The 126,097-nt window shown below is 39.2% G+C and overlaps 2 protein-coding genes across 8 annotated transcripts; one reads left to right on the top strand and one right to left on the bottom strand.

Moving 5' to 3' along the window:
- Nucleotides 7,885-100,815, bottom strand: MOB1B (MOB kinase activator 1B). Of its 6 annotated transcripts, none has more exons than XM_018049555.1 (7): nt 100,701-100,815; nt 68,517-68,593; nt 32,552-32,718; nt 23,876-23,969; nt 19,343-19,476; nt 16,758-16,921; nt 7,885-13,658 (listed from the first exon to the last, which is right to left on the bottom strand). In XM_018049555.1, exons 2-7 carry the CDS (start codon nt 68,528-68,530, stop codon nt 13,581-13,583), a joined length of 651 nt encoding a protein of 216 aa, XP_017905044.1. In that variant the 5' UTR covers nt 68,531-68,593; nt 100,701-100,815; the 3' UTR covers nt 7,885-13,580. The 6 variants fall into 6 exon arrangements, with proteins under 6 accessions (XP_017905044.1, XP_017905043.1, XP_017905045.1 ...); XM_018049554.1 differs by lacking the exon at nt 100,701-100,815 and adding an exon at nt 68,834-69,088; XM_018049556.1 differs by lacking the exons at nt 68,517-68,593; nt 100,701-100,815 and adding exons at nt 37,817-37,915; nt 52,953-52,971.
- On the top strand, nt 100,933-119,642 carry GRSF1 (G-rich RNA sequence binding factor 1). 2 transcript variants are annotated; one of them, XM_018049549.1, is made up of 10 exons: nt 100,933-101,393; nt 103,836-103,992; nt 105,126-105,281; nt 105,667-105,810; nt 108,152-108,287; nt 109,846-110,030; nt 110,940-111,061; nt 112,379-112,514; nt 112,856-112,931; nt 117,548-119,642. In XM_018049549.1, the coding sequence occupies exons 1-9, from the start codon at nt 101,037-101,039 to the stop codon at nt 112,903-112,905; spliced, it is 1,443 nt and encodes a 480-aa protein (XP_017905038.1). In that variant the 5' UTR covers nt 100,933-101,036; the 3' UTR covers nt 112,906-112,931; nt 117,548-119,642. The 2 variants fall into 2 exon arrangements, with proteins under 2 accessions (XP_017905038.1, XP_017905039.1); XM_018049550.1 differs by lacking the exon at nt 100,933-101,393 and adding an exon at nt 101,543-101,683.

The raw sequence follows: 126,097 nt of genomic DNA, 5'->3' as shown, positions 1-126,097 counted from the left end.
GGAGCATAGTGCAAAAATCTAACGTATTATCCTTGTTCTCAGCCTTTGAGGGGAAGACTGTCATCAGGCCAGGTGGCGCTGGGTGATCCAGTCCTCAGGGAATGTATTGCAGTCTTATTGCATGCGAGACCTTATTTCGAAGGTTTTTCATGGATTAACTTACATCAAGTGCCAGAGGTCCTACTATTTATCAGCGGGTAAACAGTGTTCTTGCCTGGAGAATTCCAAGGACGGGGGAGCCTGGTGGGCTGCCATCTATGGGGTCACACAGAGTCGGACACGACTGAAGTGACATAAGCAGCAGCAGCAAACAGGCACTGAGGGGCTACTTGAAAATCTCAAGTCAGTGAGTGGAACTGGGATGGGAATTTAGGTATTTAGATGCCACACCAGAAGCCTTTCTTTAGCTCTCATATCTTGGTTTGGATGCCCCATTTATGCCGAAGGGGAGCAGATATGCCACCCCCAAGTTGGCCACATTGGCATATTATTTTGAATTAAGGACACTCTGACTGTCCTTTGTTCCTCCTGGAAGCAGGAGCTAAACCTCTGGTGTGAACGGTACCCTCCGTGTACCAGGAGGGTAGAAAGCACACTTTTCCCCAGAGATTGGGAATTTAGGGCAGAGAAGACTGGATAAATAAAACTTCTTATTGCTTCATCAACTTATTACACAAGGCCGACACCCCTTCATCTTGAGAATTCGTCACAAATTTATTGTTTGAAGATTCTGAAAGAGATGGAAATACCAGACCACCTGACCTGCCTCTTGAGAAACCTATATGCAGGTCAGGAAGCAACAGTTAGAACTGGACATGGAACAACAGACTGGTTCCAAATAAGAAAAGGAGTACGTCAAGGCTGTATATTGTCACCGTGCTTATTTAACTTATATGAAAAGTACATCATGAGAGACGCTGGGCTGGATGAAGCACAAGCTTGAATCAAGATTGCGGGGAGAAATATCAATAACCTCAGATATGCAGATGACACCACCTTAAGGCAGAAAGTGAAGAGGACTAAAAGCCTCTTGATGAAAGTAAAAGAGGAGAGTGAAAAAGTTGGCCTAAAGCTCAACATTCAGAAAACGAAGATCATGGCATCTGGTCCCATCACTTCATGGGAAATAGATGGGGAAACAGTGTCAGACGTTCTTTTTCTGGGCTCCAAAATCACTCCAGATGGTGATTACAGCCATGAAATTAAAAGATGCATACTCCTTGGAAGAAAAGTTATGACCAACCTAGATAGCATATTCAAAAGCAGATACATTACTTTGCCAACAAAGGTCTGATGTATGGATGTGAGAGTTGGACTGTGAAGAAAGCTGAGCAACAAAGAATTGATGCTTTTGATCTGTGGTGTTGGAGAAGACTCTTGAGAGTCCCTTGGACTGCAAGGAGATCCAACCAGTCCATCCTAAAGGAGATCACTCCTTGGTATTCATTAGAAGGACTGATGCTAAAGCTGAAACTCTAATACTTTGGCCACCTCATGCGAAGAGTTGACTCATTGGAGAAGACTCTGATGCTGGGAGGGATTGGGGGCAGGAGAAGGAGACGACAGAGGATGAGATGGCTGGATGGCATCACCAACTCAATGGACATGAATTTGAGTGAACTCAGGGAGTTGGTGATGGACAGGGAGGCCTGGCAGGCTGCCATTCATGGGGCTGCAAAGAGTAGGACATGACTGAGCAACTGAACTGAACAAGGTATTAAAGCTTCTTGCTTTAGTTATTTCATTTACTCATGTTTTTATGGGGCATGCATGCATACATGCTAAGTTGCTTCAGTCATGTCTGACTCTGCAACCCATTAGACGGCAGCCCACCAGGCTCCTCTGTCCACGGGATTCTCTAGGCAAGAATACTGGAGTGGATTGCCAGTTCCTTCTCTGCTTATGGGCTCCCCTACGTAATTGGTTTTCTCCTGTTAATCTGTCTAATGTCAATTTATTAGGCTAATCACAGAAAACTAGCCAATCTGATCACACAGACCACAGCCTTGTCTAACTCAATGAATCTAAGCCATGCTGTGTGGGGTCACCCAAGACGGATGGGTCATGGTAGAGAGGTCTGACAGAATGTGGTCCACTGGAGAAGGGAATGGCAAATCACTTCAGTATTCTTGCCTTGAGAACCCAATGAACAGTATGAAAAGGCAAAATGATAGGATACTGAAAGAGGAACTCCCCAGGTCGGTAGGTGCCCAAATTGCTACTAGAGATCAGTGAAGAAATAACTCCAGAAAGAATGAAGGCATGGAGCCAAAGCAAAAGCAATCCCCAGTTGTGGATGTGACTGGTGATAGAAGCAAGGTCCGATGCTATAAAGAGCAATATTGCATACGAACCTGGAATGTTAGGTCCATGAATCAAGGCAATTTGGAAGTCATCAAACAGGAGATGGCAAGAGTGAACATCGACATTCTAGGAGTCAGCAAACTAAAGTGGACTAGAATGGGGGAATTTAACTCAGATGACCATTATATCTACTACTGTGGGCAAGAATCCCTTAGAAGAAATGGAGTAGCCATCATGGTTAACAAGAGTCCGAAATGCAGTACTTGGATGCAACCTCAAATACGACACAATGATCTCTTTTCGTTTCCAAGGCAAACCATTCAATATCATGATAATCCAAGCCTATGCCCCAACCAGTAACGTGGAAGAAGCTGAAGTGAAACAGTTCTATGAAGACCTATCAGACTTTTTAGTACTAACACCCAAAGAAGATGTCCTCTTCATTATAGGGGACTGGAATACAAAAGTAGAAAGTCAAGAAACAACTGGAATAACAGGCAAATTTGGCCTTGGGAGTATGGAATGAAGCAGGGCAAAGGCTAAGAGAGTTTTGCCAAGAGAACGCACTGGTCATAGCAAACACCCTCTTCGAACAACACAAGAGAAGGCTCTACACATGGACATCACCAGATGGTCAACACTGAAATCAGATTGATTATATTCTTTGCAGCCAAAGATGGAGAAGCTCTATAAAGTCAGCAAAAACAAGACTGGGAGCTGACTGTGGCTCAGATCATGAACTCCTTATTGCCAAATTTAGACTTAAATTGAAGAACGTAAGGAAAACCACTAGACCATTCAGGTATGACCTAAATCAAATCCCTTATGATTATACAGTGGAATGACAAATAGATTTAAGGGACTAGATCTGATGGGACAGAGTGCCTTATGAACTATGGATGGAGATTGGTGACACTGTACAGGAGACAGGAATCAAGACCATCCCCAAGAAAAAGAAATGCAAAAAAGCAAAATGGCTGTCTGAGGAGGCCTTACAAATAGCTGTGAGAAGAGAAGTAAAAAACAAAGGAGAAAAGGAAAGATATAAGCATCTGAATGCAGAGTTTGAAAGAATAGCAAGAAGAGATAAGAAAGCCTTCCTCAGTGATCAATGCAAAGAAATAGAGGAAAACAATAGAATGGGAAAGACTAGAATCTCTTCAAGAAAATTAGAAATACCAAGGGAATATTTCATGCAAAGATGGGCAAAATAAAGGACAGAAATGGGATGGACCTAACAGAAGAAGATATTAAGAAGAGGTGGCAAGAATACACAGAAGAACTGTACAAAAAAGATCTTCACAACCCAAATAATCACAATGGTGTGATCACTCACCTAGAGCCAGACATCCTGGAATGTGAAGTCAAGTGGGCCTTAGAAAGGATCACTATGAACAAAGCTAGTGGAGGTGATGGCATTCCAGTTGAGCTATTTCAAATCCTGAAAGATGATGCTGTGGAAGTGCTGTGCTCAATATGCCAACAAATTTGGAAAACTCAGCAGTGGCCACAGGACTGGAAAAGGTCAGTTTTCATTCCAATCCCAAAGAAAGGCAATGCCAAAGAATGCTCAAACTACCGCACAATTGCACTCATCTCACATGCTAGTAAAGTAATGCTCAATGTTCTCCAAGGCAGGCTTCAGCAATACGTGAACCGTGAACTTCCTGATGTTCAAGCTGGTTTTAGAAAAGGCAGAGGAACCAGAGATCGAATTGCCAACATCTGCTGGATCATGGAAGAAGCAAGAGAGTTCCAGAAAAACATCGATTTCTGCTTTATTGACTATGCCAAAGCCTTTGACTGTGTGGATCACACTAAACTGTGGAAAATTCTGAAAGAGATGGAAATATCAGACCACCTAACCTGCCTCTTGAGAAATCTGTATGCAGGTCAGGAAGCAACAGTTAGAACTGGACGTGGAACAACAGACTGGTTCCAAATAGGAAAAGGAGTATGTCAAGGCTGCATATTGTCACCGTGCTTATTTAACTTGTATGAAAAGTACATCATGAGAAGTGCTGGGCTGGTTGAAGCACAAGCTTGAATCAAGATTGCCGGGAGAAATATCAATAACCTCAGATATGCAGATGACATCACCCTTATGGCAGAAAGTGAAGAGGAATAAAAAGCCTCTTCTTGAAAGTGAAAGAGGAGAGTGAAAAAGTTGGCCTAAAGCTCAACATTCAGAAAACGAAGATCATGGCATCTGGTCCCATCACTTCATGGGAAATAGATGGGGAAACAGTGGAAACAGTGTCAGACTTTATTTTTGGGGGCTCCAAAATCACTGCAGATGATTACAACCATGAAATTAAAAGACGCTTACTCTTTGGAAGGAAAGTTATGACCAACCTAGACTGCATATTAAAAAGCAGATATATTACTTTGCCAACAAAGGTCCGTCTAGTCAAGGCTATGGATTTTCCAGTGGTCATGTATAGATGTAAGAGTTGGACTGTGAAGAATGCTGAGCAGCAAAGAATTGATGCTTTTGATCTGTGGTGTTGGAGAAGACTCTTGAGAGTCCCTTGAACTACAAGGAGATCCAACCAGTCCATCCTAAAGGAGATCAGGCCTGGGTGTTCATTAGAAGGACTGATTCTGCAGCTGAAACTCCAATACTTTGGCCACCTCATGCAAAGAGTTGACTCACTGGAAAAGGCTCTGATACTGGGAGGGATTGTGGGCAAGAGGAGTAGGGGATGACAGAGGATGTGATGGCTGGATGGCATCACCGACTTGATGTACATGAGTTTGAGTAAGCTCTGGGAGTTGGTGATGGACTGGGTGGCCTGGTGTGCTGCTATTCATGGGGTGGCAAAGAGTGGGACACGACTGAGGGAACTGACTAAGAGGGAAAATGTCTCCCCGCCTACAGTGCTATGAAGTTACCATACCTGTTAGGTTTCTATTCAGCATAACAATAAGCTTAATTAACCTTGCTTGCCTATACCCTGGGGGTTCAGCAGTAAAGAACCCTCCTGCCAATGCAGGAGATGAGGTTCCATCCCTGGGTCAGGAAGATCAAGGGGAGAAGGAAATGGCAATCCACTCCAGTATTCTTGCCTGGAAAATCCTATGCACAGAAGGAACCTCATAGGCTAGTCCGTGGGGTTGCAAAAGAATGGAACATGACTTATTGACTATACAACATAGCACAATTAACAAATGCATATTGAATTTTTGAATATCTACATAGGTTCCATGTCCTCTTATAGATGACTCATCTCTGTTGTTGTTTAGTCAGTGACTAGCTGGGGACAAATGCATTGTAGAAACGCCCAGAATTTGTTTTTAACCATGATAAAGACCTAATAAACAGGCTACTCCCCAGTCTAGAAGTTCCCAAGTTGAAACTGTTCACAGAAACCATAAATGGAATGGTGAATCCATTCTCAAGAAAAAGGGGGTGGGGAGGATGGACAGAATCAAAATGTGATTCCATAGTGAACTCTAGGATGGAAACAGAAATCATTTTTTGTAAATTCCCTATGTTATTTCATAATGGTAGTACTTTATGTATATCACTTTTGTTTATCCCCACAGTAATAAATAGCAGGATTCTAGAAATGAGAAAGGCCTGAATATTTGTCACTGGGATAGCAAGGAAGCTAGGGAAGCTACTAGGTTTCTGTTCCGCTTTTGTTTTGCTTGCATCCTGCAGCTTGCAGGATCTTAGTTCCCTGACCAAAGACCAAGCCCAGGACCCCAGCAGCAGAAGCCAGGGAATTCCCACTGCTAGGTATTATATATTCCACATCCAAACTTGAGGGAAAATCATGAAATGGTAAGGGTTTTGGCAGCTACTGGAGAGACTAAAGCAAGGTGAGTCTCTGAGACCTACCAGGAGGAGGAAAGTAGAGCTCAGTCCCATATGGATCGGATAAATATGTTTGGGGTTGAGTAGATGGAGAAGACTCTTGAGAGTCCCTTGGACTGCAAGGAGATCCAACCAGTTCATCCTAAAGGAAATCAGTCCTGAATGTTCATTGGAAGGACTGATGTTGAAGCTGAAACCAGTACTTTGGCCACTTGATGTGAAGAGCTGACTCATTTGAAAAGACCTTGATGCTGGGAAAGATTGAAGGCAGGAGAAGGGGATGACTGAGGATGAGATGGTTGGATGGCATCACCAGCTCAATGGACATGAGTTTGAGTAAACTCTAGGAGCTGGCGATGGACAGGGAGGCCTGGCGTGCTGCAGTCCATGGGGTCACAGATTCGGACACAACTGGGCGACTGAACTGAAGGAATCTTTAAATGTGTTTCTTCCTCCACCAAAACAAAATGAAACTAATATATATATATAGTATATTATATATTATTAGTTTATATATATATACAAACAAAAACCACTCTAGTGCAGCAACTGAAATATTAAACACGAAACTCTGACATCAAGTTCATTATCTCCTCCATAACAAAAGGCTAACATAAGAGACTAAAAAAAAAAATTCTTAAAAGTACTCCCTGATTTTTGTCCACAGTGTCTTATGTGAAAAGCTTGTTGTCAATTCAGTTTCAGAATTTTTACAGTTTTGGAATTTAGAAAAGAAAGAGTCACATATTACATATATTATGTAACCATTCCTCACCCTCCTGCGGAAGTGTTAAATACACTAACATTTTGCAGTGAAACATCAGTTTTCACAGTGAAATAAAGACTGTTAACCTCATAACAGGTACAGTTTGCAGTAAACTGCACAAAATACTTTGTTTTTGAGCTTTTCAGATTTGGGAATTACAGATAAAATACAGGGTATTAGAGCACTCAACCAGGAACATCTTAACTCCTGCCAGAAATTTTTCTACTCCTTCAACTTAGGAATTCCTTTTCTCCTGCAGGAATGCTGGTATAACTAAAGAATGAGACAGGGTCTCCTGAGAGCATACAGGTTTATCCAACTGAGAAAATGAGAATATATTTAGGCAGAAAATATTAAGTGGTTACACAACCCATGCATTTGTGTATACCCACCCAGCAACTTCTGTAAAAGGATGTTTATCAACATAGTAAACTTGCTTATAAATTTCTCCTATCCACAACCCAAATCTCCCACATTGTAGGCAGATTCTTTATCATCTGAGCCACCAGGGAAGTCCAAGAATACGGGAGTGGGTAACCTATCCCTTCTCCAGGGGATCTTCCCAATCCAGGAGTCGAACTAGGGTCTCCTGCATTGCAGGGGGATTCTTTACTAGCTGAGCTACCAGGGAAGCCCTTTAATGGTCTACAATGAAGACAAAATATTAAGATAAAATCTTGGCTTATTGGAAAAGTCAACAATTATTTTGCTAACTATTCTCATAGTAATAGTATACTTAAACAAAAAGCAATGGCCCCAAGGTCAAGCATATTTAGGTTTTTTAACCCTAGTTCTCATCAGTGACTTTACAGTTTCTAAGCTTTAGCTTTCTAGTATAAAAAATATTGAGATACTAAGTTCCAGGGTTGTTGTGAACATTATAAAAAATAAGGCCTAAAAATGTTCAACATATTTCATAGACCTTCAATATTTCTCTGGGAATGTATACAATGTGGGAATACCTATAGCAAAAATGAACAGTAATGCAAAGTTAGGATTCATGGCCAAACATAACTATTTATTATTTTTTAAATAAACATTCAGTTTCTTCCTTAAAACAAACAAACAAAAACTAGAAATTAAATAGTTCCAATCCCATCACATGTAAGTCTGTATACTTTATTTACATCTCTCAAAACATATTGCAGATTTTCTGACATTCAGTACCCTCTTATTTTTTTTGCCACATCATATGGCTTGCAGGATCTTAGTTCCCCAACCAGGGATCGAACCCAGGCCCAGGCAGTGAAAACCCCAGGCATTAACCACTTGACTGCCAGAGAATTCCCTCAGTATCCCCTCTTAAAACAAAAATTATGAAATAGTTTAAAGTTTGATCAACAGTAACTACAATTTGAGTAATCTTGGCACAGTTTACAATACAGCACCCATATTGCATTTCATGTGTTAGACAGCTACTTTAATATAGAGAAACTGTCCATCTCCATGAGAGCAGGATCCTGCCTTACTCATTCTCTACCACACTTGCACAGTGTGTATGCTACCACACGCTTCCATTTATGGCACTGGTAGTATTCTTCTGGTTTTGCCCTGTTTGATAGCAATGATTTTATTAAAACTTCAAGTGTTCTTATATTTATTGTATTTCATGATGCTGTTCCTACGTAATTGTAAGTAATAATGTATATGAAACATTCAAATAAGACAAAAGTTTTTCCTTACAAGATTAGTGCCCTTACCACCCTAACAATGCATGTACAAAAATAACAAATACAATTTAGTGGCTGTAAAAAACTATTTTCCCTAAAAATATTTATCTCTGCAGAACAATTCAGGGAGACAAGTGTTCTTAAAATGAAAATGTGCGAATCTATTTTACACCTTGCACAATTAAGTAAACAAAATAAAAATTAAAACGTGCAAACCTGTAAGAAATAACCACACATAAAAGAATTTATAACAGACATTAAATACTAATAAAATTTTAAATGTATATAACTAATAATATCAGTTTCAGTGACACAGTTTAAAGAAAGTTGTCAACCAAAACAAACCAAAAATGCTTCTTTAAGTTTTATTGTCCAACACTTCAGCCGCAACCTATCAAGTGACAGCAATTACTTTAGAATCACCAATAGTGAGGACCTATATAATCAATGTTTTGTTTTTTGTCCATGTGAGTGTGTGCTGCAAGATGGGGAGGGAAAAAGATAGGGAAAGTCAACAGCCATAAGGAAATAATTTACCTCCAAAGAGAAGGAGATGATAAGTAAACACACACTTTGGAAAGGCCAGTGATTTCACTATCTTTGAGGATTTAATCCAAATTTTTCCATTGTGTAGTATTATATGCAGAAAATGTGTCACACTTGCAAAACTGACAGTACTCAGTATTTTAATCTGTATTTTCTCTTTTGTCAAAATTTAAGTATGGCAGACACAGAAACACAGTTTTATAGCTTCAAAATGATTTTTTTCTCTATGATTAGCCCATGAGGAGAGCCTCAAAAATTCAAATTGTCTGCAATCAGAATTGTTATTATAAAATCATTTTCCATTAAATCATGAAATAACTTTACCTCTAAACAGTTTTCTCATACACCATTACACTGATAGCTGAACAACAGTAATTCCTATGTGAAACTGAATACTATGACATTATGCTGATATTTAAATCATTTTAGGAGTGGTTCTTAAAGTAGAGATCTAAAATAGTGTTTCTAGGAATTGGTATATTTTTTAATGTCCCAGATTTGTTTCAAAATAAGCTTTCCTCTTGGTATGCAGTGACATTTTCAAATATACTTCTTGATTGTATCTTTTAAAAAGACAATAAAATGTTAAAGTTATAAATGACATGAAATGATTATACAGTTTGAAATTTTTTATGATACACACTTAAATTCAGCATAATTAATATATAAAATGTGTTCCAATTTCTCCAGCCTTGAAATTTAAATTGTTCATTTGCATGAAAATAAGTTTTTTTTAAAAAAGGATAGAGGTAAAGGTTGTTATTTTCTTAAGTTACTTCTATCTTAAATATTGGATCCTTCTTTTTTAAAGTTATTATATTTAACTGTAAGATAAACTAAATTTTAAAAAATAAAACATATACATCCAAATGATATTGCCTACCTCAAAATAGTGACATGAAGACATTATGTTTTTTATCAAATGATGCTACAAATCAATACTCAAAACATTCTCTTCTGTAATTCAGATCCTATGGCATATTCTTTTGAACTTCCTTAATAGTTTAGTTCTAAGAAAAGAGCCAAAGCAGAGTCGTTTTGGTAAATGAGATAGGTCATATTAAGCTTCCAGAAAAGTTTTTGGTGCAACTAAAATGATGAAATGGATTTTCTTGTATAGTTACACACCAACTCTCAAGGCATCTCTGAAAGTGATTACACCTCTACAGTGTAGCTGGACTGTAGGAACAGGTGTACAGATGCTCCCAAAGAAACCACCCCGAAGATCAACTCTCACTTCACTGTTTAAGGTGTGGCATATTTATTTCAAAAGGAAATCCTACAGACTAACAATTGTATCTCCCATATCTTACCATTTCAGTGGTTATTGAAACCTCTCTCAGAGAGGGTGAAGACAAAGGTATAAAAGAAATCTGTTACTGTGCTATTTTCCCCTAAGCAAGGAAAATACTATACATAAAATGGAGTATGGTGATTACATGTAAAATATAAATATGCACATTATCTGTAATTCCTGAATGTAAGAGATTGTAGTGCTTTCTTTCCTGATAAGCCAGGCGGTAACTCAGTCTGAGACATATTTATTACACTCTAAACATTTCTTCTCCCATCTAGTTTTATGCTGACCATTTCGCATTTACAAATAACAAGCAAAGGTAGGAAGAAACAGCTATCTAAAATCTTTCAATTTAAGGTAAACTGACCTCCAAAGCCTCTACCAGCTAACACATACTTACTGTTTTATTGCAGCCTAATGCCATGGTTTTCGTGGGAAACAGAATAATCAAGCCAGCAAATAAAAGCCAGTAGCACCACCTACAGCTAATGAAAAGATTTTCACTCTTTCTGTTACTAATTTCTTTCCACCATTACTCCATCATTTAAAAGAATTCCTAAAACTTGCTTTATATCAACATTTAACCAAAGCATTATGACAGTAACACTATGTAAACTTATTACTTTATATTTCATGCTTTCATCAGCATATGAAAAAACCAACTTCTGCTTTGTATCTCTGTAAAAAGGGTGGGACGGGGGGGGGGATCATTATCCTGGTTATTTATAAATTAAGAGTCTTAAAGAATCCAATAGACATTTGTAAGCAAACTCTGTTGCAAAACAAGATGCGATCCTTATTTTATAAAGGGCAACTTACTAATGCTCATGGGAACCAACTGAATCAAAGCAACTTTTAATAAAATCAGTTATTTCGCACATGCTCTGTTGTTTGCCTACATGCAACCATGTTAACGCCATGTCCACTGCCAGGCCTCTCCCTGGGAGAATGTCTCTACTTTGTTACCATATATACACATACATATGTCCTTACTTCCCAATACCTCTTTTTCAAGGAATACTCAGAAGCAGGCACCTGAGATTCTGGCACAGTGACAAGAAACTCCTATCTACCTAGAGTGGAAAAGTCAGTCCTGCTACTAAACATTAATTTATAATAACATTTGTACAGTACTGTGTAAGGCTTAAATGAGCAAAACAAATGTTTCACTTTTCTCTCTACACTTGGCTACTGCAACCCCTTTATTATCAGGTTGATACGAAGTCAAATGCAGTATGGAAGACAATTTGAATAATCATGTGCTTCATTTTCCTAAATGGATAGGACCCAAATCACTGGATGTCAAATTTTACTTCTGAATCAACCCATAGTGGCTGATGTTGTATATCTGGATACTAAAATATTTGTTTTAAGGACATCAGAAGTTCTCACTGCAGTTTACAAATGGGTATTACCAATGAATGTCCAATATATTTGCCTCTGTCAGTTTCTCCTGTTAATTCCATGTTGGTACGTGGAGACTGATTGCTAGAAATAAAATGGGAGAAAAAGTTCCTAGTGATCATAATTGCAATGGCATTAAATTGTATCACTATTCGATTTGTTAATGGCAAAACCAAACTGATTTCATTTTACATTCTTTTCTATTAAGTGTTTTAAGTCTATACAATTTCAGAGCAAGATTTCTAGTCTACAAGGGAAAGGGTATATATTTCGAACTGAAGGAAATAGTTTTACCAGAAATGACAAAATTAAAACTGAAAGTCTAAGAGGATATTTTGCAAGAATAAAACTGAAGTGAAAAATGTTAATATTTAATTTAAAAACTAAGTTTCTGAATTTTTAATTTATGGGAATAGTTCACTAGAAAGTCATGGCAAAAAAAAAAGGTAAAAGTTAGTAAGTACTCATTTAACACTTTCATTATCTGATATCACTGCAAAGAAAGACTTCCTTTCACAGTGGAAAAATCAGAAGTCAGAACACTTGGGCCTACAACAAGCAAAGAAGGTACTGTATCATTTTAAAATGATAAGACACCAGCTCCATTCACTGAATGGAAATGCTGTAAAGTGATCAATTTTCCCACAGAGTCCTTACAATCCATGTGCATGCCTGTATCTAAAATTAGTAATTTATTTTTAACTTCACATGGAAGTTGATTCCTAAAAGGAAGTCTCTAAGACTTTGTTTACAAGATATTGATTAAAATCTTCATGCCATTCTAGTCAAGGGTTCTGAGAAAGGACTTTCTTGAACTTGACTCCCCATACTTAATCCCATCTATAACGCCCCATTCAAACTAACCCCACCCTTGTCCCCCAAAACCACACACTCCAGTCCTCTTCAAAGCAGAAAGGGATTTTGCAGACTTATGGCTCATTTGGCAATTGCTAAGAAACCTCACAGTTCAGCATCACCTCTGAAGATCGCAAACCTATATATAACCTGAATTTTTACACCTACAGTGCAGTTAAAGTGTATAAAGAAGCCAAAATGTAACAGCTATTACATTTCAACATCTTCAAGTTTCAATATCACAGATATCAAGAGATGGAAAAGACTTGCTTGTAGAACTTTAAGCATCCGTTGAACAGAATTACTATCAATATCAAAAATAATTAAGAAATACTAATTTTTTATGCCTTACACATACACCTTTACAAATTGTGTTTCTCTAATGTAGTAAAAGTTGGAGATCATCAATTTAGGTAAACTATGGCTTTTATCAATATTTTAAAACATGCATCAGTAAGTGCCCTGGGTAGAAATCCTAATATTGTTTCAAGCCCTGTTCAATTCTATGTCTGTGCTTTGCACCTCAGAAGTGAGCCTGCCAAGGCACTTAAAAACGTCTTTTGGGGACTTCAAAAATCAGCCACAATTTACACAAGGAGAACACCCATCCATGAGCAGTCTAATCAGTAAGCATTTTCTTTCAACATATAATATTATTAAAAATTCTCCAAGTTTAAAAAAAATACTATATGCCACTAAGACAAAATTTACCCCTATCAAATGTATAGACAGTGGTTCTTGGCTTCCTCTAGCAATAGTATATGGTTTCATTTATTCAGATTAAAGAAAAAGGAACCCAAATAAGCCCTCCAAGCGTAAGATAAAAACAACCAAGATAAAAATAAAATACAACAAAATTCAAATACATGCCACACAGCTTCATTTGAGGAATAATTTGCATAGGTCCCCATCCTTTTATCTGTCCTTTGAGGTGAGTTTTTCAATCAGTTCCTGGAGTGGTGCAAGTTCTCTTCTATCAATTAGGTTGAATTCCTATGTGCCGACAAAGGCAGAAGAAAGAGCAAGAACATATTATTTACATCTCATTCCAAAATAGATTTCCATTAACATTTGTTGGGAATTAGCTTTTAAAGTAAATGCAAGTCTTTTTTCCTATTCTCTACCTCTTGCATCTTAGGCAAATCCCTTAACCACTTCTGGCATTTTACATTTCTACTAATATTAGGATAAATTATCTCTTAAGATTCTGGAGAAGAGAATGGCAATGTACTCCAGTATTCTTGCCTGGAGAATTTCATGGACAGGGAAGCCTGGCCGGCTACAGTTTGTGGAACTGCAAACAGTTGAACACGACTGAGCGACTAACACACAGACACACACACACACACACAGAAGCCTGGCCAGCTACAGTTCGTGGAGTTGCAAACAGTTGGACACGACTGAGTAACTAACACACACACACACACACACACACATCTCATAAGATTGCTGCGGGGACTAAATGTGATACTGTGTGAACCACTTCATGTAACCCCTGGCACAAAGTAAACAATAAATGAGACTTGCTGCTCTGTTAGGATGAATAATTGGGACACCATTTAGATATATCCAATCAAGCAGGGACCAAAAAAATTCTCAGGCAAATTTCAGCATTATATGAAGAATAAAAGATTTAGTTTATGTTATTAACTAACATATCTGCAAGCTACGTAGGATACAGTATGAGAATGACATGAATAATGCAGAGTCCACAGATGATAAGCAATAAAATTCTATTAAGAACAAATAAGAAAGCCTGGATTTAATTTGTGCTTCTTTAGAAGTTCTATCACTGTCATTCTGAAATTCAATTCTGAATAGCTTTCCCCTATAAAAATAGCTTACAAATTATAAGGTTAAAACATAAAGGTTGTCAATATTTCTGATCTTCTGCCACAATGGGGCATTCTGAGCTCTCAATTTCACTCATTTATTAGCACTCACCATGAGCCAACCACTACAGTAAGTACTGAGAAGAAACATTAAGGGGCATTTAATAGCAAGTCTACCACTAAGATTTGTGGGGTGTGAACCAAGAACACAAATGGATATTATATCACATGACTAAGTTATTATATTTTATATTAAGCTAATATATTTTTATATATGTTTGATTCTCCTTCCTTGACAAATACACCTTCATAGTAGCTAGGAAGGCAAATTCAAATTTAGAATTTTAAAAAGACTCCTCAAGAGTCTACACATGAGGAAGCCAGTCCTTGGCCCTCAGCAAACCTCCCTGATCTACCAAACCCCAGCCCCATCCTGAACTTCAAAGGGTCTCACGTGCAGGAATGTGGACACCCTGACTGGCTTATAAAGGCAATGTCCACATACTCTTGAACAGCTATAATATGGGTATTCAGGTTTAGAGATATACACCTAAGAGACATGACCTTTCCTTAAAACAATGGACCAACAGAAAAGATCCATGCAGATCCTGGAAATACACTTGGGACCGTGTGGGCAGGGAATTCTGAATCTCAGGTACCCAAGCACATACCAGAAAGGACCTATGCAGGTATGTTCTTGGCCCTGTGGATTTCTCACTCTGTGGCGAGGAGTAAGGTGGAGAAGGGCCAGGGTAAAACTTCTAAATTGTGAGGCCCAGGGCAGGGGCCACTCTCACCCAAACAGGTGATACTGTATAACCAACATACCCACCTTTAAAACCATCAGTGTCCTCAGATGTAATGAGGCTCAGATGTGGTAATTACCACATACCAATTTCTTACTATTTGCTAGGCATTGGGAGATACAGGGTACTTTAACATTATATAGTAAGATAAAACTAAACTTTCTGGTGAGAGAAATCCTCTCCCAAACTACTGAAACCTCAAGTAATCATGTTCTGCCTAAACTAAGGCACGGAAGCAGACAGTATAACATTTTCTTTGTTTCTGTTGGTGTCTATAGATAGGACACACAGTAAAATAATTGCTCAGAGCAATGGTTTTGGCAAGTTACTATCTCCTAAATTTTTTTTGTTTATATAGGTGAAATTAAGATACAAAATGTGTGCCCTCAGTGTGAGGAGTGTGAATAAAAGGAAAATAAACAAATTTTTCTTTGTGGAGATGAGTGTGAGAAAGGCATTTATAAGTTTATATACAAAAACAGATTAAAAAAACAACAGAGCTATAAGTCATGGACATCTCCTACCTACCATCTTCCTTCTCCAACCTCCACTGAAAAATATCTGCTCAGTTTACGCATTTCTACCTTTTTCACTCCTACCTGTTGGTTCTCTAATTACTATAGCAGGGCAAGAATAGCCTCATTTCTTTCAGTCTACATGTCTAGGCCAGTTGTCTGAGAACTAAACAGTGAAGGAAGAGGAGATCAACCTAAGGAGTCAGATCAAAGATTAATGGACTTCTGGAATATCAACGCTCTTTGGAACATTTTTCCCCCCCTTTGGAATAATGGACAGTTATTAAATTCAGAACTTACTCAGAATATGGTTTTAAAAGGAGGGAAAAGATATGCTATTTAAAGTTCATTTCTATGCCAGATCTTTGAAAAAAGATCTAGAGGAGACAGGAAAAAGGAGTAGCAGGAGTGCTCAGAGACAAGTTCAACTCCATGTCTACTAGCCAAGTTCCCTATTCAGCTGCTCCATTACAGACAGTTAGCTGAAGTTAGATCGCTCAGCTTCACTGTAGACTTGCGATGGAATTCAGAAACTGAAGGCACGTCTTTATCATCACAGCAAGTATTCAAGAGGACAAAGACTAAAGAAATAGAGCAAATTTTATTCTGATAGTATAGATGTAGTATTCACCTCATAACTCTATAGATAGCTGCTTTTACTGAGAAAAAAGTATCTCCTAATCCAACTTGAAAGTGAAAGTGGCTCAGTCATGTCTGACTCTTTGCGACCTGATGGACTGAACAGTCCATGGATTTCTCCAGGCCAGAATACTGGAGTGGGTAGCCTTTCCCTTCTCCAGGAGATCTTCCCAACCCATGGGTAGAACCCAGATCTCCCGCATCACAGGCAGATTCTTTACCAAATTCTGAGAATTTGAGAATTTACCAAATTCTTTACCAAATTATTGAGCTATCAGGGAAACCCCTAATCCAACTTACCTGGACAAAAAAAATAAAGTGCTTGAAAGATGTATTGAGATGTGCTTCCTCTTGAAGCTGGATCACAGGGTCGAAATGCTGATGATAAATGTGAGCATAAACCCTAAAGAGGCGTTTGAGTATAGTTTTTGCCACAGACATGAAATTCTTCGGAAATGGGACACCTAGTAAAGAGATAAACAACTCTCTCTATTAATAAGAAGAGAACACAGCAGTATGAGTTTGCCAGCAAGTGACAACATAACTTACCAAAACAAGGCTGAAAATAAGAAATATTTTTATTACTACTTAATATACCCATTGTACTTTTCAAATGTTCTCAATATATCATGAATGAAAACAAACTTCAATGCTTCTATGGAATAAGAATCTGTCTCCAGTATGGCCCCTTAGGCCTGTAATATAATACTACTTTACCAAAAATACCACAAATAAATGTCTGAGATGGTAATGGTGCTAAAATGCACACTTAGTCCCTCAGATTTCTTATGCTGAACAGAAATAATGTATTACCACATTTAGATACCAATATATTTTTATATTTTTTTCCTACGGAAGTTATCGCATTACCACACCAGGACTACATTTATCTTGAAATTAGCTGTGGTCTCTGCTCAATTAGAGAGCTTGGCTTTCTGAATTAGAACACTTTTATAGCATCAAACAAATATAAAGCTAGAAAAATAAAAAAATCCACATCCCTTGTTAAACTGGCTAAATGATCCAGACTGGCAAAACACAAGCCAAATACTTTTATGGTACTACTGGCTTCAATGTGATCACATTGCCTACTGCCCACTTAAAAATATTATAAGTCACAACAAGGTCTACTGTATGGCACAGTAGGGAACTCTGCTCAATGTTATCTGGCAGCCTGGATGGGAGGGGAGTTTGGGGGAGAAAGGATACATGAGGCTGAGTCCCTTTGCAGCCTACCAGAAACTATCACAACATTGTTAAATGGCTATACTTCAATATAAAATTAAAAGTAAAAGAAAAATGTTATAGGTCACAAGAAAACATAAGACAACATAAGACATTTGGGGGGATATAAGTGTCTCCCAAATGAAGGGACACTATACAAAATAGTATGTTACACTCTTCAAAAATGTCAATGTCATGAAAGACCGAAAAAAGACTAAAAAATTGGAATAAGATCTGTAAATTAGACAATAATATTGTACTGGTATTAATTTCCTGATTTTGAAAGTTACTCTGTGACTGTCTAAAAAAATACACATTGAAGCACATGGAGATAAAGGTCATCATATATGCAACTTACTCTCAAATCTTCAGGAAAAGGAAAGAATGTGGGGTCAGGAGGGAAGAAAAAATTGGGAAGGAGTGAGGGAAGGAGCAAAGCAGGGAGGGAAGGAGGGAGAGGGAAGGCAAATAAGTTAAAATGCTGGCAACTAAAGGAATCTGGAAGAAGGATATGTAAGGGTTCTTTGCATGATTCTTACAAATTTTCTATTAACAGAAGTCTGAAATTGGGTTAAAATAAAAAGTTTAAAAATATGGAAGATAAAAGATAAGGGCACTTATCCCATACCATACTACGTATATAAGGAATGCAGTTTTGAAAAATAGACCTTTCATTACAAAGGCTTTGAAGTAGTTAAAGCATTCAATGAATGTGTCATAACAGCAACTATTTACGTTGCTGTCTCCTCTACCACATCCTTCTCCCCCCAAAAGTAAAAAAGCATAAAATACAGTCAAGAAGTTGAAAAAGCAATTTCTTATTTTTTTCAGAAAACACAGCTGTAAGCAGTTTGACATAGTAAAGTCATATGAACTGTCTAAATGTAAATAATTTCTGCTTGAAAGTTTAGCCCTTTAAAAGGCCAGTGAATATAAAAAGAAGCAGAAGTCACTTAGGTGCTAACAGGCCAACCCATCAAATCTTGTTTTCTTCTCACCTAGTTTGATTTCACAGCCCAAGGTTCATGCTATGCGTCATGAATACAAATGCTCTGACAAAAATATAATGTAATACTGGGTTTATGCCATATAAAAGTGAAAGAAAGTGAAAGTCGCTCAGCCATGTCTGACTCTTTGCGACCCCATGGACTATACAGTCCATGGAATTCTACAGGCCAGAATCCTGGAGTGGGTAGCTGGTCCCTTCTCCAGGGGATCTTCTCAACTCAGGGATTGAACTCAGGTCTCCCACATTGCAGGCAGATTCTTTATCAGCTGAGCCACGAAGGAAGCCCCTTATGTCATACAAACTCCCTTTCTGAATATGAAATGAATAAGACAACAGCAGATGATTACCAGCTGTCTACCCAACATCCAGTCTCTTTTTCTCCCTTAACACAGGCCAGATTTGTTACAATCTAAGATATACTGATCTTCTTATTGTTTAAAATTATAGGGAGGTTTACCTAATTAATGCATGATAAACTTGATATGAAAAAGACACTTTTCAAGCATATAAGATTAGAAATATTAGAACTATTTTGAAGTGGCAATTAATCCAGCATGGTTCCTTGAATATACAGGCAATTCTACTGTAAGTCCTAGAAAAGTATGAAGGTAGATAAATCATGATGGATCCCAGTTAACCAAAACAATTATACCAATTTTTGATGGAAATAATGTCTCATCATCCAACTGGTCCTGAACCCAAGTCATCAGGTAATCAATATACTTTGGTGCAGAGCACTTAATAGGCTTCTTTATGTTTGTTCCATCTGCCCAATGATACTCATATCTGTATTGGAAAGATAAAAAGCACACAGAATATCAATATACTCTATACATAATGTCTGTATTTTTTGTATTACACATATGTTTATTTTGAATATATTCAGGACATATTTTAATCTCTTCCTCCAAATAAATATTTTTTTGTGTTTGGCATTTTAAAATTGCTATTAGATTATTTTGCATTTATCAGGATACAAACTAAGATTCCACCAAACTCATTTTTTGTGAACTTTCCTTCATATAAACTTTTATATTTTAGAACCACATACAGTATAAATTGCCATAGTAGAAACCCTAAGTTTATTTCCCACTTCTATGATGAGCATCTTTAATCTTTATAATTGTTGTCTTCTTCCTCAAAAAACATTTTTCCTTACACAGTACAATTCTCTTTAACTTGGGGCATTAAAATTTGGGTTAAGGATAGAGAATCAAACAGAAGTGCCAAAGTAAAATGAATGAAAAAGAGAATGATTCAATATTTGAGTATACTTGGTTGAGGAGCTAAACAAGCCTTTGAGGAAGACTGGAACTCCAAATAAAGATGCCTATAGTATTTGGGTATTAACCAAACACTATCCTTTGGTACAATAAACTTTTAAAATGTGCGCCTACAATATCAGAAATGATGAGTCAAGGAATGCTGCTCTTGAACAAGGGACACTGAAATGAAAGACATTTTCTCTATTCTCACAGAGAAAAGACTGGTAGAGAAGACAAACCTGTAAATGAGTATGTAAAAACAGTGCAACAGTATGCTCATGCAGTTAACTACAAAAACATACACTCACAACTGCAACTTGATTTTTAAGATAATAAGCATGCAGCTAAAACTCCAAAGTACGAAAATGTCTAAACTGAACTAGCATTTAGTTTAGTTTCTGAAAGGTTACCTCTGCCTCTCCCTTTGAATCAGTTGTGTTTTTCTAACCTTGCCCCAGAGTTTGGACTGAGAGAACAACAGGTGAGTAAGGCTAGAAAAGGAGCTGAAAGAAAATATAATGGAAAAATACTACAGGGTATTTGAAACAATGAAAACCATCTTGAGGCAGGAAAAATAAGGATGCTTTCTATTTAATCGTAGCTACTCACACTTGAACAGTAAATGTTAAATAGGATACACTTAAATAAATATTGTGACACCATGTCTTATTGCCAACCCTGGGAAACAGGGATGAAATGTTAAGTTTACTTTGAAGGTCTCCAATAGGCAATTTCCCAACACTTCCTGGCATCCTGTTTCACTATTTAATCACTTTCACAGTCAAGGGATTCTTCCTAATATAAAACAAAGTCTCAAGTGTGACTTAAGCTTCTTCTTGTTTGATTCTATCTGGAGATAGAGAATATGAATGGTCGGACTTTAAACCATCATTACTTAGTCTTCCTGGAGAAGGAAATGGCAACCCACTCCAGTATTCTTTCCTGGGAAATTCCACGGACAGAGAAGCCTGGCGAGTTACAGTCCGTGGGGACATAAAGAGTCAGACAAGACTGAGTGACTAAACAACAGCAACAGCTTAGTCTTTGCTTGAAAACACAGGAATTTACCTACGTTTTCTCCCTTATGTTGGCTTCCCTGGTGGCTCAGAGGTTAACGCGTCTGCCTCCAATGCCGGAGACCTGGGTTCGATCCCTGGGTCGGGAAGATCCCCTGAAGAAGGAAATGGCAACCCACTCCAGTATTCTTGCCTGGAGAATCCCCTGGACGGAGGAGCCTGGTAGGCTACAGTTCACGGGGTCGCAAAGAGTCGGACACAACTGAGCGACTTCACCTTCACCTTCACCTCCCTTATGTTATGAATCCTTAATGTTTTTGCACTTCTCTTATAATCATGTTTTTCATTCTGTTAATGATTCCCAGGTATTCCATATTCATTTTTTTAAATTTGTATTTTATTTATTTATTTGGCTGCACTGAGTCTTAGTTGCAATATACAGGATTTAGTTGTGGCATGTGGGATCTAGTGCTTTGACCAGGAACAGAACCTGCTCCCCCTACACTGGGAGCTTGGAATCTTAGCCAGTGGACCACCAGGGAAGTCCCCTATATTCATTTTTAAATGCGAAAGTCAAAAGTAGACACAGTACACCAAAAATCATTTTCAATATCCTGAAGCTTTATTTAAAAAACCTAATTTTAAATGCCCTAAAGCTTTCTGAAAAACAAAACTGTATATTGCTTATACTTCTAGAGTTTATAACTATGATCCCCTGAATCTTTTTCTTTTGAAAAGTTTATGCTTAAGATGGGGAGTCCCTGATAGCTCAGTTGGTAAGAATCGGCCTGCAATGAAGGAGACCCCGGTTTAATTCCTGGGTCGGGAAGATCAGCTGGAGAAAGGATAGGCTATCCACTCCAGTATTCTTGGGCTTCCCTTGTGGCTCAGCTGGTAAAGAATCTACCTGCAATGCGGGAGACCTGGGTTCGACCCCTGGGTTGGGAAGATCCTCTGGAGAAGGGTTTTGGCCTGGAGAATTCCATGGACTGTATAATCCATGGGGTCGCAAAGAGTCAGACACAACTGAGCAACTTTCACTTTCACTATACTTAAGATGACTTCATCTTCTAACTATTTTGTCCCCAATGATTTTTCTAAATTTCACCTTTGACAGATAGTTGTCTGAAATTTATTTCTGTCATCATGGTATGAACTTTTAAACTGTAAATTCCCAAATAGTCATTTCTTGGTTAACAACAATAATAAATAATAACAGAGAAACCACTCCAAGAAAAAAACTGCAAAAACTATTAACAGGTGGAGTCTAAACAACACAGCACCCAAAAACCAATGGGTTACTGAAGAAATCAAAGAGGAAATTAAAAAATACCTAGAGACAAATGAAAACAAACACACAGTGATCCAAAATATATGGAAAGCAGCAAAAGCAGTTCTAAGAGGGAATTTTATAGTAATACAAGCCTACCTCAGGAAATTAAAAAAATCTCAAATAAACAATCTAAGCTTTAATTACCTGGGAAAACGGAACAAATAAAACCCAAAGTTAGTGGAAAGAAAGAAATCATGAGGAACAGAGCATAATTAAATGAGATAGAAACTAAGAAAAAAATAGAAAAGATCAATGAAACTGAGAGCTAGCTCTCTGAAAAAATAAACAAAATTGATAAACCCAAAGAAATAAAATCAGAAATGAAAGAAGTTAAAAACAATGATCATTAAGAGATTAATACAAAAAATTACAGCCAATCAAATGGATAACTTAGAGGAAAGTGATAAACTCCTAGAAAAACATACAATCTCCCAAAACTGAATCTGAAAAAATAGGAAATATGAACAGATGGATTACCCATAGTGAAACTGAATCAGTAATTTTAAAACACAAACAAAAAAACCTCCCAACAAACAAAAGTGAAAGACCAAATAGCTTCACAGGTGAATTCTACCAAAGAACTCATATAACTCAATATCAAAAAAAAGTAAACAACCCAATTAAAAGACGGACAGAGGACCTGAATAGACATTTTTACAAAGACATACAGATGGCCAATAGACACATTTAAAGATGCTCAATTTCATCAATCATGAGGGAAATGCAAACTAAAACCATAATGAGATACTGTTTCACATCTGTTAAAATGGCTATTATCAAAAAGACAACAAATAATAAGTATCGGCAAGCATGTAACAAAAAGGAAATTTTTATGCACTGTTGATGCAACTGTGAATGGGTGCAGCCACTGTGGAAAAATGTATAGAGGTGCTTCAGAATATCTTCAGAATATTAAAAACAGAACTGCCATAAGAGCGGCAATTTCATTTCTGGGTATTTACACAAAGAAAACACAAACACTAATTTGAAAAGATATATACAAACTATTTTTAATTGCAACATTATTTTCAATATCTAAAATATAAAAGTAACTTAAGTGTCTATCAACAGATGAATAAATAAAGAATATGTGGTACGTGTATATATGTATATTTATTTAAAGATACAAACCTCCAATTATAAGTCAGTTCATAAGGAGTATGGTCAATGACACTGTAATAACTTTGTATGGGAACAGATGACTCCTAGACTTAACATGACGATCATTTCATAGTGTATGGAAATGTCAAATCATTATGCATTACACCTGAAACTAACATAACATTGTATATCAACAATTACTTTTATTTTTTAAAATGTAATGGAAGCATTTTTAATAATCTAGTTTGGATAGAGAAGCAGAAGCAAACAGAAAAAAGGCAGGATGGAGGACAATACAATAGGGAGGACCATAAAGCTTAGGTTAAGGAACTCTCGACTCAAAATACTAGTCATTGGTGAATCACTGAAGGAGATGGTAAATATAGAAATTTTAAGGTCAGAAATTTTCTTCTTATCTAAGAACTGTATGATACAGTAAAATTGAGAACTGATCATAAATCATATCTTACTTTGGGCCAGCTGACATCACCGGACAACTTTCTTCTGTACAAAAATCTGTGATTGTTCCATACAGCATGTTGATCTGATTGAAGAAATCTACAGCTACAAAGCAAATATCATTTATAGGGTAAAGAGTTAAATTTTAATTTTGCGCAAAGAGAATCTTTTATTTCAGCAAAGTATGAGCTCTAACCATATTCTTTCCTCAACAAAGAACAGATAATAAGTATACAAGAAACAATACTTAACTCACTGAATTTAGGAGCTTCTGGTTAAGTGACTCCCTTAAGAGAATAAAAAGGCAAGCACACCATATTGATGTATGGCAGAAAGCAACACAATATTATAATTACCCTTCAATTAAAAATAATAAATTTTAAACAAGGCAAGCACAGAGTCGGAAAAATTATTTGCAACACATATAATCAATAAAAATCCTGTATTCAGTATATATAAAGAAGTTCCATAGATCACTAAGAGTGAGAGTTTCTGAGTCTCTTGGCTACCTCTATGGAAAAGAATAATATACGACTTTTCACTTAGTTCAGTACAGTTCAGTCACTCAGTTGTGTCTGACCCTTTGTGACCCCGTGGACTGCAGCATGCCAGCCTTCTCTGTCCATCACCAACTCCTGGAGCTTGCTCAAACTCATGCCCACTGAGTCGGTGATGCCATCCAACCATCTCATCCTCTGTTGTCCCCATCTTCCCCTGCCTTCAATCGTTTAAAGCATCAGGGTCTTTTCTTATAAGTCAGTTCTTCTTTTCAGGTGGTCAAAGTATTGGAGCTTTAGCTTCAGCATCAGTCCTTCCAATGAATATTCAGGACTTATTTCCTTTAGGATAGACTGGTTTGATCTCCTTGCAGTCCAAAGGACTCTCAAGAGTCTTCTCCAACACCACAGTTAAAAAGCATCAGTTCTTCAGTGCTCAGCTTTCTTGATGGTCCAACTCTCACATCCACGCATGACTACTGGAAAAACCATAGCTTTGACGAGATGGACCTCTGTCGCAAAGTAATGTCTCCGCTTCTTAATATACTATCTAGCTTGGTCATAGCTTTTCTTTCAAGGAGCAAGTGTCTTAATTTCGTAGCTGCAGTCACCATCTGCAGTGATTTTGGAGCCCAAGAAAATAAAATCTCTCACTGTTTCCATTGTTTCCCCATCTATTCTCCATGAAGTGATGGGACCACATGCCATGATCCTAGTTTTCTGAATGTTGAGTTCTAAGCTAGCTTGTCCACTCTCCTCTTTCACTTTCATCAAGAGGGTCTTTAGTTCCTCTTTGCTTTCTGCCATAAGGGTGATGTCATCTGCATATCTGAAGTTATCGATATTTCTCTTGGCAATCTTGATTCTAGCTTGTGCTTTATCCAGTCCGGCATTTCACATGATGTACTCTGCATATAAGTTAAATAAGCAGGGTGACAATACACAGCCTTGATGTACTCCTTTCCCAATTTGGAACCAGTCCATTGTTCCATGTCCAACTCAAACTGTTGCTTCTTGACATATATACAGATTTCTCAGAAGGCAGGTAAGGTGGTCCAGTATTTCCATCTCTTAAAGAATTTTTTTTTTTTTTAAAGAATTTTCCACAGTTTGCTGTGATCCACAGAGTCAAAGGTTTTAGCACAGTCAGTGAAGCAGATGTTTTTCTGGAATTCTCTAGCTTCTTCTACGATTGAAGAGACTGAGATTGCATTGAAAACTGACCTTTTCTAGTCCTGTGGCCACTGCTGACTTTTCCAAATTTGCTGGCATATTGAGTGTAGCACTTTAACAGCATTATCTCTTAGGATTTGAAATAGTTCAGCTGGAATTCCATCACTTCCACTAGCTTTGTTCACTGTGATGCTTCCTAAGGCCCATTTGACTTCACACTCCAGGATGTCTGGCTCTAGGTGACTGATCACACCATCGTGGTTATCTGGGTCATCAAGATCTTTTTTGCATAGTTCTTCTGTGTATTCTTGCCACCTCTTCTTAATATGTTTCTGTCAGATCCAGACCGATTCTGTCCTTTACTGTGCCCATCTTTGCATGAAATGTTCCCTTGGTATCTCTAATTTTTTGAAGAGATCTCGTCTTTCCTATTCTATTGTTTTCCTCTATTTATTTGTATCGATCACTTAGGAAGGCTTTCTCATCTCTCCTTAGGAGTCTTTGGAACTCTACATTCGGATGGATATATTTTTCTTTTTCTCCTTTGCCTTTCACTCCTCTTCTTTTCTCAGTTATTTGTAAGGCTCCTCAGACAACCATTTTGCCTTTGTGCATTTCTTTTTCTTCGGGAGGGTTTTGATCACCACCTCCTATACAATATCAGGAACCTCCATCCATAGTTCTTCAGGCACTCTATCAGATCTACACCCTTGAATCTATTTGTCACTTCCACTGTACAATCATAAGGAATTTGATTTAGGTCATACCTGAATGGTCTAGTGGTTTTCCCTATTTTCTTCAATTTAAGTCTGAATTTGGCAATAAGGAGTTCATGACCTGAGCCACAGTCAGCTCCAGGTCTTGTTTTTGCTGACTGTAGAGCTTCTCCATCTTTGGCTGCAAATAATATAATCAATCTGATTCTGGTACTGGCCATCTGGTGATGTCCATGGGTAGAGTAGTCTCTTGTGTTGTTGGAAGAGGGTGTTTGCTTGACCAGTGCGTTCTCTTGGCAAAACTCTGTTAGCCTTTGCCCTGCTTCATTTTGTATTCCAAGGCCAAACTTGCCTGTTATTCCATATATCTCTTGATTTCCTACTTTTCTATTCCAATCCCCTATAATGAAAAGGATATCTTTTTTGGGTGTTAGTTCTAGAAGGTCATGTAGGTCTTCACAGAACTGTTCAACTTCAGTTTCTTCAGCATTCTTGGTTGGGTCATAGACTTGGATTACTGTGATATTGAATGGTTTGCCTTGGAAACGAACAGAGATCATTCTATCGTTTATGAGACTGCACCCAAGTACTTATTTTATTTGTATTTCTCGGATAATTAGTGATGCTGAGCATCTTTTCATGTGCTTATTAGCCATCTGTATGTTTTCTTTGGGAAAATGTCTATTTAGTTATTTGGCCCATTTTTAATTGAGTTGTCCTCCATGTGAACAAACGGTAACCTGTGGCTTTGAATCCCAACTCTATACTTAACAGTTGTTACTTAATCTCCCTGGATCTCTGTTTCCTACCTTGAAAATTTGGTTTATCTCAGAGTGCCAAAAAAAAAAAAAAAAAGAAAAGAAACTACTTGTTTATCATAAAGGAGACATTTAGTCATTGTTAGTTTTCTTCCACAAAGACATGGCCTCAAGATTCTATGCAACAAATATTAATTATAAGCTAACCATCTGCTTTTTCCAAAACTCTGAAATTTCTATCTTCTTTAAGCTAACACTCTTTCTAGCAGCAGAATGTTCAAAAACAGCCTCTGGTTTCTGGCTATGAGATTAGTTATTGAATTTGCAAAATGTCCCATCTTCGACATTTATCTTCATCTGGCAACTAAAACTGAAGCCAGTTCAATTCAGTTCAGTTGCTCAGTCGTGTCTGACTCTTTGCGACGCCATGAATCGCAGCACGCCAGGCCTCCCTGTCCATCACCATTTCCCGGAGTTCACTCAGACTCACATCCATCGAGTCCGTGATGCCATCCAGCCATCTCATCCTCGGTCGTCCCCTTCTCCTCCTGCCCCCAATCCCTCCCAGCATCAGAGTCTTTTCCAATGAATCAACTCTTCGCACGAGGTGGCCAAAGGACTGGAGCTTCAGCTTTAGTATCATTCCTTCCAAAGAAATCCCAGGGTTGATCTCCTTCAGAATGGACTGGTTGGATCTCATTGCAGTCCAAAGGACTCTCAAGAGTCTTCTCCAACACCACAGTTCAAAAACATCAATTCTTCTTCTTCGGTGATCAGCCTTCTTCACAGTCCAACTCTCACATCCATATATGACCAGAGGAAAAATCATACCCTTGACTAGACAGACCTTAGTCGGCAAAGTAATGTCTCTGCTTTTGAATATACTATCTAGATTGGTCATAACTTTTCTTCCAAGGAGTAAGCGTCTTTTAATTTCATGGCTGCAGTCACCATCTGCAGTGATTTTGGAGACCAAAAATATAAAGTCTGACACTGTTTCTACTGTTTCCTCATCTATTTCCCATGAAGTGATGGGACCAGATGCCATGATCTTCGTTTTCTGAATGTTGAGCTTTAAGCCAACTTTTTCACTCTCCTCTTTCACCTTCATCAACAGGCTTTTTAGCTCCTCTTCACTTTCTGCCATAAGGGTGGTGTCATCTGCTTATATGAGGTTACTGATATTTCTCCCAGCAATCTTGATCCAAGTTTGTGTGTCTTCCAACCCAGCGTTTCTCATCATGTACTCTGCACAGAAGTTAAATAAGCAGGGTGACAATATACAGCCTTGAAGTACTCCTTTTCCTACTTGGAACCAGTCTGTTGTTCCATGTCCAGTTCTAACTGTTGCTTCCTGACGTGCATACAGATTTCTCAAGAGGCAGGTCAGGTAGTCTGGTATTTCCATCTCTTTCAGAATTTTCCACAGTTCATTGTGATCCACACAGTCAAAGGCTTTGGCATAGTCAATAAAGCAGAAATAGACGTTTTTCTGGAACTCTCTTGCTTTTTCCATGATCCAGTGGATGTTGGCAATTTGATCTCTGGGTCCTCTGCCTTTTCTAAAACCAGCTTGAACATCAGGAAGTTCACGGTTCACGTATTGCTGAAGCCTGGCTTGGAGAATTTTGAGCATTACTTTACTAGCATGTGAGATGAGTGCAACTGTGCGGTAGTTTGAGCATTCTTTGCCATTGCCTTTCTTTGGAACTGGAATGAAACCTGACCTTTTCCAGTCCTGTGGCCACTGCTGAGTTTTCCAAATTTGTTGGCCTATTGCGTGCAGCACTTTCACAGCATCATCTTTCAGGATTTGAAACAGCTCAACTGGAATTCCATCACCTCCACTAGCTTTGTTCATAGTGATGCTCTAAGGCCCACTTGACTTCACATTCCCAAGATGTCTGACTCTAGATTAGTGATCAGATCATCATGATTATCTGGGTCATGAAGATCTTTTCTGTAGAATTCTTCTGTGTATTCTTGCCACCTCTTCTTAATATCTTCTGCTTCTGTTAAGTCCAAACCATTTCTGTCCTTTATCGAGCACATCTTTGCATGAAATGTTCCCTTGGTATCTCTAATTTTCTTGAAGAGATCTCTAGTCTTTCCCATTCTGTTGTTTTCCTCTATTTCTTTGTGTTGATCGCTGAAGAAGGCTTTCTTATCTCTTCCTGCTATTCTTTGGAACTCTGCATTCAGATGCTTACATCTTTCCTTTTCTCCTTTGCTTTTCACCTCTCTTCTTTTCACAGCTATTTGTAAGGCCTGCCCAGATAGCCATTTTGCTTTTTTGCATTTCTTTTCCATGGGGATGGTCTTGATCCCTGTCTCCTGTACAGTGTCACAAACCTCATTCCATAGTTCATCAGGCACTCTATCTATCAGATCTAGACCCTTAAATCTATTTCTCACTTCCACTGTGTAATCATAAGGGATTTGATTTAGGTCATACCTGAATGGTCTAGCGGTTTTCCCTACTTTCTTCAATTTAAGTCCGAATTTGGCAATAAGGAATCCCTCAGAAGAAATGGAGTAGCCATCATGGTCAACAAAAGAGTCCAAAATGCAGTACTTGGATGCAATCTCAAAAACGACAGAATGATCTCTGTTCGTCTCCAAGGCAAACCATTCAATATCACAGTTATCCAAGTCTATGCCCCAACCAGTAACGCTGAAGAAACTGAAGTTGAACGGTTTTATGAAGACCTACAAGATCTTTTAGAAGTAACACCCAAAAAAGATGTCCTTTTCATTATAGGGGACTGGAATGCAAAAGTAGGAAGTCAAGAAACACCTGGAGTAACAGGCAAATTTGGCCTTGGAATACAGAATGAAGCAGGGCAAAGACTAACAGAGTTTTGCCAAGAAAATGCACTGGTCATAGCAAACACCCTCTTCCAACAACACAAGAGAAGACTCTACACATGGATATCACCAGATGGTCAACACCGAAATCAGACTGATTATATTCTTTGCAGCCAAAGATGGAGAAGCTCTATACAGTCAACAAAAACAAGACCGGGAGCTGACTGTGGCTCAGATCATGAACTCCTTAAACTGAAGCCAAAAGGCCATTAAGATATCAATCTTATCAACAAATTCCCTTCAGCCTTTTATGTACCTGAAATGTTTACTTAATCACTGTCAGTGAATGGAAATTATCTGTTTAGTCTCAAATCCTATTTACTTTATCAAGTGTCATTTGGAAAGATTACTATATATACATATAAGAAAAAACTGTAATCCAAGGTTTCAGTCAATTGCTATATTTTAAAAGCAGAATTCCATGTTCTATGGGGACGTTCTAACATGTCAGTTCAAAGTAATTTTCTTCTGGCTATAATTGCAAAATGTCTGTAAAATTTTAGAAGTTCCTGATGTTCTAGACATTTCAATAGTACAGACAGTTCTGGTTATGGAGGCAGAATACAGACAGATAACAATGATCTGCTTTTATACTTAAAAGTCAGAATCTCATGCAGAAAAGAAGTTCTATGTTACACTGCTGTGTTAGTTTCTGCTGTACAATGAAGTGATTCCAGCTATATGTATACGTATATCCCCTCCTTCTTGGACATCCCTCCCACTCCCCCGTCCCAACATCTACGGTCATCACAGATCATCAAGCTGAGCTCCCTGTGCTACACCACAAGTTCCCATTAGCTACCTACTTCCTCAGGTTTTTCAAATTAGAAAATGAGCTCTCAAATGGTACAAAAAATAGCACAAAAAAGTATCAAAAAAAAAAAAAGAATATGCACGTGTGTTGGAAATTTATTCTGAATATTGTTCTTAAAGTATCACAGAACTAGCTAATAAGTTAGATGAGTTTCAACAATAAAGCAAACAAATTACTTTTATCTCTTCAGTAAATAAACTCTCTGGTGTCAGGAGGATAACTGTAGTATAATAAATACTGCTCTTAAGGAACTGCTGTCACAGTGAGGTTTTAAGACATCTCAGTAAAATCCTTTAGGTTCCTAAAAGTTATCAGTGGGTGGCAGCTCAATTTATAAATCCCATGATATGTTTCAAACCACAATAAAATACCATCAAATATTATAATAAAAATATGGTTCTGCTTTTCCTTAATCAAAGCCTAGACATTTAGTATATATTTTCAATTAAATTTAATTTCATTTCTACTATAGTCATATAAATTTCCTCCAATTATAAAACTTTATTAATTTTCTCACCAAGGCTGATAAACTTTGAATACTAAAAGTACCACTTTTATTTCCCCACTTTCTCTGCTTAACTCCCAGGAATATATTTACCTTTTACTTATATTTTTTTCTTTCTAGAGGTTAAGAATATATCATAAATATATTTCACTAATTTCATAAGATCACTATTGAATTTAAAAAAATAATAATTAAGACAAATAACTGAGTATGCTACTCAAAGAGGCAGTTTGAGTAGCATAGTGGTCAAACCAGTCTCTGAAATTTTATAACTATATTTGAGCCCAGCCTCTACCACTACTAGCTATATAACCTAGCTTAATTACTACAATTTTCTGTCTCAGATTTCTTATCAAAATACTCAAATAATAATAATACCTACATCATGAGGTTGTAAAGATGAAATAAAGTAATCCATATAGAAGAAAATAAAAACAATAATTTGAAAAGATACATGCACCCCAATGTCAAAGCAGCATATGGAAGTTCATAGTCAAGATACAGAAGCAATCTAAAACATCCATCAACAAATAAATGGATAATAGTGTATGTGTATTTATATATATACATATATATATATCTCCCTCACATACATACACACATACAATGGTACATTACTGAGCCATAAAAAAGAATGAAATTTACCATTTACAACAACATGGATGGACCTGGAAGGTATTTTGCTTAGTGAAGTTAAGTCAAACACAGAAAAACAAATTCTATATGATATCACTTAAATGTAGTATCTAAAAAATAAAATGAATGAATATAACAAAACAGAAACAGACTCACAGATATAGAGCACTATTGGTTATCAGTAGGGAGAGGAAAAGGAAGAAGGGCCAGACAGAGACAGGGGATTAAGAGGTACAAACCAGCAAGTATCAAATAAGTAAGCTACAAGGGTATGCTGTACAGCACAGGGAAATATAGCCATTATACTGCAATAACTTTAGACGCAGTATAGTCTATAAAAATACTGAACCACTATATTATACATGTGAAAACAATATTATAAATCAATTAAACTTCAATAAAATAAATAAAAATAATTCATGTAGAAAGAATAGCAGAGTGCCAGACACCTAGTGTCCTATAGACATCAATTGCTGTATTATTATTTTTTTCAAGAAGACGGTAAATCTACGCTTTGTATTACATGATAACAGGAGACAATTTAATGTAATTCCATATTCAGAAATAAAGTATCATAAAGGTTGAAGTGGATTGAGGTACCATTATATTGTGGTATTAGGTTGCTAACTAAATGCTAAGAATACACAGCACCCAACACTCACCTACAATGAGTCTACTAACCTAATTGAGAGTCCACTGAGAAACAGAAAGGCTACTTACTGTTCACTGCAACCCACTCATTTAGATCTTCCCCCTCAGGAAGCATGACAGCCATCCGGAGGTTGCCACTGCCAAGAGTGGCCTCTGCATGCTTTAAGAGCTCATACTGGTGAGAACCCTCTGGAATGTTCTTCTTTGGTTTAAACGTTTTAGATGAGCGACTCCCACTATGAATAGCAAAGAAAAAAAAAAGCGTTTAAGGCTTGACCTTCCACAGAGTCTACCATACTATACTACTAGATAAAATAACATAGAAGTGATCCCCAAAGTCCACCAATATATAGCTTCAAATTGTACTGGCTACGTTAAATCTTGGAAATATCATTGCTGTAACTACTGTTTGATACCCCAAACTCCTACAAACCTTCTCTATATTCTCTACTGTAACTATAAAGGAGAAAAACAAATTTTTAACAAATCCAACAATAAATTACTGATTCAGGATTATAGGTTGTAATATATAAGAATAAAAAGGAGTCTGTGATAATCTTTAGTCATCGTATTCTTTTTTACCCCGATTCTAAGTTTCTCATTCTAAGATAAATTTCCTTTGTACAAGAGGCACTATAGCCCACCAGGCTCCTCTGTCCATGGGCATTCTCCAGGGAAGAATACTGGAATGGGTTGCCATGTCCCCCCTCCAAAGGATCTTCCCAGCCCAGGCTCTACTCTTAACACTGACCCCTCTCCGTGTCAGGGGTGTGGTGTGTATGTCTGTCTTTCTGTCTGTCTCCCTGCCAGGTGTGGGTGTGTGTGTGTGTGCACACGTGCACGTGCTAAGTCACTTCAGTCTCTACTCAACAGTCAAGAATCTCTTTACAAACACTAATCAGGCGATGTTACTCCTCTGCTTAAAACCACATTCAGTGGCTTCCCAGTGTATTTCAGAGTAAACTCCAAAGTCAAATATTAGACATAGTAAGGCTCTGGACCCACATTAGAGCATGGAAACTCTTCTTCAGTTTAATCAGACAACGTATTAAAAGTCAAATTCTCTCCCACCATCTCTGAAATATGAAAACGTAGAAAAGATTATCATGCCTACCAAACCTGAGGCTTATTTCATTTTCCTCCTCCTCCCCCTCCTCCTTTATCAAAATTTAGTGTGAAAAATAAACTTGACCAATAAATTTTTTGACAAAAGACATTTTTACTAATTTTTGTATGATTAAGTACAAAAATAGCTCTCCTAACGCCAATCTGGTGTATGTATTTAGACCATGTATTTACGCACTCTCCCTTTAATTAGCCCACTGATCAGACCGGTGCCGCAACTGATGATGTAACAAAGCTGCTCTGAAAAGGGCTGGCAGAGAACATGAGAACAACAAGCACATCAGCTGTGCCTGCACCCAGGAGGGTCCCCACAAATATCTATTTATTGAACCACTGTCCCTTTACGTGTTAGGCTTCCAAATGTTTTCTTGATTGATGACCCATTCAGAATTGGTCTTCCACAAAACTAAACACATTCTCCTCAAAGACCTTACACTTGGGTAAAAAGAAAAAAAAATCTGAGTTTGGTTTTATGAAGGTCAGTTCTGTCACTAATCAGCTATGTTATTTAAGGTAAATTACCCAACTTCCTTGAGCCTATTTTTTCTTTAATAGTGAAAGCCTAACAACAATAATAAAACATTACCCTTACCTGTATCATGCAAGAGCTGCAAAATGAGAAAAAAAGCTCTTAAAACCATAAAATGCTGTGCAAATGTTAGTATCCTTCCTTTTCCTGAACCAGAATGACTCACAGTGAAACATGAAATGGTAGTCCAATGTCCAAAGCTGGACTCAACCCCTACTCCCACTCTAATTTCCTAAGACTGGATGGGGAAATTTTTACTTTGGAAACAAATGCTCTTACACATTAAGTTACAAATAGAATTTTTAAAAAATTGTTTTGGTTTGGTTTTTTTTTTTGGTGCTTTTCCTATATCAAGGTTCAAGTGTTCTCAGAATAATGGTGGGGATAGACAGGAAATCAAGAAAACAAGGTGCCAGTCCTCATTTTGCTGTTTTCCTCTTATGTTACTTAGGAAACTATAAATTACCATCTGGGCTTCGATTTATTTTGCTTTTTTGAACCTCTGGAAAATAACTTTTTACAGAAGGGTATAATTTAGAGATGGGATGATGTTTACAAAATGCTTTCAGTTCCCTGAGTTCTCTGCCTTCTCAGTTCCTCATATCCATGCACAGTCATACTTCCAAAATGCTTTGAAGTCCTCCACTGAATCCCCCTTCTTTGTGATCCTTCTGCTTTATTCAGGCAAAATAATTAATCATCTCAGTATTCTGATTTTTTAAATGTTCTTTTTTAAAATTATATTCAACTTTTTCGACTGCTACCTGAAACTTCAACCAGGATGCACTTTACTCTGGAAGGGGTGATCAGTACTGCTCCTTAGTCCCACATCAAAAGACCAACTGAAGAGTACTCAAGTTCAAAAGCACAAGTACCAAAATATGTACACAAAATTCCTCATCAGTGAATGCAACCTCTTACACTAATGGGGCCAAATATATAAGGTCTACGAAAAAACCCAAACGAACTTTTCAGCTAACCCAGTATCTCACATGGCATGTTAAGATATTTGATGCAAATATTAAAAAACATTTTCAATAACAGAAAGTACGTACCCCCCACCCACCCTTTCAGAGTCTGTCTGTCTATACAAGCATAAAAATGCTTGTGCTTGTTTTATACACCTGCTGTGTACTACAGTGTACTAAAGAATGTTTTCCACTTTAATATGTCCAGAAGATTGTTGTACTTTAAAGTAGAAGTAGATCTACTTTATTTTTAAAGACTGAATAATATTTCCTTATATAGATAGATAATATTTTCAACCAGTCACCTACTGATAAACATTGAGGTTGTTTCCAGCCATTTATCACTTTAAACAATGCTGCAGTAAGCCTCCTCATATTATAAAAGACAAATTCTTAGAAGTAAAATTGCCCTGCTAAAGGGCATATACATTTTTAATGTTTACATAAGGTCTATTTTTTTTCCCCCAAAATAAGTTGGATTCTTTTAAAACTCATTAACAATGTATGAGAGTAGCTGTATACATTTTTGGTCTTAGAGGACAAGAATTCAGCTAGTTTCTCTTGTATAGCTCCCAACAGGACATCATAACTATATGACAACTTAGAGTTTTCTGATTAGAACATAAATGTGATTTAAAAGTCATAGCATTACCCTGAGGTCTTTTCTTTTAAAATAAATACCCAGCAGTCAGGTTTGTTTATCCCAGTCCTTTTACTCACATTTGAAGGTCAATCAATTTCTAGAGGAAGACAGAATGGCTTGACAAGTAAATAACTGAGCCTTAAGGGAAAACTCTGACCACACATCCCTTATAATTAGTCATTCAATTTGATCTACTTTTAGTAAATTTCAAAAGCATTGTGTACTTCCTCTTTAAGACCCTAAAGAATAGACTGGTCCCCATTGTGACATCTACATTTATTCTCATAAACCATTTGTTACCATCTCAACACAGTTACACCCATCATTACCCTCAATTTTAACTATTTACTGTTCAATCCAACTATCAACAAAATTGATATTTTCTAAATTGGGTTGGAGAATCTTAAGGCTGAAGGAATTGGGGAGGAGGTTTTTACAGAGAACACAAAACAGGGGTACTAGGAAGGACTGAAAAGTAAAAGTGTTAGTCACTCAGTGGTGTCTGACTCTCTGTGACTCTTTGCAACTCTTTGTAGCCCTCCAGGCTCCTATGTCCATAGGATTTCCCAGGCAAGAACTGAACTGGATAGCCATTCCCTTCTCCAGGGTATCTTCCCCTATCCAAGTACCAAATCAAGGTCTCCTGCATTGCAGGCAGCTTCTTTACCATCGGAGCCACTGTGGAAACTCCACTAGGAAGGGTTAGAAGAATATGTATCTGTATATAATTTAGACAGTGAAAAACACGTCAGTATACTCAAAATTAGAAACAAAATTATATCAACTTATTTTTGTCAATAACTCCATATCTTCAAAGTTAAGTGACTTACTCTGATCACCTAGCTAATTAAATGGCAGAAGTGGGATTCAACAAAAAGACAACTCATAGACTGGGAGAAAATATTTGCAACTGAAGTGACCAACAGATTAGTCTCCAAAACCTGTAAGCAGCTAATGAGGCTTAACATCATCCAAACAAACAACCTAATCAAAAAATGGGCATAAGACCTAAACAAACATTTCTCCATAAAGGACATACAAATGGCCAAGAAGCACATGAAAGATGCTCAAAACTGCTAATTATTAAAGAAATGCAAATCAAAACTACAATGAGATATCATCTTACACCAGTGAAAACAACTATCATCATAAAATCCATAAACAATAAATGCTGGAGAGGGTGTGGAGAGAAGGGAACCCTCCTACACTGTTTGGAACATAAACTGGTACAGCCACTAGGAAGAAGAGTATGGAGGCTCCTTAAAAAACTAAAAATAGAGCTATCATATGACCCTGCAATCCCATTCTTGGGCATGCATCCAGAGAAAAACATGGTCCAAAAGGATAAAGGCATGGATGTTCACTTCACTGCGGCACTATGTACAATAGCCAAGACATGCAAGCAACCTAATGCCCATCAACAGAGAAATGGATAAAGAAAATGTGGTGCATATATACAATAGAATATTACTTGGCCACTAAAAAGAATGAAACAAAGTCATCTGCAAAGCCATCTGCAGTAACAGGAGTGGACCTAGAGATTGTCATACTGAGTAAAGTCAGACAGAGGAGAAATAGCATATGACATCCTTTTAAATGCAGAATCTAAAAAGAAATGATACAAATGAACTTATTTACAAAACAGACTTAAAGAATGAACTTACGGTTGCCAGGAGGAAGGCTGGGAGTAAGGGATAGTTAAAGTTTGGGACTGACATGTATATAAGGCTATATTCAAAACAGATGATCAACAAGGACCTATTGTATAGAACAAAGAACTCTGCTCAATGTTATGTGGCAGGCTGGATGCCAGAGGAGTATGGGGGAGAATGGATACATGTATATGTATGACTGAGTTCCTTTGCTGTCAACCTGCAACTACTGCAACTTGTTAATCACCTGTAACTCCAATACAAAATAAAAAGTTAAAAAAAAAAACAGTCCATTATCTTCAAGTCATTTTACATTACCAAGCCTCAGTTTGTAATAATGATATCTACCTTACTACTGAACCCTGTAGTAAGGATTCCATTGGTATTAGCTCTCTTTGATCCACAATTGGTACCAACCTGTCATTCACATCAGTAGCTCCTTCTATAGGTCTAAGTCCAACACTAGAGATCAGGGACTTGATAAACACTTTTCAGTCCACTTCAGACTGGAAACTCCTGGATTACAATAGTAATGATGATGATTAATATTAACTAACATTTACTGCAGACCTTGTACTCTTTAAGTATTTTACATACAATATCTCATTTAATCTTTGTAACTCTATGATGTCTATCAGTTCAGTTCAGTTGCTCAGTCGTGTCCAACTCTTTGCAACCCCATAGAATGAAGCATGCCAGGCCTCCCTGTCCATCACCAACTCCTGGAGCTTGCTCCAACTCATGCCTATCGAGGTGGTGATGCCATCCAACCACCTCAACCTCTGTTGTCCCTTTCTCCTCATGCCTTCAATCTTTCCCAGCATCAGGGTCTTTCTTAATGAGCCAGTTCTTCACATCAGGTGGCCAAAGTATTGGAGCTTCAGCATTAGACCTTCCAATGAACATTCAGGACTGATTTCCTTTAGGATGGACTGGTTTGATCTCCTTGCAGTTCAAGGGACTCTAAGGGCCGTCTCCAACATCATAGTTCAAGAGCATCAATTCTTCGGCACTCAGCTTTCTTTTTCCAACTCTCACATCCATACATGACTATTGAAAAAAACCACAGCTTTGTACAGACATTTGTCGGCAAAGTAATGTCTCTGCTTCTGAATATGCTGTCTAGGTTAGTCACAGCTTTTCTTCCAAGGAGCAAGTGTCTTGTAATTTCATGGCTGCAGTCACCATCTGCAGAGATTTTGGAACCCAAGAAAATAAAGTTTCCACTGTTTCCCCATCTATTTGCCATGAAGTGATGAGACTGGATGCCATGATCTTTGTTTTATGAATGCTGAGTTTTAAACCAGCTTTTTCACTCTCCTCTTTCACTTTCATCAAGAGGCTCTTCAGTTCCTCTTCATTTTCTGCCATAAGGGTGCTATCATTTGCATATCTGAGGTTACTGATATTTTTCCTGGCAATCTTAATTCCAGCTTGTGCTTCATCCAGCCCAGCTTTTCGTATGATGTACTCTGCATGTAAGTTAAAATTAGCTGGATGACAATATACAGCCTTGACGTACTCCTTTCCCAATTTAGAACCAGTCTGTTGTTTCATGTATGGTTCTAACTGTTGTTTCTTGACCTGCAAACAGATATCTCAGGGGGTAGGTATGCTATGCTTTATTTTATGAGTAACAAAACTGAGGCTTAAAGTTCTTAATTTGCTCAAGCTTTTAGAATTGGTAAAGTAAGGAACCAAAACTTAAGCCTAGGATTTAAATATTCAAAGTCCATTCTTTTATCCACTACCCAATACGACATGATACTTATCTTTATCTCCTACAGCTGTGATGGTTGTACAATTTTGTGAATATACTAAATCCACTGAACACTTTAAAAGATGAATTTTATACTGTGTTAATTTTAGCATATTTTTTTGATGTTTAAAGAAAAATCTTTACTATTAAAAAACTAAGTAGCCTCAGAATAATGTTCCTCACCACCTCAATGTCAGTTTCTTCCATTTATTTCACTCTTGCATTCCTTCATCCAACTAGAATATTCTGACCACCCACCTACTATATTCTAAGTAGCACTGTGCTAACCCTGGGACACAGCACTGAACAAGAGAATCTCTATTCTCATGGTAGGGAGAGGAGGCAGAAAAAAAAAAAAAAAAACGATACAGTACTGGTTGGTGCTCAGTGCTATGGTGAAAATAGAGAATGAAGTGACAAATAATGCGATGTGACAAGGCACTTTACTAGATTAGGTGGTTAGGGCAGGCCTCCATGAGGCCAGAAAGACACGAAGGGGGAATCAGCCGTGTGACAGCTAGCAAAGAGGGAAGAGCATTCCAGGCTTACAGGACAAACTAGGTGTTTGCACAAAGGTGACTTTTTCAAAAGTTCAGTTCAGTTCAGTCGCTCAGTCGTGTCTGACTCTTTGTGGCCCCATGAATCACAGCACACCAGCCTCCCTGTCCATCACCATCTCCGGGAGTTCACTCAGACTCACGTCCATCAAGTCAGTGATGTCATCCAGCCATCTCATCCTCGGTCGTCCCCTTCTCCTCCTGCCCACAATCCCTCCCAGCATCAGAGTTTTTTCAACTCTTCTCATGAGGTGGCCAAAGTACTGGAGCTTCAGCTTTAGCATCATTCCTTCCAAAGAAATCCCAGGGTTGATCTCCTTCAGAATGGACTGGTTGGATCTCCTTGCAGTCCAAGGGACTCTCAAGAGTCTTCTCCAGCACCACAGTTCAAAAGCATCAATTCTTCGGCGCTCAGCCTTCCTCACAGTCCAACTCTCACATCCATACATGACCACAGGAAAAACCATAGCCTTGACTAGATGGACCTTAGTCGACAAAGTAATGTCTCTGCTTTTAAATATACTATCTAGGTTGGTCATAACTTTTCTTCCAAGGAGTAAGCATCTTTTAATTTCATGGCTGCAATCACCATCTGCAGTGATTCTGGAGCCCCCAAAAATAAAGTCTGACACTGTTTCTACTGTTTCCCCATCTATTTCCCATGAAGTGATGGGACCAGATGCCATGATCTTCGTTTTCTGAATGTTGAGCTTTAGGCCAACTTTTTCACTCTCCTCTTTCACTTTCATCAAGAGGCTTTTTAGCTCCTCTTCGCTTTCTGCCATAAGGGTGGTGTCATCTGCATATCTGAGGTTATTGATATTTCTCCCAGCAATCTTGATTCCAGCTTGTGTTTCTTCCAGTCCAGCGTTTCTCATGACGTACTCTGCATAGAAGTTAAATAAGCACGGTGACAATATACAGCCTTGAAGTACTCCTTTTCCTGTTTGGAACCAGTCTGTTGTTGCATGTCCAGTTCTAACTGTTGCTTCCTGACCTGCATACAGATTTCTCAAGAGGCAGGTCAGGTGGTCTGGTATTCCCATCTCTTTCAGAATTTTCCACAGTTCATTGTGATCCACACAGTCAAAGGCTTTGGCATAGTCAATAAAGCAGAAATCGATGTTTTTCTGGAACTCTCTTGCTTTTTCCATGATCCAGCGGATGTTGGCAATTTGATCTCTGGTTCCTCTGCCTCTTCTAAAACCAGCTTGAACGTCAGGGAGTTCATGGTTCACGTATTGCTGAAGCCTGGCTTGGAGAATTTTGAGCATTACTTTACTAGCATGTAGGGCATCATGAATGACAGTATATGAAATCAGAAAAAGCTTGTAGACCCACACTAGCTAAGTTTTTAGAGTCCAAAGTATGGAATTTAAATTACTATTTTAAGTATAAATGGGAAGCTATGGCAGAATCTTTTTTTTTTTTAAAGGAAGTATAATATGACTTAATGTAATGATCTAAAAAAGACTATTTAGTTTCCATGTAGAGAATGGACTGGCAGGAGGGTAAGAGTGAAAATACAGAAACCAGTTAAGCAACTGGTATAAAGCAGAAAGATGGTCTGGTCTAATGCAGACAGAAAGATGAAGCCAGGTTCTAATATTTGTAGGTAGAACCAATAGGATTCACTTTGGATTTCAGAATTTGTCGAGTGGTAAAGACGAGACAATCAAAGAAGACTGCTAGGTTTTTAGGCTCAAGTAGGTAGGTAACAGGTCATTTATTAAGATAGGTTTGGGGAGATGGCCTTTGCCCATATTAACTTAAGATACCTATTAAACACCCAAAGGGTAAGTTAGTATGCAGTTGCACCTATACATCTCATGCTAAGATGAATGATCAGACTGAAGGTAACTAATATTCTTGACATCTTCACTGGTTAGCACACTGCCAAAAGAGGCACTAGTATGTTATTAAAATGAGTATTTTAAAAGCTATCAGAAGTCCTATAGTAAAGAAGATTTATTAAAAAAATCATTTATGGTTTATCTCAAGGTTTCCCAAAGATCTTTAGTCATGGAAATTTTACTTCCACATTTAAAATCTTGCTCTTTAACATACATTCCCTGGAGGAGGGCACAGCAACCCACTCCATTATTCTGGCCTAGAGAATACCTTGGACAGAGGAGCCTGGCAGGCTACAATTTATAGGGTTGCAACGAATCAGACATAACTGCAGCAACTTAGCACGCACGCACACACCTTAAGAGCATTACTATGAACAAAGCCAGCGGGGGTGATGGAATTCCAGTTGAGCTGTTTCAAATCCTAAAAGATCATGTTGTGAAAGTGCTGCACTCAATAAGCCAGCAAATTTGGAAAACTCAGCAGTGGCCACAGGACTGGAAAAGGTCAGTCTTCATTCTAATCCCTAAAAAAGGCAATGCCAAGGAATGCTCAACTACCACACAATTGCACTCATCTCACACACTAGTAAAATAATGCTCAAAATTCTCCAAGTCAGGCTTCAACAGTATGTGAGCCATGAACTTCCAGATGTTCAAGCTGGTTTCAGAAAAGGCAGAGGAACCAGAGATCAAATTGCCAACATCTGCTGGATCATCAAAAAAGCAAGAGAATTCCAGAAAAATATCGATTTCTGCTTTATTGACTATGCCAAAGCCTTTGACTGTGTGAATCACAATAAACTGTGGAAAATTCTGAAACAGATGGGAATACCAGACCACCTGACCTGTCTCTTGAGAAATCAGTATGCAGGTCAGGAAGCAACAGTTAGAAATGGACAAACTGGTTCCAAATAGGAAAAGGAGTATGTCAAGGCTGTATATCGTCACCCTGCTTATTTAACTTCTATGCAGAGTACATCATGAGAAACGCTGGGCTGGATGAAACACAAGCTGGAATCAAGATTGCCAGGAGAAATATCAATAACCTCAGATGTGCAGATGACACCACCCTTATGGCAAAAAGTGAAGAAGAACTAAAAAGCCTCTTGATGAAAGTGAAAGAGGAGAGTGAAAAAGTTGGCTTAAAGCTTCAGAAAACTAAGTTCATGGCATCCGGTCCTGTCACTTCATGGCAAATAGATGGGGAAACAGTGGCAGATTTTATTTTTTGGGCTCCAAAATCACTGCAAATGGTGACTGCAGCTATGAAATTAAAAGACACTTACTCCTTGGCAGGAAACTTAAGACTAACCTAGACAGTATATTAAAAAGCAGAGACATTACTTTGCCAACAAAGGTCCATCTAGTCGAAGCTATGGTATTTCTATTAGTCATGTGTGGATGTGAGAGTTGGAGTATAAAGAAAGCTGAGTGCCAAAGAATGATGCTTTTGAACTGTGGTGCTGGAGAAGACTCTTGAGAGTCCTTTGGACTGCAAGGAGATCCAACCAGAGATCAGTCCTGAGTGTTCACTGGAAGGACTGACGTTGAAGCTGAAACTCCAATACTTTGGCTACCTGATGCAAAGAGCCGACTCATTGGAAAAGACTCTGATGCTGGGAAAGACTGAAGGTAGGAGGAGAAGGAGACGACAGAGGATGAGATCGTTGGATGGTATCACCAACTCAATGGACATGAGTTTGGGTAAACTCCGGGAGTTGGTGAGGGACAGGGAGGCCTGGCATGCTGCAGTTCATGGGGTTGCAAAGAGTTGAACACGATTGTGCAACTGAACTGAACTGACACACTATTATATTAAACTGCTAACTAGGTTACTTCTCAGTTTTCAGCATATCCGTAACACTTCAATTTTATAAAGTATAACTCCATGATCTCATACAAGAACAGGTAGAGGGTTGGTCAAGTCACTATTTATTTATATCCCATAAACTTTTATAATCTAATCCTTAGAAAATAAAAAGCACTTCACTACCAAAGGCCAGTTAGTTTCTACAACTGTGAAGTTACTGAGGTGTAATCTCCGCTGTAGATGAAGACACTAAAGTTTAATCACTCATCTCCGATCACCCTCTGAGCTCTGAGTTTTGTAAAGACTGCAGTTTCCTTTGCCCAGCACTAAATCCATTGCAATCAGTAAATAGGTACTAAAATCACAGGAGATTTTAGGAAATGACTATTGTCAAATGTCTAGATGATTTCTATGCAACAGCAGTAACAGAATCCCCTACAATGTGTTGGACTACAAGAAGGAAGAAAACAAAACCTGCAGATACAGAGTTCAGAATGAGCATCAAATTGCAACAGAGCAGGCAGTAATTCCAAATATACTGACATTTCATCCAAGAAACACCTAGGGAGCCTGAACATCACTTCTTTTATAAAAAAACCTTTCCTAACCTTTCATGAAAATCTCTCCATCCCCTTGGTGTCTCACTGCAGCTTAAAGCACCTATAACGTATTTATGTGTTTGTTCTCCTTCAAATAGCTCTTTAAAATGAGAGGTTGTGTCTTCTTCATTTTTGTAATGTGATATCTCGCATACAGAAGATCAAAGGGCAAAGGATTTGAAGTAAACACCCAGTTTCAGATCCTGTCTTTGTAACTTTGATAACTTTGTGATCTCAGATAAATCATTTAACTTCTCTAAGCTTACAACTAAAACACTGGAAATGATATTACCAATTTTGCTGAACCATTATGACAATTAAATGAATGTATTTAAAACAGCTTAGTTTTGAGGTAGCTGTCACACAGCAAATGGGCAGTATAGGAAATGACAGCTTAAAAATACTGAGTGACAATATGTATATGCATATACACATATGTACATACACACATATACATACAGATAGTCATCACCTTATTCAGTTTGCTATAACAAAATACTACAGACTAGGTGCTTCTGAAAATTTCTTCTCAGAGTTTTGGTTGTCAAAAGTACCAAGATCAAGGTACCAGCACTGTCAGGCCCTCTTCCAGGTTTCTGATTGCCCACTTCCCCCTGCATCTTCGTATGGTAAAAGGGGTTACGGAGCTCTGTGGGATGTTTTTCATAAGAGCACTAACCCCAATAATGAGGGTGGAGACCTGATGACCTAATCACCTCTCAAAGGCTCAAAGGCCTCACCTCCTAAGGCCATCACACTGGGCATTAAGATTTCAACTCATGAATCTGGGCAGATGTATTCAGACCAAACCAATCTTTCTGTCACACTTCTACTAATCCAGTTTTAAAACATGACCTCTGCATACTTACTCGTTTACATTTTTCTTTCTCTTTCTCACTAGACTGCGAGTTACTCAAGAATATGGATCATGTCTTGGTCATCCGTGAATCTCTAGAATCTAAAACAGGAACTGGGACATAATGGGTTTACTAATAGAAGTTTATTAACTTAAATAATGATATTGAAAGTAGAGAAAAGTCCTGTTATTACTGCAAGGAACAGCTGTCCCCAGTTTTAGAGAAAGGGACTGACCCATCATCTTTATTTGTGCAACAAATCTAAAAGATTTTAACTGCAGCAATGTACTGGTGAGGTTTGCTCATCCTGACACCAAAATTTCATTTTCAATCTTAGGCCCTTTGGAGTCCTTCCCTACTTAAACCTTGGCTAAAAAAAAATGGGTCAATCAATCAAAGCAAGACATCTCAGTCTAACAAGTCTACTCCTTGCATTGGGGGAGGGGAAAGGGAAGAAGGAGGTAGCTCTTATTTTTCATTTTATTTAGTTATTTTAAATAACTAATAGATTACAGCTACTTCCCATAATTTAGTAATTTAGCTATATTCTAAAAACTAGTATGCAATTTCTTGTTGTAATAGCATTTTTTTCCCACCAAAGTAGAAAAGCACAATTTCCGCTGGCATCCAATTCAAAACCACAGTTCGTTATAAAGGGTGCCACAAAAGATCAAGTCTGCAGTTTCGGCAGTAATGGAACAATCTTTATATCAGATACAGCTCTCAAGTTAACACGAGAGCAAAGATTCACCTATAATTCCTACAATTCATCATCGGCCTGCAAATAAGCAGCAGTAACATAACAGGAATACATTTAATCAGTGGCACAGAAGTTTTAATGGTTTACTACTGCTTAAATGCTCAGTTGTGCCCTACTCTTTGCGACCCTGGTGGACTCTACCTCCACCAGGCTCCTCTATCCATGAGATTCTCTAGGCAAGAATACTGGAGTAGGTTGCCATTCCCTTCTCTAGGGAATCTTCCTGATCCAAGGATGGAACCCACTCTCTTATCTCCTGCATTGACAAGCAGATTCTTCTCCACTAGTGCCACCTGGGAATGCTTTGAAATTTAAATTCTTACAATAAAGCCAGCCTGACAAGGAAAAAAAAAACCTCACAAAGTTAAAATCAGCTGGTGTCTACTCCTCATCTCATATACTTGTAAATGAACTTTCTTTTTCCATGGGATGTCTAGTCATCCCTAGAAAATTAATTCAGGAGTTCATTTTTCCTCAGGAAGCGTCGCTGATGTCCTAAACCACATTAAACATGACTTCTCTCTGTTCACACAGAACACTAAAATGTCTCTACTTTACAATGTACCATGAGCTTCTCAAAGGCAAGGAGTTCTTCAAGTCATCTGCTTCTCCAGAGCCTAGGAGAAGGCCTAGGTCAGAACAGCTCCTCTACAGAAGTCTGTTGAGCTAAACCAATAAAGGACATCAGGTCAAGAATGGTAACATAAAAGTAAACATTCTGACAGCATTTGCTAAATTTATATTCCCAGCTTATACAAATAGGCTCAGTCATAACAGCTATATAAGCACTGTATGTATATGAAATTATTTCCTGTAATATTAAAATTTTATACAATTTTTTCTTACCTTTCACCATTAGTTCTTAATCTGTTTTAAGCCTCTGGTAATCTGAAAGACACTATGAACCTTCTCTCTAGAGATATATTTTGCATAAAGGAATTCAGGGACACATAAAACCTGTTCATAAACCTGGAAAAAGAACTCCTGCCCTAGTCTGTCTCCTTTCTCTCAGGCTATCTATTGTGAGAACATTCATTCTCTCCTAAAATCTAAGAGCGCCACATTTATTTTCTAATCCTTTAGAAATATGCTTTTGTATAAAGCCACACTGACGTTCAGGATGGTAAGTATAGGTCTTTTATTGGATAAAAAAATCTACAGTTTATAGTCTATGGTTTATTCTTTGTCCATAAAATAGTAACTCTAACAGAAAGCTCTCATCATATTTGTATACTGAAGTTCAAAACTATGGCATTTATAAGAAAGTCAATGCATTAAACTAATATTCTTAAGAAAATAAAAAGCCCACATTTTGGGGGGCTCCAAAATCACTGCAGATGGTGACTGCAGCCATGAAATTAAAAAGATACTTACTCCTTGGAAGGAAAGTTATGACCAACCTAGACAGCATATTAAAAAGCAGAGACATTACTTTGTCAACAAAGGTCCATCTAGTCAAGGCTATGGTTTTTCCAGTGGTCATGTATGGATGTGAGAGTTGGACTGTGAAGAAAGCTGAGTGCCGAAGAATTGATGCTTTTGAACTGTGGTGTTGGAGAAGACTCTTGAGAGCCCCTTGGACTGCAAGGAGATCCAACCAGTCCATTCCAAAGGAGATCAGTCCTGGGTGTTCTTTGGAAGGACTGATGTTGAAGCTGAAGCTCCAGTATTTTGGCCACCTGATGAGACGAGCTGACTCATTTGAAAAGACCCTGATGTTGGGAAAGATTGAAGGCAGGACGAAAAGGGGACGACAGAGGATGAGATGGTTAGATGGCATCACCAACTCAATGGACGTGAGTTTCAGTAAATTCTGGGAGTTGGTGATAGACAGGGAGGCCTGGAGTGCTGCGGTTCACGGAGTCGCAAAGAGTCAGACACAACTAAGCTACTGAATTGAACTGAACTGATGCCTATAAAACTGATCAAGTGTAATGGGAAATGGGAAAAACCTTTGTTTCTTTTATTATTGGAAGGAAGATACTGGTAACATTAAGACAAAAGATATCATTTTTCTCCTATAAATCTAATTTCAAGTGTAGCTGTTTTTTAAAAATGTAAAACAGAGATAATTCCTAGTTTGGAGGTAAATTTTAACCAATGAATAATTAAGGTCAAAGACATTAAAGTTTAAATGAGATTTGTCAAAGCATATTTTAGAAGCATAACCTGAATAATCTAGAAATAAGTGAGGAATAATAATAAATAATCAAGAAATAAAATAGTTCCTTGCAGCTCAAATTTAGATTAATCTGTATTTTTATAAAAATTAGTTATTGAACTGTGTCCAGTAGAAAAAGGACTCTTAGAGTCACTACTTACTAATACATTACAGTTATGAAGAACTCAAAAAATATTAAGTAGTTTAACTCAGTGACATATCTCTTTCAATTTCCTTCTACTTAGCGACATTGCAAAACTATGGATGCTTAACAGAACACAGCAATACAATAAATCAGTACCTGTAAGAAACCGTTTTGAAGAGTGACAGTCAAAGATTTGTGGGCTAAAAACAGACATTACCTTCCACTCCTTACTCAAAGCAATAATAATGTGAATTTTAAAAAAAATCAATCCCATAAGGAAAAGGAGAATAAAAGATGAGGAAACAATAGTTTTGGGAATTAGCAAGTAGATGAATAAATAACTGAATTAATATACCTAAGGAAACCTAACCCTGAACTTAGAAGCCACCCAATTTACACCACAGATTCCATAGAATGTTCAGGAATTACTATCAGCAGGATACTCTGGAAATAGAAGTAGAGATAGAACGAGACTTCCCCAGTCTGTTTAAGAAAAGGTACACACCCAGATCCTCTCTGCAATCTACACAGTAGGCTTTTGTATTACCCCCTCATCCTGAGACAAAACTAGAAACTAAAGGTGTATTCTATAAAAACAGGGCAAAAGAGAGAGGGTGTCTGGCTTCAGAGATATGATTACAGGCACAGTTGTAGGCAGATGCACCATATGTAACACTAGGTGATCAGATGAGTTTGAAAAAAATCAATGTTGAGACCCTTTGCCTTTTCCCACAGTCCAGATAATAATCTCCAAGCAAAAACCAACTGCGCTTTTTTTTTTTTTTTTTGGTAAATCTGAGCATACCATATGAAGATACAGAAAGAAATTTACACCAGGGATTCTTCAAGGTAACAGCCTAGCCATATCACCCTTTAGCAAATCCCACAGTTGACATGCCCCCCACACACAGAGATTCCAATTTGGTTTTCAGTTGTTCTACTTGTAAATAAAAAAGGCTTTCCAGGTGGCTCAGTGGTAAAGAATCCACCTGCAATGCAAGAGACACAGGTTTGATCCCTGGGTCAGAAAAGGCAACCCACTCCACTATTCTTGCCTAGGAAACCCTATGGACAGAGGAGTCTGGCAGGCTACAGTCCATGGGGTCACAAAAGAGTCGGACACAACTTGCCAACTAAACAACAACTTATAAATAAAAACAGAAAGCAAAAGAGTTATCAGGACTTGAGGGAAGCCTCTAATGTGCAAGAAGACATCAAAATACCAAAAAAAAAAAAAAAAAAAGCAACTTAAAGGATAAACAAAGGAGAATAAAAATGCGCCCCCAAAACTATATATATCTTCAGTGATAGAAAAAAAAAATTACTGCTTAATGAAATAAGAAAGGAATACTATATAAAAAAAGAGAAGGAAAAAGGACTCTTAAATTTTTTTTAAATGTTAGCAGAAATTAAAACCACAATAAAAAAAAAAACAGAAAATAAAACCAAAGCAATCTCTTAGAACACAAAGCCTAAAAAAACAAAGAAAGATATGGAAAAGGAGAACAATATCAAGGATCTGTTCAAGAGGCCCAAGTTCTAAGTAACAAGAATTCTAGAAACACATAACAGAAAAGCAAGGAAATATTCTGTCAAGAAAATACTTTATTAAGGAAATAAACCAATAAATTTTCCCAGAATTGAAAATGCCTCTTTAGACTGAGAGACCACCAACTTGGTGGATAAACGCACAATAGAAGAATAAACTAAGAAATTTCCGAACAAAGAGGAGACTTTACAACAGTCCGGAGGGGAAAAAACAAGATACAAAGCATCAGAAGTCAGAAAGGCATTTGGACCTCTCAGTAACAAGTGGAGCACCTCATCCATAAAAATTAAAATCCTGTGAGAAAATTTACAACCTAGAACTTGATACTCTGACATGATATCAATCAAGCACAAAGGTATATTTCTAAACATATAAGGTCTCAAAATATTAACAGTCCACTTACTGTTTTTAGTGAGCTTTTAGACAACCCGCACCAAAAGTGAAGTGAAAGTCACTTAGTCATGTCCAACTCTTTGCGACTCCATGGACTATACAGTCCATGGAATTTTCCCAGCCAGAACACTGGAGTAGGTAGCCTTTCCCTTCTCCAGGAGTAAATCAAGAGAGAGGACATGAGATCCAAGAAAGAGGAAATCCAACCCAAAAGCTATGCAAGGGGAATCCCAAGAATGAAGGCAAAGGGAGATCCCAAATAACAGCTGTATAGCAAGACTTGTGTAACATCAGCCAATGGACTGGAGCAGATAAGAAAGCTCCAACAGACAGTATTCAAGAAGATAAAGTGACAGAGTCTGAAATGTATTTCAAGGTTAACTAGGGAAGTGTTTGGGGGTTAAAAAAGAAGTATTGAGTATACAGAAAACAACAAAAAATTTCTAGATACAGCAAGAAGCTGTTCAGGAAAGAAAACAAAATTACAGTATACACATGGCTCAACTATCAACAACAGTATTTATTTATATAGGGTTAACTATACTGAGACGGAGAAGGCAATGGCACCCCACTCCAGTACTCTTGCCTGGAAAATCCCATGGATGGAGGAGCCTGGTAGGCTGCAGTCCATGGGGTTGCTAAGAGTCAGACACGACTGAGCGACTTCACTTTCACTTTTCACTTTCATGCACTGGAGAAGGAAATGGCAACCCACTCCAGTGTTCTTGCCTGGAGAATCCCAGGGACGGGGGAGCCTGGAGGGCTGCCGTCTATGGGGTCGCACAGAGTCGGACACGACTGAAGCGACTTAGCAGCAGCAGCAGCAGCAACTATACTGAGAAGCTGGCAGGATGGAAGGATGTATATATAAGATGGGATGTATACAGATATAAATATAGATATACATGGGGATACCATGGGAGTGATGCTCTCTTCTTCCATAATAATTAATAGTTATACCTAAAGTGAAAAAAAAATCGGTATGTAACAATATAAGCTAGTTTGAGACAAGAAATTAAAAATTAAGACAATCAGGTAAAAGAGTTAAAATGGGTGTATCCAGAAACAGGAAAAGAGGGATGGTTTTTTTCTGACAAGTCTTACAGAACTATTTGATTCTACTGAATTAAATTGTCATGCACATGCATAATACTGACAAAAATAAAAACTAAATTTTAAGAAGTTTAAACGCCTAATAAAAAATTAGTTTGAATGCTTGCTAAAACATGGCAATAAAATGAGTCACGTATAGAAATGTTAATAAACTCTCTTTAAAATCTATGCATCATGTGCAATATATTTCTGACTCCAGCACTATTCACAGTACACTATAGACCAGGAACCCCAAAGAGATGGGAACACCAGACCACCTTACTTGTCTCCTGAGAAGCCTGTTTGAGGGTCAAGAAGCAAAAGTTAGAACCAGACATGGAACAACAGGCTGGTTCCAAACGGGGAAAGGAGTACGACAAGGCTGTATATTGTCACCCTGCTTATTTAACTTATATGTAGAGTATATCATGTGAAATGCCAGGCTGGAAGAATCACAAGCTGGAACAAGACTGCCAGGAGAAATACCAACAACCTCAGATATGCAGATGATACAACTCTAATGACAAAAGTAAAAAGGTACTGGGGTCACAAAGAGTCAGACATGACTGAACGACCGAACTAAACTGAAGAGGAACCAAAAAATCTCTTGATGATGGTGAAAAAAGAGAGCAAAAAAGCTGGCTTAAAATTCAACATTCAAAACACTAAGATCATGGCATCTGGTCCTATCACTTTGTGGCAATTAGAAGGAGAAAAAATGGAAACAATGGCAGATTTTAATTTCTTGGGCTCCAAAATCATTGCAGACAGTGACCACAGCCATGAAATTAAAAGATGCTTGCTCCTTGGAAGGAAAGCTATCACAAACTTAGACAGCGTATTAAAATGCACACATCACTTGGCTGACAAAGGTCCAGACAGTCAAAGCTACGGTTTTTCTGGTAGCCATGTACGGATGTGGGAGGAGAACCATAAAGAAGACTGAGCACCAAAGGAACTGATGCTTCCAAATTTATGGTGCTGGATGACTCTACGGAGTCCCTTGAACTGCAAGGAGATCAAATCAGTCAATCCTAAAGGAAATCAACCCTGAATATTTACTGGAAGGACTGATGCTGAAGCTGAAGCTCCAATACTTTGGCCACCTGACACAAAGAGGCGACTCAATGGAAAAGACCCTGATGCTAAGGAAGACTGAGGGGAGGAAGAGTAGGGGATGACAGAGGATGAGATGGTTGGATGGCATCACTGGCTCAAAGGACATGAATTTGAGCAAATTCCAGGATATAGTAGAAGACAGAGGAGCCTGGTGTGCTGCAGTCCATGGGGTCACAAAGAGTTGGAAACGACTTTGCAACTGACAACAAATAGACAAGGAAACCAAAATCACCTATATATATATGCAGACTTCTACCCCTAATGCTTTTTTACCTGGTGGCTGCTACTGCTACCATCTTTAGCTCTATTACCAAAATCGTTTCAAAACATTCACCTTAGGAACTCTGTCAGACTCAATCAGTTTGATATGCTAATGGCCCCTGAGAAAACCCAAAGTCATCAGTTAAATATATATCAAGATGAGATTTGTAAAAGCAGCATGCAGCACAGGATAGTATGAAAATACTGCCAGCTGACTGACCTACGGCCCTGGAATCAAAGTACCTGTACTACTTAGTGAGAGACCTTGACTTAGTTACTTATTACTGAGCCTCTTAGGAGCCTTCTCTGCCTCATCTGAAAATGATGGAAGCATTATGTTGCAGAGCTGTTTTGAGGATTACAAATCAGTAAACAAATAGTAATGCAATGCCTGGCATAAGCATCAATAAAAGCCATCAAGGGACTTCCCTGGTGGTCCAGCAGTTAAAAGTTCTCCTTTTAATGCACAGGTGCAGCTTGATCCCAGCTTGATCCTTGGTTGGGGAGCTAGGATCCCACTTTCCTCACAGCCAAAAAACCAAAACACAGAACAGATGCAATGTTGTAACAAATTCAAAGACATCAAAAATATATATATTTTAAAATATTTTTTAAGGCCATCTACCATTAATATTTACCTTGAGCATTATCTACTTCATATGGCATAGGAGAAACCTTGATTTTGCAGCTGGGTCCTCTGGGCTGTAATGCCTAATTTGCCTTGTATTGGTTAGGTGACTTTGATAAAGTTACTTAATCATTCTGACTGCAAAAAAGAAGAAATAATATCACCTACCATGAGGGATGGTTCATCTGAAAACCAAACTATATGCACAGAAATACAGAGCATAGGAGAGTCAAGAGGAAGGGGACATATGTATACCTATGGCTGATTCATGTTGATATACAGCAGAAACCAGCATAATATTTAAAGCAATTATCTTTCAATTATAAATAGATTAATTAAAAAAAAAGAAATACAGAGCATAAGCTGGTGTATAGTCGGTGCTCAACAATTGATGGCAGTTAAATATATGTGTACCATCTCTTTTAACTTTTGCAGTGAAAGTCCATCATAGACATAAGCTGAGTTATGGCTACATATTATCCTTTTATAATAAGCAAATGCAAAAAATGGGAAATCTGTAATATCAAAAAATACCAGTGAAACAGTAAGACACTTGGAATTCTTGGTATCACTGAGAATTTGTTTATATAATTGACTAAGTGTAGCCTTGGAAATCATAAGATCTTAGTCTCAACTGATTTTTCTAAAAATAAGATGTAGGAACAAAATCTTTCCCATTTCTAAAAATCACTAAATGTAAATTACTTCTCCAGAGATTTGATCTCATTCTTACCAATTTCACAAGTCATCATAAATCTCTTCAAAAACCATTAAGAAGAAACACTGAATGCTGTCAAATATAAAACTGTTCTTTTAGAACTAAGGAAATAGGCACAAAAGTACAGTTATTTTGCCCAACTTACATACTCCAGATCACAAGCATAACTGAATTCTTCCATAAAGGAACTTTGATAAAATATTTCTTATATTCAAGACCGTTTCATTCTCCCCTGCTGCTCAAAAGCAAGGATTTCCATCTTTCAGATCCCCAATGGTTTAAGCATAAGCTTACGGTACCCAAACACAGAACAATCACAATTCCTCTAAATAAAGACTAAAAACAAAAGAAGAAGGCCGGGCGCCGAAGAATTGATGCTTTTGAACTGCAGTGTTGGAGAAGACTCTTGAGAGTCCCTTAGACTGCAAGGAGATCAAACCAGTCAATCCTAAAGGAAATCAACCCTGAATATTCATCAGAAGGACTGAAGCTAAAGCGCCAATACTTTGGCCATGTGATGCAAAGAGCTGACTCATTAGATAAGACCCTGATGCTGGGAAAGATTGAAGGCAGGAGAAGGGGATGACAGAGGATGAGATGGTTGGATGGCATCACCGACTCAATGAATGTGAGTTTGAGCAAGCTCCAGGAGATGCAGGACAGGGAAGCCTGGAGTGCTGCAGTCCATGAGGACTGAGAGACTGAACATCAAACATGACTGAGAGACTGAACAACAACAAAAAACAAGAAAGGACTCATGGATAGTAGTATGTCAGGAAAGTCCCTATGGAAAATAATACATAGATGCAGGCAAACCTGGGAACCAAAGGCAGAACAACAACTGTATTGCACAAGAAAGATACAATTAAAAAAAAAAAAGTCCCTTTAATCCTAATATTGTCAACTACAAAAGTTACATTTCATATTATCTGAGAGTCAGGTATACTCCCCAGTACCTGGAAAGGGCTTCAACTATGGCCATTTAAAGCTAAGAGCACGCGTGCATGCTAAGTCGTTTCAGTTGTGTATAACTATTTGCAACCCTATGGACGGCAGCCTGCCAGACTCCTCTGTCCATGGGATTCTCCAAGGAAGAATACTGGAAGGGGTTGCCATGCCCTCCTCCAGGCAATCTTCCCAACCCAGGGATTGAACCTGTGTTTCCTGAACTCCAGTCAGATTCTTCACCAGTGAGCCACCAGCGAAGCCCAAAACGGAGAAAGAGTAACACAAATGAGTGAAAACCATCAAAGAAGAGAAAAAACACATAAAACTAAATGCAAGATTCTTTTCCTTTCTCCCCAGTTTCTTATGAACTAAGTGAAATGTGAATATCAGAACTGCCATGAAAAAAAAAGAACAAATTAATCAAAACTAGCATGGTTTCTCACACAGAAAATTATGCAAAGTATTTATTGATAAAATGAAGGTGTTCTGAATTTTCATAACATATAACTTACTTTTGCTTACCACAGTTTGACTAGTAAGTACTCAAAAACAATAAGCATACCAGAAAGGCATATTCTTCAGAGTCACTAGCAATTAGACACAACTACTTCTTCATCGTTTGGGGAAAAGACTCTCCACTTTGAAATAATCCAGAAAGAAAACCCCTGGCAGAGCTCTCGATCAGATTTCATAAGAAAGGCAATAAATGCACTGATAGTAATAAGTGAAAAGCAGTTTTACATCTACCTCCAGAATCTATAGGTCATTTTTACAGTATGTCACCTGTTTCCCGAACATGTTGATTACTTGCATTAAATTATCAGTTGCTTATCTGCATTAAAATATCATAAAGATAACTAAGAAACAGGAAATTCAATTGGAGTTAAGTATCTCATTCTGTAATAAAATCCACCTCTATGGATAATTCATGCTTATCTTGGAGAAAAGTTGTATTTTCCTGTGTGCAACATGCTCAGGCATGAACGATTCCTTACCACTCCAGGACTGTAACCCTCCAGGCTCCTTGGTCTATGAGATTTTCCTGGCAAGCATACTAGAATGGGTTGCCATTTCCTCCTCCAGAGGATTTTCCTGACCCAGGGATTGAAACTGCGTCTCCTGTGTTGGCAGGCGGGTTCTTTACCACTGAGCCATATGGGAATAATTACATTCTACTGTTACTTTTCACATGACTATTAATTTTTAAATTTCACTTATTAAAAAACTACATTCTAAATTTCAACATAAAAGATGCTACTTTCACGTTTTAAGATGAAGAGTAAAAAGGTTGATGACAATAAAAGAAAGCAGCCTAAGTATGCCATTAGAAATAAAGAAGACAAGCAAATCAATAACAAAAAAAATAACCCAGTCAAAAATGGGCAAAGACCTAAAGACAGTTCCCCAAAGAATACATACAGATGGCTGATTAAGCACATGAAAAGATACCCAAGATCACTAATTATTCAGTTCAGTTCAGTTCAGTTGCTCAGTTGTATCCAACTCTTTGCAACCCCATGGACTGTAGCATGCCAGACTTCCCTGTCCATCACCAACTCCCAGAGCTTGCTCAAACTTATGTCCATTGAGTCAGTGATACCATCCAACCATCTCATCCTCTTTTGTCATCTTCTCCTCCTGCCTTCAACCTTTCCCAGCATCAGGGTCTTTTCCAATGAGTCAGTTCTTCACATCAGATGGCGAAAGTATTACAGCTCCAGCTTCAGCACCAGCCCTTCCAATGAATGTTCAAGGTTGATTTTCTTTAGGACTGACTGGTTTGATCTCCTTGCTGTCCAAAGGACTCTCAAGAGTCTTCCCTAGCACCACAATTCAAAAGCATCAATTCTTCTGCCTTCTTTATGGCCCAACTCATATCCGTACATGACTACTGGATGTATACATATATGAAGGCCAAAAAGTTATGATTAGGATTCTCAGTGGTGTGATGGTGGTAGGGGATGCAGGGATTCGAGCACTTGCATTCACTGCTATTGGAACACAGTTTACAGTGGAACGTGCCTGGCATACATAAGTCTTGTAAAGGATAAGACAACCACATCTCTACACAAAATTATAAAATAAAGATTCAATAAATGAGTGTTTCAAATCTTTCTGTATATAATAGTCACCTATTTCCATTTCTCCAAAAGTCTCTGTTCAGTTCAGTTGCTCAGTCGTTTCGGACTCTTTGCAACCCCATGAACTGCACACGCCAGGCCTGCCTGTCCATCACCAATTCCTGGAGTCCACCCAAACCCACGTCCATTGAGTCAGCGATGCCATCCAATCATCTCATCCTCTGTCATCCCCTTCTCCTCCTGCCCTAAATCTTTCCCAGCAGCAGAGTCTTTTCCAATGAGTAAAAGTCTCTGGAAGGGGAAAATTAGAGCAGAATAAAGGAGAAATCACTCATACCTCCACCTACCACCATGAAAATACTTGAAAAATTTTTTTACTTCAAATTTATCTTTCCCTCTGCCTCCCCATCCCATTCCCTTTGGTAATCATAAGTTTGTTTTCTAAGTCTGTGAGTCTGTTTTGTACATAAGTTTACTGGAATCATTCTTTAGATTCCACATGTAATTGGTAACATATATAAAAAATTGTGACCAAGTATCAAATATGTAACAGGTACTATGCTAAATGATAAGAGATTTAAAAATGACTTTTGACACTGCTGCATCCTCAAAGAGGTCACATACTCTGATGAGGAAGAGAGGCCTGAAAACTGACAAGTATAACATCTTTTTGATACGAGCTATAATAAGGACTGTGGAGGAGGACACTGGCATGACAGCTAACAAATTGGGAAGGAAGCATAAGTCAGAGAAAATGAGTTGGCTCCAGAAAGAATCAGCCTGCCAGTACAGCAGACAGGAGACACAGCTCGATCCCTGGGTGGGTAAGATCTCCCAGAGGAGGAAATGGCAGCCCACTGCAGTATTTTTGCCTAGTAAGTACAGTCCGTGGAGTAGCAAAGAGTTGGACATGCCTGAGCACGCACACATGCCTGAACTAAAGAAATGCGGGAGGGACGGAGAAGGGCGGTCTAGCCAGAACAACAGGAACGACATTTTGCAAAGGTAGGCTGGCTTGGGAGAAATGTCTGTTGAAAGAAGTGGGAATAAAGGGGTAAACGGGTTGGGGGGTAGGGAGATGGGGAGGGAATGGAGTGGGGAGGGGGTGGAGGGGTAGACAAGGAAGGAAGGAGCAGAGGAGGCTGAAGTGTTAAGCAAACATCATTATCATGAGGGCCCTCTATGCCTTGGCATTTGCCAACCCCTTCCAATCTCTACTTGAGATACCCAAGTGAACTGCAGAAAAAAACTCGGTCAAAGGATTCCAGCCACCTCCTTTTGGTATTAAAAAAAACACAATGTGGGACTTCCCTGGAAGTCCAGTGGTTAAGATAATGTGCTTCAAAGGCGGTGAGGTATGGGTTCAATCCCTGGCGGGGAACTAAGATCCCACACATTGCAAAGCCAAAAAAACAGAAAAGAACACACAGACACACACACCCCCATCCTCCCTACCATGCCATGGAATTCCCTGGAGGTCCAGTGGTTAGGCTCGCTTTCCTTACCGTGGCCCGGCTCAATCCTTGCAGTACAGCCAAAACAAAAACAAAAAATGTGATGCTAGAATGGAGCAATAGAAGCAGCAGTGCCTAAACTAAGCAAAATGGTCCCTCAAACCCATCCTCATAGAAACAGCCTCTGCTTAAAAATACAGAAGCCCACATCTGCAAAACTTCTACAGCACATACATACCAGACCCATCTAAAAAAAAAAATTCTTTTTTTAGCCACCATGCAGCACGCAGGATCTTAGTTCCCCAACCAGAGACGGAACCCTCACTCCCTTCACTGGAAGTGCCGAGTCTTAACCATGGGACCGCCAGAAAGTCCCATCTTACAACTTTTATAAATGCTTTTCTATTTCACACAAAGATGTTTGTACACTCAATAGGACATTAATAATAATCTCAATAATCTTTAACCTTCATTAACCAATGGACTTTAAACCAATGAATTAAAAAAAATTATTGAAGAGCATAGCCACGTTAACAATCCAGTCTCCAATTTTAAGATTCTTGAGTACAGAGACCACATTTTATTTCTGAACCCCCACCTTGCTTCTCCTGCCACTAGTAGCTAATAACACTCTGCTTATACACAGGTGATGCCAATAAATATTTATTGTAATATTCAGCAATACCATGCTAAGATAGCTAAAAAAAATTTGAATTCAGAAAGAGTTTACATACTGGCTTGGGAATTTCATGTACAAGATTCTCTGGTTGTTGAAAACCTCCATATACATTCTCTCATTTAATTCTCACATCTACTCAATGGCACAGGCATTTATTTTGCCCCAGTAAACAGAGAAAATAGAAGAAATTAAGTGATGTGCCCAAAGTCACATGGTCAGTGACAAACCAAAGACTCTTAAAACCCAGGTCTCCTCACTCACAAGCCACTGTTCTATGACAACCTTCAGTTAATCAAAAATATTTATATACTGAGGACATACTTGCCAAGCAAGTACATGCCAAGCATGTACTAATAAAACAGTGAACAAACCTTATGAAACTTACAGTCTAGGAAGGAGGAAAAGACCTTAAATAATAATTATAAATAATTATAAGTGTGTAAAGACAACCAGAGAATTTAACCTTGAGGACTGTTAAGGAAAAAATAATATTCACTGACATCTGTTAAAAATGGTGAAAGTGAAAGTGAAGTTGCTCAGTTGTGTCCGACTCTTTACAACCCGTGGATTGTAGCCCACCAAGCTCCTCCGTCCATGGAATACTGGAGTGGGTTGCCATTTCCTTCTCCAAGGGATCTTCCCGACCCAGGGATCGAACCCAGTTCTCTCATATTGCAGGCAGACGCTTTAACCTCTGCACCACCAGGTTAAAAATGGTATACAGACTTTATTCAGGAACAATCAGACAGCTACTGGGGCTACTGCAGTGGGATTTTACAGTAGGATAGACAGATTGAGTTAACTCCAAATACAGCATTGGTAAGGCAAGTGGGAATTTATAACCAAGGAGCAGGGTGCAGGGGGGAACGAAAAAATTACCAAGACAATATATCAGGGGAACGGGGCTGGGTGCAAGACAACATATCAGGGGAACGGGGCTGGGTCGGGGGGCAGTCCTGGTTAAATTGACCTAACAGGATTCTTAATAGCCCATGGGATCGCAAAGAGTCAGACACAACTAAGTGACTGAACTGAACTGAACAGGATTCTTGTTGAATACAGGCCGAGGTGATCAGATATCACCTGAGGGATGGTGGTGGATGAGGAAGCAGATCAGATCCTGAGGGTGGCAGGGGATTCTAGTTAAACCGACCAGCAGGGTTCTTACTAAGGCTAGACTTTTTACAAGGAAGTGCACAGAATGGCCTAGGAGAAGGTTCAAGACCTGACCAAAGTGTGGTCAAGTAAAGAATCTTTGTCAGGGCCTCGCAGAGTCTCTCAAGAACAGAGGTAGTGTTATGCTGAACACCAAAGAATTTTCTTCTTTATTTTGAATCATTTAACTCAATATCCAGACAAACTCCACTTACTATTGTCTAAAACTTCTCAAACTTGAAGGTACTTTTTAAAATCACTCCTAAGTGATGCCAAAGCTCCACACTTTGTCTAAAGTAGACTTCTCAAGAGTTATATATAGATATTGATCTCCTCAGCCCAGGAGATGACCTTCTGTCACCAGAGGGTCAAGAGTAACCTTTTGTCCCAATGGTGCTGAAAGGATAAGAAAGCTGCGGTACATATACACAATGGAGTATTACTCAGCCGTTAAAAAGAATTCATTTGAATCAGTTCTGTTGAGATGGATGAAACTGGAGCCGATTATACAAAGTGAAGTAAGCCAGAAAGAAAAACATCAGTACAGTATACTAACACATATATATGGAATTTAGAAAGATGGCAATGATGACCCTGTATGCAAGACAGCAAAAAAGACACAGATGTATATAGCGGACTTTGGGACTCAGAGGGCAAGGGAGAGGGTGGGATGATTTGGGAGAATGGCATTGAAACATGTATATTATCATGTAAGAATCGAATCACCAGTCTATGTCTGATGCAGGATACAGCATGCTTGGGGCTGGTGCATGGGGATGACCCAGAGGGATGTTGTGGGGAGGGAGGTGGGAGGGGGGTTCATGTTGGGATCGCATGTACACCCGTGGTGGATTCAGGTCAATGTATGTCGAAACCAATACAGTATTGTAAAGTAAAATAAAGTAAAAATAATAATAATAATAACTAAATAAATAAATAAAATGACAGTGAGACTTTCTTTTAAATATTCAATGACAAAAAAGGGTAAATGCATCTCTAGAACCTAGTTATCATTTGACAATACAGTCCCAAAACCTTATAAAGATGCTCCTACTTCAGCAAAAACTAAAATTAGTACAGTTCAACTGAGGGACACTTTCCCAATGTCTAGCCACTTAGAATTGTATTTTTTGGTATAGTTTGGCTCTCATTATAATCGGAAAAAAAAAACTTTTTTAAAAATTTCAGTTCTTGATAAATTGCCATTTATCAAATTAAAAGCTTGAAAAGTTTAAGAGAGGATTGACTTACAGGTTGAACAGTCTGACAATAAAGACTCCTTTGGGAGTCCTTAACAAATAGGGTGGAGACACAAACATCAGTACTCCAAACAATGCTGTGCTCCAGGTGAGAGGCTTCAGTTTTGACAAATCGGTTTGTTGTTCACTGGCTCAAAAGTGCAGTTTCTAAGAGTTGGAACTAAGAGAACCAGCTGAACATTTGGCAGGGTTTGAGGAAGGGCTAGGGAGAATGGAGCCAGGCATATGTGGGTAAAACCTATAACCAACGGGGAGTTTTTAAACAAAGAGCTACTTCAGTAGTTAAACCTAATGACACAGGCCACCAGCAAACAGATTCTCTAAAGAGGGGACCATGCTGCTGCCCACCTGTCTGGAACATGATCTGGGCATCGAGACTCCAGAAAAGTTGTCATAAAAGACTTTGACTCCTACTGCTTCCACTGTATTCTATGTTTGTACTAAATAATAAGAAAGTATTTAAGTTAAACCATTAACTATCCCTACAAAGAAACACACAAAAATTAATACCCAATACTACAACTACTGAAGTATTTTCATCAAATTTCAGTTTGAGAACAGGAGAACTTAGGCAAAAAGATAAAAACAATAGTAGCAATAAAGTAAGACCCAGTCTTTCCACTGCAAATAGTAACAATAAGGCCACCTGGCTATGAGGTTCTTAGACTATTAGCCAAATATGTTTATTTACCTTCAAACTCCTGCTTTTAAGTTCTAATTTCAGAAAATCAAAGTAGCACTAATACATATGATAATAAACCTACAGAAATTGGTTCTGATTTAGCAATCAGAAATGCTGACTATGTTTATAAAAAACAAGAACAGCTACAAGCAACCATCACACTGTTGAGATGTTGACAACAAACTAGATATCACTGCTACATGGAACTACAATTTACTGAGCTAGAACTTTTACATTCAGGATGAAGTATCCTCCCAACATGTCTGAGGTATCAGTTTTAAAGACAGGATCCATGGGGAAATAAATTAGATTACTATCACACTCATACCATACACAACAGAGTATCAAACTGCTTTCATCCTTATTACGGAGGAAGTGAGGGTCCACACGTGCTCAGGGAGTAATGGTGGCTGGATGACAGCCGGAGGCCAAGCCACAAGAGAGGTGGTCAGGCAGAGTTAGGAGAATCGCTTCAGACAGAGAGGTCTGAACAACTAAGTATACTGAGTATAAGAGCCAGGTCTCTCACTGACAAAAGAGGAAGTGAATAACATATAAAGGGATGAGACTCAGATGAACAGACATAGAAAAAGTATTTCGATTTAAATACTTTTTAAATGTGTGGGTATGGATTTTTCTAGCATCGGCCAATGAAATGGTTGGGAGCAGCAAAACATCTGCAGTAATGAGGACACCTATCACCTAAATTCTGGTTCCCAAATACTATCTCCTCTGCTGGCTAGAACCAAGGCCCTCAGGGAAGTGGTCAGCCCCAGGGTTGAGGCATGGAAAGTACAAGATAAACCGGGAATGTCTGATGGTGCTGAAAGGAATGGAGTGCTCAAGACAGGCACGAATCAAATGGACCCAGAAGACAGCCTCAAGAGGACTCCCACTAGCCATAACTGAGACAATCTGAGCACCAAAATAAGCTGTGATGGTCAAAATTAACTCATTAAATAAAACAGAAACCCATGAGCCCATGCTGATATTAAAAAATAAATTAATTAATGGAAAGGATAAAGGCTCCCTTAAAGTAAAAATGTCAAATAGTAAGTATAAAAGCAGTGATAGAATGAGAACATTGTCAAGCATCATAATAATAATACAGAAAAGAAATTTTAACAGACATCAGAACTCGTAGGTGAAAATGGAATGAGGAAGGGGATAGGTATATAGCCCCAAAACAGTTCCTAAAAAATATTAAATATTAATTATAACCCTTTCAGTTATAGCCTATCAGGCTCCTCTGTCCATGGGATTTTTCAGGCAAGAATTCTGCAGGGGTTTGCCATTTCCTCCTCCAGGGGATCTTCCCAACCTGGGGATCAAACCAGAGTCTCTTGTATCTCTTGAATTGCAGGCAGATTCTTTACGCATAGAGCCATCAGGAAAGCCCCGCTTTAATACCTCCTAACCAAATATACAACTAAAGAGAAGTATTACATATGTTTTCATATATCCAAAACTCTAAAGGTACAAGAACTCTTTACATCAAGAAAAAAAAATCATTAATGGTAAAAGTAATCAAACAGTAATTATTTTGCAGTCAGTAATGTAAAACAACTGCAACTCTATAAAAGATGGTAAAAGTATACCAAGGCCAGCCAAGTAGTCACAATTCCCAAAACTACAGTTCTGAAAACACGACCAAACTGACTTCAATTCCCTCTGCAAAACAAGCATACCATACTTAATTGGGTTGACAAACAACAAAACTGTTAATACTTGGTCAACAGACACTCAAAGTGATTCTGCAGTAGTATACTGACATAAAAAATTTACAAGTGAAAAACTTGATCTATGCACAGTAGAGATCTATTTGTATATTTTTAAATATATACAAACAAAACATGATGGAAAAGATTAGGAAGTAATATCACAAAATACAATAGCTATTTCTGAAGGTGCAATTATGAGAGATTTTTATTTTCTTCCTTTTCTGATCAGTATTTTGTGATTTCATCAAAATGTGCATTAATCCTACACTAAAAGTAAAAAATAATGTTAAAGTATTATTTAAATGTAAAGGTTTTCATTTTTTCTTCCACCTTAGAAAACAGTCCTAACAGTATGAGATATTAATATCTGGTAATGGAAGACTTCTCTGAAAAACAAGGCCCGTCTGAATACTACCTTTTTATATAATTTTACAATTATAGATAAGGTAATATTAGGCAGGTTCTCTGGATTGAGACTGCCAGGATTCAAATTCCAGCTACCCCACGGACTGGCCACTTAATTTTGAGCAAGTTATTTAACCTCTCTTTGTCAGTTTCTTCATCTGTAAAAATGGGGTTCCTATTTGTTATTAAACTATTTAAAGCATTTAGTGCCTGGTACATAGTACTTAGGTTATTTTACTATGAATTTCTTTTATAGGTGAGAATGTTCAGGTACTAAAATCAGTTAAATCATCTGAATGAAAACAAAGATGCTGGGATGGGTGGGGCAGAGGGGTCTTTGAAAGAAAGGAGAGAAGAGAGAAAAGCAGAAGAGAGAGACAGAGAGACAGCTATTAACACAGCTGAAAACCTGGGTCCCCTTTCCTAAACTGCCTTTTTTTTGAAAACACAAATGGCAGTTGTCCACCATTATGCTTAATAAATATTTCTTTCCTTTTTTCCTTCCTTGCCTAACCTCTTTGTTTCTTCCTATACAGAAATAATTCACATTCCTAAACCACCGTTCCTACGAATTTCCATTTAAAGTTAACTATATTTATTTTAACTCTGTTCCAACTGAGTAGTCTTACATTAGGAAATTACACCATGGGGGGCTTTCCTGGTGGCTCAATCTGTAAAGAAACTGCCTGCTATGCAGGAGACCCGAGTTCCATCCCTGGGTCTGAAAGATCCCCTGGAGAAGGAAATGGCAACCCACTCCAGTATTCTTGCCTGAAGAACTCCATGGACAGAGGAGTCTGGTGGGTTACAGTCCAAGGGGTCACAAAGAGTCAGATACAACTGAGTGACTTTCACTTCATTTTTCCTAATCAAATGTTTCTGTGGAATTACATGTCAAAAGAGACCTGCAATCTAAAAATGCTAGAAACAAAGAGAACACACTATATATTAATATTTGTTGAATGATACTGTTAAGAACTCACTCTGATCCTACATCTCCCTGAATTTTATACTCATAAAACATCAGGATAGGAAAAGCCCTAAATCAAGAAAACTGTGTTCTGATTCTACCCAGGCTAATAATTGGGTAAGTAACCTGAAGTTGGGATTTTGCCACTTGAGCAAGATGAGGGGAGTAGGCTGTGTTACTGAAAGATCCCGTCCAAGTCTCCAGTTCTACAGCCTCTTGAATAAACCTGAACAAAATGGAGAATTCACAGGCAATTTCATGCCTCCTGATGCTTCCTCTGACTGAAATCTCCCATTTCCCCTTTTAGAGAACTCCCGTTATACCTTCCATGGAAGGACAGGACAAAATGCTCTGTATTCTCTGGATCCCTGGGGTTGCATAGCATCTCTTACAGATGACTATTTATACACTGTCTACCATTTCTGCAGTCTCACATCTTGCACAATGCCTAACATACAGCAGGTGCTAAGGATGCGTTTAAAGATTTGAGTCTACAAAGTTAAATTAGGTTCCTGTAAAGTTTTTGCATGCACCATCTGGGAGTTTAGCTAAATTTGAAGACACACACAGGCCAATATGGAGCACAACCAAAGCTTTGTCCCAGTCAGATTCATATATGAAGTGCAAATTTACTCTGAGCCATTTGTATAAAAGCTACACAAAGGTATCTGCTGCAGATTAACTAAACACCTCCCCCGAAGATTACCTAAAATTACTTCCCTTCCTATCTAAAACATCTTTCTCAGGGACTTTGGTCCACTGACAACCTCCTACCATACTATAAAAGGTACTGATGTTCAGTGTTTATGATGGACTGTAGCCTACCAGGCTCCCCTGTTCATGGGATTTTCCAGGCAATAGTACTGGAGTGGATTGCCATTTCCTTCTCCAGCAGATCTTCCCAACCCAGGGATTGAACCCGGGTCTCCCGCATTGTAGACAGACACTTTACCATCTGAGCCACCAGGGAAGTCCCTTACCAGAAAATAAGCTCCACTAAAGCAGGAATTTTCATCTGTTTTGTTCAGAAATGATTCCCAGTGCCTATACCAGTGCCTGCATATGAATGATTTTTTTTTAATCAATAATTCTTTCCTTCTATCTTACAGCCTGCAAAAGGTACGAGTCATCACCTTCATATGCATATCTCACATTGCCCTATTTCCTCACCTCCATCCACTTATGGCAGCCTTACAAGCAAGCTTCCGAGAACTGGGGAAAATATTTGTATTTAACTCCTGAAGTGCAGCTTTTACGTTACTTTCTCTGCTTATCTGTTGGAACAGAAATAATATCCAGGAAACTATACCAAATAACGAATAGATAATAACCAAAACTTTGTTCTTATACTTCTGATAATTATCAATATTTCTCTACTTCATATTTTAAAACTACTAGTGGACGAAAATCAAAACCAAAAATATTAGATTAACTTTTTTGGACAGTCAAGCACGTGGACAAAATACCTTGAGAATTAATTAACGGCTACATGTGACTTGACTGAAAAACTGTGTTCCAAATTGTTGTTGTTTAGAAGCTAAATTTGTGTCAGACTCTTTGTGACCACATGGACTATAGCCTGTCAGTCTCCTATGTCCATGGGATTTCCCAGGCAAGAATACTGGAGAGGGTGGCCATTTCCTTCTCCAGGGCATCTTCTAGACCCAGAGATCAAACCCATGTTTCCTGCTTGGCAGGTGGATTCTTCACCACTGTGCCCCCTAAAAAGCCCATGTACTATATACAGTAACTATGGCAAGATTCTTTTTTATGATTGAGGTAGCTAATATGCTTCAGGAAAATGAACTTATCCACAGCATTTCTGTAATTATCAAATACTGAGCCACAGAAGAGTAGGATACTATTGTATTTATACTCAGAAAATACCACCTAAACTTTCTTTATCCCCTGGTTTCAGCCAAATATGGTTCTTCCCTGCTTCAGCCATGAGTTAGCCATGAGTTAGCTATGAGTTCTCAGAGACAAGGCCCATCAGAAGCAGTCAAGGACATCTATACTGCTTTCTTAAAGATGGCTTTTAAATTCTTGAAGAAATCAAACATCAGCAATGTAAAAAAAACACTCAAGATGAAAAATTTCAAGCTGAGATGTTTGCATTTGTTGACTGAAACTAAAATAGGAAATGAAGATTTTTATGTCACTCAGGCCTCTCATCTAGTACTATCTAGCTGACAACTCAGAATCAACTTCCAGGATGAGCGTAAGAAAGACGTTTAACAAGCTCAAACGTGTTAAGGCAGGTTGACACAAGCCAGGCCCCTCACTACCCTGTGCATATCAGAAATACTAGCAAGCCTAACCTGCCTGTTAGGCCTCTGTGATATCTCAGTTTTGCTTAAACATCCTAAAAAGGATTAATATTCTAGATATAAGCTTGTGAAAATAAGGGTGAATTAAATTCTCAGGATACAGGTGCCAGTGTGATGATGAAAAATCATGGGAGGCAGGAAAAGAAAATTGGGACAAAAAAATAAATCTTTAAATGCTAATTTTCTCCACAACAGTAAAGGAGCATAGGGGGTGGGTTTCAATCTCCGAATTTTTACTAGCTTTCTAACCACGGATTAAACAGAGGAAAATCACAACCAAGCCTTCAAAAGAGCAGTCCCCCAAAGCGTAAGGTCTATTTTCAGAGGACCTGAGGCATGTTTGCTGCCACCATACTCCCATCCAGCCACCCCATCTTTCTGCCCATCCCCCTCAATTTGTCTGCAATAAACGATAAGTAAGGGAAATAATGACCAGCACTAAATGTGACGCGGAGTTGGCATTTACAAATGATTTGCAAAACAACTCCCCAGCGGACCTAATCAACTCAGGGCACACGACAAGACCCTATATGGTGGTTGTCTAGAAAGATAAAAGCCGGTGCTCTTCAGGGGAGCATGCGGGGAGGAGGGGCACCTCGGGAAAGCCAGGAGCTCCATTCCCAAGACCCCTGGCTGTCACCAAGGGATCCCGACCCGTCAGCTGCCGCATTAAGTGTGTTACAGCCACAAGGCTTGTCGCCCCAACTACCCACTCCTAAAACCTACGAGGGGAGTGAAAAGGATCCTAGGGGGACGGGTTAAAGCTCTGTTTTCTGTGCTTGGGATCCACGAAAAAGCAATGGCCAGGGGAGAGGGAAACAGGCGACCCTGCACGCCTCGGGTACTGGTCACGCGGAAGAGTGGGAGGTATCCCTGTAGAGCGTGCAAACAAACGCAGAAGAGCGAGAGAAGAGGATGGGGTGGTGGAGAAACACAGCCGCAGGCATCCATCGAGGTTGTCGGGACTAGGGGTCCGGGGATAAAGAACTTCCCTGGGGGCTGGAGATTCCCCGCGTACTCGAACCCGGCCCGGGAGGCGGCAGCGGTCAGGCAGCGCGAGCACTCAGGATAGGTTCCCAGAGACCTGCCCGGCGCGGGGCCAGGCGGGCGGGCGGGGGCCGCGGCCCAGGTCGCCTGAACAAAGCCGGCGCGCGCAGGGCCTGGCTACTCACAACAAGAAGCTCATGTTGGCCGCGGCTTGGGCTGCGGGCTCGGCGGTCGCGGGGCCTCGGGACGGCAGCGGCCAGGCCTGGAGAGCAAAGAGGAGAAGATGAGGAGGCGGGGAGCTCCAGCTGCTCGGCGGCCGCAACTTGTTTGGCTTCGCTAGTTCCAATGGCTCGCAGAGGGGGCGGAAGTGGGAAGCTCTCGGCTTGAATCACTCAATGGGAGGGGAAGGAAAAGAAGGCGGGGAAAGGGCTGTTCGCCTGCTCCCCGAAGGGCAGCCGCGCGCTCCCGCACCTCCCGGTCCCCAGACCCTCGCTGCCCCCACCTCGTGAGCTCTCGCGAGAGCGGTGGGCGCCCACCCTGCCCCTCCAGCTGCGATTCCCTAGTCCCCAACGTTCTGGACACCTAGGCAGCAGCGGACCACGCCCGCCGGTGCGCGGTGGCTGCCCGGCCGGTCGAGGCAAGTCCACCCCGTTGGAAGTTGTGGGCGGTGGCAAAGCGCTCCAAGCTGCTTAGCTGGGTGTCAGCGATCTGGAAGGAAGTTGGCTTCAACTCTGGGATGTCAGGGTCCTGAACTGAGGGATGGAATTGCCAGCAGAGTTCTGCCCACTCTGAGTGCCTAGATGAAAGGCTGTGGAGTCTCTCTGCTAAGTATGTAAAAAGAGGAGGGAATTTCATCTGGTAGGAATGGTTTGGGTGTGGTTTCACCCGAAGAGAGGAAGGGATCTAAGTGGGTTGTTTTATGGGCATATTTAAAAGCCAGAACTAGGAGATAGCCAGGGTCCAACACTGCCTCTGCAGGAGAGTGAGGCTGTCATCAGCAGCTGGGAAAACTGCTGTGGTGACATACTCAAGGTATGTTGAGCAAATACTGTAGATTATAAAGCTTTGACCTGGGTCCCTTAACTATATGAAATGCAAGTTCCTCTGTAAGGGGGACTGAATTCCTTCTAGCTTCTAGAATGTTTTGTGCATCAGACTGCTTAATGGCAATAATACGCTTGAGCCGAATAAATGCTTAACAGAGGTTGTGGACTGATAACCAGCCTTCCACAGCATTATGAATTTAGGTATCCATTTATTTTACTCAAATATGTCCATCTTCTTTGCTTACGAGATCCATCAAATCTACGAGTAACTTTTCAAAGAATTTGAACAAAACTTAAATTTTATATAGCTTGTAACCCACCTTGGGCTCTTAGGAGAACTTGAAGGAGATGCCAGTATGAAATGTGTTCTGTTGACTTTATGTACTATAAGTTTGGCATGTCGATAAAGCAAACCATTTTTAGAAACAAGAAAATATTAGTCTCAGTACTATCTGAGGAACAGCAGAGGTCACTGGAATAATTTTAAAAGACTTAAAGGAAAAATGCTGGAAAAGAGGGAAAAGGAGGCATTATCTTACTACAACGAAAATAATGGATTTATGACATAAAAGCCCTGTGTTCTAGATTTTGATATGATACAGACTTACTATTCAATTCCTTAAGTGTCTTCTGAAAATAAGACTTGCATTACCAGATTAGGATATTTTCATTTACTTTGGGAAGAGTAAGTTTGTAAACCTATTAGAACAACAGTTTCACCCCCTTTAAAATGAGGAGGTTTTGGATTGTTACATAATCTCTAAGGTATCTTCCAGTTCTAAAATTCTGTCATGCCAGGGACAGCCTTTAGATGACTGGCAGACGGTTTGTGTCTGCTCCTTGGTTTGGTAGACTGGCTTATGTCGCCTGTTTTTGGTGTAACTAAATATAAATGAATCCTATGACTCTGAATCAGTACAATGATTGGCAAAGGACAGAACCTGCAACAATACCTGCTGAGTTTTTCTTTATCATCCCACTAGGGGAATTGCCTGAACTGAACAGTTGATAAAACTTACATGATGTCTTGGTGGTAAAAATGAGAGAGGTGTCATGTTAGTTATACAAAATATAATTTCAGAGGTTGGGCATATAAATTAAACAGTGACTGTGACTTAAAATTATTCAGCACTTTAAAATATTGGGCAATTTAGAACCAAAGAGAGGGTATATTCAGACAGAGATTTCTAATTCTGCTTTCTCCTTCACCAATCCATACTGCATACTACTATCTTCCTAAAATTTCAATTTCAAGAAGTTATTCTCCTGATCAGAATCTTACTTTGCTTATAAATCCGTGTTTATGAAGCAAGATGATTAAAATTTGAATTCTATCCACCAGTTTCTCAAAGAATTGGAGTTTTAATATGAGTAGAATAGAATGTGAGTGGGTATATGCCTTAAAATATCTTTTTTAAAAGGTATTTATTTGCTTAGCTGCACCAAGTCTTAGTTGCAGCACTTGGGATCTTCAATTTTTGTTGTGGCATGTGGAATCCTTAGTTGTAGCATGTGAACTCTTGGTTGTGGCATGTGGGACCTAGTTCCCTGACTAGGAATTCAACCCCAGCCCCCTGTGTTGGGAGTACAGAGTCTTAGCCACTGGACCACTAAGGAAGTCCCATACCTTCAAATATCTTTAACTATTCATTTAAGTTTATTTCTTATTGTAATAAACAAGTACGTGTCCAATGTGTATGTTAGTGGCTCAGTTCAGTTCAGTTGCTCAGTCGTGTCCGACTCTTTGCAACCCCATGAAATGCAGCATGCCAGGCCTCCCTGTCCATCACCAACTCCCAGAGATTACCCAAACTCTTGTCCATCGAGTTGGTGATGCCACCCAGCCATCTCATCCTCTGTCGTCCCCTTCTCCTCCTGTCCCCAATACCTCCCAGCATCAGAGTCTTTTCCAATGAGTCAACTCTGCTCATCAGGTGGCCAAAATATTGGAGTTTCAGCTTTAGCATCAGTCCTTCCAATGAACACCCAGGACCGATCTCCTTTAGAATGGACTGGTTGGATCTCCTTGCAGTCCAGGGGACTCTCTAAGAGTCTTCTCCAACACCACAGATCAAAAGCATCAATTCTTCAGTGCTCAGCTTTCTTCACAGTCCAACTTTCACATCCATACATGACCACTGGAAAATCCATAGCCTTGACTAGACGGACCTTTGTTGGCAAAGTAATGTATCTGCTTTTGAATATGCTATCTAGGTTGCTCATAACTTTCCTTCCAAAGAGTAAGTGTCTTTTAATTTCATGGCTGCAATCACCATTTGCAGTGATTTTGGAGCCCCCCCAAAATAAAGTCTGACGCTGTTTCCACTGTTTCCCCATCTATTTCCTATGAAATGATGGGACCAGATGCCATGATCTTAGTTTTCTGAATGTTGAGCTTTAAGCCAACTTTTTCACTCTCCTCTTTCACTTTCATCTAGAGGCTTTTTAGTTCCTCTTCACTTTCTGCCATAAGGGTGGTATCATCTGCATCAGGCTCAGTCATGTCTAACTCTTAGCAACCCCATGAACTGAAGCCTGCCAGGCTCCTCTGTCCGTGGAATTCTCCAGGCAAGAATACTGGAGTGGGTAGCCATTCACCTTATATTTATATATAAACAAACAAGATATTTATAAACTGTGGTAAGGTATAAAATAAACAGAATAATGTGATAGAGATTAATGGTAAAGGAGGACAATCTAATTTAGATTGAGCAGTTTTGTTGAAACCTGAAGGAAGAGAAGCAGCCAACCTTGCAAAGAGCTAGGGAGTGATCATTTTCTAGTAGAGGGAATAACAAGCACACATGCTCTAAGATAAGAAAGAGCTTAAAGGTTTCTCAGAAGTGACTGGTTATGGCCTGGGCACCCTGAGCAGGAAGAGTAGCATCAGATAAAGCTGGACATGTAAACAGAGGGCTGGCTGGGGCTCACAGGCTTAGGTAAGACATTTCAGTTTTATTCCAAGAATATAGAAGAGTCATCTAAGAAGTACAATAATAAGAAGGTAAATAAACTGAGTAACATTTTGTTTTATTTCATTTTTTAATTGACTAGTTTTGGCTGTAAAGCACGTCTTATGGGATTTTAGTTCTCTGACCTGGCCCTCAGCAGTGAGAGCACCAAGTCCTAATTACTGGACTGCCAGAGAATGCCCATCATTTTATTTTTTTTTATTTGGAAAAGTTCAAACATATAAACAAGGCAATAAATTGGTGTAATGAATCTATCACACAGCTTCAACAGTTATCAGCTCATGATCCTTGATTGACATTTTTAGAAAGGTCACGCTCTCTTCTTGTGGAGAATGTTCTAGAGAAGGCCAGCATGTCAGCATGGATGCCAGAAGACTATAGTAATAGTCCAGTTGTTTCTCAGCAGTTGTGACATGGGTTAGGGTAGCGACATTGATAAGAGAAAGAAGAAGTTAATAATCTGAAAATGAACAGCACTTGGTGATTGATTGACTCTAGGGATTAGAGGAAAGAAGGAGTCAGAGACTACTCCTATTTTTTTGTCTTTAGTAACTGGCAGGTGGTGCTGCCATTTATTGAAATAGGGAAGATCTGAATCACAATTCTGAGATGAAACTAAAAGTTCCATGTTAGATATGTTAGCTCTGAAATGTCTTTTAGACATCAGAGTAGCCATGTCAGGTAGAGCTTTGAGTGCTGTGCAAAACCTGGGGAGAGATCTGAACAGGAGGTAAGAATATAGGACTCCTCAATAAGCAAATAGTATTCAAAACCTTAAGGTAAGCTTCCAAATAGGAATTTATATGCCAGATAAGAATAGACTTAGCAAAGCACTACCTGTAAGCACTATAATTTCTCCTTTCATCTCTTCCCAAATATCTCAGGTTTGTTTGTTTTTTTATCTCAGGTTTTTTATCAACATTTACTTCCTCTCTCAGTTGTAGTTATATTCTCCTTTTTTCTCAAGGTGAGGGTTTCTACAGTCTTAAAGAAAATGATTCATTATACCTTTTTATAGGATAAGTTGGTCACTGCCAGTGTGTCAATATGTTACCTTTCCCAAAGAAAATAACACCAAGTTATTTTAAAGCCAAGTTTCCAAACAGTAGATCCAGGGAAATTTCTCCTTACAGAAGTATTTCAGTTTTAAAAAATGAAATAGGAATGGTTGACTTATTATTAGAATGTCACCATTTTGCATCCCCAAATGGATCTAGAAATTGATTACCAATGGCTTGCTGGTATTACAAGAGAGAAAACCACACTTCTAGAAGCTGAACCTAGTCAAGCCTCTACAATGAGATATACTGAACTATGGGAAATACAGGGAACAGAAGAATATGGTAAAGAACATGTTAAATTACACAACATAGAGGCAAGCAGCAAGTCCAGACTGTGGGGAAAATATGCAGGACCAAATTTCTTCAACAAATGAATCACAAGAAAAAAATAGAGCTGAAGAAACTTAGAGGTTGAAAGAAACATAAAAGGCATATCAACTAGTAGTAAGGTATATGTTCATTTGCATCTCGATTCAAACATGCAGTCTCAAAAAGAACAGTAGCAAATGTCTATGTCATTTATAGAGAATAAAAAAATTTAAATATTGGATATTTGATGTTACTAATAACTGACAATTAATTGTAGTGATGATGTTGTGTCTATATTTTTAAGAGCCTTTTTTTTTAGAAATGTGTACTGAAATAATTGCAGATGAAATAATATGCCTGGAATGTGCTTCGGAATAGCATGGGAGGTGGAACGGAAGTAGGAGTACAGATGAATTGTTAAAGCCAGGTGACAAGTATATGAGGAGCATTATACTGTGGTGTCTTTTTATTTAGTTTTGGAATTTTCCATAATTAAAAGAAAATGAACAAATAGCAGGTCTCATTTAGAAAAAGCATTACTATTAACGGGGATTTCAAACTGTAAATGTTGATATAGAAGATGAATTTTTGGATTAGAGAGTTCTTTCCTTGCCCTCACATTAGCCAGCTTCTTCTACTCATATATATATATATATGTAAATATATATATATATATATATATATATTTTTTTTTTTTTTACCTGTAAAACTAAAAGCAAATGTTCCTAATGCCAGAGAGGAGAAACACAAAATCCAAACCCTATGGCTAACTCTGAGCCTCAGTATTTCTTGAGTACCTTTTCTCTTCTGATTCAGAAATATGACCTGCTTCTGAAAGAATAGATACCTGACAAACAAACCTGAGATAAAATATACCAGGGCAACAAATTCTTAGTAACCTGACAAAATGCATTCATTTGTGCAGGAGTGTTTTGGTTACGTAATATCTAGGTTGAAATAGTAATTATTCCATCTAATTACTTTATTACATAATATTATTTTTGCTTTTATATTAACATGTGCTAAGTCGCTCAGTCATGTCCGACTCTTTGCGACCCTATGGACTGTAGCCCTCCAGGCTTCTCTGTCTTTGGGGATTCCGCAGGCAAGAACACTAGAGTGGGTTGCCATGCCATTTACTGAGTGTTTCTGAAAGTGAAAGTTGTTCAGTTGTGTCCTCCTCTTTCTAGGCCAGAATACTGGAGTGGTTAACCTTTCCCTTCTCCAGGGGATCTTCCCAACCCAGGGATAGAACCCAGGTCTCCCACATTGCAGGTGGATTCTTTATCAGCTGAGCCACAGGGGAAGCCCGAGTATTTCTGATAGGCCAATTATTCTGCTACGCTTTTCATATATTTTATCTCTATGTTTCTTGTTTCCCCATCAGGTTGATATTAGGTGTTATATTCCCTCTTTTATAAATAAGGAAACTAATGTTGAGAGGTTATGTATGTAATTTTCTCAAAGTTACATAGCTTGAGGAGAAGGCAATGGCAACCCACTCCAGTACTCCTGCCTGGAAACTCCCATGGATGGAGGAGCCTGGTAGGCTGCAGTCCATGGGGTTGCACAGAGTCGGACATGACTGAATCGACTTAGCAGCAGCAGCACGCAGTTATAAGCATAATGTAGATGGATCCTAAACTACATATCATGTGTAATTCATAAATGAGATTGTGCTTACATAAAGAAATGATCCTCATAAGTGTAGAATTAATGGAGTTTTAGATATGCCAATGACACCACCCTTATGGCAGAAAGTGAAGAGGAACTAGAAAGCCTCTTGATGAAAGTGAAAGAGGAGAGTGAAAAAGTTGGCTTAAAGCTCACCATTCAGAAAACGAAGATCATGGCATCTGGTCCCATCACTTAATGGGAAATAGATGGGGAAACAGTGGAAACAGTGTCAGACTTTATTTTGGGGGGGCTCCAAAATCACTGCAGATTGTGATTGCACCCATGAAATTAAAAGACGCTTACTCCTTTGAAGGAAAGTTATGACCAAGCTAGATAGCGTATTAAAAAGCAGAGACATTACGTTGCAGTAAAGGTCCATTTAGTCAAGGCTATGGTTTTTCCAGTTGTCACCTATGGATATGAAAGTTGGACTGTGAAGAAAGCTGAGCGGCAAAGAATTGATGCTTTTGAACTGTGGTGTTGGAGAAGACTCTTGAGAGTGAGTCCCTTGGACTGCAAGGAGATGCAACCAGTCCATTCTAAAGGAGATTAGTCCTGGGTGTTCATTTGAAGGACTGATGCTAAAGGTGAAACTCCAGTACTTTGGCCACCTCAAGTGAAGAGTTGACTCATTGGAAAAGACTCTGATGCTGGGAGGTATTGGGGGCAGGAGAAGGGGATGACAGAGGATGAGATGGCTGGATGGCATCACCGACTTGATGGACATGAGTTTGGGTGAACTCCAAGAGTTGGTGATGGACAGGAAAGCCTGGCGTGCTGCGATTCATGGAGTTGCAAAAAGTCGGACATGACTGAGTGACTGAACTGAGCTGAACTGATACAATATCCTTTCTGTGTTGGTGCTTGTATTTAAGACTGTAAATCTCATCAGCTTTTGCACAGTGAATGTCTCTATTAGACTCGTTAAAAAATTATCTTCTATAGTTAATAAAATGTAAAGACTGCACCTGCTATTATGTTGGCTTTCATTCTTACATATTTTCACAGGGAACTTGCTTTAATGAATTTATTTTGGGAAGTTTTAAATCAAATTCTATGTCAGTATTTTACATTAATGTCCAATAGGTGGTTAGATTTGATCAATGTTAAAATAGGTATTATGGTAACTTCCTCATCAGTTAAATTATTAATTTAAAGTATAATATGTTTTTTATTAACAGAAACTAACTTACAGAGAAATTTGGCTGAAAATAGACAACTGTTAAGGCCCTTTGTTGTACAGAATGCTGTGCTTTAATAAATCATGATGTTGTAATAGAACTGTATCTTCCTGAGTAATAATTTCTTGTGTTTCTCTAGTAAATCTTGAATAGCTCATTTAACTGCTGTGGTCAAAAAAAATGTTCTGTTTCCAGTCACATGTTCTCTAAATCTTCATGTCACTTACATGTTTGCCATCATTTTTGCTTTCCTGTATTTGCCTATACTGATGCTTGAAATTTTAGCTTCAAAGTCGCAATAAATCGGGTTTCTCTTCATTTCTTTGAAAAAAAAAAAAAAAAGTCACATAGCTTCTAAGTACAATCTGAATTCAGTAAAGTTCATTTCTTTTCCCCTTTCCCACAATGCCCTCAGTTAAAATGAATGAATAAATTCTAAGTGAATTTTGGCATGCTACATGATCTCATTTAACATAACTAACAATTCAACCTGTTCCTTATCAATGGCCTTTAGATTTTAATTCTACATCTTCATTAAAGACAGACTTGAGAATGGTTATAAATGCTTCTCAAGGACATATTATTTGAATGTAATAGGAAAGAATGGAAGTATTAGAGATTGATTGGTGAAGCTTGGTGTTCCTCAATGCCTTCACTTATCACTCAAAACTGTAAAGCATCTAAACACATTATAAGGTATTACAATAGAAGAAAAATCTAACTTACAATAGAAGGAAGATCTTCCATTGATCCCAAACCTCATCCAGTACCTTCCTCTTCAAGCTGTTCATTCCTTTGAAGGTGAATTTTGTGCAATAAAATGTCAGGTTTAGGGGGATGATGAGGTGCAAATCATTCATCTATCAACTTGACAAGTATTTCTTGTCTATAATGGGCCTCTATGAGTAAAAAACAAGGATTTAGTCACTGCCTTCATCATGAATCTTATAGACCATTGGTAAATACAGGCAGTCAAATAAAAATTAGAAGTCAGTGTAAGTGTCAGGAAGGAAAGGTCCATTTTGTATGTGAGTCTGTTACAGGGACCTCACCTATTTTGGTGGTCAGAGAATTGGATCCTGCGCATTCAGAAGTAAATAATATGTATTTACTCCTTGCATTGAGAGTCTCTTGGACTACAAGGAGATCCAACCAGTCAATCCTAAAGGAAATCAGTCCTGAATATTCATTGGAAGGACTGATGCTGAAGCTGAAACTCCAATACTTTGGCCACCTGATGGGAAGAACTGACTCACTGAAAAAGTCCCTTTTGCTGGGAAAGATTGAAGGCAGGAGAAGAAAGAAAGGGATGACAGAGGATGAGATGATTGGATGGCATCACCAACTTGATGGACATGAGTTTGGGTAGGCTCCAGGAGCTGGTGATGGACAGGGAGGCCTGGTGTGCTGGAGTCCATGGGGTTACAAAGAGTCAGGCATGATTGAGCGACTGAACTGAACTGACTCTTTGCATTTAAATTCTTGATATATTTTACATAAACAGCATAATCTAATAAAACTTCTACCTCCGCACTCATTATTGCCAAACCATTTTGATGTCTTAAAGCACCATGATAGAGAAATTTATATTTGTTTTTGAGTAGCCAGTCTTTAAGGAAGTCGCTCAGTCATGTCCAACTCTTTACAAGCCATGGACTATACAGTCCATGGAATTCTCCAGGCCAGAATACTATAGTGGATAGCCATCCCCTTCTCCAGGGGATCTTCCCTACGCAGGAATTGAACCCAGGTCTTCCACAGTGCAGGTGGATTCTTTACCATCTGAGCCACCAGGGATGCCTAAGAATACTGAAGTGGGAAGCCTATGATATTTTCAGTGGATCTTCCCAACCCAGGAATTGAACCAGGGTCTCCCGCATTGCAGGTGAATTCTTTATCAACTAAGCTACCAAGGAAGCCCAATCTTTAAAACTAGTCTGAAAGTGCTACTTTGAGTGTTATATTGAGGATCTTAGTCATAGAACAGACATCTTAAAAGATTTCTTGCATGGGCCTTGGACTTGCTTAATAAATACTGAATTTCTTAATCTGTCCAATTTACCATGGTTTATAATTAATTGTTTTTCCTATTAAACTTAAACCACACAGCCTCTTTTCTAGTCAGCTGCATGGGGAGAAGGCAGAGGAAGGCTCCTTTTGAACCTATTCAGAGCTGCTTTTCCCCAGTTGATAGAACATTGCCAAGGTCGGTAAGCCTAAAATTAACTCCACCAGCTGTGTTTTGGTTTGCTTCATATAGCACATGGGATCAGGGGGCTCAATCTGCTGGGCTTGCTTGCTGCTTCAATCTGCTGTGCTCTTAAAGTTTGTTTGCCTGGCGTGCATGTTGTGCACAAGAGGTGGTAACTGAACAGCTTGGAAATATATGGAGACTGACAAATAAGTCTCTCCTTTAATCTTAAAAAAAAACCTAGCAACAACGATGGAGGGTGGGGTGGGGTATGGAGGAGTCCCTGCTGAGTATGTCAGATGAGAGGCTTAACTTTTAACCTCACTGAAGTTTCCCAGAGAGCAGCCTGCTGACATGCTGTTAAAGACCGAGATGATGCTGTAGTTTCAAGGAGTCTGTGTTTTTAGCCCACTCATCTCCATGAAGTCCTGTAGCATGAAGGACCATATATAGACATAAAGAGTATCCCAACTAGCGGCAACTTAAAATATCCTAAGGATCAGCAGCTGTTATTTCACCCACACAAATTCACAGTTGGCGTAATTAAATTGTGCCTGTTGTCAGGTTCTGCAACCCTTTGGGTTTTGTCCTAAGGACTCGTGTTGCCTCTCCATTCCCTTCCTCAGGGTAACTTGAAGCAGAATGGATGAATGAAAGGAATCAACCATAAGCAGTTCAGGGTTTGCATCAATACAAATAAATAATGAAATGTGGAAGTCAGATCTTGAATTCCTACATAGACAACCACTGGACTCCAGGGACCCTGGACAGTCCCTAGTCTTGGCTGTTTGTTCTCTCCTGCTCTTGGTTGCTACCACACTATCTTCTTGGCATCTCTCTCGTATTTTCCATAGTTGTCATAGTTACAACCACAGCAACCTAAGCAGGCCACAATCCTCTTATAGCTGGAGACATGAGCTACTACTTTACAACAAGATATAATTCCCCTGTCCTGCACCAACAATAATTATGTCCCAGATAATCAACGCATTTTTTCCTTGGCAGAAGTATTTCAACCCTCCCAGAATATTACTGTCCTTAAGGTCTGTATGGCATCAGGGCAACCAGGAAGCATCTCTAGAGAAAACAACCAAGATAATCAGTCCTACCTTGAAATTTGAACAAGTATATCCAAATCCCTTATTTATAGGCTGTCTCTGTGTTTCCACACCAATCATTCTATTTGAGTACAGGACAAAGAGACTTAGTAAAATAATGCCCATAGTGGGCAGGAAGATTTTCTCTCCAAAATAGAGCTTTTAAAGGAAGTAATCTGATAATGCACTCCTTAAAAGGGATCTGAGATCTTCCTGGAGTTCTGAAGGATAAAGGACCACTTACAAGATTCAGTCAGTCAATAGTATTTTTTGAAGATCAGTTGCCCATGTTAAGGGTAAACCAGTTACCGCTGTTAAGGGCGAGGATACAAAAGAAATGTACCACATTACAACTCTCAAGGGGCTCATTTCTGGTGGCAGAGACTAACTTGTAAATAAGTAATTACAGCACAAAGCTATCCCTCATAGCAGGATTAGATACCAAGGACTACAGGAGCCCAGCTAGTGAAAGAGTGTTCATGTGAGGAAAAAGATGGGGTCAAAGAGAGTTTTACCCAAAAATCAAGTCTTAAAGGGTTGGTAGACTTTCTCCCAGTAAGGAAGAGGGGCAGGTGATAGAGCAGTGAAAGGCAGACAAAAGCACTGCAGAAAGATGAGGCAACACAGGTAAAGCCAAGAGGCATGAAAAAATACATGTGCAGCAAAGGCAATGTTGCCATCTGTGACCATTCACATCTTAGTATGAACTCGTGTTCATTTGACAAATATTTATTAAGCACTAATATACGCTAGTTACTTATGTAGGGTTTGGGGATTTAGTAGGGTACAAATCTTAAGTCCCTGCCCCCAAGAAGTTTACATTCTAGTGGGCAGGAGGTACTCTGAATTTGTCAGTGTTTTTACTCTCTAGTTGTATTTGAATTTTAATTATCCATGATTATGGCAAGAAATCTCAAGCCTTATTAAAGGAATATTTTAAGAAAGGTATCCATAATCAAGTAAGGAAGAGATTCTAGAATCAAAATTCTAAAGACAAAAGCAAACAACATTACCTAATGTATAGCACATGGAACTCTTCTCAATGTTATGTGGCAGCCTGGCTAGGAAGGGAGGTTGGGGGAGAATGGATACATGTATATGTATGGCTGAGTCCCTTTTCTGTTCACCTGAAACTATCACAACATTGTTAATTGGCTACACCACAATCCAAAATAAAGTTTTTAAAAAGCTGATAAATTTCCAATGCTTATACCACAGAATCACTAATACAATCCTCTAGGAGGTGCTATGAATATTTAAAGTACAACCTTTTGCCATAAACTCAATGATTGTGTGGCCATATGGCAGACCTAAAATTGGAGCCAATGTGTATGTGTTTAGAAATTAAGATGGACCCACCACTCTGTTCCTAAGATCAAAACCTCCCCTTTCTCTCCTTCCTCTTTCCTCCCTCTGGTAACCTCCAGGAACCTGTGGCCATCTATCAGAGTCACTGTCTCAGGACTGTTATGCTTGCAAATCCCATAAATTGTCCCTGGACAATCAACAACCCTCACAGGATGTATTGGGGAGAAGGGAGGTGATACACAGCATGGCTCAAAAGGCCACCAGGAGGCCTCAGTGGTTACCCTGGATAAAGCAGTTCTTTGTTCCCTGTGGCACTCTGGAGCCAACTGTGGCTGCCTGTCCTTCCTCGGCTCTTAGAGAGCTTGTATATGGAAGATCCCATGGAGGAGGAAATGGCAACCCACTCCATTATTCTTGCCAGGAAAATCCCATGGACAGAGGAGCCCACAGTCCATGGGGTTGGAAAAGAGTTGGACACAACTGAGCAACTGAATAACAAATCATGGAAGTATATAAGAATCTAAGTTGGTGCTGGAAAAAGACCACAGAATCTTCAGGAAATGAAATTTACACAAATTCTGTTGTGTAATTTTCTGCCAGTTTCTTGCAAGGTTTTTTTTTATAACTCATTTAATTAAATGGCAACCCACTCCAGTATTCTTGCCTGGAGAATCCCATGGACAAAGGAGCCTGGAAAGCTAGTCCATAGGAACACACAGAGTCAGACACGACTGAAATGACTTAGCACAGCACATATAACCCTATGAGGCAGATGTTATTGTCCCAGCTCTCTGGATGAGGATATAAAATCATATCTAGTATATGTATCGAATATATCTATGTGTCTAATACCAGTAATAAGTAGCAGATCCAGAATTTGAATCTGTCTAACTCATGTGTGCATGCTAAATCCACTTCAGTTGTGTCTGACGCTTTGTGACCCCATGGAGTGTAGCCCACTATGCTCCTCTGCCCATGGGACTCTCCAGGCAAGAATACTGGAATGGGTTGCTGTGCCCTCCTCCAGGGGATTGTCCCACCTCAGAGAATGAACCTGCGTCTCTTAAGTCTCCTGCATTGGCAGGTGGATTCTTTACCACTAGCACCACCTGGGAAGTACAGGTCTAACTCATGGGAAACCAAAATATTCTACAGTTGTATATTTTTAAAAGTTGGGACTTTGGGTGATATACAAACACAGTGTTGTGTAATACTGAATTACATAAAAGGAAAATTGTCCCCTTTAAATTCATTTTCATTTCTTCTGATTATGTCAAGAAGGAAATCTTGCTTTGATTCCTGTTGTTTGTTGTTCAGTCACTAAGTCATGTCTGACTCTGCAACCCCATGGACTGCAGCATACTAGGCTCCTCTGTCCTCCGCTATCTCCTGGAGTTTGCTCGAATTCATGCCCATTGAGTCCAAGATGCTATCTAACCATCTCATCCTCTGCCATCCCTTTTCCTTTTGCCTTCAGCCTTTCCCAGCATCACAGTCTTTTCCAATGAGTTGGCTCTTTGCATCAGGTGGCCAAAGTATTGGAGCAGTCTGCTGAATTTGATGCTAGCATGGTTTGATGCTGCTGCTGCTGCTAAGTCACTTCAGTCATGTCCGACTCTGTGCGACCCCATAGACAGCAGCCCATCAGGGTCCCCCGTCCCTGAGATTCTTCAGGCAAGAACACTGGAGTGGGTTGCCATTTCCGTCTCCAATGCATGAAAGTGAAAAGTGAAAGTGAAGTTGCTCAGTCGTGTCCGACTCTTAGCGACCCCATGGACTGCAGCCTACCAGGCTCCTCCATCCATGGGATTTTCCAGGCAAGAGTACTGGAGTGGAGTGCCATTGCCTTCTCCGATGGTTTGATAGTAGCATGTCTTTAACACTTCTCTAACACTTAAGTCTCCCTTTCCATGAGAAGGCCCCACTCAGAGGCTTCAGCAGGCAACAATATCTAGCTAGAGCTTAATAATATTTTGCTCTAATTAAATTTATTTATATGTTCTTCTAGTACATGACATGTGATACTGGTTTTCATTTATAGTAGTAATATAAAATAGGGCATATTGGTTAAGCTGAGGATCCCTAGCATCATGCCATCCAGATTCAGCTACTTTCTGGCTGTTTGACTTAGGACAAGTTAACTAGCCCTCAGTTTCCTTAATTGTTAAATAAGTTTAATGGTGTCATCTACCACATAAGATTGTGAATTCAAAGTATTGCATGTCATTCACTTGAACAATATTTAAAATATCCTACCGTATAGCACAGAGAATAATACTCAGTATTTCATAATAACCTATAAGGGAAAAGAGCCTGAAAAAATAGATGTATTTACGTATAACTGAATCACTTTGCTGTATACGCGGAACTAGCACAACATTGTAAATCAACTGTACTTCAACACAAAATCTATACTGTTGCTCAATAAATGTTAGTTATGATGGAGTTTAAACAAAAAATGAGCTGATTTAAATCAGGATTTCTCATCGTTGGTACTGCTGACCTTGTGAGAGGCTGTGCTATTTTGTGAAGTGTTTAGTAGTACCCCTGCCCTTTAGCCACTAGGGGCCAGTAGCACCCAGTTCTGACAAACAAAAATGTCTCCAGACATTGCCAAATGTTCCCTGGGGAGCAAAATCACCCCTGGTTGAGAACCACTAATTTAAGATAAAATATTAGGTGAAAACCAGATTTAGATATAACAAATATCTAAGTATGGAGTGGGAAAAAATGAATTGAAAAACACTGATCTAAGACAGTGCTATTTGAATTTAATTCTAAAAATCAGAAATTACTATTTCTATTTGCAAGTTTATGACTATGTTCTAAGTTTTCTATCAAAGCTAAAAGTATTCAAACAACTTAGAAGGGGCTGAACTAGTAAGTACATGAAATTCATCTTTATTTTTCTTTGACCTCCTTTTCTTCTACTTTCTTTTCCACAGTGTCACCCAAAACCCACCTCTACAGACATACCCAGGAACTACCTGGACAACATCCTTCATCCAGAATTCTTGTACCCCTCTCTCCCAATCAGAGGTACCCTTGCCTCCCCCCACGGCCCTATTCCCTGCTTTTTTAAAAAAGTATTTTGTTGATGTGGAGTTTTTAAAGTTTTTATTGATTTTTTTTTTTTACAATATTGCTTCTGTTTTATGTTTTGGTTTTTTGGCTGAGAAGCATGTGGGATCGTAGTTCCTCAACCAGGGATCGAACTTGCGTCCTCAGCAGTGGAAACACAGAGTCTTAACTACCCGACTGCCATGGAAGTCCCAGCAGACGTATTTTAACTGTTTTCATTACCCTCCTACTTATATCTCTTTTAAGAATAAAATTATATCGTACAATACTAGAGTAACTTATCTTCTGGGAAGAAAATAAAAAACATAATAATCTTGTTTGTTAGAATGTGGTATAGTGTAAAGAGAATTAGCTTTGGGGTGAGAAATCCACCCCAGACCTTTGGACTTAAGATCTTGCTCTATGCTACTAGCTTTGGGACTGGGTCATGTCACGTAATTTCACTATATCTTAGTTTCCCAGTTTAATAAATGAGATTACTATTTTTCTTATAGATTGTGAGGATAAATGCACAGTAGAAATGTAACTGTCATTATAAATACATAGAAGTGCTTGCCTTTTTTTCTCCTTTATGGCTGAGGTTCCCAGTGTAGTTCTTTAAAGAAAATGATCTCCTTTTTTTTTTTTTCATTTTCCTTCTGGTCTTGATGTGTTCACATCTAAAAAGTTGCCTATATCAGCATTAGGAAGAAAAAGTCCATCTGTAAAAGCATTATCTGTTGGGCAATAAAATAAGGGTTAGGGAGAGCCTGTGGAAGACAGATGAATTTGGGAGCATAACCATGAATTCTTATGAACTGAATCAGATCATGATTCCTATTACAGCTGCTGTATGTGTGTGGTTCTGTTGCTGGAGCCAAATTGAAACCGAGCCATTTTTAGAGAGCCATTCCCTGAGCAGGACCTGTCAGCCACCAGGTGCAGGGTTCTTTTGTTGGATCATTTCCATTATGGGAAGAGTAGCACTTTGTTCTCAATGGGATAGGCCCTTTGTATAGTATGTAGATCGTCCTTCTCTGCACATAAAGTTTATGCCCAAACCACCATCCATGGATTCATGGAGGGGCTTATCCACTTTCACAGTATTCCATACACCATCACTTCTGATGAAGGAGGTCTCTGTGTAGAAATGAAGTGTGGCACTGGGACTATACTCATCAAATTCACCTGTCTTACCCTGCCCCCCTCCCTTCCTAAAGCCACTGGTTTGACAGAATGGTGTAGTCAAGTGGCATATGGCATAGCTTGCGCAGCTGAGGCAGTGTCTGTCCTCCAGGGTGCAGTATATGCCCTAAATTAGATAATAATGTAGGTGGTGTACTTTCTCCTCTAGCCAGGATTTACAGGTCTGGGGATTTAGGAGGTGAAAATGGGAGTTGCTTTTTTCATTATTATCCCTCATGATTTACTAGCAAACTTTTCTTTCTGTCCGTGTGACTTTTGGTTTAGTATAGAGGCCTTGGAGTAGGAAATACTCTAGTATCCTTACCTGGAGAATCCCTTGGACAGAGAAGCCTGGCAGACCACAGTCCATAGGGTTGCACAGTCGGACACAACTGAAGCAACTTAGCACATAGAGATCTTAGTTCCAAAGGAAGGAATGCTTGCTTCCACTAGAGGTCACAACCATGGTTCCGTGAAGCTGGAAATTGGGACTGCCATCTGACCACTTTGGGCTCTTCATACCGATGAATCAACAGGCAAAACAGGTGATTACTGTAGCTATTGTGGCGATCGATCCTGACTACCAAGGGGAAATCAGGTTTCTACTGCATAATGGGGATAAGGGAGAATATGTCTGAATTGTGGGAGGTCTCCCAAAGTGCTCTTGTTACTCCCATGTCCTAAGATTTCTGGCAAGGAAAAAACTACCACCCAGAGTGGGCAGCAGAAATGAAGGTTTGGGTCACCCTACCAGACAAGAAACCAGGGCAGCGGGACTCTGGAATTAATACTAATAATAAATATCAGCTACAACCATGTGACTAGGAGTAAAAGTGAGGTGTATAACAGTTATAAGCATGAAACTGAGAAAATTGCTCTAGCCACATCAGTGATTACATAAACCTCCCCAATGCTTCAGAGTATTCACCTTCTATCTGACTCTATTCTGGAAGTTCTATTTCAGAATGAAAAGAACTTTTTAAAGTTACCCCAAGCACATTCAGTTCAGTTCAGTTCAGTTCAGTCGCTCAGTCGTGTCCGACTCTTTGCGACCCCATGAATTGCAACACACCAGGCCTTCCTGTCCATCACCAACTCCCAGAGTTCACCCAAACTCATGTCCATCGAGTCGATGATGCTATCCAGCCATCTCATCCTCTGTCGTCCCCTTCTCCTCCTGCCCCCAATCCCTCCCAGCATCAGAGTCTTTTCCAATGAGTCAACTCTTCGCATGAGGTGGTCAAAGTATTGGAGTTTCAGCTTCAGCATCAGTCCTTCCAATGAACACCCAGAACTGATCTCCTTTAAGATGGACTGGTTGGATCTCCTTGCAGTCCAGGGGACTCTCAAGAGTCTTCTCCAACACCACAGTTCAAAAGCATCAATTCTTCAGTGCTCAGCTTTCTTTATAGTCCAACTCTCACATCCATACATGACCACTGGAAAAACCATAGCCTTGACTAGATGGACCTTTGTTGGCAAAGTAATGTCTCTGCTTTTTAATATGCTACCTAGGTTGGTCATAACTTTCCTTCCAAGGAATAAGCGTCTTTTAATTTCATGGCTGCAATCACCATCTGCAGTGATTTTGGAGCCCAGAAAAATAAAGTCTGACACTGTTTCCACTGTTTCCCCATCTATTTCCCATGAAGTGATGGGACCAGATGCCATGATCTTCGTTTTCTGAATGTTGAGTTTTAAGCCAACTTTTTCACTCTCTTTCACTTTCATCAAGAGGGTCTTTAGTTCTTCTCTTTATGTCATATGGGTGTTATCATCTGCATATCTGAGGTTATTGATATTTCTCCCGGCAATCTTGATTCCAGCTTGTGCTTCTTCCAGCCCAGCATTTCTCATGATGTACTCTGCATAGAAGTTAAATAAGCAGGGTGGCAATATACAGCCTTGACATACTCCTTTTCCTATTTGGAACCAGTCTGTTGTTACATGTCCAGTTCTAACTGTTGCTTCCTGACCTGCATATAGATTTCTCAAGAGATAGGTCAAGTGGTCTGGTATTCCCATCTCTTTCAGAATTTTCCACAGTTTATTGTGATTCACACAGTCAAAGGCTTTGGCATAGTCAATAAAGCAGAAATAGATGTTTTTCTGGAATTCTCTTGCTATTTCCATGATCCAGAGGATGCTGGCAATTTGATATCTGGTTCCTCTGCCTTTTCTAAAACCAGCTTAAACATCTGGAAGTTCATGGTTCACATATTGCTGAAGCCTGGCTTGGAGAATTTTGAGCATTACTTTACTAGTGTGTGAGATGAATGCAATTGTGCGGTGGTTTGAGCATTTTTGGCATTGCTTTTCTTTGGGATTGGAATGAAAACTGACCTTTTCCAGTCCTGTGGCGACTGCTGAGTTTTCCAAATTTTCTGGCATATTGAGTACAGCACTTTCACAGCATTATCTTTCAGGATTTGAAATAGCTCAACTGGAATTCCATCACCTCCACTAGCTTTGTTCGTAGTGATGCTTTCCAAGGCCTACTTGACTTCACATTCCAGGAAGTCTGGCCCTAGGTGACTAATCACACCATAATATTAAATAAACCAACTAAATGTTTTCCACTGAAGGTTTGATTCAATAGTTTAACATCTTCAAAATTAGCACACTAAATCACAACTGAGGCAGTGTCAGCTTACTATTAGTCACTAAGGTGCTTTGTGGATATTCCTAAGCGGTATTCATACTTTAGTTATTTATTCACTGATACAGTTCTCAGGCTAGCCTACACTTTCTATATAAGCATTTTATTTTTTTTTTTGTACGTCCAGTGCCCAGCTAATGTCCAGGTCCTAGAAATACTTTACCTGGGAAAATATGTATATGTGGCTGTTCAAATGAGAGTGAACGTGGCATGTGTGGAAATTAGTAATTCTTAAGTGACTAAAAATTAATGACTTAATAAACATCCTTATAATCATTTAAGAAAGATGTAATGAAAAGAAGTTTGGGATCAGAAAGATGGGAGTTTGCCAGCTTTGCAACATGTTAATTATTAAGCACCTCATTTAACCTGAGTCTCAGTTTCCTCTTTTGCAAAATGAGATAACATCTTAACATCTTGCAGCATCATCATAATGAGAGCGCTAATTCTTAGGTAGGAGTCCAGGACCCTCAAGGAGGAGAAAAGGACAAACTTTTTTTACCTGCATGGCTTTGTCTTAGTCAATATAACAATGTATCTTGCTCCAGGACAGAGGACATGTTTCTCCTTAAGGAGAACCTTTTGACTAATCTTGTTAAGATGTATCTTATAGGAGTGTGTCTGGTAAGACCTTTCTATTGTTCTATTCTTGTTAATTTCAGATATCTGTTGAGGCAGTGGGGCTGGTAAAAGTATATAAGGCCTTGATAAAACTAGTAAGGGGGGCACGCTCCATCCCCCTTCTGATGTCTGTATCAGAAGCTTTCCCTGTCCCTTTTTTGCTACACAAAATCTCTTGAGTGATCGAGCCTGGCCCCTGGTCCTGAAGCTAAATCTTCGGAGATCACAAATCCAGCATTGTTCACCGTAAATTATCATCTTGGGGGCTTGTCCGGGATCTTCAGGACAAGGTAAGAACACTCAGAGCTGTAGCCTCTCTGCTTTCTCAGTATACATGTTTTCTGCTTTATTTTACTAACTCTACGGTGTACCTGTGTGTGTGAGTAATTGAAAGCCTACGGGCCGAAATGTGTGGACCGAACTTTGGTTTCTTGGTCAGCTTTTCCTGGTCTCTTTGATCATTCTGTAACTGCCTGGGGAAGTAGAACTGCTAACCTAATCTGTCAGATTATAGACTTTCGAGGGACTTGTAATCCATGCCATTACTGTGTACTTTTACCTAGACCCCAAGCTTGGTAGTCATGGGGAACCTAGACTTGCTAGGAGCACATTTGGGAATGAGGTGGAACTCTAGCTCCAGCAGCATCTCTATTGGCTTCTTCCATACAGGGCCAGAGTCCCAAAAGGGAGTGCTTGTCGTAGCTGTGCCCCAAACTTTATGGATGGAAGGGCTGCCAGCAACCTAAGCACACAGGTTCATTCGGAATCCCAGATTGGAAGTACAGGGTGCTTCTTCCTTTGGTAGTGCTAGCTCTTATCAGACTAGATAAAGCTCTCCAGTGGCTTAACTGATGTGTCAATGATGGCTTCTGCTGCAGTCAGGACTGTGCTCAGGAATGTAGCTTATTCTTATCAATAAGAAGTAGAGATAATTTACACACCTGACACAGCGTTTAGCTCAGAGTAGGTTCCCAATAAAAGGTAGTTCTATTATTAAATTTACTGTATATGTCCAGGAGTAATTAAACAAGTCTTTGTGTAAATCATTAAAATTTCTGAATTAACATATTGAGTTTACTAGAATTATTTAGAAAACAGAAAACAATTTATGACATTCTCCCTATACAGGGTCTTTACCATTTTCTCTAGTTGTGTGAGCTCAAAGATCCAGCACAGCCAAAAAACAAATAAGATAAAATTGGTACCCCAATACCTATCCTACTCATGTTACAGAATTCTTAGATGAATCAAATATACAAATGAATGCTGTAAACTGTAAATGTTAAACAAATTGCTAATTTTTATATCTTCCATCTGAGTGCTTCGGCTATCTTTTTTTTTTTTTTTTGTCATTATACGATTTAAAGATGGATTTTTATGTCCTTGGAATAATTTCTATTCCTTGTCTATTATCTTAAGAAAAATCAAAGCTAAAACTTGCCACTTACTTAAAAAGATATCATGAGCCCAGTGACCTAGTATTTGCTACAGATTCATAAAATTCTCATCCTAATAGATATTGAAATAGCCAAAAGAAGTTTTAAAGGCAAAGTGTTATGAATGTTCTCATCACCATAGTTCTGCTCACTGAAAGCAGAAATTGAAGAAAACTTAGAAACTTCAAACAGTGGCATATTTCATCAGGCACCGAATGTGCCATTGACTCTCCTTAGAAATTTAGGACATGAGCTGTATAGGAACATTGACTTTGTGTGTTTATGAGGTGAGTCTGTTATTTGGGGTTTTTAATGTGGGTTCACAGCTAATAGTTCCTAAATTTAGCTGCGTATCAGAATCACCCAGAAATCCACCCCAGATCTATTGTGACAAGATTATGAGTCCTAGAAACAGTATTTTGAACAAACTCTCCACTTTTAGTGCTCTTCCCTTTGCTAGTGGTTCTGTACTTCTCAGGGTTCTCAACGTCAGGACGAAATCTATCTGATATGTCATAAACATCCTAGTGTGACTTAATTTAATGTGCCATTTCTTCAGAAATGCTAATGGTGGAATTTGGGCCTCTATTATAGCTTGGGGTGGGGGTGGTTGACGGAGGAGAAAGTTTGCTTCCTGGCTCCCCCAAATGACATTACCTAGGGAAAGCTTCCTTTTATTACCTTCCCATAAAAATCAGCCCTACATATAAATTATGCATCACTAAACAGAGTTAAATTTCAGGAAGAGAAAATGTAAAGTCAATGGAAAATCTGGAGAGCACCTGGAATATTGACTAGGAAGTCCCTACAAAGCTTGCTGTCTTTTTTTTTTTTTTTTTTTTAAATGAAAGCAAATATATATGACCTTTCTTAGGAACTAATGAATTGTTCTCATTGTAACTTAACATGGGCTGGATCCATACTTAGCAAGGATGTTGTAAGGGATTCAAACGTTAGGTTAGAATCTCTCAATAACAACATAGCAAAAATTACTCTTTTGGTTTGGTATTTCCCCAATTAGTGACAAGTAGGATTAAAGCCTTTACTGTTCTTTTTTTTGGGGGGGGCTGGTCTGCTATATGCAGAATCTTGGTTTCCCTTACCACCAGGGATTGAACCTGAGCCCTCTGCACTGGAAGCTCAGAGTCTTAACCACTGAATCCCCAGGGAAGTCTCTAAAGCTTTTTTTTTTTAGTTTTGGTTGCACTAGGTCTTCATTGCTGCACACAGGCTTTCTCTAGTTGCAGCAAGCGAGGGCCACTCTTTGTTGCATTGCACTGGCTTCTCATTGTGGTGGCTTCTCTTGTTGTGGAGCACAGGCTCTAGGTGTGGGCTCAGTAGTGACTCGAAAGTACATTAATAAATATCTCTGAAATTAATGACTGTCAGAACAGATCACTCACTCCTTACTAAGATATGAGGTCAGATTCATGGTCAAACTTCAAGATAACTGTCACCAATAGAAATTGTAAGGAGTAGAAAAGATTGTGGGGGGTGCTATTGAAATACGGTTCAGGCAGGGAAGGGAGGCTCAAGAGGAAAGGGACATACATATATATGTATGACTGACTGAATTATGACTGATTCGCATTGTTGTATGGCAGAAACCAATATAAAATCATAAATAAATTTTCCACCAACTAAAAAAAAAGAAGAAAATACAGTCCAATGTACAAATTCTGAATGGAGAGTAGGCCTAGGAGTTCACAAAGATGTCTGGAAGTTGTAAGAACAGAACAAGAATGGAGTTGGTGGAAGTACAACTACTTTATTGAATTTTTCCAGGGATAGTTATTGTGATAGCTTAGACTTCTATCCCAAGTTTTATTTGAAGAAAAATACCTGGAAAGCAGGTACCATGGATTAGTTAATCCTTTTTTCTCCTTGAAATCTTGAGATTAACTTGTGATTATAATGTTAAATGGAAAAATTTTATGTAAATGAAATATAATAAGTGATCATTATAAAATTATATACTAGGTGAATTATTTCACATGCAGCCTTGCAAATGATAACAGTATTGTATTTGCTCAAATGACTTCAATATAAATTAGTACTATGTTTGTACTTAGGGCAGACTCTAGTAAGTGTTTGTTTTAAATGGAGCCTACAAATAGAATCAAATTTGAAATATATATGAAGATTATTTTATTTTTTAGATTTTGGAATATTTTATTTGTAATAGTAAATAATGCTTCAGATAAAGATATACAACTTCTAAAAATATCCTTTCAGTATTTTGTTTGGTTTTTAAATGGAAAAATATATACATATGGTAAACAAATTAATCACATATATACAATAAAAAACTTCTTCCTCTCATCCTATACCCACAATTTCTCTCCAGATGTTACTATTGTTAACAATTTCCAGAGATGCACTCCACATTTTCTTTACAAGAACAAGCTTAGACATGTGTGTGTGTTTGTGTACAAACAGATGTGAGTGCATATAAATACACATATTCTAAATAGAAATGGTAATATACTCTTCTGAACATGGTTTTTATTCTTCAGTATACATAGAGATCATGCCATATCAGCACATACAGATCGCCTTCATTCTTTTTAATGGTTGTATAGTATTCCATTTTAATGACTAGACCTAATTTCTTAAATTATTTGTTTAAATTGATGGTTAACTTTTATTCTTCCATTTTTATGATAGACAATGTTTCAGTGGATATTTCTGTACATATTTTGGCTTAAAGATTATTTTAAAATACAGGTTTATATTTTTACTAGAAAAATATCCTATCCAATGTCCAATTTACTATTAACTTTTTCATTTTTGTTACCTTTTTGTCAAATATAAATGTTACTTATAAAACCAGCATTATATCTCTTAACCCACACACATGTACACACATACACATACACACACATATATTATATAGATACAGATGGACATGTAAGTAGACAGATTATCAGGATTTTATAACATAGACTTTTGTTTTAAGTGTAGAGGGGAAAGCAGACTAAATGTAACGTATAAGAAACACATAATTCTGGAATTCTCTGGAGGTCCAGTGGTTAGGACTCTGCACTTTCACTGCCAAGGGCCTGTGTTTGATCCCTGGTCAAGGAACTCAGATTCCATAATCTCTGGTGTGGTCAATAGGTACTTCCAAGTCCCCTGGACTGGAGGAGATCAAACCAGTCAATCCTAAAGAAAGTCAATCCTGAATATTCATTGGAAAGACTGATGCTGAAGCTCCAATACTTTAGCCACCTGATGCGAAGAGCTGACTCACTGGAAAAGACCTTGATACTGGGAAAGATAGAAGGCAGGAGGAGAAGGGACGACAGAGGACGAGATGGTTGGATGGCATCACCAACTCAACGGACATGAGTTTGAACAAACATTGGGAGAGGGTGAAAGACAGTGAAGCTGGTGTCCTGCAGTCCATCAGGTCACAGAATTGGACACGACTGAGCGATGGACAAAAACAAAAGATCTTTTTACAGTAATGAGTCTCAATCCTCTGATGTCCTTCAGACCAGCAGGGTATATATATCTGCCATAGACCCTAGAATATGCTTGAGCAGTTATCTTAGAGCTTAGCCTTCAGCTTGGTATTTTCTAATTTGATAGAATTTATCTAGAAGAAAATTTTATTTTCCTGGGAAGGAAGCTGTTTTAAATCCTTAGATACATTATTAACAAATATTGAGGTGACTATATGCCAGTTACGGACAAAGCAATGGCACCCCACTCTAGTACTCTTGCCTAGAAAATCCCATGGATGGAGGAGCCTGGTAGGCTGCAGTCCATGGGGTCGCTAAGGGTCAGACATGACTGAGCGACTTCACTTTCACTTTTCACTTTCATGCATTGGAGAAGGAAATGGCAACCCACTCCAGTGTTCTTGCCTTGAGAATCCCAGGGATGGGGGAGCCTGGTGGGCTGCCATCTATGGGGTCGCACAGAGTCGGATATGACTGAAGTGACTTAGCAGTAGCAGCATATGCCAGTTATATGTCAGTTAACCTATAAATAAATACTGAGGTGGGATCAGAGGAAAGAAGCAGAATTAAAATACATTTCCTTTAAATAATGCCTAAGAAAATAATTGCAGAGACATTACTTTGCCGACCAAGGTCCGTCCAGTCAAGGCTATGGTTTTTCCTGTGGTCATGTATGGATGTGAGAGTTGGACTGTGAAGAAGGCTGAGCACCGAAGAATTGATGCTTTCGAACTGTGGTGTTAGAGAAGACTCTTGAGAGTCCCTTGGACTGCAAGGAGATCCAACCAGTCCATTCTGAAGGAGATCAGCCCTGGGATTTCTTTGGAAGGAATGATGCTAAAGCTGAAACTCCAGTACTTTGGCCACCTCATGTGAAGAGTTGACTCATTGGAAAAGACTCTGATGCTGGGAAGGATTGAGGGCAGGAGGAGAAGGGGACGACAGAGGATGAGATGGCTGGATGGCATCACGGACTCAATGGACGTGAGTCTGAGTGAACTCCGGGAGTTGGTGATGGACAGGGAGGCCTGGCGTGCTGTGATTCATGGGGTCGCAAAGAGTCAGACACGACTGAGCGACTGAACTGAACTGAAGAAAATAATAATAGTTGCCACTTATTTTTTTCTAAGTGCCAGGTAACTCACAACTCTGTGCAGGAATTAGTTAACATTATCTGTATCTTTTAATTTAGGAAAACAAAGCTCAGAGAGATTAATGACCAATGTTACACTGCTAGACAGTGATATAGCCAGAACTTTATCAGACTCTCTGACTCTGAAGTCTTGTTTTTCCTAATTAAATTATTGTTAAAGAGGGGAAAAAATTATTCTTCCAAATAGTATAGTAGAGTCACCTTTCTTTCAAATGCCTCTTTTCCCCAGTGTCCTTTGATCCTTGTGACACTAGAGCTCATTTGTCTATTGTGCTTCCTTTTTCTTTTGCTCTCAGTTTAGAAACACAGTCTTCAGACATCATTTCACAGCAGGTGGAAAACTTGTCAAAAATCCCATGTATAGCAGAATTACCAAATTTAAAAGTGATGGAACACTGCACAGACCATCACAGCAAGGGTACACAAGAAATTGCGAACACATCTGAGGAGAACTGGATGACTGGAGGACAGTGGTTAGAGGCAAACCTTACTTTCTATGCGTTTGTGGGTGTGTGAGAGGGGTCTATACACATGCTTGTATATGTGTGTATATATCATCTTGTATGGCTTGAATTTTATTTAAACACTAAGTTCCTTTATTACCTATTTTAAAGAGATGATTATTCAGAATGAGAGCTATTAACAAAGGCTTCTCAGATATTCTGCATCCTGTGGTTGATGCTCAGAGCTTTGGCTCTGTTTGCACCCTAGCTTTTGCCCTTCTAGGAAAAGCTGGTTGACGTAACTACTACGCAGTTCCTGACCAATCCAAAGCACTACCACCTGATCTTTGTAAATATGGCCAGAGGATGCCATAGCCCATCATTCCACTTTCTAAATATCCTTGGTTCGGTTCAGTTCAGTCGCTCAGTCTTGTCTGACTCTTTGCAACCCCATGGACTGCAGCATGCTAGGCCTCCCTGTCCATCACCAACTCCCAGAGTTTACCCAAACTCATGTTCATTGAGTCAGTGATGCCATCCAACCATCTCATCCTCTGTCATCCCCTTCTCCTCCTGCCTTCAATCTTTCCCAACATCAGGGTCTTGTCAAATGAATCAGCTCTTCACATCAGGTGGCCAAAGTATTGGAGTTTCAGCTTCAACATCAGTCCTTCCAATGAACACTCAGGACTGATCTCCTTTAGGATGGACTGGTTGGCTCTCCTTGCAGTCCAAGGGACTCTCAAGAGTCTTCTCCAACACCACAGTTCAAAAGCATCAATTCTTCAGTGCTCAGCTTTCTCTATAGTCCAACTCTCACATCCATACATGACCACTGGAAGAACCATAGCCTTGACTAGATGGACCTTTGTTGGCAACGTAATGTCTCTGCTTTTTAATATGCTGTCTAGGTTGGAGAAGGAAATGGCAACCCACTCCAGTGTTCTTACCTGGAGAATCCCAGGGACTGCCGTCTGTGGGGTCGCACAGGGTCGGACACGACTGAAGCGACTTAGCAGCAGCAACAGCTAGGTTGGTCAGTGTGAGTTTTACCCAGTAGCACCAACTCAGCATCCATAGAGAATTCAGCTTTTTGACATCCTTATATATGTTGGAGTAAATCAGTTCTTTGTGATAACTGTGTAGATATTATATTTTAACTCTGCTGTATGTCCTGACTTTTAAAAAAATTAATTATTTTAATTGGAGGATAATTACTGTATAATATTGTGATGGTTTTTGCCATACATCAACATGAATCAGCCACAGTTATACATGTGTCCCCTCATCCTGAAACCCCTCCCACCTCCCTCCTCACCCTATCCCTCTGAATTGTCTCAGAGCACCAATGTCCTGACTCTTTACCAAAGTACATCCTAACTCTTTTCCTCTCTAGAGCCTGACTCTGGTCCTCACTACATCCTGATTCATTACTTCTCTATGGCCTGACTCTTTACCTCACTACATCCTGTCTCTTTTCCTCTCTATGGCCTGACTCTGATCCTCACTACATCCTGACTCTGGCTTCCAGTCTTGTTAACTTAAAAATATTTGCCATGGGAAAAAATGGACTACTAATATAAAATAATCCTTTTTTAAAAAAATTACTATTTCATGACTGTATTTCATTTAAACAATGAATCAGTTATTCTCTTTCCCAGATACTTAAATTTTAACAGGCTAATTTTAATAAGTGAAGAACCTGCAGTATTTGGAGGTTTATTGGTCTGTCATATGTCAATCATTATTATTATTTTTACTCTGTCACAGAATGATTATGCAAATGCAATTTATGGAAAAGATAAAAATCGGTTACCATGGTCTTACTGGTGATGGACAGGGAAGTCCTGGCATGCTGCAGCCCACGGGGTCACAAAGAGTCGGACAGAACTGAGCGACCGAACTGAACTGATGGTCTTATTAATGTGAATATAAACCAAATGACAAAGCTAACCTAAGAAACATATCATTGCATCAAAAACAAATCTTTGAACTTGTGGATCCAGTGGATCAATTTTTCCTGTCAGATAAAAGAATGAAGCAGTGATAGTGGTGATAAAGTGCACCTTTGTCTTTCCTTGGAAATAACTGGTAGCTTCAATTCCCAAAGTTCTTTTGTATCTACTCAATGTAATAAACTTCCTTTAATCTTGGATGATGAATAGCACCTTAATCACAGGTTACACAAATGGGCACTGTTTCTTTATGGTACTTGACTTCAATTCCTTTTCCTTTTGCCACCCTAGGCTTATTGACATCCATGGTTCATGATTTTTTGTTTCTTTCAAATGCAAAGGCAGCTGTGGAGTGGGATCCTTTGAGATTAACTCAACTTCATTGCATATCAGAAGAAAAGTATGTTCACCTTTTGGAACTGAAGGGCACAGACAATAAAATGAGTCCCTTCATTTATTTGTTAGTAATCAAGAACAATTGTCCCCTTCTAGCTCCTTTCCCAGCTCCTAATAATGTGCTCTTTAGAGCCAAGAGGGCTTCTTTTGAAGACATTCCTACTGATGGGAGGCGGTTGTTTTTCTCATTCCTTTTCCTTACTTTTCCCCAAATTCAGAGTGTATCTTTCCACCAATTTAGACTAGTTCTACCTCTGAAATTCTTGTCAGAGAAGCAGGCTGACACCCTGTCAGTGCTGTGCTGTGCCGTGCTTAGTCACTCAGTTGTGTCCAACTCTTTGCAACCCCATGGACTATAGCCCACCAGGCTCCTTTGTCCTTGGGATTCTCCAGGCAAGAATAATGGAGTGGGTGGCCATTCACTTCTCCAGGGCATCTTCCTGACCCAAGGATCAAACCTGGGTTTCCTGCATTGCAGGCAGATTCTTTACCATCTGAGCCACCAGGGAAGCCCATTTGGTACTGTGAAAGTGAAAAGTGAAAGTGAAAGTCGCTCAGTGTCTGACTCTTTATGACCCCATGGACTACATAGGCCATGGAATTCTCCAGGCCAGAATACTGGAGTGGGTAACCTTTCCCTTCTTCAAGGGATCTTCCCAACCCAGGGACTGAACCCAGGTCTCCCACATTGCAGACAGATTCTTTACCAGCTGAGCCACAAGGGAAGCCCATTTAGTACTGTAGTAAGTGCTAAATAACCATACTAGAAGAATATGTTCATATGCTTTATGATTAAATTATCATAGACAAGGTGCTGGCGCTCTCTCCTATTTAATCTCTGCATCTGAGCTTGGATGCCTCTCCTCCTTCACCTTTCTAGGATCCCACACACCAATTATGCCTACTTTCTTCTAGTTATGCAACTAAATTTTCATCACCAGACTCCCTTCCCATCATTATTTCAACATTACTCTCACTCAACTTAATCCAAACAAAGCAAAACATAGCCCACTTTTGACCTATATTTCCTTTGCTGCCTTGGGCCTCCCTAGTGGTTCAAACAATAAAGAATCTGCCTGCCAGTGCAGCGGACACAGGTTCGATCCCTGAACCAGGAAGATCCCACATGCTACAGAGTAACTAAGCCTATGCACCACAACTATGGAGCCTGTGCTCTAGAGCCTGGGAGCCACAACTTCTGAGGCCACGTGCCACAACTGCTGAAGCCCGCGTGCCCTAGAGCCTGGGCTGAGCAACAAGAGAAGCCATGGCGGTGAGAAGCCAGCACACTGCAACTAGAGAGTGCCCTTGCTTGCTGTGAGATAAAGCCATGCAGCAATGAAGACTCAGCACAGCCAAAAGTAAATAAAAAGAAGATGAAGGCAAGACTAAATATGAGCAGAATCCCTAACATGTCCACATATTGTGATTTGTAGTAGTGATAATCTGTCAAGAAGGGCTAACCCATTTTCTTTCTTGAATGAGAGATCTAAGAAAAAACAATCTCTAGGATTCCTAATACTTCAGGTCCATAAAGCCAAGCCAGACTTTTTTCTATTCACTTTTGTTTTTGGTGAGGAAAGGGTTTTCTAGGAAATACTGAACTTCCCCCTAAAAGTAGGCCAGAGTAAACAACTCAAACTTTAAATGCAATAATCTCGAAACTTTACAAGACAGCAATAAATGCAATAATCTCGAAAAACAAGACAACAGGGCCAAAATGGAGTCACTTATGCTAAGCCTCACATTTTCTGTTTTCCCAGAAATAGAATCTTAAATGAGTCAGTCAGGAATTACCTTGTCCCCACTAGGGATATAATCTTCCTGATAGACCCCAACTACCCGCTAAAAGAAAGAGAACTTGGCACAACCAATCCACTTTTTGCAAGTATAATTTCTCTGTCCTGCCCTCTTCTGCCTAGAAAAGTCTTTCATTTTATACAGCTCCTGTACAAAAGGGAGTTCCTTTTTACCATCCAACCTGCTAGGTGGGATGCTGCCCAATTCATGAATTGTTAAATAAAGCCTGGAAGATCTTTAAATTATACTCTGTTGAATTTTGTTTTTTAATGCAACTAATCTGAATGTCATTTTTTCCTAAGTCGTAAGTTTAAGATGAATACTGAAAGGGTAATTGACATGATCTTTGGAGTTTGCTTTAAAATACTCCAGTTAAGGATAAAAAAAAGGTTGGGAGTGGTAGTGAATTTCTGAAAGTCTAGAAATTTATCACCCTTTTGAGATTTTCCACAACAAAGTTTAAAATTTTTAGCTTTTTCTATTTTTCACTCTCTGATTTTTTTTTTTTTTTTTTTTTTTTCCTGCTAAAACCTGAGACGCTTGCCTGGGAAATTACATGGATAGAGGAGCCTGGTGGTCCATGGCATGTCAAGAGTCAGATAGGCCTTAGCAACTACACATCATGGATTTGTCAGTTTCTGTTATGTGAGTACTGTAAGAGGCTAAATAATTAGAAGCATTGTTTTTTATTAAAAAAAAAACTTGAGGGAGTTCTGGCCACAGGAAAACAGCACAAGCAGTCCTTCGCAAACCTCTTGCTTGTCTATTCGTGAATACACTGAATCCTCGGGGGACCCTCTGATCTGTTACACACACTTCACTGGAAAGCAGAGCGTTCCTATGAAACCTGTTGGAAGCCAAAATGGCATAAAGGGAGCAAGCAATTACCCCAGCACATGTCTTGCTAAGGCGATAAAGCACAGACGCTCAAAGACGCAGTTCAAAGCTATGGCAGGGAGATGTTGAGTAGTTTCCCAAGAGAAAGCGTGGTGATGCGACCTCAGCCTCTTATCAAGGCTGCTGCAAAACAAACGCTGTTATTTTCAATTTTCGTCTTTTCACGTAAAAGTAAAAAAAAAACAAAACACAGCTTTCTGCTAACAAAAATAGGTACCGTGGGTCTTCCATAAAAGCTAAGTGGCCTGGAGTGAATTTTCCAACACCGGAAGAATATCTATACGTTATTAGCATATAACTATCTACAGATTTCATTATAACTAATAAAGTTGGCTTTCCGCACATAACCCATGCTGGGCGGGGGGTAGGGGGAGCGTTATTAAATCTCCGCCGGCATCATCAATTATAACCAGAGTATCACAATTTCCTCCAGAAGCGGCGCTTTGGCACCTCACCTCACAAGGCGGGAGAAAGCGCCCGACTTCGGGCGTCTCCAGGGGGCAGCCCTCTCAGAACCGGAAGTCCTCTTCACGCCTCAGTTTCCACAAAGTGAGACAACCGCCGGCGGGTCTGACCGGTCCCCGGCCCCTCCCTACCCGCGTGCAGCCACGCCCCGAGGGCGGAGACCGGGCGGAGCCGCGAGCTCTCCTCCGCCTCCTCCCGACTCGCCGCTGCCCCCGGTGCCGGCGGCGCATGTGCCTGGCCACCCCGCCCCGGCCCTGGATTCCACTTCCTCTCCGCTGGCGCTGCCGCCGCAGCCGCCTTCAGGCCCCGCGCCGCCTCCCGAGTCCATGGCCGGGACGCGCTGGGTGCTCGGGGCGCTGCTCCGGGGCTGCGGCTGCAACTGCAGCAGCTGCCGGCGCACCGGCGCCGCCTGCCTGCCCTTCTACTCGACCGCCGGCTCCTTTCCCTCGGGAGTCTCGGGCCGCCGCCGCCTGCTGCTGCTGCTCGGGGCCGCCGCGGCCGCCGCCTCTCAGACGCGGGGCTTCCAGAGCGGGCCTGTGACCGCCGGGAGGCTGGCGGGCCCTCCCACCGCGGCCGCGTCCGCCGCCGCCGCGGCCGCCGCCTCGTACCCAGCCCTGCGCTCCCCTTTGCTGCCGCAGTCACTGGCGGCGGCTGCGGCGGGCCCGGCCCGGGGCTACAGCCAGGTACGTGGGTGCCGAGAAGGGCCGCGCGCCGGACCCTCCCCCGGCCGCGCGCCCGCGCCCCTCGGCGTGCGTCTCGCCGGCGCGCGCGGGGTTCCGCGGCACGCGCCGCACCCCCCTTCCGCTCCCACCCCCGCCCGCCCAGTCCTCCTATTGGGCCCCAGAACAAGGGACGCTTTCCCAGGCCTCGGGTTTTCTTCTTGTTTTTGTTCTCCTCTCGAGTCTGTGGTCGGTTGGGCAGTGTAAGTGTGACTGGGGGTGAATGTTGAGGCCTTGTTTCCCGCCGGCCTATGGTAGGTTTTGTGAGGCGGTCTCCGTCCCCGCCGCGCATCCCTGTCGCTCCCCGCCCCCCGGTCGTGAAGTTGGGAGGCTGGACCCCCGGAGGGTCGAGACTTTCTGTGTCGCCCGAGCACTAGGCCTGGGCGGTCCTCGGCGCACCTCGCGGTCCGCTGCTGCGAAGCTTCCCGCACTCGCGTGGGCTGGGTTGGAGGGGGGTGGGGGGCAGAAGCAGGCTGGTCCCCGGCGCTGTCCTAGCTCTCGAGTCCCGGGGGAAAGGCGGGTTGCCCTAGTTACTGAAGGTCACCTCCGCCTCTTCTGACGGAAGATCCTTTAGGACCGTGGGTCACCGCCGGTGGGAAGGACAGCTTGGAGACCGATATGGGGGGAGGGGGGCCGAGGAGAGGAGGCGTCTGGGGCTGATGATGACTTGGGGACCCAGCAGTGAGTCTACAGTAATTTACTTGTTTTTTTTAGTGAGTGTGTACGGATTGCAAATATTTTGTGCCTCATAGGATGCTTTCCTTCTGCTTGTTAACGTGGCGTCTGGGAAATGTCAGCACACTTTTTTTGACTAACATGTTCCTGATGCCTTGGGTCATATTTATCTTAATTTGTGCTTCTCCTTGAACTTAGGGAAACTGGGAAGCTGATCAGCATGGCTTCTGTCTGCCAGTGGCTGAGCTAATGGATTTGAGTCCGGGCCCAATAGTTTTTGCTGCCCTTTTTTGTAAAAGCTTGTGATGCTTATGGAATTCTGGGAAAATGGGGAATGTTGTTTTGATTAAAAGAAAATAGTATGTCTTTGTGACCTGGCTGCTCTCTTTTTCTGATTTTTTTCTATGAATTTGGCTAATATAATGATATGTGTTGAGCCTTTACAGTATTATACTCTGCTTACATTATTGATTTCTTAAAATTATGTGTAAATCTTCGTGAAAATGACGGGAACATAAAAAAGCGTGAAGTATCTCTTCAGTAGAGTGCAAGTCACTTGACTTAAAGCCTGTCTTCCCTTGTTGATAATCGTAGTGCTTGTTGCATTCTTATTGAATACGTATTAGGCCTCAGCTACACGTTTACATTTATCATTGACTTCTTAAAATTAGACAAGTTGTCATGTAAATGGTAGGATGGTACAAAGGAATCTGTTTCCTTAGCCTAGTAGAGTGCAAGTCTTAAAACCTGAGTTGTCTTCCCTGGTTATGGTTGTGGTGCTTGTTAGAACCTTGTTATGTTCCGCTCTTTGTTTAGTCTGGTAAAATAGAGTTTGTTGGATGTGTCTCAAGCTCCAGTTACCTCACAATACTGCTTTTGCGATTAATGATCTTTTCCTTATTCAGTTGACCTGACATACCAGTTGACAGGTTAATCTTTCCAAGCATCCTGCTGACTTGTTGACTTATACGCTCCTAAATGTCTTTTATTAGCTCCCCTTTGCCTACCAGTTTAAGGACACACACTGAGCTTCACACTCAAGTCCCTCTGCTGTGTGGTACCCAGTTCCTTTTGCCAGCTCATCTTCTTTGGCTCCTAATTGCACCCTGCAGTTTAGCCAAATGCAATTATTGCTGTTTTGCAAATGGGCTTCTGTTCATACTGTTCGCCTTACTTCTCAGACAGGACTGTCTGGCCTTTATATGTTGCTCTCAGAATTCTAGCCTGCCTTCAGTGCTCATCTCATATCTTGTCTTGATTCTTTTGTTTGTGCTCTGTTTTCAGTTTCTATAATATCTTTTATCGTTAGCTATAACACTTAAAACATCTTGTCTGTGTCCTTGTCCTATGCTACATGGTAAGCTTTTTGAGATGGAGGCCTGTTTATGGCCTACTGTGGTTAGGAGATGTTTATACATTTGTCAAATTAAAGGGACCTCTCTTGTCCTGCCTTAACTAAAGCAGTATTAGGTGTAATTTAAGATTGATACATTTAAAAACAAGCCTGGAATAAAATTTATGTTCTGCCAAGCCATTAGGCTGTGTATGCTTCTTGCTTTAGGATGTGCAGTGTAAGCCAGAACAGGATGAGTTAGATTTGTGAATTTTCCTGGCCTCTGAAATAACTAATTGTCCCTAAAGAATAACATTCAGAGTGTTTTTTGTAGAAATAAACATTTGCTAAGTACGTTTTCAAGAAATATTTCTGCAATTCTTCATTTCTCTTGGAAGGAATCCAAAACTACCTACCTGGAGGATCTTCCGCCTCTCCCTGAGTATGAATTGCCTCCGTCCAAGTTGGGAGAGGAAGTGGATGATGTTTATCTCATTCGAGCTCAAGGATTGCCATGGTCTTGCACTGTAGAAGATGTGCTTAGCTTTTTCTCAGGTATATTTTATGTGTGTTTTAAATATGTAACTTTGGGACTCCACTGCAATCCAGTGGTTTAGACTCTGCTTCCACTGCAGGGGCATAGGTTCGATCTTTGATGGGGGGCCCTAAGATCCCACATGCCACATGGTGTGGCCAGAAAAAAAGTTGTAATTTCATCTGCATAAAAGGCAGTCGCATAAAATCCAAGTTAGACTATGCTATAGACATCTTATTTGATGGATGGAAATTGTCACATTCTGAGGACATCATATGTATTATTTGTCATATTTACCAGATTAAAGACCTTAAATATAGCAAAAATTTTAATGTTAAAACCGTATGGTGTGAAACCAGTTTTCTCAGAAGTTTTAATGTGTGCATAACCTGTTAGTGGAAATATGTTAGTGAGAATATACTTGAGTAGCTCTTTGTGTAACACATATATTTGTTGTTGTTGTTCCCTTAATAACATGTTTGAAGGTTTATGTATTTATGGTTGATTTTAAGCTTTTGTATCTTCCTGCAATTTTTAATTTTCCTGCTTCTTAAGAGGCTTCTAGAAGATGCTGACTTAAATGTTACGTGTTAAATGAACATGTAATACTATACTAAGTACCTGATGTGCATTGTATTTACATCTTCAACTTGCTCCCAATATAAGGAGTGTGCAGTTTGGGAATGTCTTTTCTTTAGTAATGAAAAAGAGGAAAAGTTAAATTATGTTGCAAAATTATTCTGATAGGAGATATTTTAGAGTTCTTATGGATATGGTCATAACAAAGAAGACACTTATGCATAAACCTAACCATATTTTAATTCCTTGAATGATGTCAAACCAGTTGTAGGAACATTTGGAAGAACATATTAATTTTGTGTCAAGCCTAGCCTGATTTGTCATTTACTGATCATGGGGTCATAAACTTCTGTGCTAAGGTTTGCTTATCTTTTCCACATGGAACATTTAAGAGACTACCACCATCATTAGCATTTGGATGCCTTTGGTGCTGATTGTGTAAGGAAAATGGCAGGCAGTTTGGATCCTGCTTCGTTTTGTTGTTGGAAGATTGCAAATCTGATTACTTGTATTGATATGATTGAGCTAAAACATTGATTTCTGGTTTTGATTGATTTTACTCACAAACTTTCAGACTGCAGAATTCGCAATGGTGAGAATGGAATTCACTTCCTCTTAAATAGAGATGGGAAACGAAGGGGTGATGCCTTAATTGAAATGGAGTCAGAGCAGGATGTGCAAAAAGCCTTAGAAAAACACCGCATGTACATGGGACAGCGGTATGTGGAAGGTACGTGAAGTCATATTTTTGCTTCTTGGAATCATTATATTAAACTGTACTTTTCAAGGCAGTTTCATTTGATCCTATGTTAAATATTATGAATAGTGAAGTAGTTAGATACTATGAATAACCCTTTTCCAAGGTGGGAAAATGAAGCCAAAAATAATCTCTGTTTCTTGTCTATAAAATGAGGATGTTGTCGAAGTTTACCTCTGATGTTGTGATGTTACAGCTGGCTCATGGTAAACATCTGAAAATGTCATTTATTGTTTTCACCAGAGAAGTACTCAGACATAGGTTTTTAGATTCTTATATAATCTACCCAATGTGATTGTTTTTTTAATGGATTCTTTGTTATGTAAAATTCGCATACCTTTTATGTTCTTTTGCTTAGTTTATGAGATAAACAATGAAGATGTGGATGCCTTAATGAAGAGCCTGCATGTCAAATCTGCACCTGTGGTAAATGATGGCGTCGTTCGCTTGAGAGGACTTCCTTATAGTTGCAACGAGAAAGACATCGTAGATTTCTTTGCAGGTGCTTTTCAGTGATATAATGTTTGGGACCTCATATCATCTTCCTCCGGGCTTCCCTAGTGGCTTAGTGGTAAAGAATCTGCTTGCCAGTGCAGGAGACTTGAGTTCAGTCGCTGGGTTAGGAAGATCCCTTGGAGAAGGAAGTGACAGTCCACTTCACTATTCTTGCCTGGGAAATCCCGTAATTAGGAGCCTGGCGGGCTAGAGCCCATGGAGTCACAAAGAGTTGGAAACGACTAAGTGAGTAAACAACAGCAACAGTCTTCTCCCTCCGTTGTTTCCTTTTATCTTAGGTGAACATTTTCCCAGTCAGTCAGTTCAGTTGTGTTCAGTTGCTAAGTCGTGTCTGACTCTTTGCAACGCCGTGGACTGCAGTACGCCAGGCCTCTCTGACCATCGCCAACTCCCAGAGTTTATGCAAAATCATGTCCATTGAGTCGGTGATGCCATCCAACCATCTCATCCTCTGTCTTCCCCTTCTCCCGCCTTCAGTCTATCAGCCTCACAGTCTTTTCAGATGAGTCAGTCCTTCACATCAGGTGGCCAAAGTATTGGAATTTCAGCTTCAGCATCAGTCCCTCCAAAGAATATTCAGGGTTGATTTCCTTTAGGATGGACTAGTCGGATGTCCTTGCAGTCCAAGGTATTCTCAAGAGTCTTCTCCAACACTATAGTTCGAAAGCATCAGTTCTTCGGTGCTCAGCTTCAACTTTCACATTCTTACATGACTACTGGAAAAACGATTGCTTTGACTAGATGGACCTTTGTTGGCAAAGTAATGTCTCTGCTTTTGAATATGCTGTTTAGGTTGGTCATAGCTTTTCTTCCAAGGAGTAAGCGTCTTAATTTCTTGGCTGCAGTCACAATCTGCAGTGATTTTAGAGCCTAAAAAAATAAGTCTGCCACTGTTTTCACTGTTTCCCCATCTATTTGCCATGAAGTGATGGGACCAGATGCTGTGATCTCAGTTTTCTGAATGTTGAGTTTTAAGCTGCTAACTTTTTCACTCTCCTTTTTCACTTTCATCAAGAGGCTTTTTAGTTCCTCTTCACTTTTTCCCATAAGGTTGGTGTCATCTGCATATCTGAGGTTATTGATGTTTCTCCCAGCAGTCTTGATTCTAGCTTGTGCTTCTTCCAGCCCAGCGTTTCTCATGATGTACTCTACATATAAGTTAAATAAGCAAGGTGACAATATACAGCCTTGACATACTCCTTTTCCTATTTGGAACCAGTCTGTTGTTCCATGTCCAGTTCTAACCCTTGCTTCCCGACCTGCATACAGATTTCTCAAGAGGCAGGTCAGGTGGTCTGGTATTCCCACCTCTCAGAATTTTCCACAGTTTATTGTGATCCACATAGTCAAAGGCTTTGGCATAGGCAATAAAGCAGAAATAGATGTTTTTCTAGAACTCTTGCTTTTTCGATAATCCAGCAGATACTGGCAATTTGATCTCTGCTTCCTCTGCCTTCTCTAAAACTAGCTTGAACATCTGGAAGTTCATAGTTCATGTACTGTTGAAACCTGGCTTGGAGAATTTTGAGCATTACTTTACTAGCGTGTGAGATGAGTGCAATTGTGTGGTAGTTTGAGCATTCTTTGGTATTGCCTTTTTTGGGGATTGGAATGAAAACTGACCTTTTCCAGTCCTGTGGCCACTGCTGACTTTTCCAAATTTGCTGGCATATTGAGTCCAACACTTTTACAACATCATCTTTTAGAATTTGAAATAGCTTAATTGGAATTCCGTCACCTCCACCAGCTTTGTTCACAGTGATGCTTCCTAAGGCCCACTTGTTTAGGGGAGAAGTCTTCATTTGGAGTTCCAAAATTTATAGATTATGTATAAGTATTTTGACCATTCGTGCTGATCTTTGAGGGTGTCATATTTAAAAGTGATTTCACGTGAAGTTGTTATTTTTTTCTATGAGGAAAACATTCTTTCGTAAAAGTGGCTGTATTTGTCTAAGACAGCAGTTTATATGATTTAAAAGCATTATTATCTAATTCTTAGCAATAAGATATGCATCAGCAGTGATGTTAGTCTAAATTTCTAGTTCACCTAATGTGTAGTTAATGGCAAAAAAAAAGAGTTGTGTGTTTTAAGGACTCCTTGGACCCTAGACATTTTTGGAATAGGTCGGTGTTATTGGCTTTTGACTGCATAATAATTTTCTTCCCTTTAGGCGGGTATAGGCTTTGAGACTGGCAAACTAGCTGCACAATTTTTACTAATAAAATTATATAAGAAGTTTTTAGTATGTGATTGAATGTATTAAGTCATAAGACTAAAAAAGCTCCTGTTAGCAGCACTAATTTGTAATAATTTTTTGGACACCTAGGACTGAATATAGTAGACATTACTTTTGTCATGGATTATAGAGGGAGAAGAAAAACAGGAGAAGCCTATGTGCAGTTTGAAGAACCAGAAATGGCCAGCCAAGCCCTTTTGAAACATAGGGAAGAAATTGGCAACCGGTGAGTGAAACAGATAGTAATGATGTAGAAAGATCAAACATTGGGTCATTTTAATAAACACAGTGTAACATGATTATAAAATTATTTCAATACAGACATGAGCTGTCAAATGTCCATCACTTAGATGAATAAATTGTTAACATTTGCTATATTTGCTGCATCTGTTTTTTCAGTTTATGTCTTTTTCTTTTTTTAACATGATCTCAGTATTTATTATCTAATGCCGGTCTGTAATCACATTTTCTTATATATACCCAAAGTGTCCTTTTCTAGTTGCCTTCTTTTTCCCCACCAAAATCTAGACATGGTCCACACGTTGCGTTTGATTATTATGCTTCCAGTTCTATTAAGTTTGAGCAAATCCTCTTTTCCTTTTTATTCCCTACTCCTTTTTATTATTTTTTTTCCCCATTAGGCCATGCCACGTAGCTTGTGGGATCTACGTTCCTCAGTTAGGGATTGAACCCATGTCCACGGCAATAAAACACTGAGTCCTAGCCACTTGATCACCAGAGAATTCACCCACCCACCCCTTTTAAAATCCAGGTGGCTTTTGAAGAAATTGAGTCAGTGGTCCTGTATAGTGTCTCACATTCTGTATTTATATTTTTGCTTCCTCATGGTGTCCTCATGGTGATAACTAGATGTTAAAATCTTAGATTTATTCAGGTTAACATTTTGATATGAATACTCTATAGTGGCTTCCCAGGTGCTCAATGGTAAAGAATCTGCCTGCCAATGCAAGAGATGCGGGTTTGATCCCTGGGTTGGGAAGATCCGTCCATGCTAGAGGAGGAAATGACAACCCACTCCAGTATTCTTGCCTGGAAAATTCCATGGACAGGAACCTGATGGGCTAGAGTCCATGCGATCACAAAGAGTTGGACACAACTAAGCATGAGCACAGTAAATCTTAGTAAATATAAAAATGTTGCCCGTCTAGGTCTGTAAATGCAGATGACTCCTATAATTTGAGCTTGATAACCTAATTTGGAAAAGCATTGTTCAGAAAAAAGGAACTGGTTCCAGAAGCCTGAATTTAATAGTTCCACAGCCATACAGAAAGCAAGTTAGAACTAACATTTAGTTCATGCATTCTCCTTAGCCTCTAGTTAAGTCCTGAAGCAAGTTAGCTCCTCATATACAGTGACTTTTAATGTCTTGGCGGATACGATGAATTTTCACAGAAATGATTTGTAAGACCTCAAGAGATTATTAATTAACTGTATTATAAAAATAACAAAACCTTTCTTAACAGATTCTTTTTATATATACAGTTGACCTTTGCATATTTGTCCTTGTGGAGTGAAATGGGGTAGAAAACATTGGTAAAAGAAAACTGTTCTCTTGCGGAGGATTAAATCATTGACCTAGTCTGTTGAGAGTACTTTTTCATGGGCTAATGTCTATGTCCATTCTTACTTTTCTCCCCACTTGTTATCTTTGGACACCCATGTTTGTTGAGCTTTGGAAATATATATGCATATTTTATTTTAAAAGAGTTCACTGTGAAGTTAATCGGTACCATTTGCACATATTCACTTTTGTTTTGTCATAGATATATAGAGATATTTCCAAGCAGAAGGAATGAAGTTCGAACACATGTTGGTTCTCATAAGGGAAAGAAAATAGCATCTTCTGCCACTGCTAAATATATAACTGAGCCAGAAATGGTCTTTGAAGAGCATGAAGTAAATGAGGATATCCGACCCATGACAGCTTTTGAAAGTGAGAAGGAAATAGGTAAGGCTTGCCTCGTATTGAAATTCATTGGGCCTGCCTTGTATGTTTTGATATTTGTTAAAAAAAAAAACTTTTATGACCATGTCGTATGGCACTAATAATATAGGATAAAGGGTATTGAGTTAAATATTTATTATGTCTTTGAGTGTAGTGTGTACTGTGAATGCACAGTCTTCCCTCAGTATTCACAGGGGATTGGGTCCAGGACGCGTCATGGATACCAGAATCCATGAATGCTCAAGTCTGATAGTCAGCCCTCTGTATCCAGAGGTTCCACATACAGGGTATGAAGAGTTGACTGTACAGGCCGAAGATACAGGCTTTTAAAAACTTTACTTATTTTTTTGTAGATTCTGTGTCAAAAGCCAGGTTTCACATATATAACAAAAAGAAGTAAGTTTGTCAGCATTTTAAACTTAAGTTGGGAAAAGATGTGTGTAACAGAGCAGGATTGTTGACAAAGGAAGAAATGTCTGCCTCTTTGTTTAATTATTCCTTTGATTCTTAATCCCAAAACAGTGTTTAGAATCTTGGAAGTTTGATAATACGTTCTAAGTTTGTGCCCTAGAAATATCCCATTACCATATTAATTTTTTTTAAGTGATTATAACCCAGGAAATTTCTCTCCTTTATTTTTCATTCGTAATTGTTTTTCCTTCTCTTTGTTGTTAGAAAAAGATACGTTCTTTATAATCTGGTAATGGTTTGAGACACTAAATCCTTCTAAGTGTTCAGGTGATATCTGTTAGGTGGGGGGAATTTTAGATGATTGGCTTTTAAAATGGAAGCCCTCTTCCTTACTATTTGAAGAGGAATTGAGGATTTTGAAATTCAAATCATTCATAATTGCAGTCTGCTAATAACTGAAGCTTTGATGTTCCTGACAGTGCTTTTTGTTCCACTTCTCAGAATCGCCTAAGGAGATGTCAGAAAAGCTTCCAGAGGCTGTTGATTTTGGAACTACGTCTTCACTACATTTTGTCCACATGAGAGGATTGCCTTTCCAAGCCAATGCCCAAGACATTATAAATGTGTGTGGCAGTAAGATATCCAATCTCAATAGCTTTGAATAACAGTTCTGAAGTTTTGAACTTCTGTTTGGGCTCAGAGGTTATATATTCTGCCTGCAATGCAGGAGACCTGGGTTCAATCCCTGGGTTGGGAAGATCCCCTGGAGAAGGAAATGGCAACCCACTCCAGTGTTCTTGCCTGGAGAAAGAATCCCATGGACAGAGGAGCCATGGGATCGCAAAAAGTCAGACAGGACTGAGCAACTTAACTAACTTTAACTTGGGAAAGGTAGAGCAAGATGGCATCTCCATGACTGGAAGCTTGTTTTATTTTCATTGGCTGAGAAATGTGGGTTTTATTACATTTTAAAGTCATTATCTATAATGCATAAAACGATTTTACAGATGTAGAATAATATGGTATAGGTTTAGTATTCAAAATAAAAAGGCTTGGTTTTCTCTAAATTAGTTCAATCAGTTAATTTTGAGTTTAAAAAAAGACCCAGAGCTTTTCTCACATTGTAATTATCTACTAGACATGAATCTACTTCTCTTAAATGCCTGGAGCTTTCAGTAGACCATATAACCTTGCATCCAGCTTCCCTGATTTTTGAGAAAAGAAATTTTTAAAGTGTTTTAATTTTATGATAGATATTATATAAAATGAAAAGATAGGAAACAACAAAGTACTTACTGATTTTCTGAACTTGAGGATGTATACTTAAGGTAGATCCAAAGCTGGAGCCCTCAGTTAGCAGTGCATCATCAGAATTGTCATTGTTTCAAAAAGCCTGATACAAATCATATCTTTACTCAAATGAAGGTTGCAGTCTCATTAAAGAATTGCTTTCTGTTGCTTTGGTTTGGAATATTAACCACTCAGTGTGGTAGCTCTGTTTAGGTGATGCTGGTAAAAAAATGATTATTAGCTGCATATCTGATTAAAACATGGTAAAAATGAATGATTATTAAAAAATGAAGTATTTTTGATGGGTGATTTTTTAGAAGGTGATTTTACTGAAGGATGTATGTGGGAGGAATAATAAAAGTAGTCTTTGTTGGTATAAAGGAAAGTTTGAAAACTATTTGTATATTATTGTATTTATAGTGTAAGTTCTCTGTGAACAGATATTTGAAATATAACCTTGAGTTCTAAGAAGATCAGAAGAGCCAAATGAAGTGGTAGATGTATAATTACATAGTTGCTTAAAGAGATTTCCTAAAAATAAATTTATTAGATGTATGAATTAGAGTCTGAAAGAAAAGTGCAGGGCCACCAGACTTGTAGAAATTGGACCTAGTAACATTATGTTCCTTTTGGCTCTCTTGTTTGTTTAGTTTTTTGCTCCATTGAAGCCTGTTAGAATCACCATGGAATACAGTTCCAGTGGGAAGGCCACTGGAGAAGCTGATGTGCACTTCGATACCCATGAGGATGCTGTTGCAGCTATGCTCAAGGATCGGTCCCATGTTCGTAAGTGCCGCCCATGATTTTTGTTATCAATTTTGACAACAGATCCCTTTTTCTCTTGTAGAGTTTACCCAGAAGTCTTTCATGGGGGAACTGTATTCTGCTAATACTATTAAATAAATGTAAAGAAAACAAAACTCCACCTTATAATGAGACACATTTATTTGTCTATTTACTATTCTGAATATTTCTATCCACAGTTAGATTTTGTTTTGTTTTCGTTTTTAACTAAGGAAAGGATGGGACAGAGGGTTTGAATTGCTGGCTAAACTCAAAAAAATGGCTACAGTATTACTTCTGCCTTTGTAACTTTTTAAAAATGGACCCTTTTATGTTATTCTCAGACCATAGGTATATTGAATTGTTCCTGAATTCATGTCCGAAAGGAAAATAAAACTTCAAAGGATTCCAGATAATAAGGTAAATTTAACAGGTAGAATTGTGGAAATTATTTTCAGTTGATAAATTAATCATTAACTCACTACTTTGTAATATATAAAACCATTCTCTTTTTAATAAAGATCAAACTAATCATGATTGAAGCCTCACTATAAGAAAATGAAATTTTCCTGGGAAATAGAATTCATTATGATCGTATAGTGGCTTGATTTTCCTATTAGAATCTCTTTGCATCATTCCCAGCATTCATCATGCTGTGTGCCTAAAAAGAACTTTTCACCTTTAGTAGCTGTATATTATATTATAATACACTGAAAATATGCCTCATATTAGCTTGTCTTCGTAAAAATTTGACTCACATTTCTTAGTTCTAAGGTACAGCCTTGTCTAACTCAGTGAAACTAGGAGCCATGCAAAATGGATGGGTCATGGTGGATAGTTCTGACAAAATGTGGTCTACTGGAGAAGGAAATGGCACACCACTTCAGTATTGCCCTGAGAACCCCATGAACAGTATGAAAAGGCAAAAAGATATAATACTGGAAGATGAATTCCCCAGGTCAGTAGGTGCCTGTATGCTGCTGGAGAAGAGTGAAGAAATAACTTGAGAAAGAATGAAGAGACCAGACCCAAAGCAAAAACAACACCCAGTGGTTGATGTGACTGGTGGTGGAAATAAAGTCAAATGCTGTAAAGAACTATATAGCATAAGAACCTGGAATGTTAGGTCAATGAATTGAGGTAAATTGGAAGTAGTCAAACAGGAGATGGCAAGAGTGAACATTGACATTTTAGGAATCAGGTAGCTAAAAATGGACTGGGATGGGTGAGTTTAACTCCAGTAGTCATGTATGGATGTGAGACATGGACTATAAAGAAAGCTAAGTGCCCAAGAATCGATGCTTTTGAACTGTGGTGTTGGAGAACTCTTGAGGGTCCCTTGGACTGCAAGGAGATTCAACCAGACCTTCCTAAAGGAGATCAGTCCTGAGTGTTTGTTGGAAGGACTGATGTTTAAGCTGAAACTCCAATACTTTGGCCACCTGATCCGAAGAGCTGACTCATTTGAAAAGACCCTGATGCTGGGAAAGATTCAAGGCAGGAGGAGAAGGGGAGGACAGAGGATGAGACGGTTGGATGGCATCACCGACTCAATGGACGTGAGTCTGGGTAAACTCCAGGAGTTGATGATGGACAGGGAGGCCTGGTGTGCTGTGGTCCATGGGGTTACAAAGAGTCGGTTACAACTGAGCAACTGAATGGAACTGAACCATTATATCTATTACTGTGGGCAAGAGTCCCTTGGAAGAAATGGAATAGCCCTCATAGTCAACAAAAGAGTCTGAAATGCAATTCTGGGGTGCAGTCTCAAAAATGACAGAATGATCTCTTGTTTGTTTCCAAGGCAAGCCATTCAATATCACAGTAATCCAAGTCTGTGCCCCAACCAGTAATACTGAAGAAGCTGAAGTTGAGTGGTTCTATGAAGACCTACAAGACCTTCTAGAACTAACACCCCCAAAAGATGTTCTTTTCATCACAGGGGAATGGAATACAAAAGAGGAAGTCAAGAGATAGCTAGAGTAACAGGCAAATTTGGCCTTGGAGTACAAAATGAAGCAGGACAAAGGCTAACAGAGTTTTGCCAAGAGAACACACTGGTCATAGCAAACACCCTCTTCCAAAAACACACGAGAAAACTCTACACATGGATATCACCAGATGGTCAATACTGAAATCAGGTTGATCCTTTGCAGCCAAGATGGAAAAGCTCTATAAAGTCAGTGAAAACAAGATCAGAAGCTGACTGTGGCTCAGATTATGAAATCCTTATTGCCAAATTCAGACTTAAATTGAAGAAAGTAGGGAAAACTACTAGACCATTCAGGTATGACTTAAATCCCTTATGATTATACAGGGGAAGAGACCAATAGATTCAAGGGTTTAGATCTGATAAGACAGAGTGCCTGAAGAACTATGGACAGAGGTTCATAACATTGTACAGGAGGCAATGATCAAGACCATCCCCAAGAAAAATGCCAAAAGACAAAATGGTTGTCTGAGGAGGTCTTACAAATAGCTAAGAAGAGAAGTGAAAGGCAAAGGAGAAAAGGAAAGATATACCCATTTGAATGCAGAGTTCCACAGAATAGCAAGGAGAGGTAAAAAAAATCCTTCCTAAGTGATCAATGCAAAGAAATAGAGGAAGACAACAGAATGGGAAAGACTAGAGATTTCTTCAAGAAAATCAGAGATAGCAAGGGAACATTTCATGCAAAGATGGGCACAGTAAAGGACAGAAACAAACTGGACCTAACAGAAGCAGAAGATATTAAGAAGAGGTGGCAAGAATACATGGAAGAACTATACAAAAAATACCTTCATGACCCAGATAACCACAATGGTGTGATCACTCACGTAGAGCCAGACATCCTAGAATGCAAATTCAGGTGGGCCTTAGGAAGTTTCACTACAAACAAAGCTAGTGGAGGTGATAGAATTTCAGTTGAGCTATTTCAAATCCTGAAAGGTGATGCTGTTAAAGTGCTGCACTCTAAGGGGATATGTCAGCATATCCATGTCACATGTGGAAGCCAATGTGGAAAACTCAGCAGTGGCCACAGGACTGGACAAGGTCAGTTTCTGTTCCAATCCCTAAGAAAGGTGATCCCAAAGAATGTTCTCATTACCACACAATTGCACTCACCCCATACGCTAGTAAAGTAATGCTCAAAGTTCTCTAAGCAAGGCTTCAACAGTATGTGAACCATGAACGTCAGATGTCCAAGCTGGATTTAGAAAAGGCAGAGGAACCAAAGATCAAATTGCCAACATCCGTTGGATCATCAAGAAAGTAAGAGAGTTCCATAAAAAATCTACTTCGGCTTTATTGACTACACTGAAGCCTTTCACTGTGTGGATCACAACAAACTATGGAAAATTCTTAGAGATGGGAATACCAGACCACCTTACCTGCCTCTTGAGAAATCTGTATGCAGGTCAGGAAGCAACAGTTAGAACTGGACACGAAATGACAGACTGTTTCAAAATTGAGAAAGGAGTACATCAAGGCTGTATATTGTCACCCTGCTTATTTAACTTACATACAGAGTACATCATGTGAAGTGCTGGACTGGAAGAAGCACAAGCTGGAATCAAGATTGCCAGGAGAAATATCAATAACCTCGATATGCAGATGACACCACCCTTATGGCAGAAAGTGAAGAACTAAAGAGCCTTTTGATGAAAGTGAAAGAGGAGAGTGAAAAAAGCTGGCTTAAAACTCAACATTCAGAAAACAGATCATGGCATCTGGTCCTATCACTTCATGGCAAATAGATGGGGAAACAATGGAAACAGTGACAGACTTTATTTTTGGGGTCTCCAAAATCACTGCAGATGGTGACTGCAGCTATGAAATTATAAGACGCTTGCTGCTTGCAAGAAAAGCTATGACCAACCTAGATAGCATATTCAAAAGCAGAGACATTACTTTGCCAATAACGGTCCGTACAGTCAAAGCTGTGGTTTTTCCAGTAGTCATGTATGGATGTGAGAGTTGGACCATAAAGAAAGCTGAGCACTGAAGAATTGTGCTTTTGAGCTGTGGTGTTGGAGAAGACTTGAAAGTCCCTTGGACTGCAGGGAGATCCAACCAGTCAATCCTAAAGGAAATCAGTCCTGAATATTCATTGGAAGGACTGATGTTGAAGCTGAAACCCCAGTACTTTGGGCACCTGATATGAAGAACTGACTCATTGGGATAGACCCTGATGTTGGGAAAGATTGAAGGCAGGAGGAGAAAGGGACAACAGAGGATGAGATGATTGGATGTTTTTAGCGACTTGATGGGAATGTGTTTGAGCAAGCTTTGGGAGTTGTTGAAGGACAGGGAAGCCTGGTGTGCTGCAGTCCTTGGGATCACAAAGGGTTGGACGTGACTGAGCAACTGAACTGAACATGAAGGCATTTTTAAGGTGTTTAAAACAATATGTTTGAAACCAGGGTGTATCATGGATTTATATACGTTTAATAGTACTATTGTACATTGGACACAACTGAGCATCTGAACTGAACCGAACTGAACGTACTACTGCATCTTTTCCGAAAATGGTGTCATGAAAATTGATTTCCTAGAAAGTACATAGATTTCATAGAGGTTTATCTATGACCAATCAAGTAAATATGTTTTGATGTTGCTTCCCTGACTCAGTGCTATGTGGTATCTTTTCCCCCATAATTAATGTATTGTGATAATTTTTCTACATGTAGTGGTGCATTCCTTTAAAACATTTAACTGTAATGATTTCTTGAAAACACATGGGGCATTTCTTTACTGTAGTCATAGGCTATTTTTGGATATAAAATCCCACAGTTGTGGGCCTTAAATATATTTACTTTAGCTAAAATCTGTGTAAAATATATTTAGTGTTCAGCCTTGAAAATCTGCTATCTTCCTACCAGGCTGCAAACACTCATGCCTAACTAATTTTCTTTACCTTAGTTGTTTATTAGATAACTTGCAGTAAATCAGAAAGGAAAAAAGTTCTGAATTTGTAGTTTTGAATGATATGGGAATGTGTGCAGCACTTTTTTAGTTTGAGTAAAAATGTGCAACTTTTTTGTTTCATTTTCAGGATGAAGCAAGAAGCATTTCATTTGCACGTCTTTCTTGGACTTGGGATCTAAAGTTCCAGTTTTTAGCATCAACTGCTAGAGAAGTGATTTCAAGATTTTGGATTAATTGCTTAAAAGAAAAATTCCATAGTGGACTGTTCAGAGAAAAAGATTCAGTTTAGGATTATGATACAAACCTCAAATTTAGTTTTTTTGTTTAAATTGTCCAGGATCTGTTTTAAAAATCTGGTCTTTATTTTATATAATTGAAGTTTGTTTTCATAAATGATTTGTGACCCAGAAGGCTACATATTTTTATTCAGCACTGTCCTTCAAAATCTTTCTCCCATTTTAAAAATTATCTGTTTGAGGTTTTGGTTTTTGCCTATGAATTAAGAGATACAGTGTAAAACTTTTCATGGAATAAAATACTGATTTATTTTAGCCAAATGCTCACCAAAGCAAGGAAAGGTTTCAGGCCCTTGAACCATTATAGTTTTGCAGAGTTATTTTAATTTTAGATGTATTTGATTACTTAGATGGGGTAGGAATTAAAAAAATAAATAAATACCACATGTTAGTGTAAATGACAATAATTTGGCAGTTTTATGTCTTTAGAAATGTTTTGCCTTTTTCAGCCTTGTGCTAAAGGCATTTAATATTGGTGCCTGTATGATTAAGGAGGGAATTACAGTCTCAACTTAAAAGTTGTCTAACCCATCCCCTCCTCATCCCAGTGCCCACCCCACCCCACCCCCACCAATCATCTTGTTTTGATTTTTGGGTAAACCTTAAGGTGTGTGTTAGTCTGAGAACTGTGAAGTGACATGTCATAACAGTCCTGACTTGTAAGGACATTAATGGCTTCACTTGAACTTAAACCAGCTCTAGGTAGGAAAAAATCTTGTCTCCTCATTTGCTTTTTCAGTGGGGTAGCACATCCCATATTTTAGAACAAGTAGGGGTGCCTTGCTTAAATAAAAATAGCATTTAATGTATAATTGTGTGAAAGGTTTATGGGTAAAGCTGTATTTGTCACATTGTGGCAGTACCTTCTGCTTTAATATTAAACAGCTTGTTATTTAAATACTGGATCAAATTGGCTGGCTTCAAACTGTAGTCATTAATAAACTAACTTTATGTGCACCTGTGTAGGAGAATCAAAGTTCTGTATAGTTTCTTTGCCTTGTTCCTCTTCTCAGGGTGACAACTGTCATGTGGTTACCAGGAGATGCAGTTCTAGTTCTTAAAGTTGAATTAGCCCAGATTTCTGAGAGGTGGTATCTGAAAGAGAGATTATGCCTTCTCTCACTTAAAACATAACCATCTTCGAATACCAGCTAAGATGAAATCGCTGTACTGTAAGTAGTCAATAAATGAAGACTTGTTTCAGGCTGAAGATTACCTAAGAGTATTTATTTTGGAGTGTGTGAATCAACCTAATATATTTTTGTTACAAGTCCTGGTTTATTAATATAAGAAGAAATGGTTAATTTTTAGTTGTGTTTGTTTTTTATCATCCTATAAGAATGTGATTCAGTCAACCAGCTTAACATCTTCCATGTTACTACCTAGATAGAAATGTATTTTCATATGTGGTTGAGTGTACTGAGCTATGTGAACTGGTGTTTGTAGCCGTATGAGCTATTAGAATATGATCTTTTCTCTCTCTCTCTCTGTACAACTCTTAGAAAAGAATGAGAGCAAAAGCATTAAGATGTTCTGTGGTGGGTAAGCTTGAAGGGGTATATCTTCTTACTGTATTAGTGGCCAAGTTCTCAAAAAAAACTGGTGTGCATTCTTGGGAAGTCATCTTATGAATTCATGTAATACTTTTCAAGACTCCCTTTAATAGGTTATTGCTCATAATTTATGTTAGTAAGTAATAGCTGACAAGGCAAATGTAGTGCAGGAAAGAGAAGAAAAGCACATAATAGAGTAAAAGTAATTTTTATTTTTATCCAATCTAAAGACATACTCCCTCTGCCCCCCTCAAAATGTGGCAACACTGGTTTGTGCATCATCATTTTCTATTGAAAGAATAGTGGCAGTGAATTTGCTCTTGGCTTTGGGTCCTTTGTGTCTTTATAATCTCCTCTGTGGTAAAGCTGTCAAGAATAGTGGGATTGGATGTGTTGAGGTTTACCTGTATCCTTCTTTGGCCTGCTCAAAAGAATTACAAGGGGGAGGGGGTGGATACTGATAGATACCAAGGGGAAAACTGCTGAAGACTGTGTTCTGATCTGATATCTCACTGTTAGCAGAGAGTGAAGCAGAACCGTTTTATTTGTCCCTCTATGTCTGGTTGAGAGGCTTCTGCCAGGTGCAGAGGGAGACTGAATCCACTACGGAACGAAAGGCTCTGAATCCTCCTCAGTATTTCTTCAGTGTGGCCAGGAAGAACCAGAAGAAAGCCACTGCTATTATGTGACATTTTGAGGAAGTGACCCTGCTGATTATTAGTTAACATGCTCTATTGGCATCCTCTGCCCTACAGTCCCTTAGCACAGTGGTCTGCAACTTTTTTGGCACCAGGGACTGGTTTTGTGGAACAATTTTTCCACAGATGGTTTCATAATGATTCAGGGGCATTGCATTTATTATGCTGCAGCTGATCTTATAGGAGGGGGAGCTCAGGTGGTACTGTGAGCAATGAGGAATGGCTGTAAATGCAGATGAAGCTTTTCTTGTTTGCTTGCCCGCCTTCTGTTCACCTCCTGCTCTGTGGCTCAGTTCCTAACTGGAGTGCTCCGTGGCCCAAGGGTTGGAGACCCCCTGCCTTAGCAGATTCTCATTTGGGAGATTTTTCTCTGGGTTACATCCTATTTATCATAATTTAAAACATACTGTTACTTTGAGAATTTTCCCTAAATTAAGTAAAAGGGTTGACATTCAGTTGCTAGGACCTGAATTAGTAGAATGTCATATCTCAGCAGTAAAGTGCCTAAGTTTCAGCAGTTTAGGGAAAAAAAATTGCTCTAATGTAGTAGGAACACATTTTCCTTGCTTGAATTCAGCAGATTAGAAAATAAATCTCTGAAGTTTGTACTAAGCGAATAAAGCTGCTATAAACATTTGTGTGTAGGTTTTTTGTGTATGCATAAGATTTCAGCTCATTTGGGTAAATACCAAGGAGTGTGATTGCTGGATCATATGGTAACACTATGTTTAGTTTTGTGAAAACCTGCCAAAATGTCTTCCAAGATGGTTGTACCATTTTGCATTTCCACCAGGAATGAATAAGAATTCCTGTAGCAACTCATCCTTGCCAGCATTTGGTGTTGTCAGTGTTTTGAATTTTAGCTATTCTAATAGGTGTGTAGTGATATTTAGTTTTAATTTGAAGGTCCATAAATTGCATAAGATATTGACATCCTTATATATATTTGCATGGGCATGTTGTCTTTGGTGAATTGTCTGTTCAGATCTTTTGCCCAGTTTTTTAGTTGGGTAGTTTCCTTACTGAATTTTAGGAAGGAGGACTATAGGAAGATTTAATTTGGTTCTAAAGCCTTGATAATACAAAATAAATAGGATAATTTAAAAATTTTGTGTTTTTGAAGGAAATAAAATTCAAGAGATATGAAAGGGTATACAGTGAGTAATCTACTTCCATCCTATACTTCAGCCACCTAGTTCCTCTTCTCAGGCAACCATGTCATCATGGTTATATTTTCTAATGTAAACTTCCAGTGATTTTACTGTATAATAGGTGAATATTGGCATTTTCATTTATTTTAAAAATATAGTATACTACTATTTACCTTTTTTCCCATTTAATACATCCTAAATATTTTATATTGGTACATAAAATACTTTCTCATTTTTTAAACTGGTTATACAGTATGGATGTAATTTATAATTTAACCTGTCATTACTGATGAACATATAAATTGTTTATAGTCATTTGCTATTTTAATGCTGGCATGAATTACCTTGTATAAATTTAGGTCATTTTGTACATGCATAAATTTCTCTACAGGATAAATGGTCAGAGCATGTGCACTTGTAAACTTACTATCTAAAATTCAGTTTCTATCTATAGCTTGTTTTTTCTTAGTTTGCACCAGCACTGCAAGTTCCCATTTCTCCACAACCCCCTCAAACAGTGTATTAGCAATCTACTCTTTGCCAATCTGCCAAGGTTAAAAATCCACAATGGTATTCTCTTACAATGTAGAATTTCTTCATGTTTAAAGGCTTTGGATTTTCTTTTGTATGAACTTGTCTTGATAGCCTCTCCCCATATTTCTTTTTCTCTTATAAGCCCCATCTACTTATCCTCATTAATTTTAAACAGATTCAAGACACCATCATTTTTTCTGAATATATGTATATCCTGTATTTCTTTTTAAAAAGAGGACTTTAGGGACTTTCTTGGCTTAAGACTTGTGCTTCCAATTCGGGGGGGTGGGTTCAAGCTCTGGTTAGGGAACTAAGATCCCACATGCTGCTCAACCCCCCAATTTAAAAATAACCATTACTCCAGAAGTACTAATTTCTTATCAAATAATTTCTTAAAAAGTACATTTGAATCAGGATCTAAGCAACAGTCCATACTCTACAGTGGTTATTATGTCTCTTTTTCCTCTGCAACATGTTTTGCTGCTAAGTTGCTTCAGTCGTGTCCAACTCTGTGCGACCCCATACATGGCAGCCCACCAGGCTCCCCCATCCCTGGGATTCTCCAGGCTAGAACATTGGAGTAGGTTGCCATTTCCTTCTCCAGTGCATAAAAGTGAAAAGTGAAAGTGAAGTCGCTCAGTCATGTCTGACTCTTAGTGACCCCATGGACTGTAGCCCACTAGGCTCCTCCATCCATGGGATTTTCCAGGCAAGAGTGCTGGAGTGGGGTGCCATTACCTTCTCTGGCAACATGTTTTAATAACAAATTTTAATAAAAACTTCAAATATTTGGAAAAATTGAATGCCTATACATACTACCACCTAGATTTTGGAAGTAACATTTTACCATATTTTCTTCATGTATTTATGCATCCATCAATGCATTTTGTTTATGTGTGTCCAAGTTGTAGACATCTGTACTTGAATCTTAAGCTTTGTAGCATCCATATTATTAAGTAGACTTCTTATTCTTGGGGTAAAATGTACAGTGAAGTGAACAAATGTTACTTTGATGAGTGTTGATACATAACTCTAACCCAAACCCCTTACAAGCTATGGAGCATTTCCATCACTTGAGAACATTTCTGCAGTCAGTTCCTGTTCCTCCTCTGTCCTTTCTGGTTAGGATTTTGTTTTCACCATAGTTTCGCCTGTAAATGGAATCATTATGTATTCTTATGTAAATTTCTCCCACTCTGCATTTGTTGAGGTTCATCTTTGTGTGTGAGCTCTTTGTTCCTTTTCATTGCTGAGTAGTATTTCACTGTATGAATATGCTATAGTTTAATTTTTCACTGGTCTGGTGAAGGGCTGTTTATTTTTTGGCTATCATGAATAAAGTTGCTATGAACATCTTGTGCAAGGCTTCTTGTGGACCTACGTTTTAATTTCTTTTGGGTAAGTACTTAGTGGAATATCCTGAATTACAAAGATATATATATATATATATATATTTTTTTTTTTTTTTCTTCTTTTCCTAACCATGCCACACAGCATATGGAATCTTAGGTCCTCAATAAGGGATTCAACCTGTGCCTCCTATAGTGGAAGTGTGGAATCCTAACCACTGGACTGCTGAGGAAGTCCCAAGGTTGATATATATTTAATTTTACTAGAAATTGACATACCCTTTTCCAAAGTGATTCATTCTATTTTAGATATCCCAGACAATATGACAGTTCCAGTTGGTCCACATCCTCACCATTTGATATTTCCAGCCTGTAATTTTAGCCATTCTCTGTGTAAAATTAGACACAAAAGGTTTTAATTTACTGTCCCAGTCAGTGATGTTAAGCATATTTTTGTAAGCTTATTGATCAAATATCTTAAGTGAAACTGAAGTTTCTGTTTTTTGTTTCTTTTATGTTTCCCCTTCCATTTTATTTATTGGAGAAATGCTGTGAACCTTTAGAGGTTTCCACAGGCTGAGTTTGAGTTTCACTGATCACCTTTCAGTGATGTCAAATGACCTCTTTGCTATTGTGTGTGGTCTTTTTCTTAATTAAGTGGCAAGAGCCTTTCTCACGGTGACCTGGCTTTAAACACACCCTCCCCCGCCCCCCAGTTTGTCACTTTATTTGCTTTTCATGGCAGAAATTACATGGTAGGTTTTTAAATCTCCCTTTTTTATGGCCTCTCGGTTCTGTCAGAACTAGGAGGTTCCAGTGAAATGATTTTGAAAGCACCTGGTGATAAAGCATGAAGGTGTGTAGCCAAATTGACTCTAGGATATGGACTACTCTGAGAAACTCAAACATCACTAATACATTTAAGAATAAGCTTTTCAAGTGTTCCAGACTAAATCTGAAGCCTGTGAAATTTCACAAATATATTTAAAGACTTGTGATTCGAAAACTCACTTCTTTCTAACGGAAATAAAGAGGCTCTCAATCTTGCTATCACTTAATGATGTTTGGAAATATAGACCAGAAGTAATAAGCTGAGTTGCTTGGAATTTCTAGTAGGCTGGCTATAATTCCATTTCTTGCCCCCTCAAGAGAATAGGGGAATACAGGTGGTAATGTTGGGTTAATTTTTAACCTCTAATTTACAAGAACAAACTATTGGTGACAGACCTTATAATTGAATATGAATGATACTGTTGTGCTGAGATGGAGAAGGAAATGGCAACCCGCTCTAGTAGTCTTGCCTAGACAATTTTGTGGACAGAGGAGCCTGGTGGGCTGCTGTCCATAGGGTTGCACAGTCGGACACGACTGAAGTGACTTATCACAGCAGCGTTGTGCGGAGAAGTAGCATCCCAGGATGGCATGGTACTATGGCAGTCTGGAGACTTGAGCAGGTTTTTCCACCCTACCTGCCCACTGGAGGCCTGAGTTATCTTTACCAAGCTTACTTATATCCTCAGCAATGCTTACAGCTGGCCACTGGTTCTGTTTTTAACCAAGTTTACATTTCAAGGTGATACACTCTTTGAATAAAGTTTGTCTTGTATCATAGGTGTAGAACTTATCAGATGCTTAATTTTTGATTTCGTAGATTGACATGCTTGCACAAATCTCATATACAAAAGTAATTAATGTGTTAACAAAATCAGCTGTGCTCATGAATGGTGAGAATAAAATAGAAGACCTTAATAACGGACAATCCCCAAGCTAACGAAAGTCTAAGACTCATTAAGATTTGACCCAGGAGAACATTTGGGGGTTATTAGGATGACAGGGACTGGACTGCAAAAGTAGGAAGTCAAGAAACACCTGGAGTAACAGGCAAATTTGGCCTTGGAATGCAAAATGAAGCAGGGGAAAGACTAATAGAGTTTTGCCAAGAAAATGCACTGGTCATAGCAAACACCCTCTTCCAACAGCACAAGAGAAGACTACACATGGACATCACCAGATGGTTAACACCAAAATCAGATTGATTATATTCTTTGCAACCAAAGATGGAGAAGCTCTACACAGTCAACAAAAACAAGACCAGGAGCTGACTGTGGCTCAGATCATGAACTCCTTATTACCAAATTCAGACTCAAATTGAAGAAAGTAGGGAAAACTGCTAGACCATTCAGGTATGACCTAAATCAAATCCCGTATGATTATACAGTGGAAGTGAGAAATAGATTTAAGGGCCTAGATCTGATAGATAGAGTGCCTGATGAACTATGGACAGAGGTTCATGACATCGTACAGGAGACAGAGATCAAGACCATCCCCATGGAAAAGAAATGCAAAAAAAGCAAAATGGCTGTCTGGGGAGGCCTTACAAATAGCTGTGAAAAGAAGAGAAACAAAAAGCAAAGGAGAAAAGGAAAGATAAAAGCATCTGAATGCAGAGTTCCAGAGAATAGCAAGAAGAGAGAAGAACGTTCTTTAGCGATCAGTGCAAAGAAATAGAGGAAAAGAACAGAATGGGAAAGAGTAGAGATCTCTTCAAGAAAATTAGAGATGCCAAGGGAACATTTCATGCAAAGATGGGCTCAATAAAGGACAGAAATGGTATGGCCCTAACAGAAGCAGAAGATATTAAGAAGAGGTGGCAAGAATACACAGAAGAACTGTACAAAAAAGATCTTCATGACCCAGATAATCACGATAGTGTGATCACTCATCTAGAGCCAGACATCCTGGAATGTGAAATCAAGTGGGCCTTAGAAAGCATCACTATGAACAAAGCTAGTGGAGGTGATGGAATTCCAGTGGAGCTGTTTCATATCCTGAAAGGTGATGCTGTGAAAGTGCTGCACTCAATATGCCAGCAAATTTGGAAAACTCAGCAGTGGCCACAGGACTGGAAAAGGTCAGTTTTCATTCAAATCCCAAAGAAAGGCAATGCCAAAGAATGCTCAAACTACCACACAGTTGCACTTATCTCATGCTAGTAAAGTAATGCTCAAAATTCTCCAAGCCAGGCTTCAGCAATACGTGAACCGTGAACTTCCTGATGTTCAAGCTGGTTTTAGAAAAGGCAGAGGAACCAAAGAT

This window comes from Capra hircus, chromosome 6 (genome assembly GCF_001704415.2).
Source record: "Capra hircus breed San Clemente chromosome 6, ASM170441v1, whole genome shotgun sequence".
NCBI classification, from domain to species: Eukaryota; Metazoa; Chordata; class Mammalia; order Artiodactyla; family Bovidae; genus Capra; species Capra hircus.
Note: the sequence above shows the minus strand (reverse complement) of the source record. Positions and strands in the feature narration are given on the sequence as shown.

Coding starts and splice junctions, on each gene's coding strand:
- MOB1B (XM_018049551.1), bottom strand. CDS start 37,779: ATGGAATCCTTACTACAGGGTTCAGTAGTAAG. Junction 32,719..37,747: donor CTACAGGGTTCAGTAGTAAG/GTAGATATCATT, acceptor TGCTATTCATAG/TGGGAGTCGCTCATCTAAAA. Junction 13,659..16,757: donor ACTTTATTTTTTTTGTCCAG/GTAAGTTGGATT, acceptor GTCGGCACATAG/GAATTCAACCTAATTGATAG.
- GRSF1 (XM_018049549.1), top strand. CDS start 101,037: ATGGCCGGGACGCGCTGGGTGCTCGGGGCGCTGCTCCGGGGCTGCGGC. Junction 110,031..110,939: donor TGAAAGTGAGAAGGAAATAG/GTAAGGCTTGCC, acceptor TCCACTTCTCAG/AATCGCCTAAGGAGATGTCA. Junction 111,062..112,378: donor ATGCCCAAGACATTATAAAT/GTGTGTGGCAGT, acceptor TTGTTTGTTTAG/TTTTTTGCTCCATTGAAGCC.